General features: G+C 30.6%; 13 protein-coding genes, 2 non-coding genes and 1 pseudogene across 33 annotated transcripts; 7 read left to right on the top strand and 9 right to left on the bottom strand.

Moving 5' to 3' along the window:
• Positions 1–9,828: 9,828 nt before the first annotated feature.
• On the top strand, positions 9,829–19,287 carry LOC137834813 (protein LNK2). Of its 4 annotated transcripts, XR_011084970.1 has the most exons (9): positions 9,857–10,178; positions 12,721–13,066; positions 13,234–13,363; positions 13,918–14,224; positions 15,120–15,812; positions 15,914–16,071; positions 18,218–18,591; positions 18,780–18,920; positions 19,087–19,287. XR_011084970.1 is itself a non-coding variant. In XM_068643014.1 (8 exons), the coding sequence occupies exons 1-7, from the start codon at positions 10,155–10,157 to the stop codon at positions 18,558–18,560; spliced, it is 2,001 nt and encodes a 666-aa protein (XP_068499115.1). In that variant the 5' UTR covers positions 9,829–10,154; the 3' UTR covers positions 18,561–18,591; positions 19,087–19,287. The 4 variants fall into 4 exon arrangements, 2 of the variants coding, with proteins under 2 accessions (XP_068499115.1, XP_068499116.1); XM_068643014.1 differs by lacking the exon at positions 18,780–18,920 and having other exon boundaries at positions 9,829–10,178; XM_068643015.1 differs by lacking the exon at positions 18,780–18,920 and having other exon boundaries at positions 13,237–13,363.
• A 2,217-nt stretch (positions 19,288–21,504) lies between these two features.
• Positions 21,505–23,245, bottom strand: LOC137834812 (DNA-directed RNA polymerase V subunit 5C). The gene is made up of 4 exons (XM_068643013.1): positions 22,960–23,245; positions 22,706–22,882; positions 22,125–22,238; positions 21,505–21,755 (listed from the first exon to the last, which is right to left on the bottom strand). The coding sequence occupies exons 1-4, from the start codon at positions 23,182–23,184 to the stop codon at positions 21,630–21,632; spliced, it is 642 nt and encodes a 213-aa protein (XP_068499114.1). The 5' UTR covers positions 23,185–23,245; the 3' UTR covers positions 21,505–21,629.
• A 2,196-nt stretch (positions 23,246–25,441) lies between these two features.
• LOC137834811 (F-box protein SKIP5) lies at positions 25,442–28,938 on the top strand. The gene is made up of 5 exons (XM_068643012.1): positions 25,442–25,675; positions 26,570–26,714; positions 26,797–26,875; positions 28,013–28,071; positions 28,478–28,938. The coding sequence occupies exons 1-5, from the start codon at positions 25,525–25,527 to the stop codon at positions 28,854–28,856; spliced, it is 813 nt and encodes a 270-aa protein (XP_068499113.1). The 5' UTR covers positions 25,442–25,524; the 3' UTR covers positions 28,857–28,938.
• A 2,119-nt stretch (positions 28,939–31,057) lies between these two features.
• Positions 31,058–37,827, bottom strand: LOC137834810 (uncharacterized). 2 transcript variants are annotated; one of them, XM_068643010.1, is made up of 11 exons: positions 37,515–37,827; positions 37,381–37,436; positions 37,047–37,201; positions 36,345–36,632; positions 35,786–35,915; positions 34,544–34,651; positions 34,335–34,437; positions 34,137–34,262; positions 31,889–32,076; positions 31,646–31,774; positions 31,058–31,334 (listed from the first exon to the last, which is right to left on the bottom strand). In XM_068643010.1, the coding sequence occupies exons 2-10, from the start codon at positions 37,428–37,430 to the stop codon at positions 31,678–31,680; spliced, it is 1,245 nt and encodes a 414-aa protein (XP_068499111.1). In that variant the 5' UTR covers positions 37,431–37,436; positions 37,515–37,827; the 3' UTR covers positions 31,058–31,334; positions 31,646–31,677. The 2 variants fall into 2 exon arrangements, with proteins under 2 accessions (XP_068499111.1, XP_068499112.1); XM_068643011.1 differs by having other exon boundaries at positions 31,662–31,774; positions 37,515–37,744.
• A 7,072-nt stretch (positions 37,828–44,899) lies between these two features.
• LOC137834809 (E3 ubiquitin-protein ligase DIS1-like) lies at positions 44,900–49,137 on the top strand. Of its 2 annotated transcripts, XM_068643008.1 has the most exons (5): positions 45,047–45,208; positions 45,426–45,612; positions 46,528–46,760; positions 47,643–48,029; positions 48,641–49,137. In XM_068643008.1, the coding sequence occupies exons 2-5, from the start codon at positions 45,510–45,512 to the stop codon at positions 48,959–48,961; spliced, it is 1,044 nt and encodes a 347-aa protein (XP_068499109.1). In that variant the 5' UTR covers positions 45,047–45,208; positions 45,426–45,509; the 3' UTR covers positions 48,962–49,137. The 2 variants fall into 2 exon arrangements, with proteins under 2 accessions (XP_068499110.1, XP_068499109.1); XM_068643009.1 differs by lacking the exon at positions 45,426–45,612 and having other exon boundaries at positions 44,900–45,208.
• Positions 49,138–50,334: 1,197 nt separating this feature from the next.
• On the bottom strand, positions 50,335–54,893 carry LOC137834808 (uridine 5'-monophosphate synthase-like). Of its 10 annotated transcripts, none has more exons than XM_068643002.1 (8): positions 54,554–54,855; positions 53,388–53,468; positions 52,071–52,924; positions 51,807–51,890; positions 51,456–51,538; positions 51,273–51,360; positions 50,932–51,186; positions 50,335–50,617 (listed from the first exon to the last, which is right to left on the bottom strand). In XM_068643002.1, the coding sequence occupies exons 3-8, from the start codon at positions 52,866–52,868 to the stop codon at positions 50,489–50,491; spliced, it is 1,437 nt and encodes a 478-aa protein (XP_068499103.1). In that variant the 5' UTR covers positions 52,869–52,924; positions 53,388–53,468; positions 54,554–54,855; the 3' UTR covers positions 50,335–50,488. The 10 variants fall into 10 exon arrangements, with proteins under 10 accessions (XP_068499103.1, XP_068499105.1, XP_068499100.1 ...); XM_068643004.1 differs by lacking the exon at positions 54,554–54,855 and adding an exon at positions 53,727–53,829; XM_068642999.1 differs by lacking the exon at positions 54,554–54,855 and adding an exon at positions 53,743–53,829.
• Positions 54,894–60,349: 5,456 nt separating this feature from the next.
• Positions 60,350–60,432, top strand: TRNAL-UAA (transfer RNA leucine (anticodon UAA)). Its single transcript has one exon. It is a non-coding gene; the product is annotated as a tRNA-Leu (tRNA).
• A 4,590-nt stretch (positions 60,433–65,022) lies between these two features.
• Positions 65,023–65,105, top strand: TRNAL-UAA (transfer RNA leucine (anticodon UAA)). The gene has a single exon. It is a non-coding gene; the product is annotated as a tRNA-Leu (tRNA).
• A 9,262-nt stretch (positions 65,106–74,367) lies between these two features.
• Positions 74,368–75,601, bottom strand: LOC137834807 (F-box protein SKIP22-like). Its single transcript, XM_068642997.1, has one exon. The coding sequence runs from the start codon at positions 75,542–75,544 to the stop codon at positions 74,384–74,386; it is 1,161 nt and encodes a 386-aa protein (XP_068499098.1). The 5' UTR covers positions 75,545–75,601; the 3' UTR covers positions 74,368–74,383.
• Positions 75,602–80,063: 4,462 nt separating this feature from the next.
• LOC137834806 (E3 SUMO-protein ligase MMS21-like) lies at positions 80,064–84,616 on the bottom strand. Its single transcript, XM_068642996.1, has 7 exons — positions 84,418–84,616; positions 84,271–84,342; positions 84,075–84,185; positions 83,869–83,979; positions 82,037–82,176; positions 80,415–80,500; positions 80,064–80,331 (listed from the first exon to the last, which is right to left on the bottom strand). The coding sequence occupies exons 1-7, from the start codon at positions 84,508–84,510 to the stop codon at positions 80,204–80,206; spliced, it is 741 nt and encodes a 246-aa protein (XP_068499097.1). The 5' UTR covers positions 84,511–84,616; the 3' UTR covers positions 80,064–80,203.
• Positions 84,617–92,261: 7,645 nt separating this feature from the next.
• LOC137834805 (F-box protein SKIP22-like) lies at positions 92,262–93,645 on the bottom strand. The gene has a single exon (XM_068642995.1). The coding sequence runs from the start codon at positions 93,587–93,589 to the stop codon at positions 92,426–92,428; it is 1,164 nt and encodes a 387-aa protein (XP_068499096.1). The 5' UTR covers positions 93,590–93,645; the 3' UTR covers positions 92,262–92,425.
• Positions 93,646–110,762: 17,117 nt separating this feature from the next.
• LOC137836210 (probable ADP-ribosylation factor GTPase-activating protein AGD11) lies at positions 110,763–121,030 on the top strand. Of its 3 annotated transcripts, none has more exons than XM_068645056.1 (11): positions 110,763–110,882; positions 112,445–112,503; positions 112,608–112,728; positions 116,838–116,924; positions 117,871–117,958; positions 118,278–118,353; positions 118,611–118,777; positions 118,882–119,125; positions 119,656–119,772; positions 119,892–119,987; positions 120,491–120,959. In XM_068645056.1, exons 3-11 carry the CDS (start codon positions 112,680–112,682, stop codon positions 120,770–120,772), a joined length of 1,206 nt encoding a protein of 401 aa, XP_068501157.1. In that variant the 5' UTR covers positions 110,763–110,882; positions 112,445–112,503; positions 112,608–112,679; the 3' UTR covers positions 120,773–120,959. The 3 variants fall into 3 exon arrangements, with proteins under 3 accessions (XP_068501157.1, XP_068501156.1, XP_068501158.1); XM_068645055.1 differs by lacking the exon at positions 110,763–110,882 and adding an exon at positions 112,021–112,108 and having other exon boundaries at positions 120,491–121,023; XM_068645057.1 differs by lacking the exon at positions 110,763–110,882 and adding an exon at positions 112,042–112,108 and having other exon boundaries at positions 117,874–117,958; positions 120,491–121,030.
• Positions 121,031–127,535: 6,505 nt separating this feature from the next.
• On the bottom strand, positions 127,536–129,145 carry LOC137834804 (uncharacterized protein At5g39865). 2 transcript variants are annotated; one of them, XM_068642993.1, is made up of 2 exons: positions 128,789–129,145; positions 127,536–128,495 (listed from the first exon to the last, which is right to left on the bottom strand). In XM_068642993.1, exon 2 carries the CDS (start codon positions 128,464–128,466, stop codon positions 127,723–127,725), a length of 744 nt encoding a protein of 247 aa, XP_068499094.1. In that variant the 5' UTR covers positions 128,467–128,495; positions 128,789–129,145; the 3' UTR covers positions 127,536–127,722. The 2 variants fall into 2 exon arrangements, with proteins under 2 accessions (XP_068499094.1, XP_068499095.1); XM_068642994.1 differs by having other exon boundaries at positions 127,536–128,492; positions 128,789–129,053.
• Positions 129,146–132,368: 3,223 nt separating this feature from the next.
• Positions 132,369–136,012, bottom strand: LOC137834803 (protein SENSITIVITY TO RED LIGHT REDUCED 1). Of its 2 annotated transcripts, none has more exons than XM_068642991.1 (2): positions 135,854–136,012; positions 132,369–133,411 (listed from the first exon to the last, which is right to left on the bottom strand). In XM_068642991.1, the coding sequence occupies exon 2, from the start codon at positions 133,345–133,347 to the stop codon at positions 132,514–132,516; it is 834 nt and encodes a 277-aa protein (XP_068499092.1). In that variant the 5' UTR covers positions 133,348–133,411; positions 135,854–136,012; the 3' UTR covers positions 132,369–132,513. The 2 variants fall into 2 exon arrangements, with proteins under 2 accessions (XP_068499092.1, XP_068499093.1); XM_068642992.1 differs by having other exon boundaries at positions 132,369–133,477; positions 135,854–135,985.
• Positions 134,492–135,259, top strand: LOC137836135 (uncharacterized; annotated as a pseudogene).
• Positions 136,013–137,903: 1,891 nt separating the features above from the next.
• On the bottom strand, positions 137,904–140,937 carry LOC137834802 (protein BCCIP homolog). Its single transcript, XM_068642990.1, has 8 exons — positions 140,554–140,937; positions 140,385–140,447; positions 139,975–140,199; positions 139,661–139,873; positions 139,485–139,550; positions 139,292–139,381; positions 139,158–139,214; positions 137,904–138,327 (listed from the first exon to the last, which is right to left on the bottom strand). Exons 1-8 carry the CDS (start codon positions 140,767–140,769, stop codon positions 138,229–138,231), a joined length of 1,029 nt encoding a protein of 342 aa, XP_068499091.1. The 5' UTR covers positions 140,770–140,937; the 3' UTR covers positions 137,904–138,228.
• Between the last annotated feature and the right edge of the window lie 3,242 nt (positions 140,938–144,179).

The raw sequence follows: 144,179 nt of genomic DNA, 5'->3' as shown, positions 1-144,179 counted from the left end.
TTATTTATATAGTATTGATAGCTGTCGTTTTGCTGTCAAATTAATATGATTCTAGTGTAAACTTGTCTAACACTAGAGAGATGATAGTATAATTGTGGCCAGATGACCCCAAGTCGTCTCCCAACGAATCCAATAGTAAAATCAGTTGATCAGGGTTTAAAATCTATCTGCAAGCAATAAAAGTTAGCAATAACAATAAAGATAAAAAGGGGGTTTGGGATAGTTGTGCAGAAAATATAAAAGAGATTGAAATAACAAATAAAAAGTGGTTGATCCCAAGTTCTTCCACCATTGAATTCTTCACAGGTTCTCTAAAGATTAATCTTTTCTCAATCCTCCAACAGAGCTAAACCAGATTGAACATGCGCCAATCTAATTCAACTGAAACTCACCAGTAAAACATGCGTCTACTGGTTTAATCAATACCCACTTTGTTCCATGCGTATACTCCATGGGAATGCTTACCTCCTCTCCCTTGAATCATGCGCCCAAGAAATTAATTAGAACAATGCGAACTAACTAAGAAACCAAAGTTTAAGATAAGGAAGACTCTCAATCATGCGTTCAAGTACAACCTCTCACAAAAACCAGTTTTCCAGGAGATTAGACAATAAAAACAACTGCTATAGAGAATTAAAAATCGAAACTTTTATTTAACAAAACCTCATAACTCAATGGGAAATTACAAAGGAATCAACCAAAAAGGTTTAGCCTTCCATGCGGAGGCAAAACAAAAGAATTACAAAGAAGAAAAGAAACTAAGAAAACTCTGTGAAAACTCTCTCTTTTCTCCTTGATGCTTGTGTCCTTTTATAGGCTTTTCTGCTCTAAGGATCTCATGAATGATGCCATGCTCAACTAAATATGACAATGGAGCCCATTCAGCATACGCATTCACTGCATTTAGAGTAGCTGTTACAGCGGCAGCATGCTGTTTGGCAATATCCATTTGATTTCTACCAGCTTCATTCATTGCAGCTGTAAAGTGTCTTTCTAGTAACTGCATCAAGTATTACAAGTCAATGCATCTCTCTTTTCCTCTGTCAGTTTCTTGATTTCTAGCTTCTGCATAAAATTGAGGCATATGCATTTTTAGAATTTACTATGGTTTGACACGGTTCCAACATCTGAGTTGGTTAAGTCAACTCAAGAGATGAACAATGGCTCTCTCAGCAAAATGGGATTTACCAAAATAGGTGGCAAATGGATAAACAAAGATGGTGACCATGGTGCCTCATCAAGTGTTGCTGTTGATCTTGATGAAGAGGAGCATGGTGCTGATATGGATTTTCAACATGAAGATCATCCTGAAACAAATCAAGATGTTGGACCCAGTGCTGAAAATCAAGAAGATGGAATGCCAACCATGTCTTCTTTTGAGAGATACATGATCTTTTTGGGTTTATAGTAAACACTACTAGAAAATCATTAAATAGAAACCAATTTTAGAGACTAAAAATAATTAGTTGCTATATTGACTAAATTAGATACTAGTTTTTATATTAGTTTCTATTATTCATAAAAGAAGGTGTCACGATAAGAAATTGAACTGAAAAAAGAAACACAGATAAAAAGGGTATCTATGGCGATTTGCAGGGTGAAATCTTTGCTTTCTCTTTCGAAATGTTTTTCAATACGCACTTTCTCTTCGGCACAGGCTTCCCCTCGACAGTTGCAGGTCGACTTAGATCATCAGTGAAGCAAACGGTGTGTCAAATTTTCCAGGTAATCCAAGGGTTGAGTTTTAACTCGGATAAGGAGGATAGTTGGGTTTGGAAGGGTGGGGAGTCAGTATCTTATATAGTTAATTCATCTTATAATTGTCTTAGGAGGAGTTGGGAAGGGGAGGATACCACCGTATATAAGTAGTTTTGGAGGTGTAGAGAATATTGTAGTTTATATTTTGTTAACCGTTTCCAAGTTTCTATCTTTCCAGAATTCTTGTATTTTGCAGAATATTTGCTTCCAATTCTGTTTATGAGATATTGTAGATTTTATTTTCACTTTCTTCTCCTCATAATTTGTTTCCTGTTTTGGTTCAAGAAGCAACTTGGACTTTTGCATATTTGGCCCATTCATAAAGGTAGATGCTTCCTCCGGATAATTTACTCTAAAAACACAAAATTGACAATAATAATAGTTAAGACCCAAATAAACCCAATTATAAGAATATTAATTAAAACAATGGATTTATTATTTATTATAGTCCAATAATCTATGAATAAGGCTATTGAGTGTGAATAAATATATGCTCATCAAGTATTTTTTTTATAAATATAAAAATAATATTAATTGGTATATTCAATTAAATTGTGAAATTTCTAAATGATATGAATTTGTGTGAATGGTGGAATGTGTATCAAAATTGAGATATGTGTACTTGATTTGAGAAATCTTAAATAATGCATGAGTGATCGATATGCATTACATGTGAAATATATGCATCATATAAGGCCAATGAAATTATATAAGATTGAGATCATACATTTGGGATAGTGTACGAGTTTTTGATTGGTTTGTTATTAAGTATTGATACCTATGTTTTTACATAGATTCTCTAATTTCACTGATTATCTAAGTCACGTAAACTAAGACATCAGAAGGTGATTCTCTAGTTTCACCGATTATCTAAGTCACGTAAACTAAGACATCAGTAGGTAAGAATCTAATGAGGGAGTTCATACACACCGTAACCGCTTGTAGTCACATGGCATGAGATGTTTGAACTTATCCTGATCTTTTCTCTTAGATTCCCTTGTAAATATAAGTCTTAGGTATTGAATCAGATGTTAGTCTCTGGCAGAGCCTACTTATATCAGTCTTCTGGAATACGTTTATTGGATAACATTGGTGTATGGATTCATGTGCAGATCATATGATTGTTGATGATGGTATTATTGTGAAGTTGGGTTGTGGTGATTGATATTGAGTGTTATAGGATCATGATTGATGAAAAATTATAAGGAATTATATATATAACTGCTTAATCTAATTGATTCTTTTTACTTATATATTCGTATGTTAGAGAACCTATCATTGTATTTGTTGTTTGTGTGTGAACTGCAATGATGGAGCAGATATAGATAGGTGCAGAGGGACATTGACATAATAGAGAATATTATTTTCATTTAGTTCCTTTTGTAAAATAATTTGTATATTGTAGCGTGTTAAAACATTAATAAGATAATATTCAATTATATTTAAATTTAATAGATTATATAGTCAGTAACATAAAGCTTTTTCAATTTGTTTTACAAAGAAATTTTTTCAAGTTTTTAGTAACTATAAAGCTCTTTCAAATTGTTTTACAAAGCAAAAAGTTTCAAGATTTCTCAAAAAGAACACATTTCAATATTTTCTAAAAGAACTTAATGATTTTCTAAATACTAAAATACTAGTTTGAAAATACTAAAAGAACTTATACATTACATCATCTTGTTTGAAAAAAAAACTCATCAAAAAGGGTTGCTGTAAATTTTTCTTTGTAAATCTGTCACATTTCAGTGATGTTTTTTCTTTCCTTTTATAATTTGTATTGATAATTTTGTACCCATATTTCTAATTTTGTACCCATGTTTCTGATGTGTGTATGTTGTAGGTAATTAAGTGTTTTAATTACCTTTGTAAATTTTAAGGATAGTTCAAAGAATGATTTGTAATTTTTATTATAATTATATAAGAGCACTTGTAATTAGGTAATTCAAGATATTGTTAGTGAAAAATCTAATTAATGGTAATGTTGTTTGTATTAACTGAACGTAGATTTAGAAGAATTAAACCAACCTAACATTCTGTTTTTTTATTTATCTTAAATTCTTTTAGTTCTTGTTACTAATATATTTTTCTATTTAATTATCCTAACAATTTTAAAAATAATTTTTTTAAAACTAGTTGTGTTTTTAGTCATTCATTCTCTCTCTAACTATAACACACATAATATATATATATATATAACTTATCACTTTATAAAAGGATATTTTGTGAGACTTCTTTCATTTTCTCAATCAAAACTTTAAAATCTTTTGACAAGAAACTAGGAACAACTTTGATTCTGAAGTTACTTATTTACTTTAAGCTGAAAAGGGAAACTCGTAAGAAATAGATTGATGATGTCGTGATAGTTAATTTCATATAACTCTTTCTTCCTTATCTCTTCCTACAAGTATTGTGACACTACACCCATTTAACCAAATTCTTAGTTTTAATATTTAAAAACTATATTTTCAATGAAAAACTTACTTTGTTATATTAAAATTAAAACTTGTATACAAAAAATTCATTATTTATTATTTTAAAAAAATAAGAATAGTTTTGATATTTAAATTAATTTTTTAATACATATAGGTTTTATTTATTAACCTAGAAAAAAAGGTGAAAACCCTCCCTTTCTAGTAATTAAAATATTGAAAAGATGAATATAAAAGTGCTTTTGCCATAGCTTGCTCCTTTCTTAAGCATGTGCTTTTGCTCAACACCACACAAACACATCCTTACAATATCTAGGTCACTTTCATTGCTCACACATCTTATTGTTGTCCACCAAATTATAAGCAACCAAACTCTTTCCCTTTCATGTTCTTTATATAAAGAGAAATTATGTGTTGCTATTGTTTCATTTAATAATAAAGTTATCACATATTTTAATGTAGTCTCTAGTTGACTAAAATGTCTACAAATTATAATTACTCAATTTAACAATTTAATTATTATTTTAAAAACTTATAAGACAAGGTTTGATTTTACATGATTGAAGGTTACAAAAAAAATCTACCTCCCATATCTATGAGTATTTTGAAAATTACTTATCAACTAAAATTATTTTTTGTTATTATTATTTTATATTTATATTTATAGTAATCATTTTAGTGAAATCATAATTCGAATTATTGTTTGTTGATATTCATCTTAGAGAGTTAAAAGTCTGTATAATTTTTTTTTATGAAATTGATTCTCTTTTATATATTTCTATTTAATTTCTTGATTTAAAATTTGAAAAGTTTTGGATATAAAGACTCATCTGCTCATCTAGATATACTTCATTTTCATAATAAGAAATATATATAACTTTGACAACTGTCCAAATTATAAGTATGATTACACTTTTAACAAAAAAAAATATTTTTTAAAATATTTCTTTTTTTAGTTATAATTTGGTGTAGTTGTCAACATACCAACACTTAAATATATATATATAATATTTGAATATATAAAGAAAATAATATATTGTTTTAAAGTTTATTTTAAAATAATAATTGTAAGTGAAATAATAATAATCGGTTGAAAAAAGATATAATTATAATTTTTAAATATCATCTATACCAATATAGAACCACAATCAATTTTATTTTGAAGATAGAGGGATGTTTATAGATTACATGTTATTTATGTTAAGTAGACACCTTTGATAAGTTACTTTTCTTTAATTAATTGGGACCCTTTGTTTTATAGGTAGGTATTGCTTATTTGACATGTTGTCGTTTTATTCATTATTGTGTGAAAGTTTCACTGTGTATGATAATTAATGCGATATTAAAAATAAATGTTTGTCATGGAGGAGAAAGATGTAGATCTGGGTATATAAAATATCAAAGCTTTTTAATTACTTTGAATGTCAAAGCTTATAAAACGTTGCATGAAACTAAGACTTTTGTGTAATCAAAAGTCGTGATATTGGAAAGCTACAAGCAAACTTGAATTCCACTACAACTAAATTCCAAGTTCAAAAGTTGTTATTTTACTATTTTAAGTTTTAGTATTTTAGATAATTTATCTTTTAGTATAGTAGACATGTTTAGAGAAAACTAAATTGATATCATTTTAACAGGTTAATTTAAATTTAAATAGGAGATCATTTAATATTTAATTTCTTGGTACTAAATACAATTATAATAACTTCAAGGTAAAATAAAACATTAATACAACTTTATATTATATTATATATATATATATATTTATATTTGTAATGACAAATAAGTCCTAATGAGGATGAAAGTTTAATTTTTATGAAGAATTATATTTTATAAAATTTTATGGCAAATTTTGTGATAATCACATATTGTTCCTAGATCTTTTGTCACATAAGTTATCACAAAATTATATTAGTGACAAAATTTTGTAACATTAAATTTGCGTGTCAAGTCACACACAATATGAAGAGAATTAATATCAATTTTTGTTACGAAACAACCAAGTTTCACCACCAGTAAATTACAAAAGTTGTCGCAAAAATAAAATAGTTGTTTAAGCATGTTAAATTCACTTTAAGCGACTAAGAAATTAGTGTTCACTCGTGGTGCTTAAGCGACTTTGCGTAAGCAATTATTGTGATGCTTAAGCATGTCAAATTTCGTTTTAAGTCACAATACTTGTTTATGAAAAGTTGTCTAAGTGAAAGAGAAGGAGTTTCAAGTGATAATACCTTATCAAAAGAATGGTCAAATTATCATTGCTCAAAAGAATGTAAAGTTACACTTTAATGGGGTAGCTTAAGTGAGAGAGAAGCATTTGCAAGAAAGTGCATTGTAACAAAATGGTTAAGTTATTGTCAATTAAACAAAAACATCTTTCGCTCAAGCAAAGCTGCTTAAGGGAGATATAAGACCTTTGAAGCAAGGGTACCTTGTAAAATGAATGGTTAAGTTGTCGTTGTATAAAGGAATGTAAACTTTCGCTTATACGATGATACATCAACCATTCAAGTGTGTTTTTGATGATGCTTAAGTGATTAATTATAATGAACTAATTAAGTTATCTCTAAATTTTGTGTAATAATTCATTTTAGGAAGTGATATTTGCTTATGATATATATTTACTCAAACATAAAAAAGGAAACACATAAGGTTTAAGTTATAAAAATTCTTTACTCTAAAATAAATTTACAATAAAATATACAAATTTAAAATAAAGAAAAAGTCGTAATAGTCTAATCTATGTCATCTGCAACCTCATCATCATCATCACCATTTGAGGTGTCAATTTCCTCAAAGCTTGAGGATTCAACTGTAAGTAATTCTGCAAACCTTGTTGGTTAATCAACATGAGAAACATATTTGTGTTACGTAAGACATGATCATCCCATGTGGGGGAGAGAATCATGTGATGTGTCAATGACCATGTTGACGTCCCTTTAATTTGCAACAATAACCATTTGGTTGACTTGAATTGCATCCATGACCTACTACGTATTCTTTGATGTTGGAGGGAATGTTGGTGGTATTGCTACTTGTGGTTGGAGTTGTTAGAAATGTTGAATAAAAGAGTGTGTAATTGATGGATATAAAGGAGCATAATGTTAACATGTGGTGGATCAACATCAATCCCAAAGGATCTACACAACCTAATGATGAGGGCTAGAAATCATAAAAGTTTGCATGGTGCTAACACAAGAGATGATGTCACCAATATTTATCGTCATCATGCCATGTACTACAAAGATGGACTTAATAAGCACACAGGTCATCCAAATTCGTGAAAGTGTATTCAGGTGTGGTATCTTAATACACAATGGGATTGTATTCTCCCACCCTCCATACTCAAAGTTGTGTCCCCTCACACATAGTGTGTGCTCCTCTATGATCGTACAAGAGCGACCCAACCATCAATTGTACAATGATGTGCAACATGGTGGATACTATCTTGTCTTTAGGCACACATTAATGGTCAATAGCATCATAGGGACAAAGACTCCATAAACAAAGTTCATCCATAGTAGCGACTCAAACTCTCCATCATTTTTGATGATCCTTTCATGATATATTTTAGCATAATACTTTTGAACTATACTCTCACTTAATTGTGTGTCGGGATAAGAAAGTATAGTCCACCTTCTTTCCTCAAGCTTGAAGGTGAAGACCTCAAACTCATTTAATTCTAACGTTTAGGAATAATTTTATTTTCTTTATGTTTTCAAACCAAGACTCATGGTGTGATGAGTAAAATGTTATTTGAAGATAGTCATTTTTACGATCATCATGACCTTTAAATGAAGTACTTGTTTTCAGGAAGGGACTATGGAGTGTGGATATTCATGCAATATAATCATTAGAACAAATTCTCTCTTGTAATTTTTTTCATTATAATTTTCTTAAATCAACTCTTTTTTTCACTTTGTTTGTCCTCATTTTTCCCTTGTTAAAGCATTCTTCTAAATATATACGGTGGTGCAAGTGATTTGTTCCATTGTTTCTCCTTAAAGCAAATTCTTGAAATAGTTACATTTAGTTCTTTTTTTCCATCAACTTTTATTTTGTTAAAGTGTTCCTTTCCCACATTGTGCTTGTGTTATTGAATTTATTTCATCAGATACTTCTAAAATTATTTTTTAATTATTTGAGTAAAATAAAGTTATAAAACTAATGACTAAAGAGTTCGATGATTTTTTTTTTATGTAAAAATTGAAAGTCACATATTTTCATGTGAACAAAATCAACCATATAAATTATTTGATTCAATAAAAATGAGATTTGTGTTTGTTGAATCACAAAAAACCATTTGGATGTAATCAAATAAAAAGAAATTATTTTAAAATATTAATATTTATTTAAGAAAAATTTAATACTTCAAAATTGAAAATATAAAATGTCTATAGTTAAAATATTTTTTGAAAATTAAATAATTAAAATACTGCAATATCTTTATTTACTAAATAAAAATTAAATAATCATATGAATTACAAATATTAAATATTTTGTATTTATCAAGGAAAAAATAAATAATTCAATTAATTAAAAATATAAATATTTTATTTAAAATTTAAATTAAAACTAAAATAACTTAAAAGAAATAAATAATCATTATTTAATTTTTATAAAAATAAAATAAAATAATATTATTTACAAGATAATATTTATTTACAACAATTAAATAATTAAGAATATTAAAATATCTACATTTATTATATAAAAATTAAATAAAATATTAAAATATTTATATTATTAAACAAGACAAATACTTAAATTAATATAAAATATTAAAATATCTTCATTCTAAAATTTTAATTTAACTTAATCATTTTAGAAAATTAAAAAAACTTAAAAATAATTCAAATTCAAGAAATAAATGAAAATAAAAAAAATAAGTGCACGATTTCTCTGTTAGAATTCTGAAATTTTTTGACAATGCAAAGTGAGAATTCCATTTACATGTAACAGATTTCACACCTATGAAGGGTATTTGATATATGTAAATAAATAAGTAATCTTATTTAAATAAATAAAATTAGGAATAAGTAATTTAAATAAATAATAAAATAGGATATTTAGAAAAAGTAGCATTAGGTAGACTTTCTTCCTCTAATCTTTGTTAAAATCAGTTAAAAATAAAATCCCCTAATATTAGGTGTTAGAAAGCAGCAAAAGCAGAAGTGCACAACAACCAAACTGTCCTTAAGAAGAAAGCTTAATGTTTTGAAAGCAGAAGTGCACAACAACCAAACGGTCCCTAAGAGGAAAACTTAATGTTTTGAATTTGATTTTGCTGAGTGTTTGATCGTAGTTGGAAATGTGAACGTAAAATCAATAAGTTGATTTTTCCTCACGGATAATACGGACACAACCACGTTTGGCCCATCGAAAGCGACCCGTGAAGCGCCCCAAGCCACCAAACAGATCCTTGGTGGGGCCCACACAGCTCACAGAGTCCCAACGACGGAAAAAACCCCAAAACGACACCGCCGAACCGAAATCGAGACCGAAAAGACGTAGCCAATGAAGTTGGAGTATTTGATAGAGCAATTCCTAGCCACTACTTCAGATACGTTCTCATTCACACGTGTCGCACGCGTGGGACCTGCCCTCTTATTCTCACCCATTCGCCTACCCACGTGACGTCACGTGCACTCCACCAACTATACCATGCCATACCATACCATACCATTCCACACCATTTGTCTGCCTCTTACTCTGTTTTCTCTCTCTCGGAACTCCCTAACGGTTTTGCTTTGCTCTTCTTCGTCTCATTCGATTTTTCTCCGCTTGCATGTTTGTTTCTCTGTTCATCAGTGAAGTGTGAAGCCGCGCCGTTTTGCTCTCGACTCGGTTAGATGGAGTGCGTTTCTCTGTGATCTCGAAGAGACTCCGGCATGATTGCGCTAATTCGGTGTCTGGTGCTTGATTCTGGCTTCGGTTTTGCGGCTTTGTTTACTCCAGTTATATGAAATGTTTGATTGGAACGACGAAGAGGTGTGTGAATTTTTTCAGCTTCTTATTTTTTCTTTTGGAGTTTTTTAGTTTGAGTGTTTTTGGTTAGTATGTGATCCAGTTTTTTAGTGTGGTTTTGTTTGTATTACAGTACACGTGCTTAGGTTCTTGCTGTTGAAATGAATTTGATGATATGTTGTGTGTCAGTGCGTGGTGGTTTAAATATGGAATATTACTAGATTGAGGCGAGCTGTAAACTTACTTTTCTTTTTGGTTAAATGCTTATATCGTAACAGTTTCTGTCATTGTTTGATATGTGTTGGAGTCCTTTCAACTGGAAATAGGTAGGGAGAGACAAAGATTGCTTAATACTTAGTTTGTTTAGGTGGTCATAGCGTTCTTTACACTAGTAATTTTGATGATGACAAAGTCGTGATATGGTCAAATGCTTATTGTATGAAATGGAATTGTAAAGTCAAGACAGGAATTGGTTTCAGTGGAATTCTGAATGAAGTTGTAAGGTAATCTTTTGGGCCTTAACCGGTGGAATGGTAAAGTAGATGGTCAATATCCTATGACTAAGGTCACTTCTACTATTACTACCAGATTCCTTCAATTAGGTTGTGCATTAGTGGCACGATGGAAGGTTAACATAATTGTCAAAAAATAATCTGGAGAAAGATACAGAAAACCCTGAGTATGTGATCATTTGTTGATCTTTGCAAATGGGATTTTGCTCGTAAATGTTCATCGATCGCATATTGTTAAAGTGTTTTGTACCTTAGACATGTCATTGTCAATGACAGTTGTAGTTAGTTGTCCAACCGTTTTCTTTTACACGTTAGTTAATCTGTTAGCCTATTGACAATCATCTATCAATGGTGGCCTCTTTTTCAGAACACAGTATTCACTGCATTGATGTTTTTCTTAGTTTTCTCTTAACTCTCTTTCCCTATATCATTTGTCAATATGGTGTAAGAGCCTTGACCTAAGAGACTGCCAATTAGGATGACATGTAGCTGTTTGGTAGCTATTATTAGTTCATAGCTGCATTTAAATAAGAACTATGTAGGTTGTTGTATTCTGGGCAAAGAAATCTAAACTGAATGTAGACAAATAGAAATGATAGTCAAGTGCAGTACACAGTTTCTTTGAACTCTTTGTTTCTCTCCTTTTGTCTCTCTCTTCTGCTCTTCCCTATTCTACCTCTTGCCCTGTTTTTCTGTTTCTTTCATCTTTCCCACTTAAATTCTATATCATAGGAGTTGATTGAAATGCAATTCAATACCAAACTAAAGGCTATTTAGACTAATGGTGGTATATAATTTCATTCACTAGGATCATTATCAGGAAAGAGAAGGGAATCTTTTGTCTCTCTGATTATTTTTTATCAATATTTTGTACTCAAGATTGACATTATGTACCATTGTCAAACCTAATTTGTTTAATTGACTTATAAAAGTGTTGTTTGACAAGACAGAAAAATCTAACTATGTCATTACATGATGCTGAAACTGTGTCTAAATGACATTACGTAGCTGGTTTATATAAAAACTATTGTATTAAATGCACATCACTTGAGAATATTCTGTTTTCTCTAACATATAAATCAAATCAATCTATTATTGATTCTCAACACTCCCCTCAAGTAGAACATTTAAATCATACACACCTGGCTTGTTACAAGAACTATAATCAATTTTAGGACCCTAAAAGACTTGGTGAAGATATCAGCTAACTCTATTCATTAGAGTTGACAAGGCTTGTTGTAATTCCTCTAGATCCCTTAGTAGATGACAATCTATCTCAATTTGTTTTGTCCTCATAGAAAACTGGATTGTTGCAATGTGCAAAGCTGTCTGGTTACCATAGATTTATCATATGCATAGAGTCTTTAAAATTAAGTTCTCTTAAAAGCAACTATAGCCAAATGAGTTTGCAAGTTTCACAACTTTATATTCTGTTTTAGTGTTAGATTTTGCTACAATGATTTGTTTCTTGCTCATCTAGGATATCAAATTTCCTCAAATTAGATAGTACCGTGGGGTGGATCATCAATTAATCAGTACGGGTGCTTAACACCAAACTGATCCAAAACCGATAACGGATTAAATTGAATTTTCTAGATTGATTTGGATAATTTTTTCCAGAATTGAGTGGTTTGGTTCGATTTGAAGTTTGACACTTTGGAACCAACTCAAATCGAACTGAACCAAAGTTAATTATTTAAATATTATTATGTTACCTATTATTTCATTCATATACGAGAGATGTATGTGTGAGAGGAAAGCTTAATGTGCCTAACTTGGTTCATGCCTATAAATCTGTAGCAAAGGAAAAATATAGTATGTTTAACCATGGGAGGACTAGTCCAAAGCCCATGTATCACCAAGAGAACAAAACAAGCAGTTAGGTGAATCTAAACAGAAAAGCTTTGGTCTTTTCCACTTGCTTTTCACATTACTATTCTTCCTGGTGTCTATTTATGTTACTACTGTCAACATCTAGAGTGTACTTCTCTTAATGTTGGTTTCAAACTCATCAATAATAATAATAATAATGTTTAATGATGGATTGTTTTCAGCTAGCTAACATCATATGGGGTGAAGAAGGTGAGAGTGATGATCACATTGTGCCTTATCCAGAGGTAAATGAAGATGTTAGCAGCAAGAAAGAATTCAATCAGGAAGCTTCTACGACTAAGCTCACTGAGTTGAAGAGACCGGAGGCTAAAACTGATTTTCATGAAAGAAAGCTTGGAAGCAGTTCCAAATTTGACAATAGTGTAGAACTACCTGTCTTAGGATATGGAACACATGCCTGGCCTGGTTTGTCTTTGTCCAGTTCAGCTAAAATTGATCAGGAATCCCTGGGTACTGAAGTATCTAAAAATTTAAGAGAACTTGGCAAATTCAGTTCATCAAGAATAGGTAAAATTGCTATTTACTGGAATTCTGACTAGATAACCTGTCAAGTCATTTTTGTGTTTGTGTAGGCATCTATCTGTTGATGTTTTTTCTTCTCGTCTCACAAGATAATAAACATGCAAGATATGTAGTTATGCGGGGCCATTTCTAATTGTACTAATGCTTGACAGAAGAATCTAAACAGCAAGAAAAGGGTGCTGAAATTTTCCAAAGTGCTCATGAAGGTAAGGAGCAAGGTGATTTTGTTGATTATGAATGGGCCAACATAGGAAGTTTTGATGACCTTGATCGAATTTTTAGGTAAAGTAAATTATCTCTGTTGCATTATATAATACATGTTTGTCTGATATCATTATGCCATCAATGTATTTAATATCATTTCATTCTTCTTACTGAATTACTGAAGTCTAAACTTTTCTCTCTCCTGTCATCCTATTAATTAGAACTGTGGTAGTATTCATCACTTTAATAACTGCTCTCACTTTGCTCAATCATAGTTTTAGTTCCTTCTATCAAACATGAATGGAAAATTATGAAGGTTCAGCGATTAAGTAACATCATTAAAAGTGAAAAAAGGGGGAAGGATTGCAATATGGATTTCTTAACAATTTTACACTTTTAACTAGGAAGACTTCATTTTGCCGATGTTTTAATTTAGAAATCTAGTCACTTGATGGTTTTACATCCCATGGTTTTCTTCATATGGTGCATGTGATGGATAACATCGGAAAGAAGTTTTGGAGTCCTGATTAGCAGTGAATTTTCTAGAGATACATAATTCTTATAGTTATTAGTCAATCATTTGACAGTGGCATCTATCTGACTGAGTATTCTCACAATTGATGATTTTGCAGCAATGATGATCCTATATTTGGTCATGTAAGTCTTGATAATTCTAATGACCTTTGGTCCTCCAAAGATGTGAGCAACAATCCAGCACCTTTAACGTTGGATCCACCAAGTTCATCTGGTGCTTTGAGGAACAGAACTGATCCTTTGGAAATCAAAGAAGAGTATGTTCAATGTAATGACAAATCATTGGACCTCAGCTATGAGAAGATTGGGATTCCTGCATCCCAAGTTTTACAAAATTCATGCGCAATCACAGCTAATGTGGCAAATTATGAAGTTAGAAGGAAGCCTACTGGAAAGGAACAGCAGGTATGCCAATTTTCACAATGATCCAATCTTTTTATTATTTATCTATTTGTAAATGGACCAAATAAATAATTGTTTCATTTTTCTCCTTTAGACTTGTTCGATAGCTGTTTATTGTTATCTGTTGGTGTTTGAGGAAAATGGCAAAAAGGGGCCCCTTGGGAAATTTATGAAAGAAATAGAATCTGGATTATGTTTATAGGCAAACCTTTGCTGGGATTGAATCCTTTATGTTGGATGCATCTGCCATGGACGATCTTGTTTTTCTTTTACACAAATGAATATGCAACTTAGGGAAAGCTTCTGCATCAATAGGTTCCTCCATTTGTTTATTTCAGCATATTTTTATTTTCCTTTTTTAAAAGGTTTTGGTTATTACAAATAGAGATGATGAGAATGCAATTGGTGTTATTGATATTGTTTAGCTTCAAGTGTTCGTTTATATTATTGATTTCATCCATAAGTGGACACTAACATTCCTTGGTTGATATCTCTAATCTTGTCACTTGTGAACTAATTTGGTTGTTTGGTTTCTATACCTTCTCATTTTGTAAAGTTAAAGCTCGAACCATTTTGGCAATATAAGGTTTTGTTATATCCAAAAACAATTTACATTGTTTAGAAGTTTTGAGTAGTGGATACTTGTCTTAGTTTCTAGGTTAGAGGAAATTTGAAATATGCAATTTAGCTTCTTTAGAAAGCACTGGTTCTTTCCCTAATCGATATCTTTATGGTTTAGATAGTGTTTAGAATTGCACTTATATTGTGTCCTTTGGTGTATTTGTATTCTGATTAGATCTGTATGTCTGTCATACATGGCTGAATTATATGCTACAACTCTATCAAAGTCAAGTACGTCAAGTAAGTATTTGATCTCTATCATTTCATATACATGCAGGTTTTCAGGCAAAAGAATCTTTTGAAAACTCGGACAAAATCACAAGTAAAACAAGAGGAGAATGACTTGCAGGATTTTTATGGTAATCGGTCTCCTCCAGCAACACTGGCAAGACAATTTGAGAATGAATTATCCCCATCTGTCATACAATCTTCTCCCTCTCCAGTTCTTGGCCAACAAAAGCAGATCCACGGAGCTGAAAACATATTTCAGAATATTGTAAATCCATATGTGCCTTCTTCTGTGTATGAGAACCTTACTAGCACATATCCTGGTATGCCAATGCTATTGCAGACTCAGTCAGGTAATCTTAGGCAACAACCTGTGCTTTCTACGTACGAAATGTCTCCTGGTATAGTGAATCCTGCGGACTCAGTCAAACCTCAAATCATGACTCCTCAGGAGAAAATTGAAAAATTGAGGAGGCGGCAGCAAATGCAGGCAATGATTGCTATTCAGAAACAACGACAACAATTGGGCCATCAAGTCCCTAGTATTAGCAAATCAAGCACCCAAAAGTGCCTTCCAGAAATCCAAAGCCATCTCAGTGATGGGACTGATGAAGATCTAAGAACACTTCCTGCTCCAGATCCACCTATTGAACAAGATGATTCTAATACAATGTTAGTGGCAGTTGGTAATGATTTCATGGAAGACACCATATTGTACCAGCTTCAGGATATTATATCAAAGGTATGTTGAATTGATACTAGCTAATATTATATAGTATTTAATTGTTTCCTTGTATTCTAATTTGGACATGACTACAACGATGAGGCAAACTTTTTCTACAGTTAGACATCAAAATAAGACTCTGCATCAAAGATAGTTTGTTCCGGTTGGCACAAAGTTCAACTCAAAGGCATCATGCTAGTGATACTAGCTGTACAAACAAAAGTAGCAAAGACGAAATTGAAGTTGTGGCGAGAGAAGAAATCAATAGAAAAAATAGGTAGGAAAGCTGCCATAATGCATTTACAACTTTAAAATCCATTACTTACTTTTTTGGTTCTACAACATGCACTTATTATGAATTCAGTTACATCAAAAGCATTATAGAAGGAAAATGCCATAGGTTATTTTCTAGTGCTACTTGGTTAAGGATACCATGATCACTTAAAAAGCTAAACTCAGTTGTATTCCTGACGAAGACAGATCCCAGTGGGAGGAGATTGACTTCCAACTGTGTGTTGTTTTATGGCAATCAGTTGAGCCTGATGTTTTAGAGATGCTCTGGTCCTTCAAAACATGTTTCTCTTTATGGAAGAATGCACAAGAAATTTTGCTAATGATATCCAACGTCCCTTTGATGCAACTCAAAGAGTAACTTCTCTTAAATAGACCAACCATGATATGGTTTCGCATATGGCCAAGGCTAGAGATGCAGTAGAGTGGCAAACTCATTAGAGCAACTCAACAAGAAACTTGATAGATATTTATGGTCTTGATTCTGAGAAGCCTAAATTCAGATTTTGGTCATCTTCGTGATCAAATTCTAGCTGGTAATCAAATCCTTCTATGGATGTTTTAATTACGAGACTCATCCGAGTGCCTAACCTTGTGAAAGATGATAATCAACTTGAAGTTATTGAAACTTCCGCAACGGAGTTCCTGGGGAAGAGGAGAAGGTCAGATACTAGGAGGACATGGCGATAATGTTCATATTGCAAGAGAATGGGTCATGCCCAAGAAAATTGTTATTCCTTGCATCGTTTTCCAAAGTTACTCATGTGTCTAAATCTGAAAAATCAGAATCTAAACTTTTTTATGAAGAGTACCAATAATTTTTTAGGTATAAGTATGAGATATCAATCAATCAATCAAGGTCAATCCTCTTCAATGTCAAGTGTGTCAACTGCATGCATTTCTCAATATGTGGAAGATCATAATCCATGGATTTTCTTGATTCAAGTGCCTCAAACCATATCTAACATTTCTTCATTTTCCTCCTTTTCTTACCCAAAATTCCTCATATTGTTAGCCATGGATCCAAAGTGGCATTTCAAGGAGTAGACCAAGTTTCTTTATCCCCTTCACTAAATTTAAATTTTGCCTTGCTCATTCTTCATTGTCCTTACATTTGAATTTACATAAACTCCAGTTCTTCATTCTCAAAACCAAACACATGGAATTAGACAATCATTGTCTAAGAAAAAGTTCTGAACAACTCACTCATTGTTTCCCATGTTCCAGCTCAAGAACAGGTGCTGACATTCTCACCAAGCCTTTGGTAAGGCTCAGTTCTACTACAGGACAAACTCGGGGTTTTTGGCTCAACTCCAACATTGTGCTCCTCAAAGTAATTCTTCTTGTCTCTTGCAATCCAGCGTAGAGGATCATGTTCTTTGAAATTAGACATTGCGACCCTCTTCATCCAAGATTAACACTTAGTACTTCTGCTATTTGAGCCTGCCTTCTTAATATTGTTTTTTCTTTTGGGTGGTGGGATCCCATCTTCAACAGATTTTTCTTCTCTATCACATTTGTCCTGGTTTAGACCCTCCACTGTCCATTGTACAAGAAGTTTCTTGATGTAACCTACCAAACTCTTCTCTTTTCTTGAAGTTTCTTGATGTAGCCTATCAAACTCTACTCTTTTTCTTGATTTTTGAGAGCTTACATATTTTCAAGCCTCCTTCTAGGATTCCATTGGGAACTATACCTGGGGTATTGCTTATTCATGTGCAGGACTTGTTTCACTTGTGTCTAAGAAGTGTGGCACCTTTTACTCATAAATAGTAGCTAAATAGTTAGACCAAGTAAACTGTTGTTTGTCCTGCCCAGAATAGATACGTGCCTTTTGGTCAACTGAACATCAATTCATGGCAAGAAGAATAGGACTTCATTTTTCATAGTTTACCTTATTTGAGATTACAGTATTATCTCCAAACTCCAGAATAGTAGGACTATAAGCATGTTTAGCTTGTAAAAGCCAACAATGAATTTTAGATCCGTCATTGTTTTTACTCTATGATGAACCATGATCTCAAGTATGTTGATTCCACTTTAAAGATGCTATGTATCATCACCTTGATTGAACTGTAAAAGGTGCTATGTTGCTAACTATTTTTACTGTATGAACCATGTTGGTATTACAGATATGCCAGGATGCCAGACGTTGAAACAGAGACGAACCCCATTGATAGAACTGTAGCCCATTTACTTTTTCATAGTCCTATGGTGTTAACCCAAAACTCTTCTGACAAGCTTGAGTCAACCGTTTCTACCAAGGTGCAATGTGAAAGCAAAGCAGCTAACCTGGTGAACTTTCCCATGAGTTGCTTACCAGATGAGGACTCGAAAAACAATCAACAACTTTCTCACCTTGGGCTTAAGAATTCCTGGTTTGATGCCCAGTCTATGGATCAAATTAGAAACAGTCCCTGCATAGACACTTCTGAGAATGCATCCAACACGCAGGAACTTGAAGCCTCTCAATGAAGAAGAAAGAGGGTTCTCCATATATTTGAAGGTAAAGCCTTCCTTATTTCTTTTAATTATATATGAATTTACTGGTAATTCAAATGTTTTATTTTATTGTTAGCCACTCAGATCATAAGTAAGCACAATTATTGCTGTAGAATCCTGGGAACCAGTTCCATGGTTATCAGTTTATTAACGTTTCTTCTATTTCAAAACATGACGGAGTATGTATATCAGTATCTGACCATACACTTAAGGTCGCGAGTGCTATGTTGTATTGCTCATAACTGCAACAAGAAAAGTCTCGCATTCAGATGTCAAATTTAAGTCTTTGACTGACTGACTTAGACCAGGCTTTAAAGTTTGTGTCGTATTTCTGTATGTTCGACTTGCCATACCTACCTAACCTTCATGATAAATTAATGTTATGTCTGTCACCATTTGAGGATTGAGTCATAAACTTGCGATTTTTAATTTGAATTTAAGTTTGTTCACTGTTTCTGTCAAAAAATTATATTTGTGTTCATTTTAATTGATTTTTCAGGTTGACTGGGATTCTTATTGGGACAGTTTACTCGGTTAGTCTCCCCATTTCACATTGATTGTATTTGATGTCGATGCTTATATTTTGCCATGCTTTTTGAAGGAAAAATAGATTGTTAGTGGCATTCTGATAGTGCACTCAATACGTGCTGTAAGATTAATTACCTAATTTGAGTAAACTATTTTCGTCCTTGCCCGCAGCTTGAGTGCATGATATACTCATATTGAGTGCTTGGCATGCCTATATACACATACCAACCATTAAAATAGAAAGTGTAACTAAAAACAATAAGTTAAGACATAAAAAGTGGTAGTTTTCTAAAAACAATTAAAACAAAATTATGAATGATAAGTTATTTATATTGTTAGTCTTTTTTCTGTAATCAACTTTTTATATTATCATATATCCACTCCTGTATTCATTGTCAATGTCATTTTAAAAGCTTTCAGTGAAAGTTTGAAATTGAGACTCTCTTGACAATAAAGTGCCCCACATTTTTTTAAAAATGACAAAAATGCTCTTAGATAATTAAAGTGTGAATCAAAATATATTCTGAATTTTTTTTTCTGGAACACATTTCTGAATTTAGATTTTTGAAACATTTTTCAGAATTTTTTTCTGGAATATATTTCTGAATTTTATTTTTTGGAACTTCTTTTGTTTAGAATGAGATTTTGATTTTTCAATTCAATTCTATATAAGTTTATTTTTAGAACAAAAATCTATTCAAATTTATTTTTTCGTAATGTATTTTTGAAATTTTAATTTTTTAATTTCAAAATAAAAGGTAATTTTAGAAATTTTTAAAAAAATCGGACACACGTCACAATTTATAAGGTGCGGGAAGAATTTGTCCAATATTGTGTATGTATCTCCTTTCTTCGAGGTTTGTTAAACAAAACTACTCACGAAAATGAAAACGGACTATGCTATTGGGTTGCAGTTAAGAGAAGTATAAATTTGATTGAACTTAACCTTGTTACTTAAATTTAATGAAAAAACGCATTAACTTAACTTGATATGTTTGAACAATTTACATTATTAAGTACTTTTATGAAAATAGAAACTTGTTTAACGATATAGGAGGTTGCTCCCAGCTTTGGGTAGAATGGACCTTAATGCTTTGTATGGATTCATGTATTTACTTTTTTATGAAGAAAAGGAGAAGAGTGTCTGTTATTATGTTTGCATATTAAGAAAAAAAGAAAAGCAGATAAACACTAGTTCTAAGGTTGGTTTTACCCATTTGTCTCTCTATTTGAAAGAATTTTATAAACATAAAAATGTTGCGGAAGTGGTTCCAAAATACTTTGAAGTAAAACTATATTTTTAAACCCTAATATTTTGATATTAACCTAATCTATAGAAAAATTACGTATAGTTAGACAGGGACAAACTTCGGCAGCAAATCTCATTTACATACCAAATAATAGGTGGTAAAATCTAATTTATTTCTTTTATAATGTTCTAAAAAGACATTTTTTTTCGCATAAAAATCACTCTTAATCTTAGTTATGCCTTTTTGAAAAAATTGTCATTTTATTGTTATAATAAAATAACATGATATTTTTATTGAAAAAAAAAAAGTAACCTACAGATATTTCTTTAGTTAGTTAATAAAGAGTAAATATGCGTGACTTGTTTTTCATTAAAAAAAAATCATATTAATGCATTATAAGAACAAAACAATTGTTTCTCATCAAAGGCAACAAAGACTTAAAAATAAATTGCATGGAAAACTTTTGTTTTCATAAAACATTTTAACATTTATCCCTTAAAAAGGAGAATGATAAAGATGTTAAATATTTTTATTGAAATTGTATATGTTAATGATGTTAATAAAATATTTAAAATATTAGTGGATAGACTAGTTTAATTTTTTAATAAATCAATGAAGTTATTGAAGCAAATTTAATAATATTTTGTTTTTAAGAGTGACAACAACCTCTTCATAAATTATATGGACAAGTTTCTAACTTAGAAAGAGAATTAAGTGAGACCAACAATATAATAGGAATGAATATTTAAAAAAAAAACAAATATTTCACTTAAAATATTAAACATTATTATATATTTTTATTTGGCACCTTAGAGTTTTCTTGATATCTATTTAAAATAATAAGAATTTAGAAATATTATATTATTTAAACAATTTAGTGTTGAATTATTACTATATATTACATGCGGCAACATTTGATTTCTTGGAGTACATTTGACATTCATTTACAATTTTATGAATTTAATATTAGGTTATTTAACTCAATTTAGTCAATTTAATTTAGTATGATAACTAAAAGTAACAAGTGTGTGGCGACCTTAAAAATTGACCTAAATATAAAAAAGCTTAGAAAAATATCTTTTAAAACACTTACTTCTTTATCAGCATAGATTATAAGAAAAATATTAAACTACCTTAAAACTAAATTATCTTGTAATGGCTCCACCACAATAAAGTTTTTGCTACATATATCATTTTTTTAAAGAGATATAACATGGAATTCATTTTTGTTACCTGCATTGAATCATTACATGAAACGGATGCACTACACAACACAACGATAAGTCACATGAGAATCAACCATTGGACCACTATGAGTGATTCTAACAACTTCTCCTTTCTCCAGGCCATAATAGCGAGCTATAGCATCAGTTTTCAACATACAAGGAAGCTGAAAAAAGAAATACTTATGGCACAACCAATTCAAAAGTACTAATTTATTTTCATAGAAATTCAAAATACACTTACTCAACTCTTAAAATCATGTAACAGAATAAAAGGTACTTGATCTAAAATAGTTAAATTATTAGTTAAAGTACATTAGCAGTTATAAGAACTCACCCGAATAGAAAATTCAAAAACAAATCAAATTCATAATCCTAAGACAAATGAGAATGATATGATGCTTTAGTTTATTTTTCAGCTAAGTACCATATTGTTACTATCAAGGTAGTTTCCAAATGCACCATGTAAGAGTTATAACCCTGAAATTTTCTCATAACTTTCTTAACAGTAGAACAGATTAGAAACATATATTTACCTGCTTCTCTTCCAAGTTATACTTGGCGAGCAGTGCTTCCTTCTCCTTCACAGTGAGTATCTCAAACTTTGGTTGTAACACATGCTTTGTAATATTGACCAGCAAATCCTCAATCTAGAGCAAAGGAAATATTATGGTATATCAAATACCTCATGCATAAAAAATTATATTCTAAACAACGACAAGATTACCATATGAATTTAATTATGATTTTAAGAAAAATCCATTCAACTATAAACACTTTTTTTTTAATAAAATGAGAGACGTGTCTTATTTTAAAATATTTTGTAGGTTTAGTTGTTTTCCCCTCTTTTTGATATAATGATTTTTCCAATTTTGTTAGTGTTTTCATTTTTTTTTTTAAAGCAAATTAATGTGAGAACTCATGTCAAATCAAGGTAACAACAGTGGTAATTTATGTCAAATTATGATAGCAGCAGTAATAATAAGTTTAGAATAAAAAAATATGTTAATATATTCAGTTTTGTAACAATTATATCAAGATTCTGAACTTAATTTCCATAAAGGGAGAAATATTAACTATGAAACTGATTTTTAAAAAAGTAAAAACTATTTGTTACCCGAATAATCTCAACTTTGTATGGCAAGTTGCTCAGTTGCTTTTGCGCGAAGGAAGTGATTTTGCTCTGCAAAATGATTATGAGCGATTTCAAGTTTCCACTGTCCACAATCCGGCTGCATATTGCCATCACGGTTCCCTTCTTTATGGCATCGGTTCCGGCGAACACGACCTGAACCTGAAGGCGAAAACGATGAAGAAACATAGAAACATAGAGAAAAGAGAGGATTCTCAAGGTTGAGGATGGATGCGTACAGTGTTGGAGAGATTGGAGAGATGCGAAACGCAGAAACCAAGGGCTTCAGGGTTTGGTTGTTGGCCGAAGCGGGAACGGAACTCAGAGAGCGAGGGAGCGAGGTTGACATGCTGAACGACGTCGTAGCCTCTGTCTCCGAGCATCTCCAACACCGTTCGACGGCTCAGGAAGTACCGACTGCTCTCCGCGCTCCCGTTGTCCATCAAACTTGCAATGCATTCCATTGTAGATACTGCAAAATGCAAAATGCAAAATGCAAATGCAAATGAAATTATGCGTCGTTTCTGTTTCTCACTTTTCTGTTAAAAGAGTGAGTGAGGGAATGAATATATATAACGCGCGTGGGAAGGAAGACGAAAGGGCAGAAACCAGGCCAATGCAAATAGTGTGACCCTCTCTCTCTTTCTCTTTAATTTTGTTCTTTTTTATTATTTTACATTAAATCTTTATATATATATATATATATATATATTAGTCATATATGTTAACACTTGTAGGGATGATAATAAGTATTTATAATTTTATTTTGAAGTAATAATCATCTCTATATTTGAGGATTGTAAAATTTGTATCTTATCCTCCTCGTTATTATTAGGTAAAGAGTATATAATATTGTTTTAAATATTAATTAAATAATTACTTTTAAATTTAAAAATTATATCAAATTAAACATAATATTATTAAGATTCAAGATTAACAGAATTTTTTTTAATATTAAATTTAAGAAAAATATTATAACTGCTTAAATATCAATTCATATCATAGTATTAAATAATAATAAGATGAGATGGAAGTTAAATCATTATAAAAAGATAAAAATAATTAAATTTGTTCATTTGACGAAATTAAGGGTTTTGTTTTCTGAAATGCAATGCATTTTTTAAATAAAATCACACCAAATAAATGTATAATAAAAGTTGTAGTGAGACGAAAAATGTATTGGACATCTTAATAAATTTGGTGGATATGGAATAAGTCAAATTTTGAGAGTTAATGAAAAAAAAAAAAGTAAAATAGTTATTCAATTTGAATGGAACTATATATAAAAGAGAATATAGAAGATTGAATTTTAGGTTACAAAGTAAAGTAAGAGTTTATGCCAATACAAATATTAAAAATAGTAGAAATAATTAAATACGTATTTTTTCTTAAATGGAATATTTTTAAGAATTATTATTAGTCTTACATCTTTTTTAATTTTTCTATATCCAAATTAAATTTATGTATTTAAAAAAATATTATACTTAAAAAAACTTTTTATGATAAGTTAATTATTTATTATAAGTTTAAAATATATGTTATATAGTAAAATTATTTATTAATTATGAATTTTGGTTATATAAAAATAAGCATTTACCATATACACTACACAAACTAAAATACTAGATTATATTTAATGTCAAAAACTATTTTTCTAAGAAATATAGCATATCCTTAGAAAGACATAATTTAAATGGAGGTTTTAGGTATTTTTGCTTAATAAAATGAATTTTTTAATTAAATATCCTATATTTATATTTGGTATAAGTATTCATTATAGAAATTAACCAAAGAAATATTTTATTTAATTATTTTCCTTTAGTAGGAACTAGACTCTCTACTTTACACGTGACCGGTTAGTGGATACGTAACCTAATAGAAATAGAAAAATAAAAGAGAAAATATGTTTTTTTTCTGTATTTCTATGGAATTTAATTTTAGGCAATGTATTTTTCAATCGATAATAATATTGAAATTAATTTTTTGTTGGAGATAATAAATTATCATTTTTATGCTGAAGATAAAAAATAAATACTCGTTTTCTATGATGTCATATATTATTGTAGAGTAGAACTAATTATTATGTGTTAAACACTAAACTATAAACTAGCTTTTTAAAAGAGTAAAAAGATGCTATTTTTATTTTTTTATACTGTCCATGAAAAAGAGAGAAAAAAAGACATTTAAAAAGAAAATGTAAAATACAGATAAAATTGATCCGTCACACTTGAGTAATATCTTTGTTGGTCTCTCTTGTATCAAAAGTACTAAAATAATACAATCTAAAAAATATATGGAATGTTTTAAAATAATGTAAAAAACACCTGATGATTATTTTTAAAAAATATTTAATTATTTAAAAGGTAAAAGTTATTCAGTTACTTATTTTATTAAATAAATAAATTATTTTTTATTTGTTAAAAAATAAAAATTGAAAGTTAACATTGAAATTACCAACGATGTATACTATTATATCTTATTCGTATTATTGATACGACTTTATTCTGAAAAAAAATAAAATTGATACGACTTTATTAATGACATTAAATATTAAAACATAAATAAACTTATGAAGGAAAAAACTTAATGAAATATTTTCTTTACGCCTGTGGTAACTACAATAAAATAAATAAGTTATTAATTTGAAAGTACACAACTTAAAAAATATATTTTAACATGTAATAAGATAAACATATTTTTTTCAGAAAAAAAAAACACTAAAATATCAGGTTCGGTGGGTGCAAAATAAAAGCCAAACAGAACCTAAGAAAGAGGAGGGACATGGAGTTGGTTCACAGAAGAACATGACGCCAATGATGGATGACCCACCACTGAAGCAACACTGGAAGAGGTCGCAAAGGACAAAGTCCTCTTCTTCTTCTTCTTCTTCCCACATCACCAATCTCGATGATGGCTGTCTTATGCACATTTTCAGCTTCCTTCCCCCTATTCCAGGTATAACCCCTTTTATCTCTTTTTTTTCCTCTGCCCTTCTAATTTTTTCTATGAAATTTCGTTCTTTTCGCTCAATTCAACGACACCCTTGTTTTTTTTTTTGTTCAATTTTGCTACTTTGATGTGCCTTGGTGGGATTTATGGTATTTGACCTGCTTTTAAGCTGCTAATTAGCAACATGAACTAGGTTTTGTTTTCATTTCCCCCCTGTTTGTAAATATTGTGATTAATTGGTTTTAACATTTTTTTACTGTCTGCATGTTGTGTTATGAGAATGAAAAGCTTAAAATTTGATACTTGAACCAACTGTGTGTTGGGTGATGGTGTCAAAATTGGAGCGTTAAGATGGATATTTGTGAAATGAATATACAACCATGCTCTTGTTTACTTTCATTTTATGCAAGTTTAGTAAAGCCTGTGAAATGAATTTAACAACTTACCATCGCCATCCTTGTTGACATGATTGTAAATTTGTAATCTATCCATAGTTTTCTGTCATCGAGCTGTTTTTTTAAGCTAGTAAATTGACCTGCATCTGTGATTTGATGCTGAATGCATTCATGTTGAGTGTTTCCTTGCTGATAAATCTATTTTGGCACAATATTGTGTTTTTATCCTCTTTCTCTCTCTGTTTGGTTTTCTTGTTCAGCCCATGTTTGTTTTAAGGATATGACATTATTTGTGAAGAGATTGTGCAGGTGAAAGCCCTGCTGCAATGTTAGCTTTTCTCTTGCCTTCTGTTTTGTCTCTATTATTTCTGCTTGTTTTAGATGATGCTATATCCTTACACTTGGATCTTCTCATCAATTAATTTTCCTTCAATGAAAAAAGAAGAAGAAACTAATAACATACTGCAGAGCATTCTCTATCACAATGTTGCTATTGAGTTTGCAGATCGCTTTAATACCGCCCTCGTTTGCCACAGATGGAATTATTTGGCATGTCATCCTCGCCTGTGGCTTCGGGTAGATAGATCAGTGAAAGACTCATCTGAACCTGGTGTTTTCCCCAACATTGAAACTGCTGTTTCTGCTTCAAGGCATGTAAAATTAATGCTATTTGTGTGTGATTTAGATTTTTCTTCAGGCTATGGATTCTAACTATCACCTTCTTTCTTACAGACCAGGTGATACCATTTTAATAGCAGCTGGTGGAAGCCATCATGTCGCAAACATTCAAATAAGGAAACCACTTTGCTTAGTGAGTCATCCAATTTGTGTGCGTGTGTGAGAAACTATTTAATAGATTATTCTACCTTTAGTCAGATTTTTGAATCTCATCCAGTTTCTGCTAACAACCATCCTTGAGATTAGGCAGTGGACTTTTACAGTCTATCCAAAGTTAACCAAATGTGCTTTTAATGGGGTTTCACTGGTAGAGATATGATAGGAACTTGCGTATTCTGGGATGCTTAAGTCTCACATCGAGTGGTATATGATGCTCGGTAGAGTATGTAAGTCTTGGTTATAGTTAGCTTTTAAGGTTGGGTTCTCCAGGTGCTTGGGTACTTAACAAGATATATGGATGGATATTGAGAAACTTTATTGTTTTTTGCATCAATTTTCACTTTTGTTTTTGTTGTTTACTGTTTTGTAATTTTTCTGAGGACTGAGGAGGATTCCAATCCTCCAATCTCAATTTTTTGTTTCACAAAAATAAAGACAATGATAGTGCATCCCTTTCCAATTTGTTTAGGTCAATTAGTGCTGCTGCAAATAAGTAGATTTCATAAAGTTACATGTTGTGGGTATTAACACTAGATCAGGAGTTGGTTTCACTAGAGTATGGGTAAGACCCACAAGTTGGAGTGATTGAGCGACCAAATTGGCAAAAAGAACATTAAAAATGGAATCATAATGCAGAACAGAAGCACAGCAAGAATGTTCAGACTCCATTGCCAACAAGAAGAATTTTCTGAGACTCGGATGCCACTACCGTCACAATGGAGATTAAGGAACACTATTTTCTTCTGCATCCATTCGCCACCCCTAAAGTGGTTCTTAGGTTGATGACATGTTTGGAAGTTCTCTTTTCGTGAAGATGATGCTCGTACTTTTAATCCCAGTGGAGAGAAAATAGGGTGCTAAAACGAGGTTTCTAAACAAGATTTTTTATTTGTTATTGTTTTCTAAAATGATTTTTCAGAACTGTATTAAAATAATATTGATAAAAGTGCTACTGATTTCATGTCACTGCCAATTTCATGCACTCGAATTCATTACTGGTAGTTAGTGGTTGGTTGTTCTACCTTCTCCTTATTCTAATTCTCAAGGAAACATTAATGATAGAAAATCTCTCCAAATTTTTGGCTTTCCCAAATCAATGTTGTTTGTTCAGATTGGTGCAGGTGAACTTCCAGATGACACAACACTTGTTTGTTCTCGAGGCTCAGACAGGTTTGCATTCCTTACATTTAAATTTTGTATAATGTTCATGTGAGGTAGTAGTAGCTAGGAACCACTTCTATGCTGCCGGATTTCAATGGATAATATTCTTGGCCAAACAGAAGGGTTTATAAGGATTAAAAGTGGTTTCAACGAATGACATTTTGCAAAGTTAAGGTGTATTTGAAGCATTGAATTGAACAGTGGTTTTACATATAAATTTATGGGTTAAACTTGAATCAAAAACTGTTTGGAACTGGTATCCAAACACCCTTAAAAATTAAAGTGAAAATTTGACAATATCAGGGACTATAACGTTTACAGTCTTGGTCAGCATTAATTTAATCCCTTGAAAAGTAGCAGAGATAATATAATCTTCAACAACACTTGGTATATGTTTTTTGTTTTGTCTGAGCAGTGCACTAGAGTTCATATCCACATGCAAGCTAGCAAACTTAACTGTGAGGGCTGAGCTTGGTTGCTGCTTGCTACATAGAAAGGGAAGGTTAACTATAGATGGATGCATACTTCAATGTGAATCAAATCCTCTGGATTATCTCTCATGTCCCATTGTGAGTACAGCCAGTAGCAGTGAGGTGCTTCCCTCACAAACCAAGAGTAGCAGTGATGGTGTATTTGTTTCTCAAACCAGAATTGAAGGAGGTGCCAAAGCTGTTCTAACAAGTGGGGATTTGGCTTTGCAACGTGTGAGAGTGATTTATGCTAGAACTTCACTTCTTTTCTGGTTTGATGTAGAGCAGATATGTGATCAAATTGAGCATGAGAAGCCTCTCTGATACTGATATCATTATTTGTTTTGGTTTGGTTACATAAACTTGTCTGTAACTTTAGTAGTGATTATGGTATTTTCATTCTTTGCTCCTGCTCTTTTTTGGTTCTTATTTATTCTTATCTTAGGATGTCATATAAAAGCAACAAACATTCAGTTTACCATGCTCTTCATAATGACTTTTTTACAGTTAATGCAATAATTTTATGAGCCAAGTTACTCTCACATTTCATGAGATTTTAGATGTTTAGATTCATCTGGAGTATGTATCTCTGCATATATATAACTCACAATAAAATAAATGCCATTGTAATTTTTTAAAACAATACCAAAGTTGATATATGAAGTAGAAATATCGAAAGTATAGTTTTAAAACATTGTTTAATATACAATAGAAATTGGAAAATTGTATATTGTGTAGAAATAGTAATATCAATTTCATTAGTTCCTTAAACAGCATAGTACATTGTCAATAGAAACTTATATTATAGAATTAGTAACCTTCTAATTATTTACATATAAATTATTAAAAAGCGAGTATTGAGGCTAATTCTCCCTACACCATATCTGCATCATTCACCTTCATAGAAAATGTCTATGCATCCAACACCTTCATAGAAAATGCCTATGGATCCTTAATTTTTTTGGATATCTATATCTGCAATATAAATGATGTGTCTTTTTTCGGTTGTTAAAATTTAGAAGGTTTTTTTATAGAAAATGTTTATTTTATCCTTAATTTTTTTGATATATATATCTGCAATATAAATAATGTGTCTTTCAGACAATCCACAATGTAGAAATGCGATTCGGTTGTTAAAATTTAGAAAAGATGAGAAAGACAATTTGAGGATAGAAAATGTTTATTTTATCCTTAATTTTTTGGATATTTATATCTGTAATAATATAAATAATGTGTCTTCCAGATATGACAATCCACAGTATAGAAATGCGTTTCGGTTGTTAAAATTTAGAAGCTTTTTTCATTCCGAATACAAAAATTTAGAAAAGATGACAAAGACAATTTGAGGATAGAAAATGTCTATTTTATCTTTAATTTTTTGGATATCAATATCTGAAATATAAATAAGGCAGTATTGATTAGCCGAGTATTGAGAGTGCCATCATCGGGGAAGGGTTTATGTAGGGTTTGTACTATATTAAAAGTTTTGCTTTGTTGTATTATTTTAAAGACACCATTTAATACATAGTAGAAATGAAGACTTTCTTGTCCATTTAAAAAAAAAAAAACTTGTCTAACCTTTCTGAAATTTATGTGGTGGTATCATCCTTTGATTGATTGCTTTAAATTAGAGGGATGTAAGTATCATTTGATTAGAAAGAAAGAAAAAATAAGCGTTATTTAGTGTAATATTAGAGAAGTGACAATAATTTCTCCCACTATTTAATTGCATAATTTTGTTTAAAATAGTTTTTTCTAAAAATCTATCTTTAGAATGTGATACAAGAAAAAATAGTAATAAAAAAACTCTAATTTAATTAAAAATAAACAATGTATTCTTCATTCTAAACAAAATTTTAGCTTTCTAAGGTATTAAACCTTCTGAATTTTCTTTATAAATGTTTTGACTGACTAATTATCTATTTCACCAACATATTACATTATTGAAAAGACAATAAAAGATAGGCCAATCAAAATCTTGTTGAGGTCAATTTTAATTCCTTACAATTGATTGTATCAATTATTTACTTTCTTGGAGATTGAAAAGCTGTAACTCTTATTTTCTTAATCAACTGAGAAAGATAAATACAATGGTAATATGACTAAGATATGATGGTTATTAGGGTTTTATCACCCTACTTGGTAATATCATCATGTGTATACTAGTATAAATGCATATATATATATATATATATATATATACACATACATACATGTATCTTTATAATCATATTTATTAGGCATAATATCAATTAAAAAGTTAAACATTAAAAGTTAAATAAATAATAAAAATGATTTTAAAATATAATAACTAATTTAAAGATATTATTAGTTTATTATAAAAATTAAAATTAAGATATGAATCACAGAAAAATGTTCTTAATAAATTGGTTATTAAATTGATTTTATAAAATTAAATTAAACTAAAATTTCACTTTTTAAGATAGTATAACCGAGTGTTGAGTTCTCCTTAATTCCACATTTGAAATGTTCAATCATTGACATGAAGAAATGGATTAAAGATCTTACATAAACTAAACTAGATATATAATTAAATTATAATATATAATTTCTTTATTGGTAAACAAATATTTGTAGTAACCCCAAAAAAGAAAAATACTAGGAAGCCTTAGTGATTGCACCATGACCAGACAAAAAAATCAAATAACTTCAGGGTTATACCCGTTAGAATTTTCTTATATATTTTCCCCATTCTCCACTCCAATCCCCTGTATTATACAAGATTCATTTTCTTGTACATATATCACTATCCAGCCATTCTCAGAGAACATCACAAACAACCTGAAAATTGAGCACTAAATGTCATTCAATAGCTGTTCCTTTAAAATAAAATCCATTGCAAATATTAGTACAAAATTCTTAAGATGGTTGGATAACAGCAAAGTTGATAATTTATTGTTACTGTAAACAATCATTGATAATGTGTTTGTAGTATAGAATTGCATGTTGAATTTCTATGCACAAAACACCAAGTTCTACACATATCTTTTCTGTTTCAAAATTAATGTAGCTGCTTCACCAGTACTCTATAGCAGTAGATTATAGACACAAATAGAAAAGCAAACATGTTAAAAATTTAATAGATTGCTTACTGTTATAGGAACAAACATTGGGGTAGCTGAACTCAATTCCCTGCAGTAGGTCTCTGTTTCACCACCAAATCATCAGCAGAGTAATAATCAGCTATGAGCCGGTACATATATGATGGGTTATGCCCTCCACTGAGAAGTTCCAAAACCAGAAAATGCAAGAAAAGCAAAAGATTAATACATTTACTTTCTCAAGTCAGCAATGAAGTAGAGTTAATTTTCTTGATTAATTCCAGTTTAACTTACGTGTCAGTGATGAAGAGACTAACAAGGTTAGGTGGCACATAATCAAATGCTGGATTAACAACATGAAGAGAACCAAGACTAGTTGCAGAATCCATTAAATCTGAGAATTCTCCAAAGTCTAGTAGCTCGGATGGGGATCTCAACTCATTCAGTAGGACATGAGGATTGTGAGGATACAAAGGGCACAACTGTCAATGAAACAAAGCAATTTTCAATGAAGTCAAATAGTCGGTAACATGCAGCATATCACAACTTAAATTCCATAGTAGGATTAGGTAACAAGGTTTACTTACTAGCAATTAAGGGTTACTTGAGGTAATGTGTATTAGCTACGATGCACGGATACCATAAAGCGATAAACTAATTTAACAATAAGATACGATATGTGATACCTATTTAAAAATGTATAAAATTCTTGAAACATATTAAATATATTGTAGCTATCGATATCCAAGATATACAGACATAGGCATATAATATAAAATTCAATCAAATGGGATGCAGTTCAATCAAATCATATGCAATCCAATCAAATCAAATGCAATAATATAACTTGAATATTTATATAGTAATGATTGATTGAATGAAAAATAATCAATAATTAATCATATTTCTTATTTATTTTAAATATATTTCAAATATCTTTGTCCAAGTCCAAAAAATCCTATAAATACATATCAATATCAATTCCTCACTAAATTCTCATATTCACTTATATAATAATTTTCTATGCTCTTACTAACTTGAACGTTGGAAAATATTCTACAGGTGGATTTCCCCTAATCGTCTTTGGCAAACTATTATATCTCATAGTCATAACTTGATTTGCAAGGAAAACCACCTTCTTCCATCTCAAGAGATTAACGCTCTTTTTTGGTGAAAACATTTGGCGTCCACCGGGACAAGAGTAAAGTTGTTCTTGGACCTCAAGTCTTATGGTACTAACTAGAAGCATAATTGTCGATTATCATCATCATCATCATCATAGACCTCTCAATCGTTGATTATTCTTTTAGTTTAGTTGTGAATTCTTATGTTGTTCCTCTAGTAACCAATAGTAGTATCAGAACTTAATTCCTGATTATATTTTGTTGCTATTGTTACTACAATAGTATTGTAGAAAAATCTGAGTATGCTATGTGATTGTAGATAGTCTTATCTGTCACATCAAAAAGAAATTATTTTTGCTACTGGATATAGAATGTAGTAGTGTAAAAGTGCATGTCTAGGAAAGTTCTAGCAAGGAAAGTGCACGTTTAGTACTTATAAGTCCATCGCCCCATTCAACTCTTTTACTATACTTGCTAGCCTCAAACTCGACCATAAGCTCGGAACTAGTTTACGAAGAGGGTAAAAAACAAAACCATGTGATACATATTGGTGAAGTAATCTAGAGTATCACAATTGGATATGGATATATGAACCAAATTGAAGTAGTGGTGCATCAAAGTGTATTAGTAGTACCATCACGGTGAAGTATACAAAGGTATCAATATCATATACGGACACGAGTTATAGCCACAGTTGACAGTTATAGATAACTGTCACAACTGAATAGCTTGGCTGATAGAGATAGATAACAAACTAATGTCTACTGCAGCTAATATCAACTATACTATAACAGATCTATTTCAAAGACTCTTTGATTTATAAATTCCAAATTCATTCAATCATTTATCACTTTACCCTCATCACCATTTTAATGCATAATAAGATGTCTAGATAGCCTAAACAAGGACAAAGGTTTAATAGCTATGGAACATTTTAGACTGATTATTCATTGCTAGTTAAATATTTCTATGATTATCCTCAATGTCTACACTTTTTAAAATAAAAAAAATCAGGTTCAAAGTTGTTCACAGTTTAAGACTTCATTTTAATTCAAATCAAATTACTATGTTGCCTAAAAGTTGGTTGAACTGTCAAATATTGTTTGGTAATTCATTTTGAAAACTCTGTATAACATCTAAAAACACTGCAGTCATTTATTAGATTCTTATATTTCAATTTACAAATTTAGCAGAATGTATATTATTATTAGACCAATAAATGCACAGACACATAACGACTAGTTCTAAAATCTTGAGTTTAAAAAAATATCAAACTCATTGCCTCCAACAGATTTGGCAGTTACCTGTCCACTCTATTTCCATACACAACAGAATAGGAAAGAACGTCCAAAGAATTCTTGTTTCCTATAACATGACATATTTGAGGGAGAGTTAGAGATAATATATTAACAATTTACCTTATGACTCCCAGCAAGTACAACAAAAGGAACAGCATGCCTATGAGCAGCAAGTGCAACCATATGCAACCCAATTGGGGCAATTACTCCACCATTAGCCATGACGGCATGCGCACCAACTATAACCTAAAGAATTATAAATCAATTTAAATTCAGAACAACAGTCTTGATTCCAAAATTTACACCAGAATCACATACCATATTCACTCTGGAAATCATAGCAAAACACGCAGAATCAGCAATTACTGTGCTCTGTAAGCCTCTGGCAGCCAATTCTTTCGCAAGGAGATGTCCCCGATACCTGATTGCATATGCAACATTCAGTGGTTTTCTGAAGAATACAAACAAAGACTTTCGAGTAAACCAGAATCATGCCTTGCAAATGTTAATTAACCATAACTACAAACCTTGGGGCACCTTCAGCAACAACCACCTTAAATGATCTCTTTTTCTCCTTTGCAGCACAAAGAAATTCGAACACTGTTTTAGAACTGCCTAGCGTTAATATTACCTCACTGAAAAGTAGCCATGTAACAAATAAGAAAAAGAATACAAAGATTTTATTTTTTCTAAGAAATAAATAATAAAATTTTAAAATCAAGACACAGTCACATAAATCAATAGAATAATGTTTGCCTTCGTTACTTACACACGATGGATGTAAGAAAATAAACAATAGAGAGACAGAAGAATAAGGTATGGATTCTAGTGTTAGTCATGTAGATCAAGCAACCCTTGGCAACATGGAAAACCTCCAATTTGAGAAACATGAAATGATGAAACAACTCATTTCTCCAAAAACAAAAGCAACAAACCATGTTAAAGTTGCTTTAAAAAACGTAAAATAGTGAAGACTTTAATTTTTATGTGGTAAATTACAGGACATTTATCAAATATATGCAAGATATTCAAAGTTAATACTATGTATTTCGAAATTGACCTTTGACCAATTATATCAAGCAATAGTAATAATCCCACCCAATACCAACGCCATGTTCATAAAATAATTAAATCATCATTTTATTTATTCGATTACATCCAAGACCAATAATGCAGTCCCCAAGGAAAGGTAAAATAAGGCACAAACAGACTACAAGGGAAGCTTTGACAAATTTTACCATATAATAGTTAAACCAACAAATAATTGGAATTTTCCATTATATTAGTCCTCGCCATTGTTAGTTCAATATTTCCCTCACAATCAAAGTAATGTAAAAAGAACGCACTAGACATTGAATATATGCATTGTCTCTTTACATCACAACAGTTTAGTTTGTGATTCAAGAGTTTAACCAATCTTGTAATAGTTGTAATATTAACATTCCCTATAAGACATGGTTAATAATTCTCCGCTCACAAGACAAAAGCAATCAATCAACCAAAGAGAATTCTCGGGTGCTGGAACCCTTTACCGGTGCCTATTTATGACCAGTGGTAAGAAGTCCAACTGTCTTATCATTGATGATAAAAGAAAATATTACTTTCTAGTCTAGGTGTGAAAATAGATTGACATGTAAATATGTTTTTCCCTCAAATTTTGAATCTCAGATCAATCTGCTTTTTGGGATCTTATAATGGCATGTTCTGAAACAGGCACTTTCAAGTAGTAAGAGATAAACACGTCTTAAGTAGTTTAGGAGAAAACGAACTTTTGATGAATATGCTCTACTGCTTGTTCTGCTATTTGTTCATGGCAAGAGGTTATGTCTTGAATAAGTTCATTGACTGCTTCAATGACATCATGCTTCAACTTCCGACCTCTTGTACCCTTTTCAACGGCTGTAACAACAGAAAACTCAAAGATAAATGTAGTTGAATACCAGAACAACAATTTCTTCATCAAATGCCACACAGCAACTACGAATCAATATTTTACAATAATCACTAGGATCAATCAACCAAAAATATATCAAGTAATGTCAATGAAGTGCTCTAATATTTTTATAAAAATCAGGAAAAAAAATAATATTGCGTTTTAGCATTAATTTTATTGGGGAGAATTATCTAAAAGAATACCTCTTGTTAGCATAATATTTTTGCATGTAAAAAGATGAAATGAAAAAGTAACTTTTCCATTGCATTTATGCTTGAATTTCTGCATATCAAATATCAATATTTTTTATCAAAAGGCAGAAAGAATATGTCAGGAAAAAGATTAAGAAGTTATAAGTTATAACAAAACAAAACTCAAGCTTCACGCATCCTCACATCTACTTTTCCCATCAGAGTCACCCGTCGAGGAAGGCGTTGGTGGAATGGCTGCTGAATCCGTCACATCCTCTAGAAGAGTTTGTAATGACGGTGGACGCAAGGTGCTTCTTGCAGCAGCTGCAACAACAACAGCAGATAACGCAGGATGATCATCTCGCTCCACATCATCTTCATCATCACTTGTAGCGGACATCCCAAAACCAGCCATAGCATCTGTAACAAGGGAAAGATCCTCCTCCCTGATAATGTGAAGAACACGCCTCACAATATTTCCAACAGATAACTCTGCAATCCCATGCATAACATGTTATAAATTATAATATGCAAACAATTAATCAATCTCAATTCCAAAAGACTGAAACATCTTTTTAAGCAGAACTACATAACTAGGCAATCAGGCAGCAAATAAATCAGAATAGACATACTTTGACTGATATAAAAGCATTAAACACAGCACACACAAAATCTATATTTTTTGGGTGCCCATGGTACCAGCCAAGAACCAGAAACTAATGCCTAAAGGTACAAATCCATTTAAGGTTATCTCTCCCAACAAATGTTTTCCATATACATCAACTTCACGACCAAACCCCCAACCCACATATGCTAAACAAATACCAATACACTCTAACAGATACCATAAAATGTATATTTCTGTTATAAAATAAAATAAAAAGTATGAAAACTTGATATATATACCAATAGGATTAGCATCAATAATCTGCTCCCCCACAGCCCTTACTGCATTAATCAGATATGTGGCCTGGTTTGTGTGTGGCACCCGCTGATGCGAAATCACTGACCGGAGCAACTCTGCTGTCAGCTTCGCCGTGGCCTGAGACCCTTCAATTTTACTATCATCACAAAAACAAAACCAATAACTACAAATACAAAAATAACAATTTAACACCAAATCAAACACACATACACAGAAGAGAAAAAAAAAATCAATTCCTAAACCTCAAAAGTAACACCTTTATCCCAATTACACCATTCATCGAACTAAAACATCATCAGAGAAGGAAGAACTCACCGCTTCTTAAGCAGATTCACGAATTCATTAAGGGCTTGAACATCCGGCATTTTCCTCTAAAAAAAGCAGAATAAAAATTACACTATATATTATGATAAGAATAAGAATAAAGAAAAAAGGGAAAAGGGATTTACCAATCGAAAGTATAAGTAAAAGGGTAACCTAATCAAAGAAGCGTTAGAATAAGAATATATGAAGTTAGTAAAAGGGAATTCAAAATTAGAGATGAAAGAAGAGAGTGTTTTGGGTTTGGGTTTTATTCTGAGTTGCGTGCGCTTTATATAGTTGCGGAATCAAATACTCCAGTTTTGAATCCGAGATACCCGCCACCGTTATTACGTGAAAATGCTTACAAATTGTATCTGTTAGTTTTGTTTTACCAAGGTTTCATGTTCTAGCTTCTGAATATGCACAAAAATTGTCTTGGGATATCATAGATAATAACATGTGGGTTACTTTATAATATTTACTATTTATAAACTATAATAGGTAAAAGTGTTTTAGTCAAAATAATGTGAATAAATAATTAATAATCATTATAAATTAATATATTTGTTTTAAGAAACTATTCCCATTTTTATCTAACTTCTTCTATTAATATAATGTAATATTAGTATTTAAAGGTAGCGATGGGAGAAAAAGAGAGAAATATTAGTAATAATTATATAACTAAAACATATATATATAATTATTTTAGTATATTCTTTATATATATATATATAGTAATAATTATAGATTTTAATATTGTGGAAAGTAGTTGTGTCAGGTATTGATTCTTGAAGCCTGAATCCATGTCCCAATAAATATTTGATTGTTGATTTTTAGCCTGAATCTTCTTGAGGATGGATGAAGGTGACAATCTCTGTAAAATAGACTCAAGCTTCTAGAATATTTTTTGATCTTGTGTTAGCTTGGAGTCTGCATTGATTTTATCACCTAATTGATTTTTTTGATGTTCTTTTCTTCTAAAATTCATCAATGCTTATCAGATGAAGTGAAAAGTCTTCTCAGTATTCATTCGTCTATTCTTCAATCTTCAACTAACAGACGCTATGGTTGATCAACAATTTCTTATCATATGGCAGACGATGCAGTAATATGACTTGATCTTCGTCTTATCAGACGTAGCTACATGCTTTGTTGACTTAAGCACTTAATCAAAATTCTAGAATGTTGAACTTTTGCCTAAATAACTTCCCCCCTTTTTATCGTGCCTAAAACAATAAGAATTAGTATGAAGAATATATAGCGAAGAAGTGATTGATTTGCTTATCAACATCTTCTTTGACTTCAGCTTTGAGTTGCTCTTTTTTGAGTTGCAAACTCTAAGAAATACATGCAACTCATTAGCCATAGATGCTTGGAAAGGTGTTCCCCCTTAGTTTGTGCATCTTCCTTTTTTAAAGCTCCCCTTGAGCTTGTAAGCTCATTTTCTATTCCTTTTCTTTGAGACTCTTAATTGTATGCTTAGGAAGACATGAGTTTTGAGCATTTCAACCTACTTCCTCTTTTTAGGCCCTCTTGGTCATTCTCCCTTCCTTATTCTTTTTAGGGCCCTCTTGGACACTCTTCCTTCCTTTTTACTCTCGTATTTTTTAAGTAGCACTAATAAATGTGTGAATAATAAACAACAGATGGGTGAGTATACCACAATTGTTGCTATATATTCCATTGAATTTGAATTTTTTAAACAAAAACAAGTAATGGGACGTCCAAAGCTCTAAGTCTTCTCCATAAGAAGTTTTATCATGGTATTTGTCGATCTAAAAGAAAACTTGTGATGTTAATGATTGGTTCATTTTCTTCATCTTGAACAATCTTCTTATCCTTGTATAGGTGTAAGGATACTTGCATATGATAATGATTCATATAGACCATATGGGAGGTATAAAGAAAGATAAGGCATTGTTTAAAGCCACCAGATGGGACCATAGAATATGACAATGTTGACTTCTTTTGCATAGTTTATCTTCTCAATTCCTTTTCGTATGGATCATGCATCATTGTCTGTGTTGCACACACATCTTTTTTGGGTGATCTAGGAATCAAATGGTAATTTGTCTGCTTGACTCAGGAAGTGATTGTGTCATTTTCACCCAAAGCGTTATTTGCATTCATATGTAGTGAGCTTGGTTGTAGAGGAGAAATTTTACTTTAGAACTACCAAAGGTCCTTTGAGAAGGTAGAAAGCATAAGGAAATAAAGATGTTGTATGTTTATTTCTTATTATAAATGAGGAGATGAATGACTCTTTTTTTAGAAAGATACATCTTGAAACATACAAATTTCAAAAAGGATATTTTTTTGTCCTTTATTTTTGAAGACTTCGTCACTGATCATTTATCATTCTACCTTTTTGTTGAGCGACACCAAGATAACCAGGCATGCATACTTTTGTCTTTTATCCCAAACATGTTATCTAATGTCATTTGACATACACAAATTAGTTTTATAGGATACGATTTCTTTTGAGGAGACTTTGTGCATTTTGTTAGGCTTTAGGTTAAGATATCATCATTTGAGTATTTTCATTTTTGATTGAGGATCTGGTTGGTGCGCTATCATTTCTTTCTCTTTTTGAAGATCTAATTTTTAGAATGAGTCAATATATATGTGAACTTTTTTGTATTGTTTGACTTATGTGAGAGGGTTCAGAAGATCCTTCGTATGAGGAATCATTTTTTTCTTATTGTTTATATTTGACTATTTTTCTCTTTTACTTTAGATTCTCCGATTATTTCATTTTCTATGCATATTTTAGATATCTTGTTTGCTATGCATTCATCATTTTGGTAGCACTTCCTTGTAAGATATTGAAGAAGTTGTCTTCTTTGAATAAGCATTTTTCTTGATAAAGAAGCTCGAATCTACTTTCATGACTTGAGTTCTTCAACCTTTACTTTTGACAAATCTTTCCTTACATTGTTGGGTTTAGACCAAGACAACCATCAACATTAAATTTTTTGGAAAATTTGATCAGGTCTACATTATCTTTTCTCTTTTATAACTTATTCTTTAAACTGAGAAGAACTCAATTTTTTTCTCCCTTTGAGTAGATTGATTAGAATAGACGAGGTCATAACATTCTTCATCTAAAGTATTGACTCATTTTGTCTCTTTGGTTTCCGTTTGATCCTATGTAGTATGGATAAACGATCCTTCTGATATTCTCTGTCCTTCCGATCTTGCAAATATGTCCATTTGTAGTATCAAGACTAAGGTATGATAATTTCCTTTCAATCTTTGTTAATTTTGGATTCAAATATGCTTATTCGATCCTTAGGTTAGGACTAAGAATAAATGCAATAAAAAACATAGAGAAAAGAAACACAATTTTATTTTTCATCAAAACAAAAGTTGTGTTTGTTTCTATCGATGAAAATAAATAGATTTATTATTATTGTGGACTTATAAAGAAAGCACATAAAATAAGATGGAATAAACACTCAAGTCAATAAATCTCCATTAAATTTATTAAATTTTCTCTTCAATATTGATGAAATTTACAAGAAAAGTGTTGTAAAATTATATACTTAATATTTTATTATTATTATTATTATTATTATTATTTTAAAATAAATAAATAAATCAAAATATTTAAATAATAATAAAATAAGTTTATTTAAATTTTGACAATTTTTTAAATATTTTTTTACTTATTTAAATTTTAGAATAATTTGTATTTTAATTTAAATTTGATTTTAACTTTAGTTTATATTTTTTATATTTAGTTATTTTTAAATTTTTATTTTATAAACATATTAATATACAAAATCATTTATTTTATCACATCTATTACGAAGTGGACTTTAAGCCTAACTCAACCCCATAAAACCGGCTCATAAGGATGAGGATTGCACCCACATATATACAATGAAATGTCCTTATCTCTAGTCAATGTGAGATCTCCAACAACATCAACACATTTACTACAAATTTTCTTCTCAATTTCCACTCACTTTCTCTCCATCCAAACTTTTACTCTTTTTTTTTCCTTTTTGTCTTATTTTCTTTAGGTTTTTCTTTAAATGTAAACTTTTCTCTTTCTTGAAAAGTTCCATCATTTTGTTTTGACAACCTAATTCTATTGAGGTATATTAAAAGGAGAGAGATTAATGATGTATGGCATAAAAAATTTGAAATTTGTACTTCAATCTACTTTATTATTAAAATTCTTTATTAATAGATATAAATTAGTTAAGTATCACTTTTATCATATATTTTACATGTTAATTTTAGTTTAATCCTATATTTGTTTGTATTTTTTATAATATTATTTTGTATAATAATAGATAATTGTTATTATGTTAGTTTAACTAAAATACTAAAATATCGAATTTAATTCTAAGTGAGATATTAAGTTTTATAGTAATACGTAATACTTGGTTTGTTTCTGGTTACAGTAATAATGGTAAGTATGTGATGGAGGCACTAACTTACGCACGTGGCGACCATAACAACCCTTTTATGATTGAACATTGAAACCAAACCGAAAAGAGCAGAAGCATAAAAGTTGATTGATTTCGTAGTTGTCTAAAAGATTCAGTGCTTCCATTTTGGTATAACAGCACAATACAATGTCTCATACCAAAACAAAAATCTGAAACACATAAGTGAAACAAACTTTTATAGTATGTTTGGTTCAAAATGAAGGGAAACAAAATCACTCTTTGGATCCTTTATTTACAAGCAAATCATCTTATGTTCTTATACATTATTTTCTTGAAAAAAAATAAAATAAAAAACGTTTTAACTATTTTAATCATTTAGCAAGTATAACCTATTCCGATTTATATATTATTATCTAAGAAAAATATATTATATGGTAATTTTCTTTGATTTCATTTTTTAATTGAATAATTTTTAATATTATTTTTATAAAACTGTGTGTGTATATATATATATATTAAATTATATTATATTATATTTTTTAATTAATTACTCATAAAAATAATAAATTATATATATTTTTTAATATAATAAAAATGTAAATACACTGGTGTTTTTGTTAATCTTAATAACTTATTTAGTTAATATTTAAATATTAATTTAAAAACCAATTTATAAATTTTATTAATAATTTATTTAATAGAGTAATTAATTATTATTTTTCTTTAAAGTTGGTTTTATCTAATAATTTTTTTAATGTACATATGTGTATATATATAATGTATATAGAAAAAAAATTCTAAAATAAAAGTAAGATTTTTTTTTAAGAAGGCAGAGTTATGTGTTTCAATGTTTACTATTCTATTCAAGGAGAAGCAAGTTAGAAGTAGTAATAAAATATTCTAAATTTATTTGATGTTTTGAAATATTTGTCAAGCATATTTATAATAAAAAAGTTATTTCCAAGGATTTCTATAACACAAAAACATATTTTCAAGCACCTATTTTAACATACCAATGGTCATGAGATAGTGAATGGAGGGTAGAAAATTCATGATTTTTTGAAATAATAATAAAAAATTAGAGAATATTTTTTAATAAAGGATATTAAATATATTTTTAGAGATTTAAATGTATACATGATAATCACCCATTTCTAATGTAACTAAAGCTTTCATAAAACAAAAATTTGTATGGATTAAGTATAAAATGTCTATAACCATCTTAACATCTTATGAAAATTTTCTAATTTATTTTAACATATTGGATGGAGATTAAAATGTTTTCATCATATGCAATTACATTAGTTAGATTAAGAATGAAATTAAACACTCATCAAGTAATATATCAAACACCTAATCATACACGTTAAAATCTTTAAATTTTTGTCTTTGAAGGAGACATTGCTTCTCTTATTCACACTTGTAAGATAGTTGAAGAAAAAATAAATAAATAATTATATCATACCAAACATTACAATGAACAAATTATGAACAACATTTAATATATAATTTTTTTCTAATAGAGGATTTTGGAGCTTTTATTGTAATTTTAAAACTTCTCTTTGATTAGATTGAAGATTCATCATTAATATATTGAAAATTTTATAGTTAATATAGTTACTAAAAAAAATCATTAAATAGAAACTAATTTTAGAGACAAAAAGTAATTAGTCGTTATAGTAATTAAATGATATACCATTCTAGAGACTAAAAAATTTATTAGTTTCTAAATTAATTTATATTATTAATAAATAGTTTCTAAATTGATATCTAATTAGCTACCAAGATTTTTGTTACCAAATTTAGAATCTAAATAATTACTATTTATCAATAATAGAAACTAATTTATAAATCAATAATTTTTTTAATCTCTAAAATAGTCTCTAATTTAGTCATTATAGCAACTAATTATTTTTTTGTCTCTAAAATTGATTTTTAGTTAATGATTTTTAAAATGTAGTGTTGAAATGATAATTTTGATGTTTTAAGTATTGGTTTATCATCTATTGCTCTTGATTATGTTTTATATAGAAGTGACATATAAAAGTGTTTTGAGTTTTCATTGGAATGTTTATATATGCTTTAATTGATTAAAATGTGTTTTAATTAATAAAAATGTTTTTCAACTTGTGGGATTTGTAAGATAGAACATTTTAGTTGGTAAATTTTTGTTTTGGTAAACTAAACCACTTAAACATTTCAAGGAATGAAGTTGAGGTTGTTTTACTCTGTTAAACACATTTTTAATTGACTAAAATCACTAAAAGAACATGATTTTAGTTTACTTAAATCTTGTTTTAGTTGGTAAAAATTTCACAAGACTTTACATAATTCTCTTTTACTTAAGAGTTTGGTTTCATTATCTTATATCTTAAGCTTTGACTTTTGTATGTTCTAATATAATTGTGCTTTCATTTGTGTTTTGAAGTTTAGATTATAGATTAAATGAACTTTCAACGAGTTAAAGTCACTCATGATGAAGGTTTTAGTGATTTTAACTAACTAAATATTTTTATACAATTTTTATTTGTTTTTTTTCTTCTATAAATGAAGTCTACTTTAATCTCATCACAATATTTATTTTGGATTATCAAATAATAAACTTTAAACAGAAATTTAATATTTCCAAAACACATAAATAAAAGTAATAATAAGTGTAATGAATGAACTGAAAAAAAGTATGTTACATTTAATTTAACCAATAATCCAAACATAGTCTAAGTCAGATTCAAAAGTTCAAACATCCATTTACTCTTCTCATAATAAAATACTTCACTCCTCCTTCTTTATAACACACTTATAATTGATTCATATTTATTAAGCAAATTTGTTTAATTGTTTAACTCAATTAAAAGTATTGCATTTGTCTACAATTGTAATGTGTTTTCTTAAATTATGCTTAAATAATTAATAATTGGATAGAAAATAATAATAAATTTTCTTTTAAAACTATTTTTTGTTAATCTTCATGAAAAAGAGTGAGTCATGGACCATTCATAATATTGATTGATTATGGTGTAAAATAATTAAGAATATTTTGTTGAAAATAACTAAAAGATTAAGATTTTGTTGTTGTTGAAGACAACATATTATGTTTATAAAAGGAAAATGATAAGGAAGAACTCAAAGAAGAAAAAGGTCTCAAATTTTCAAAGCAAAGATTACACAAGAAACCGGTCTTTACCTGTTTTATTTTTAACTCGTTGATTTGTTTTTTCCCGATAAAATTCTCTCTCCTCTGTCTCTTTTTTTCTCTCTCTCTCTCTCTTTCTCTCGCTGGTTTGAATTCTTCTTCCACTCACAGACGCGCACTCGTGCCTTCTTTCTTATTTATTGCACTTGTCATATCGTATACACGCTCTCACCCACCAAATTTTTCATCATTAACCCTTCCTCTCTGTTTCTGTAATGGCCCTTTGATCAAAGCATCATTTCAGGTATTTGTCTCTTTCTATTCAACTCTATACCTCTCTCTCTCTGGGTTTTTATTGTTTTTAAAGAAGTTTATAAGTTTTCGTTTCTGGGTTTTGATTTTTCGAAACATTCCATAGACGGGGTGTTTAAAGTTTCAATTTTTAACTAAAGTTTCGTGTGACCCACCTTATTATTATTATTTTTAAATTTTGGTGAGAGTGTTGTTTGTGTATGTCGTAGGTAGATCTGTGGTGGATTTGTCTGAAACCCGATGCATTTGTTTGATGTTTCCAAGGTTGGGATTTTGGTTATTGAGCGTGTGGAATGGATGGAACAGTTTTTTGCTACCCCTTGTGGTCGATCCGCGTGATCAGTTTCTGCTTGGTCAATTGGGGTCTCTTGGATTGTTTGGGGACTTGCAAAAAATGTAAATGTTCAAATGGGTGCCTTGGATTATCATGCATGTGTGTTGCTTGTTTTGGCTTTGGGGGGTTAGGTTTTGATGGCATTGTGTTCGTTGACCTTTTCCATTTGTTTGTAGTGTATTGTCCTTGTTTCCATAATCATGTCTATTGGAATGATTTTTGTGGGTTTATGTGACAGCACTACATCAATTAACAGTTGGGTTACTGGTTTCATTTGTATTGTATTAGTTTTTAGTTATTTGCCGTTGCTTACTTTCATCAGTTAATTTATTGTTGTTGGGTGTAATATGTTTCCTTTTTTAATAGTCTTAGCTCATGGGTGTTAGTTTCTTTAGGCCACAATTTGATGCTAATGTCGGTAGTTGAATAGTGTTGGTGCTTTTAGTCTCATTTTTGTGTAATTCCATTTCAGTTTTCCGTTCATGTTTTTCTTGAATGTCTAAACCTAAGCTATTTTGATGGGTACTTGATAAACATGCCCAATAGATCATTGCTTTTGGAAACAATTCCTTAGCTAGAAAGTAGTCTGAACTTTGAATATTTTTGAATGATGAATGCAGCTTTTAGAAGTTATATTTCTTTTGTTTGCTTTTATAAATATATTCATCAGCTTTATGCTTTATTCAGCCATACAAAGTTGCTAAATTATATTTCAAAATCTATATTACTGTCATCAGTAATTGTTCTACCTTAATCCTTCCCATACAGGAAAGCTACTCTAGTTTAAGAGAAATGATAGTAGAGAATGGATATAAATGTAGGTTTCATAAATTAAAATAAGTTGGTAATATGCATGTAATACTCACTTATGTGAACTGTGATAATATACTGTGTGGAAAGAAGTATGAATTCTATTTATCAAATTTTATGAGGTCGATTGTGATTAATGAAATGCTTTTCTTTTTCATTCTCAAAAGGGCTGCTGGGGGTTGGTTGTACAAGCATGACATCTAGTCATCCATTCTTTGATGATATACGAAGCAGATCAAGTGTTGATCCTCCTCAAATGGAAGAGCCAACTGAAATTGGTGAACTCGTGAATGAGCCTCTGCAGACTTCTCTTAAGCCTCATGGGACTGTTACAAGCAGTGTTCGTGAGCTGTTAGAGTGCCCTGTTTGTTTAAATGCTATGTACCCTCCAATCCACCAGGTTATTTTTTTAATTGATGTTCATTGCTGATTTGTTGGGTTCCTAACATAGCATGTGGTTGTAATGTAGTAGTACTGGGGTTAATTGTGCTTTGATGCCCTGATTCATAAGAATGATTGTGATGTCCAATTGACTTTTGAAAACTAGGTACTTTGCCCTTGATTTTGTTTCATGTTTTGCAATGTTTCGCCTTTTTCTATGATTAGGATGTGAATTTAATTCTCATGATTTGGACAAGCTTATGTGCAAGTGACTTTTGAATGGAAAAATAGCTTGAAAGGGTTTCTTATTATGCCAAGTGTGGACCTTGGATCGCCTATTATAACTTTTCTCTATGTAAGTGTGAAAAACACTGTATATGGTGTGTTTGTTTGTCTAAATTTTTAGAGTGAACCACTGATTGTGGGAAACTATTAAAATAATAGGAGTTCTGAAGTAGTTTTCCCAAAACATTTGTCATTGAACTAATTGTGATTCAAAGGTAATTCCCTCCTCGTGTCTAAGGCTGATATATGCTGAGATGATCTTCAGCATTTTTTGGTAAGATATGAGGAAATTTGGATTACACATGCTATGGAAATGGATGATAAATTGTGGGTAATATCTTATTTAAGATGTCAAATAACCAAATCTGATTCATAAGTGTCATTTCATTTGAAACAAATCCTTTGAATTCCATTTAAAGGGTGTAATACTCTCATGCATGGAACAAGGGTGCAAACACATTTTTTTCCTTAAGGACTTAATGATGTTTATCATATGTAACTTTTGGAGTTTATTTATGTTTCTTTCAATTCAAAATAGTCATCTTTAACAATTTCACAGTAAAGAGCCTTTTTTAAATTTGCATAACAGCATCTGCTTTGTTGATCTTTGTTGCAGTGTTCAAATGGTCACACTTTATGCTCTGGTTGCAAACCCAGAGTCCATGATCGGTGCCCTACATGTAGGCATGAGCTTGGCAATATCAGATGTCTGGCACTGGAAAAGGTGGCTGCATCATTAGAACTTCCATGTAAATATCAAGGTTTTGGGTGCATGGGCATATACCCATATTACAGCAAGCTAAAGCATGAATCTCAATGTGCATTTAGACCTTACAATTGTCCATATGCTGGTTCAGAATGTTCTGTTATGGGTGATATACCTTACCTGGTGAACCATCTGAAAGATGATCACAAAGTGGACATGCACAATGGTTGTACTTTTAATCACCGTTATGTCAAAACAAACCCACAAGAAGTCGAAAATGCCACGTGGATGTTAACGGTAATGTTTTGCTGAACTTCCTTCTCTTTTCCTTTTCAAAGCTATTATTGGCTGATATTTCTTAAGAAGTAACTCACAAAATGATGCAGTTCTTTCTGTATGATGAATCTTTCTCATAGTCTCATGATTTCAATAATGATAGTGTTGTTACTTGGTAGCCATCTTAAAGAATCCAGTGATGGATTGTGTTATTTTCAGTTGTGTGAGGATGTAAATAGCCACATAAGTTTCTCTTCATCAGCAGAAGCCTTGATGGGAACATAGAATTGAAGTAAATTGAACTAAATCACCATTTTGCCTAGATGGAAACTAGAATTGAAGTAAACTAAACTAAATCACCATTTTGCCATTATGGGAACATAGAATTGAAGTAAACTAAACTAAATCACCATTTTGCCATGATGGGAACATAGAATTGAAGTAAACTAAACTAAATCACCATTTGTAAGTTTCTTATACTTGCTTAAACAATTTAAGTCCTGGAACATATCAAACTTTTGATATTTTGAATAGCACACAACACACAGAATTTGGCTTTATAGTGTGAATTTGTGCAAAGCATGTTGTGACTTAGGCACTTAACTGATTTTGGAGCTGAATTTTGTTTGTAGGTTTTCAGTTGCTTTGGTCAGTATTTCTGTCTACACTTTGAAGCTTTTCAGCTGGGAATGGCTCCTGTCTACATAGCTTTTTTGCGGTTCATGGGGGATGACAACGAGGCCAAGAACTACACATACAGTTTGGAGGTGGGTGGAAATGGGAGGAAGATGATTTGGCAGGGTGTGCCTAGAAGCATTAGGGATAGCCACCGTAAGGTTCGTGACAGTTTTGATGGTCTGATAATTCAGAGGAGCATGGCTCTATTCTTTTCTGGGGGTGACAAGAAGGAACTCAAACTAAGAGTAACTGGGAGAATTTGGAAAGAACAGTGATGAGTTTTGTAGTGTCCTATTTCTTAATTCTTGTTGTAGCTGTATGAATCTTCTGTTCATGTATTGCATTTTGTAACTTAGATGGCAACATCTCTTTGCTTAGCTCTAGATCAAATACATGAACATGAAGAACCCTCATTATGATATATAGATCTACAATCTTAGCTTTCTTCTCATATTCTACCCTCTTCCATGCATTTTCATAGTTACTTTCTTATTCATAGATTTATTTATTTATGCTTATTAACTTTTTATATACAATAAGAACTTTAATTTGATTACTTATTCTCAATTTGAAATCTAAACCAAACTCTAGACTTTTTAAAAAAAAATCTGATTTTAATCAATTTTTTATGTATAGGTCAAATGTTTTTTTTACCAAAAGGGGAAACTTTTGTTTCAGAACTATCTGTCATGAAAACCAGATCAGTCATTCCTCAACCCATAGGTTCAAGATTTAATTATTAGATTATGATTAAACAATATAATGTATAAAATAACCTTGAATAATATTGTAACTCAATATTATATGCTAGAAATAGTGCAATTTATAGGGTTTTAACATTCATAACATTTACATCTAAGTTTAAAGTCACAAATAATAATTTTATCTTAAAAAATACACTTTGTTGAAATCTGAAAATATTACGGTATTAGTTTTTGTTAGAAATATATTTATAAAAATATTTTTGATTTGCTTGTTGTAAATTGGAAATTTTGATTTTTGACAAAATTATTTGTTTTTAGAACCATTTTTTCATATTATAATTTAGAACCATTTTCATCATTTACCTATCAATTCCATATTTGTGTTAAAAATTATTATTCCCTAGAAAATGTAAAGCCACGTCAATATGCTGATAGAAAAATAAATTAGGTGTTATTAGAGGTGAGTTATTTTTAAAAATGTAATTAAAATATTTAATTATTTAAAATATTTTATTTATGCACTATTTTTATGTTAATAAAAGAAGTGGACATATATTCCGTGAATGGAAAATTGATGTTTTCTATTTAGTTATACAATTTAACATTCAACACATTTCTGTTTTCATAACTTTTCTTTATTTTTAAATATTTTTTTTTATAAAAATAACAGTTACATGATTTTTAATACTATTTTTACAAAATCACACATATATATATAAATATATATTTTAAAGTAAATTATTTTCTATTTTTTAATCAGTTACTCAAAAATAATAAAATAATAAAATAATAATTATTATGAGAATTATGACATGACAACGCAAACCACTGTTATGAATTTAAGTTCATCCGACCTAACCTTCCTAAAATTCATAATTTAAGCTATTATTTATTACAAATTTGCATTATTTAAACAACACAAACACAAATTATAAGTATTTAAATTATAAAACAACAAAAACTTTAATATTGCAGCTGAAAAAAGTCATTAATGTTATATTGTACTCAAAGCCAATTCTCTCTGGGTGAGATTATATGTCCCATTAAAACATAATTTTGACTCATCCTTTTATTGTTCTCAAGGGATGGATGCAAGCATCAAGAACACTTAGCCAAATATGCTTTCCACCCTTCAACTCGGTATTCACGAGCTGCCTCTGCAGGATTTGCTGCTTTGATGATGCCTCGTCCCACAATGATTATGTCACTGCCCCTATCATGAACCACCTGCAGAAAAACAAAAAAAGATGCTATAATCAATTTTTTTCATAAGCTAAAGTTGGTGTAAAAGTTATTTCATATTAAGTTTTCTATAATCTGATTTTAGTTTTTTATTTATTTCTCTTTTAGAAATTCAAACAAGTGAACTTCTCTTTTTAATGCTGCTTCTGTTTCATGCACTATGCAGTAAGCAAGTGACTGAATGGTAAACTAGTGCACCCTCATCCTTTTTCCTCCAATTTTGTTTTCAACCTCAGAAAGTACAACAAATAATGGGGGCAAAATACTTCTGCAAATGTTTATCTCAAGCAGAAACTTACTGAATATGGAGTGTTATATTGCTGGCCTAAAGCATCACCACCAGTTACCATTTGAACTCCAGGGGTTGCTTGAATGAAAGAGGGATTTATAGGTGCTCCTGGCCATGATGCAGGATTGACTGAGATGAAGCCAATGACGAAGTCAGAATGATCCTCAGCAATTTTTACTGCAGCAGCGGTATAATCTCCCTTGGCAAGGTTACCTGCTGAACTCATTTCAGCAAGCAGTAATAGACCCCTGCCACTAGGTAAACCCTGAGAGCATGGTCATGAAACTAGTTAGGCCATGAGTTGAGGTGTTGCTGTGGTGTAAAATAATAAAATTTACAACTGGTACAGACCTTCAACTTTAATCCATCAACAATTCCAGGACCTGAGATTATGTGAGCATTTACTATATGAGCCCAATCCAATATGTGAAAGATCCCTCTGAAACAGTGGAATAGAAGAAACAAGTCATATTGAATGCAGAAATGGATTTGAGGAATCCCAAAAAGGATTCCATGACATTTGAGCAGTCTTACCCTGCATATTGCATGGTCACTGTGTTACCAATATCAGCAAATTTACGATCCTCAAAGATCAAGAAGTTATGTTTTTCAGCAATCTTCAATAGAATAAACCATATATTAGACTCAAGTAGATCGGAAATGTAAGAGATTGGCAGAAATATATCACATCCACAATGCTCAAAATTCATGACATAACACCATTATTATCCTAGGTTAAAAGGCAGGAATCACCACGCTGTTTGAATAAATCCAAGCAAATCGTCTAGGTTTGCCTATGTCAATAATATCAGGAACCAAAATGTTTCTTGTGATCCAGAAAAGAAAAGCGTATGAGCAAAAAAAGAGGTTCTTTTAGCACTATACCGAGAGAAGCTTTGAGCCAAAATCAGGAGTAAAATCTGGAAAAATATCCACATGAGTCTTCAGCAGGCAAATCTCAGGTCCAACCTGAAAGAGAAAACCAAGGAAATAGTCAAAAGAAAATAAATGATTGTGGTCAATCTTCTAATTAGAATCCATTTGATGTTCATAACTCAAAGAACACAGATCTCTTCGAAGTACAAAAGCAAGAAAGAATTCTGCAAGCCATCAAAATAGTAATGTCCAAGAAAATGACATGAGGAATACCTTCTCAGCAATTTCAAGCAATTCAGCTGCAGTTCCAACATCAGCAGCCAGACACAAATTACTTGCCTTCGCAGCCATTATCTCAAACAATCTCTTTCCCATTGGATTCTTTGAGAGCTTAGCCCTCTCCTCAAATGGCAAAGCCTTGACCTTTGTTGCAGGCTTCTCCACCTTTGCCAGAGCTGCTACCTTCCGATTCTCCTCTAAGAATTTCATAACAACCCCAACCATCTCCTCTCCAAGTTTCCCATGATTACTCAAAATTTTCACCATATCAGTCAATTTAATAATTGCATGCAGCTTGATGCCATTCTCCTCCAAATTTTCCCTCCCTCCTTGCTCTCTATCAATCAAGACAACAGCATCACTGATCTTCAACCCTGAAGCACGCAGTGGTGCTGCTGTTTCCAAAACCGATGTGCCACTTGTAACCAAATCCTCAATGATCAAGCAATTCTGGCCAGGCTTGAAATCACCTTCTATAGCTTTAGCAGTGCCATAATCTTTTATTTCCTTGCGGCGCATAACCATAGGAATGCTTTGGGCAAGGGAGACACATGTAGCAATTGGTAAGGCAGTGTAAGGGACACCACATACAAGATCATAGGAAGTGGAAGAGACTGAGGAAATAAGGGTTTGAGAGATTTGCTGGAGGAGAGAAGGGTAAGATATAATGAGGCGCAGGTCTATGTAGATTGGTGAGTAGATGCCAGATTTGAGTTTGAAGTTGCCAAATTTGACAGCTGAGATCTCATGGAGTTGAAGAACTAGAGACTCTACCAATGAAGATGACGACATTTCCTCCCTTTTTCTCAGTGTGTCTCAGAAAGAGGATTTATGATCTTAGAGATAACCTGTGTCACCCAGTATGCATGATAAAACTGTTAAATTAAAGAGTTCGAACAACTGGTGTGGAGAGGTAAAAATTGCACAAGATATTTTTGTTCTGCAATTTTAAGCATCAGAATGGAATTCAAAACATAGACTTCTAATTACAGCATTCTCACCTTACCTCAAAGATGAAATCATAGATTGGTCAATTCGTACAACATAATCATAATCATAATACACAATAATGGACAATGGACAATGGCTAGAAGAAAATGAAAACTGGGTTCACTAGTAGGTCACACAGACACATATCAATCCGACAACCTCAACACAAATTCCTTAAAAAGGAAGCCAAACCACAATTCAACCAAAACAATTATAAGACTTCTAAGCATCACTATAGGCATAATTATGGAATGCCCTTTCAAAAACATGTTTTTGGGCCAAAACTTATTTAGATCTTAGAAACCAAAGAAGGGAATCTACCTTTCAAACACGTTAACAGTTATGAAACCTGGGAGGAATAGATGACTGAACAGACCGAAACTAGGAGAGTGACCTTTTTTACTAAAAAAAACAACCAAACATCATCAGTGCTTAATCAAAAGGGCAAAAAAATCACACAACGCACAGTTTTAAACTAAAACTCAGCCAAAAAATGCAACCACCCAGATAAAGCTACAACAATTTCATTAACACGTTAAACACACAAAATAATTAAAAGAAAAAAAAAAAACTGTCCAGAAATAATACATGGCATGCAAAGTTTCGTTTCACAATCTTCACATTACTCACTCATTGAACTAAAAGAGCACACACACATACACTGAGAGAAAGAGACCTGTTATGGATTGAGATGATAGACGGCGCTGCTTAAGTGGCTGCGTGCAATTTAAGTGCTCTTTATTCGTTAAGAAAAGCCATGTTTGGAACTGCTTTTTTATATATTCTTTATATATCATCTAACCCTATTACTTTCATTTATTGCCATTTGGTCCTTTACTAATAATAATTAGCAACTATGTCAGTTAAAATTTGTTAAGATGGACACAACTTCTAGTTTCATGCAAGAGAGATAAAATGGAAAAGAAAAAAAAATATTAAGGTAGATGTATTTGATTATTTGACTATAGATAAACACAAGAAAGGAAAGAAATTTAAAATTATGAGACCCATCTCTATGCAAAGTTGTGGCCGAACTTCACACATCTTTATTTTTTTAGGATGTTCAAAACAGAATCATTTTCAACAATGCACCAGACAAAAAAAACAGTTAAATTAGTTCGAGAAGAACCATTTTTTCAGTTCGTGTGGTTAAGTTTGTTTCATTTCTGTGATGCATGCATGACTGTATTGAACCACGGTAACATAAACAAAACAAAACCAAGAGTTAAAAAATCAAAACATCAAAAGAAACAGTTAAGCTGGAAATATCCATGCTCTGATTTTTCAAACTCGCGAGTTAACTCGTTGACTCGTCCGAGTTTACGTTTCTACATATCTTGAGTTAACTCGGTAGTAAACCCGGTTTTTGAGTAACTCAGCAGACTCGGAGTGAACTCGGTACTCGCGAGTTTGTTCCGAGTTGGGTTTTCGTTTTAACTCAAAACGGTGTCGTTCTGAATGGGAAAAATTAAATAAAATACACTCACTTTACGGTTTGGCGTTACGTTTTGGTTTCAGTCACATTCGTTGCGTCGTCTCTGGTGCGGAGGTGGTGCGTCTTCTCTAACGAGTACGGCGGTGGTGGCGATTGGGAAGAGGACGTCGCGCGGTGGTGGCGATTTGTGCGGTGGTTGCAGGATATGGTTCGTGCGTTTGTGTGGTGGTCGCAGGTTGCGGTTCGTGCGGTGGTTGTGGGTTGCAGGTCGACGGTGGTCCGGTGGTACCGTTGGTGGTGGGGAATTAGGGTTTGTATTGTGATTTTTTTTGGAATGCTATCTGATTTATAATCGTTTTTTTTACACATTTTTTTTCGATTTTAATTTAATTAGTGAAAATACAGACACGGGTCACGTTTATGTATCTGAATTTTCTAAATATAATTATAAATTTATAATAAATAATAATAATAAATAATTGAATAATTTCTCTTTATTTCAAAATAATTAAATAATTTCTCTTTTCAAATAGTTAATAGTTTTACGTTTTAAATAAAATTACGGTATCTTTAAATATATCTTTATCTTAAATTCACCTTAATTATAAATAAAGGTTGGTGGGTCCTGAAAATAAAAGTTTCAAAACAATGTTTTATCTTTTTCTAGAAAAGAAAACATAAATATATAAAATAATTTATAATTTCTAAACATTATATAGATGACACATAATATATATATATATGTATATATATAAACTAAGTTAACATTTTTAAATATTGTTTAATAAGATTTTCCATTTCATACATTTTCTTCCAAAAGAAATGAATTAATTTAATTTGAAAAAAATATCTAAATCAAATATTAAAACTTATTATTCAATATAGTTTTATTTTAATTAAGTATAAAATTTAATCAAATTAAATAATATTTTACAATTCAATTTGAATTTGATCTTCTATTTTTATAACCATAAAATTATTAATTTTTTAAAATTCTATAATAAAAATTTAGTATGTTTTCTTAATAATTACTTCATATTTTTAATTTTAATTTGATGGATAAATTACTAATCTTACCATCAGAAATTATATATATATATATACATTTTTGTTACCATATTTTCAAAACTATAAAAAATTAAATTAAATATAAAAACAAGTTTAATGTTTAGTATGTTTTAGTTGTTAACCAACCCTAAATATATAATATTATAGTTTAATGTAATAAATAGTTTAATTTGATTTTCTTAAAAAGGTTTAATACAAAATTTGAACAAAACTAATTAATCAAGAAAAGAAAATACAAAATTCATCAAAAATTCAATTTTAATCTTATTTAAAATGATTTTAAAATATTTATCTTTTTGAATTGATTTAATTTTAATTTTTTTTAAAACCTAGTATAGTTTTTAAATATAGTTTTCTTATAACATTAAAATTTAAAATTTCAGATTTTTTAATTATAACACATGTATCGACCAAATTATTTATCTTATAATTTCAATAATGTCTAATACTAAGTTTCAAATAATTTTTTCAATGTTACTATAAGTTTCAAAATCTAAAATTTTCCTTTAGTGGTTTACGGGTATTAATTCGATTTTAAGAGTGTTAATTTTATGCTATTATTATATATTTTAAACCGTATTCACAATTAATTTGAAAAAAAATTGTAATCTTATCACTTTTAAAAAAAAAATTCTAATGTAAAATATTAATTTATTGGTTTATCTGTATATCTTTATTATCGGTGGTGTCTTATATATCACAGTTATATTGCATAAATACGAAAAAAAACTAATATGACATAAACATAAAAAATACATATCATTTATGCCCAATTTTTCAGTTGTTGCTATTATTCTCTAACACTTTTTGAATGAAAGATTAGAAGTAAAAAAAGATACATTGTTTGTTTTTTTGAGAATTATTACAAACTTTTTAAACAAAATAAGAAGTGGTTAACTTTTTTTTTTCTTTTACAAACATCTTATTTTGTTTACAAAGTGAAGTAAAAATAAAATGGAAAAACATTTGTTTACAAAGGTAGAAGAGAAATCATCTTAGTTTTTAAAGAAGATGTCAATAGGTAAGGTGTTATTTTAAGCTTGTGCTTTACTCCAATTTTAGTTAGAAGTTATAATTTAAGACCAAACTTTTTAAATAACACAAGAGCTGATTTGCCCGAGTGATTAAGGGGAAGACTTAAGATCTTCTGTTATTTAGGATGTGATTATGTATTTTTAAAAAAATATTTTTAAACAATTATAAAATATTATATTATACTTATTTATAGTTAAATATCATGAATTTATTTATAATATATATTTTTTATTTAAAAATATATATTAAATGTGTTTGAAATATTATTTCCAAAATGAAAGGCTGGATTGAGAAAGGAAAACATTCATATAAAACAACTAAGAACAAGAAAAAAAAAAGGGAAGAAACATAAAAAAGAGAAGAAAAAAAATAGAAAGTTTAAGGTTATCCAATGGAGCATAATTATAATATTATATAGATATTAAACGAAATAATTCATATGACACTGTCATGAAAATAATATTTCCAACAACCTTTTTTTTTTTTTCACAACAAGAAAATTATTTTTCAAATTTCTTTATTCTTTAATAGTAAAATAATGTTTCCTCACAGTCGAAAAGAATTAAACATGTACCATTTAAATATTATTAATTATTTTATAATCCATTTTATAAAATTTATTTTAACATATTATTTCCCTTCTAATTAGTTAACCATTAAAAAAGTTGTTATTTATAATAATATTTTTTTTAATTTTTAATAAAATTTAAAATCATAAAATCTGAATTTTTTATTTTATAATACATAAAAAAATTATAGTAATTAATATAAAATCCATAATGTAAACAAATTTTAAAAAAACTACACGGATTTTTCAATAATGATAACAATATATTCTATTATATATATTGTACATGTATAGGTTGGGGACCTAGGTAGTATTTGTTGATGCTCGGTTGGTCGAGGTTACTTGCAAAAGGTACTCTGACGCTCAAATAAGTACTCTAGTTAAGGGTTTGTTCTGGTAAGTGGAAAAAAAGTACCTCATTCCTCCACAGAAGGTTCTATTTATAGCATTAGTTTATGGGTCCTAGTCGTGATGGATCGGACATCAGTTATTAACTGACATGCATCGTGGTCCATTATTAATAGGGATGTGCATCCTTTAGTTAATAGGTTTCAGCTGGTTTGTCGGAGATATTTCTTGTAAATTTTGCGAAATTATGAAATTAAGACTCATTCAATACCATTATAACTATCATTACTGTCATTTATTGTATACCTTAAGATGTTCTCTGACTCGGTCGATCGGTCCCCAAGGTCGAGACTGGCTTGTCCGATGCTGACCGGTACACTTGTCCCCGAGACTTGAAGAATTTAATTTTCTGAAGAGTCGGAAATGACCGTTGGAGTTCACGAGGTCAGATGTGATGATTTGGATGCATTAAAAGCTTGGCAGAGATTTGATGTTCACTTTTTTTAATAAAGCTTATGAGCACTCTTCAATCAAAGAGATCTAACGATTCAGATGTAATGTTGTTTCATATGCCGAGTGACATGGGCCATTGGATGAATGTGGATCTAACAGTTCAGAGTTGTTCACATGGTAACCTCTCTCTTCTACGGTTTCCTATAAACCCTTCCTCACTGCTATAGAGTTTACGTAGTGTGCTCCGAGTGCTGAGTCTGTCAAGCTTTCTTTCACTTTTCGTAAATTCAGGTTAGTAATGTCTTCTTCCTCCGACTCCTTTGATAGTGTTGTTAATATTGACTCATCTAATGTTACTTGCACCGCATCTGGAAGTGCGGGAGACTTGAGTAACTTAGACCATTCGGTCGATCGTAAGTCAGACGGTCCGAGTTATGAGTGGGTTGATCCACGTGTCTTGGACATCCCTACTTGCTTCAGGAGTCCAAATGATTTGGATAAAATTTTATCCAAAGTATCCTTCTTAAATCTGATTCTCCCTCAGACGCTTTGATGGCCGATATTTGTGGTTACATCGATCGAGTGTGCCACTGATGAGAGAACGCACCCCACGACTTTTTTTTACAGCACATTTTTTTTTCTGACTTACATGTCATCCTTCCTTTTGACGAATTCAGCATGGGGGTTCTTCGAATCCTTAATGTGACGTCGACCTAGTTGCATCCCAATTCTTGGACGACGACCTAGTTGCATCCCAATTCTTGGACAACCCTTCATATATACAAAATATTTTCAAGATATTACATACACTTCAATCATTTCTATTCTATTATAATTCCCGTCCAAGTACTCCATGAGTTGACTGTCTTTGTCAAGTCAACCAACTAGTATTCACTTTGCATCCTACATCACATCATATAATTTTTTTTACTATATAAAATAACTAAATCTCCGTGTATGTCATCAATAGTTAAAACACACTTAATCTTGTATAAAATAAAAATAAAGTAGGGGGATAAATGCAATGTGACCATTTGCGAGCATAAATATATACATTTCTATTCACACTAATAAACTAGGTTAAAGATGTAACATAAATCAAATGACATTTATTTAGAAACATAAAATAACATGTAACATATTTTATTAAAATTGAGTACACACATAAGTTATATTTTTTTTACTAAAAAAAGGTCACTATTTCGCAGTGGAATCTTCACACTTATATAGTTGCTACTATTCTTCTCAAGAAAACTTTCAAAATGAAAGATTACGACTACCAAAATTTTCTTTTCCTTCATATTTGTTATATCTTACTAACTTCGAAATATGAATTTTGTTTTTTTAATTACTTTATCTGTTACACATTATTCTATACTATCAAAGTATTTATCGTTGGACTCGAACTCTGTGATCTAAATAAATTAAAATAATATTTAAATAATTTAATCACAAACAATATGCATTAAATTTATTGTTCCTTGTTAAAGTGATTTATGATTAGATGATAGCCTAAAATTTTTTACATTATTATAATATATATATATATATATATATATATATATATATATATAGTGTCCATACAATCTTCTATGTGTTTGAAGAGGGAGTTTATCCGAGTTTATGTTTTTGACCGTCTTAGTATCAGGTCCTTCAAATCTAAAGCATAAGATTGATGTATTCTTGCAATTACTTATAGATGAACATTAAAGATGACAATTTAGAAGAAGATTAGTTGTATGTTAAATTATATAATAGGTTTGACTCTTTTAACTTGTTTTCAATAGTTTTTAGTATTTTTACTTTTAATTTGTGTACAACTCTTTCTTAAACTATGTATTGAAGTTCATTCCTATTTAGCTTGATTGAATTTTGAGTATCTAAAATCAGGTTTGACATTTTTTTATACATGTGCGGACCGCATATAATGTAAGGCATGTGATATATTCAAAAGACCTCTTGTAGGTGAATAGTATTAACCTTGGAGTAACCAAAGCATAAGAAAAAAAATGAAGTTGAAGTGAGGTTTTTCTCAATAAACTAGTATAAGAGAAGTTAAGTAGAATCATCTCCACGAAAAATTTGTTAGACTTAGTAGGTCATTCATTATCAATTTTTTATCGGATCATTTTGGATACACATAAGAAAAGAAAGGTAAACAAAGAAAATCCAAAAAGATTATTTCTTCTAAGAAGGTTGTACCAGTGACTTAAAATAAAAAAGTTAAAAAAAGAGTAATGTAACACGAAGAAAAGTGAAAAAAAATAAATCTTTATATTTTAAAATTCAGTACAATAACACATTTTTAATTACTTTTAAACACAAATATCTAATTTAAGTTGAGACTTAGTACAAACTTCTTAAATAAAATAAAAAGCTAGTTTGCCCGAGTGGTTAAGGGGGAAGACTTAAGATCTTCTGCACATAAGTGCGCGTGGGTTCGAACCCCACAGTCAGCAATATTTTAAACATTTTTTAATAAAATTTGAAATTTTTTATTTTATAATACATAATTTTTGTTCTAGTTTTTAATATAAAATCCATAATGTAAACAAATTAAAAAAAAACCTACACGGGTTTTCAATAAACAACATATTCTATATATATATATATATATTTTATTTTATTTTTTTATTTTTTTTTTCTGTAGGCTGGGGCTTAGGTAGTATTTGTGACTAGGTGTACAATTGTTGATGTGTCGGTAATATCCTGGTTGTTTCAAGTTTCCTTCCTTAAATGCTAATGCTCGGTCGATCGGAGTTACTTGAAAAAGGTACTCCGTCGCTCAAATAAGTACTCTAGTTAAGGGTGTGTTCTGGTAGGTGGAAAAAAACATACCTCATTCCTCCACAGAAGATTCTATTTATAACATTAGTTTATAGGCCCTAGTCGTGAAGGGCCGAACATCAGTTATTAACTGACATGCATCGTGATCCCTTATTAATAGAGATGTGTATCTTTTAGTTAATCGGTCTCAGGTGGACCTAAAGCTAGGGGACTACATAACACAGTTAAAACGTTAGGTGAGCACAAGGAAACTTGGCAGTTTTGGGACTGTTGGAAAGGGAAATCCAGCTGTTCCGGTCAACATAGTGCCTCTAAAAACTATCGCTCCTCCTGTGAATCGAAAATGGGATCGGCCTGCAAAGGCAATCCAACAAAATGTAGAGGCAGATCCTCCTCACTACAGATTTCCCTTATCGGCCCCCATCTCCAACTAGCACAAGGTGTCCATGTTGCAATGTCACCCAAAGAGGAGAGTATAATTGCAGTTGTCCCCACGAACAACTTGATTACGAAGTTCATCGAGCTCCAAAGTCGAGCACTAGTGGTTGGTCGCACTCTCGAAGAAGAATTAGAAAGAACCACTGTCGTGGTGGTAACCAAGCTAAAGACCGAGCTGGCAGAACCATCAAGCTCTTTAAAAGAAACGCTGGTGACGATGAGGGCGTTGGAGGAAAAAATACGCCAGGTCGAAGCCGAGGAGGGAAAAAAGGAACTAAAAGCCGAACTGGAAAAGGAAGAGAGAGAGAGAGAGAGAGAGAGAGAGAGAGAGAGAGAGAGAGAGAGAGAGCGAGAGAGAGAGAGAGAGAGAGAGAGAGAGCACTATTTGCCGAGGTAGATTGCCGAGGTAGAGAAGTGTCAATCCTTCATGCTACGCATAAGTGAGGACTGCTTCCATCAAGGCCTTTGTCAAGCATCCTTTTTCCATGGTATACCCGCCGATGATGCCCAATATACGTGGAAAAAGATGTCGTTGAAGGGAAGCTAGTGTTGATCGGCGGAGGCACAAAGGAGGCGATGAAGGATGTCGAGGGCCAAGGAAAAAATGTTTGCCACCCCACAAAACGAGTCAAAGCCGTCCTTTTAGGATTTATTTGATCCTCTGTAAATGATTATCTTGGGTCTGGGATGTGGGCATAAAACAATTTGTTGAACTTATAGTTTCTAAATTTTGATGGTTTACATGTCCGAACATACTTGCCTATTGATCAACCGATCAATATAATATGTACATTATTTGTTAACCGTAATTACTCTTGCTTTCGTAATTATAACATTCCGATTGATTGAGTAATTTTATAAGTTTTCGTAAGAACGTGTTAAAACTTTAGTAATGGTTGACCGAGCCAATAGGTCTTTGAACCCAAATTCCAGAGTGCTTGGCGCCTGGAAGATCTATCTCCAAAAGATTGGATCTGTCAATTCCTGACGAGCTTGAAGGTCGTCTTCGACACCTCCTACTTAATAACCAAAGAGTACATTCTCGGTCCTCTGAAGGCTTATACTGGTACTCCTCATTTTCCACTCTTGGTGAAGATAACTCTATTAGCACTTGTTAACCATTTACTTATTTTCTTTGCAGAAAGAATGTTGACCCATATCAGCAAGGCAGAGCTAGCCGAGATGACTAAAAAGATGAGGGCAGCTGCTAAGATGCCCAAGGATTCTTTAACTCGAAAAAAAGAAGGCTCCAGTCACAATTACCAAAGCCCCGACCGAGTAGGACGAGGAAACCACCTTGGGGCTTGTTTTTAAAAGGAAAAGGAAGGGAACTGCTCCTCCTACTGAGCACTCTCACTCAGATGGTTGAGCCCCACATCATGACGTCGCTCACTCAACTGACCATGCTCCGCCTCAAAATGTAATTTTCATTCAAGAATGCGAAGCAGAGAGCTCTAAGAGGAAGAGTGTGTGGGATCCAGACTTTGACATCCCCATATATGATGAAAAGGCCTTCCTGCCCAGTGAGGACAAAGAGAGGCTCATGGCTCATGATGAAGATCATCTACTTCGTGACGCCATGAAGCAATTTGGGCAAGCCTTCACCATGGGTTGCTTAGTCGTTACCAAGATGAGAGATCAGAGAGTGGCAGAGGACTAGATAATCCAAGAGAATGCTAAGCTCCGCAAAGAAGTAAAACGCCTTCAATTTGAGCTCAAGTATTCAAATGATTTACATCAAGAAGCTGAACGACTTCGAGCTTAAAAGACTAAAGAGGTAGCAGAGCGAGCTCAAGAGGTTGCAAGCCTGACCGAAGAAAAGAACAAGCTCTTACCTGAAGTTGAGAAGCTGAAAGGGAAATTGACCCGTAAAGATGCGGATCTTGCCAAGACCACATAATCATTTAAGCAAGATGTTGCCCAATCTTATGTTGAGGGATTTGAGGCAGCTATCGAACAAGCATCAACACTCCATCCCACCCTGTACTTCTCTAACTCAACCCAGGTAAAAGCCTTTTGACAACTAATAACTTCCCAATGCATGGTTGGATTTCCTCTCTAGAAGTTGGGGTATCTTCTTCACTAGAGGATGAAGAAGAGTGTTCTTTAAGGGAAATGTCTTGTTCTTTGCAAGGGACATTTTCAAGACACTTAAAACATTGAATGTTTTTACCCCTAACTTCTTTAGAAGAATCTTTATCTTTATATTTATCTTTGTCTTTTTGTTTGCCTTTATCCCTATATTTCTCACATGGTCTACCTTCTTCACTCAGAGTATTTGTTGTCCCTTGAATACTCTTTCGTTGTATAAGATGATGTAGAGTAGTTCTTTAAAGATGATTTTCTTTTGGATGTGCTCTTCTACTCTTACTCAAAGTTGAACTAAATCATTTAAATAATTAAATCTTAAAAGTTAGTCTCTATCTCTTATTTCCATATTGAGATCACTTTGGAATCGAGCGAGGGTTATCCTAGGTTCTTCTCTAATCTAAGCCCTTAACATGAGTAACTCCATTTTTTTTTTGTCTATATTCTTCTACACTCATGCCTCTTTATTTGAGGTGTTGGAGTTTCTGCATTAACTCCCTATCACAATATGATGATACATATCTCCTCCTAAAGAAAAATCTTAGCTCATTCCATTATTTGATGGAAGGATTTTAGTTAACTCTAAGGTTTCCTCCTAACTATAATTAGCCAACAATAACACAAATTTGTAAATTTTTCAAAATGTTTTGTACAAGCCAACAAATAAGCATTGGTCTAATTTTCATAACAAAATATGCACTAGAAAATTTTAAACAATTGAATTACCGATAACAGAGAACTCCCAGTGCACTGCTGAAAATATTCACATTGAACATCATTCTTTTATGAATTATAAATTTTTTAGACAATATTTTGATATGCCTTTTTAAATAAATTAAAATAATATTTAAATAATTTAATCACAGACAATATGCATTAAATTTATTGTTCCTTGTTAAAGTGATTTATGATTAGATGATAGGCTAAAAGTTGTTACATTATTATACTAATAGTGTCATTCATATATATATATATATATATATATATATATATTGCCCATACAATCTTCTATGTGCATGAAGAGGGAGTTTATCTGAGTGTATGTTTTTGACCGTCTTAGTACCAAGTCCTTCAAATCTAAAACATAAGATTGATGTATTCTTGCAATCACTTACAAATGAACATTAGAGATGACAATTCAGAAGAAGATTAGTTGTATGTTGAATTATATAATAGATTTGACTCTTTTAACTTGTTTTCAATAGTTTTTAATATGATTTACTTTTAATTTGTGTACAACTCTTTCTTAAAACTATGAAGTTCATTCCTATTTAGCTTGATTGAATTTTGAGTATCTAAAATCAGGTTTGAAATTTTTTTATACATGTGCGGACTGCATATAATGTAAGGCATGTGATATATTCAAAAGGTCTCTTGTAGGTGAATAATATTAACATTGGAGTAAACAAAGTATAAGAAAAAAAAATGAAGTTGAAGTGAGTTTTTTCTCAATAAACAAGTATAAGAGAAGTTAAGTAGACTTAATAGGTCATCCATTATGAAATTTTTATCGAACTATTTTGGGTACACATGAAGAAAGAAAAGTTCCCTAAACAAATAAAATCCAAAATGCTTATTTCTTCTAAAAAGGTTGTATCAGTGACTTAAAATAAAAAAGTTAAAAAAAGAGTAATCTAAAAAAAAAAATAATAAATAAATTTTCATATTTTAACACAAATATCTAATTTAAGTTGTTTTAATGAGATTTAGTACAAACTTATTAAATAAAATAAAAAGCTGGTTTGCCCGAGTGGTTAAGGGGGAAGACTTAAGATCTTCTGCACATAAGTGCGCGTGGGTTCGAACCCCACAGCCAGCAAAATTTTCACAACCCCCCTTTTTTTTGTGTTCATAACAAGAAAAATAATTTTCAAATTTCTTTATTCTTTAACAGTAAAATAATGTTTCCTTACTATAATAGTTAGAAAAAATTAAACATATTTAATTATTTTATAATCTATTTCATAAAATTTATTTTAAAATATTATTTCACTTCTAATTAGTTAACCATTAAAAAAGTTATTATTTATAATAATAGTTTTTTTTAATAAAATTTAAAATCATAAAATTTGTATTTTTTTTATTTTATAATACATAAAAAACTTTTTCTCGTAATTAATATAAAATCCATAATGTAAACGAATTTTAAAAAAATGGGTTTTTAATAATGATAACAACATATTCTATTATATATAGGCTGGGGCTTAGGTAGTACCTGTGACTGGGTGTACAATTTGTTGATGTGTCGGTAATCTCCTTCTTGCTTCAAGGCTTCTTCCTTAAATGTTGATGCTCGGTCGATCGGAGTTACTTGCAAAAGGTACTCCGATGCTCAAATAAGTACTCTAGTTAAGGGTGTGTTCTGGTAAGTGAAAAAAAACGTACCTCATTCCTCCACAGAAGGTCATATTTATAGCATTAATTTACAGGCCCTAGTCGTATCGTGATCCCTTATTGATAGGGATGTGTATCTTTTAGTTAATCGGTCTCAGGTGGACCTAAAGCTAGGGACTGCATAACACAATTAAAACGTTAGGTGAGCACAAGGAAACTTGACAGTTTTGGGACTGTTGGAAAGGGAAATCCAGTTGTTCCGATCGACATAGTGCCCCTAAAAACCATCGCTCCTCCCATGAATCGAAAATGGGATCAGCCTGCAAAGGCAACCCAACAAAATGTAGAGGTAGATCTTCCTCACGACAGATTTCCCTGATCGGCCCCCATCTCCAAATAGCACAGGGTGTCCATGTTGCAATGTCACCCGAAGAGGAGAGTATAATTGCAGTTGTCCCCACGAACAACTTGATTACGAAGTTCATCGAGCTCCAAAGTCGAGCGCTAGTGGTTGGTCGCACTCTCAGAGAATAATTAGAAAGAATCATATCGTGGTGGTAACCAAGCTAAAGACCGAGCTTGCGGAACCGTCAGGCTCTTTCAAAGCAACGCTAGTGGCGATGAGGGCGCTAGAGGAAAAAATGCGCCAAGTCTGTATCGAAGCCGAGGAGGCAAAAAAGGCATTAAAAACCAAAATGGAAAAGGAAAAGGCCGAGGGCGCCAAAGAGAATGGCAAGGTTGGAGAGAGAGAGAGAGAGAAAAAGTACTATTCGTCGAGGTGGAGAAGTGTCAATCCTCCATGCTACGCATAAGCGAGGACTGCTATCATCAAGTATCCTTTTTCCATGGTATATCTGCCGAGGACGCCCAATATGATGTGGAAAAAAGATGTCGTTGAAGGGAAGCTAGTGTCGATCAGCGGAGGTACAAATGAGGCGATGAAGGATGTTGAGGGCCAAGGAGAAAATGATGCCACCCCACAAAACGAGTCGGAGCCGTCTTTTGAGGAGTTATTTGATCCTCTGTAAATGATTATCTTGGGTTCGGGATGTGGGCATAAAACAATTTGTTGAACTTATAGTTTCTAAATTTTTATGGTTTACATGTCCAAACATACTTGCCTACTGATCAACCGATCGATATAATATGTTCATTATTTGTTAACCATAATTACTCTTGCTTTCGTAATGATAACATTATGATTGATTGAGTAATTTTATAAGTTGTCGTAAGAACGTGTTAAAACTTTAGTATGGCTGACCGAGCCAATAAGTCTCTAAACCCAAATTCCAGAGTGCTTGACGCCTGGAAGATATATCACAAAAAAATCGGATCTACCAATTCCTGACGAGCTTGAAGGTCGTCTTTGACATGCACCCAAGTAAGAATGCACGTCCATAAACGAATCACAAAAAGAAGATACGGGGAAGAAAATGCAGGACGTTTTGTTTTCAGAAAACCAATTTTGTTCACTCTCGATCTGGGACTTAGTACGCCTTACTCCTTGAGTGTTTTGGTCTGAAATTTTTACCAGACGTTCGTCATTGTATCTATTGAGTTTTGGCTGAGATTTGAGCCCCAGATTCGGCCCACACAAGATTGACAATAAATTTTTAATTGATCACTGCCAGGGCTGAAATGAAGGTTCGTTCGTGTGTGAAACTCTTTCGATTTTTTTCGTGGGTCAAAACTCATCCGTTTGACCTGAAATTTGTCGCATTTTGTCTCGAATTCAATGGAGATTCTTCCTTGGAATTTCAGGAAAAATCAATTTCGGAAGAATTTTTCAGAAATTTCCGCTCAAACCAAGGCTATACTCTACCAAACCTTGTGAAATTTCGCCCTACTTTCTGCAACTTTTATTCTGCGACCGCATTGCGCTGAAAAAATTCACACAAGTACTTTCATATGTTGTTTGCACCCAGGTAAGGAGGCACGTCCATAAACGAATCACAAAAAGAAGATACGGGGAAGAAAACCCAGGAGGTTTTGTTTTCGGAAAACCAATTTTGTTCACTCTCGGTCTAAGAATTACTACGCCTTACTCCTTGGGTGTTTTGGTCTGAAATTTTTACCAGACCTTCGTCACTGTGTCTATTGAGTTTTGACGAAGATTTGAGCCCCAGATTCGTCCCACAAGATTGGCAATAAATTTTTTATTGATCATTGTCAGGGCTGAAAGGAAGGTTCGTTCATGTGTGAAATTGTTTGATTTTTTTCGTAGGTCAAAACTCATCCATTTGACCTAAAATTTGTCGCGTTTTGTCTCGAATTTAGTGGAGATTCCTACGTGAAGTTTCAAGAAAAATCTATTTCGGGAGAATTTTTCAAAAATTTCCGCTCAAAATAAGGCTATCCTCTACCAAAACATGTGAAATTTCGCCCTACTTTCTGCAATTTTTATTCTGCGTTCGTATTGCGCTGAAAAAATTCATACAAGTACTTTCATATGTTGTTTGCACCCAGGTAAGGAGGCACGTCCATAAACGAATCACAAAAAAGATACGGGAAAGAAAAGCCAGGACGTTTTGTTTTCAGAAAACCAATTTTGTTCACTCTCGGTCTTGGACTTACTACGCCTTATTCCTTGGGTGTTTTGGTCTGAAATTTTTACCAGAACTTCATCACTGTGTCTATTGAGTGTTTTGGTCTGATATTTTTACCAGACGTTCGTCACTGTGTGTATTGAGTTTTTGCTAAAATTTGAGCCCCAGATTCGGCCCACAAAATTGGCAATAAATTTTTTATTGATAACTGCCACGACTGAAAGGAAGGTTCGTTCGTGTGTAAAATTTATTTGATTTTTTTTGTGGGTCAATACTCATCCGTTTGACCTGAAATTTGTCGCGTTTTGTCCTGAATTCAGTGGAGATTCTTACGTGGAATTTTAAGAAAAAATATTTCGGGAGAAATTTTCAGAAATTTTCGCTCAAACCAAGGCTATATCTACCAAAACTAGTGAAATTTTGCCCTACTTTCTGCAATTTTTATTTTGTGTCCGTATTGCACTAAAACAATTCACACAAGTATTTTCATATGTTGTTTGCACCCAGGTAAGGAGGCACGTCCATAAACGAATCACAAAAAGAAGATACGGGGAAGAAAAACCACGACGTTTTGTTTTCGGAAAACCAATTTTGTTCACTCTCGGTCTGAGAATTACTTCGCCTTACTCCTTGGGTGCTTTGGTCTGAAATTTTTATCAGACGTTCCTCACTGTGTCTATTGAGTTTTGGCTGAAATTTGAACCTCAGATTTGTCCCACAAGATTGGCAATAAAAGGGCTGAAAGAAAGGTTCGTTCGTGTGTGAAACTGTTTGATTTTTTTCGTGGGTCAATACTGATCCGTTTGACCTAAAATTTGTCGAGTTTTGTCCCGAATTCAGCGGAGATTTTTACGTGGAATTTCAGGAAAAAACTATTTCGGGATAATTTTCGCTCAAACCATGGTTATCCTCTACCAAAACTTCGTATTGCGCTGAAAAAATTCACACAAGTACTTTCATATGTTCGTTGCATCAAGGTAAGGAGGCACGTCCATAAATGAATCACAAAAAGAAGATACGGGACAGAAAAGGCAGGACGTTTTGTTTTCAGAAAACCAGTTTAGTTCACTCTGGGTCTGGGACTTACTGCGCCTTACTCCTTGGGTGTTTCGGTCTGAAAATTTTACCAGACGTTTGTTACTGTGTCTATTGGATTTTGGCTGATATTTGAGCCCCAGATTCGTCCCAAAAGATTGGCAATAAATTTTTCATTGATCACTGTCAGGGCTGAAAGGAAGTTTCGTTCGTGTGTGAAACTGCTTGATTTTTTTCGTGGGTCAATACTCATTCGTTTGACCTGAAATTTGTCGCGTTTTGTCCCGAATTCAGTGGAAATTCTTACGTGGAATTTCAGGAAAAAACTATTTTGGGAGAATTTTTCAAAAATTTTCGTTCAAACCAAGGCTATCCTCTACCAAAACTTGTGAAATTTCGCCCTACTTTCTGCAATTTTTATTCTGCGTCCGTATTGCGTTGAAAAAATTTACACAAGTACTTTCATATGTTGTTTGCACCCACGTAAGGAGGCACGTCCTTAAACGAATCACAAAAAGAAGATACGGGGAAGAAAAGCCAGGACGTTTTGTTTTCTGAAAACCAGCTTTGTTCACTCTCGGTCTGGGACTTACTACACCTTACTCCTTGAATGTTTTGGTCTGTAACTTTTACCAGACGTTCTTCACTGTGTCTACTGAGTTTTGACTGAGATTTCAGCCCCAGATTCATCCCACAAGATTGGCAATAAATTATTTATTGATCACTGCCAAAGCTGAAAGGAAGGTTCGTTCGTGTGTGAAACTGTTTAATTTTTTTCGTGGGTTAATACTCATTCGTTTGACCTGAAATTTGTCGTGTTTTGCCCCGAATTCAGTGGAGATTCATACATGGAATTTCAGGAAAAAACTATTTTGGGAGAATTTTTCAAAAATTTTCGTTCAAACCAAGGCTATCCTCTACCAAAACTTGTGAAATTTCGCCATACTTTCTGCAATTTTTATTCTGCGTCCGTATTGCGCTGAAAAAATTCACACAAGTACTTTCATATGTTGTTTGCACCCAGGTAAGAAGGCACGTCCATATACGAATAACAAAAAGAAGATACGGGGAAGAAAAGTCAGGACGTTTTGTTTTCGGAAAACCAGTTTTGTTCACTCTCTGTCTGGGACTTACTACGCCTTACTCCTTGGGAATTTTGATTTGAAATTTTTACCAGACGTTCGTCACTGTGTCTATTGAGTTTTGGCTTAGATTTGAGCCCTAGATTTGTCCCACAAAATTGGCAAGAAATTTTTCATTGATCACTATGAGGGCCGAAAGGAAGGTTCGTTCGTGTGTGAAACTGTTTGATTTTTTTCGTGGGTCAATACTCATTCGTTTGACCTGAAATTTGTCGCATTTTCTCCCGAATTCAGTGAAGATTCTTACGTGGAATTCCAGGAAAAAACTATTTTGGGAGAATTTTTCAGAATTTTTCGCTCAAAACAAGGCTATCATCTACGAAAACTTGTGAAATTTCGCCATACTTTCTGCAATTTTATTCTGCGTCCGTATTGCGCTGAAAAAATTCACACAAGTACTTTCATATGTTGTTTGCACCCAGGTAAGAAGGCATGTCCATAAACGAATCACAAAAAGAAGATACGGGGAAGAAAAGCCAGGACGTTTTGTTTTCAAAAAACCAGTTTTGTTCACTCTCGGCCTGGGACTTACTACGCCTTACTCCTTGGGTGTTTTGATCTGAAAATTTTACCAGACGTTCGTCACTGTGTCTATTGGGTTTTGGATGATATTTGAGCCCCAGATTCGTCCCACAAGATTGACAATAAATTTTTTATTGATCACTATCAGGGCTTAAAGGAAGGTTCGTTCGTGTGCGAAACTGTTTGATTTTTTTCATGGGTCAATACTCATCCCTTTGACCTGAATTTTGTTGCGTTTTTGACCGAATTCAGTGGAGATTCTTACGTGGAATTTCAGGGAAAAACTATTTCGGGAGAATTTTTCAAAAATTTCCGCTTAAACCAAGGCTATCTCTACCAAAACTTGTGGAATTTCGCCCTACTTTATGCAATTTTTATTCTGCGTCTGTATTGCGTTGAAAAAATTTACAGAAGTACTTTCATATGTTGTTTGCACCCAGGTAAGGAGGCACGTCCATAAACGAATCACACAAAGAAGATACGAGGAAGAAAAGCGATAACTCTGCTAGCACATGTTAACTATTTACTTATTTTCTTTGCAGAAAGAATGTTGACCCATATCAGTAAGGTAGAGCTAGTCGAGATGGCTAAAAAGATGAGGGCAGCTGCTAAGATGCCCAAGGATTCTTTAACTCGGAAAAAGAAGGCTCGAGTCACAATTACCCAAGCCCCGACCGAGCAAGAGGAGGAAACCACCTGGGAGCTTGTTTTTAAGAGGAAAAGGAAGGCAATTGCTCCTCCTACTGAGCACTCTATTCAAGAATGCGAAGCGGAGAGCTCTAAGAGGAAAAGCGTGTGGGATCTGAGCTTCACAAAGAAGTAGAACGCTTTCAATTTGAGCTCAAGCATTCAAATTGTTCTGACCTCAAGTCGTTGGACAGCATCGCTAGGGTCAATCACCGCATCCGAGGTATTGTCCGCTTTGGAGGTTGTTGCTTTGTCACGGTTTTTTCCTAAAAAGGCGCCTCAAAGGGTGAAGGGATGAAGGAGTATATAAACTGCCCTTGGCCTCGATTCCTGAGCGATGTGGAGAACAAGCTCTTGGTTGAAGTGGACAAGCTGAAAGGGGAATTGACCCGTAAAGATGAGGATCTTGCCAAGACCACAAAATCATTTAAGCAAGATGTTGCCTAATCCTATCTTGTGGGATTTGAGGCAGTTGTCGAATAAGCATCAACACTTAATCCCACCCTGGACTTCTTAGAGTTCAACCCAGGTAAAAGCCTTTTGACAACTAATAACTTCCTAATGCATGGTTGGATTTCCTCTTCAAAAGTTTGGGTATCTTCTTCACTAGAGGATGAAGAAGAGTGTTCGTTAAGGGAAATGTCTTGTTCTTTGCAAGAGACATTTTCAAGACACTTAAAACATTGAATATTTTTACTCTTAACTTCTTTAGAAGAATCTTTATCTTTATATTTATCTTTCTCTTTTTGTTTGTTTTTATCCCTATCTTTCTCGTATGGTCTACCTTCTTTACTCAAAGTATTTATTGTCCAATGAATACTCTTTCGTTGTATAAGATGATGTAGAGTAGTTCTTTAAAGATGATTTTCTTTTTGGATTTGCTCTTCTACTCTCACACAAAGTTGAACTAAATCATTTAAATCATTAAAGCTTAAGAGTTCATCTTTATCTCTTATTTCCATATTGAGATTACTTTGGAATCGAGCGAGAGTTGTCCTAGGTTCTTCTCTAATCTCAGCCTTTAACACGAGTAACTCCATTTTTTGTCTATATTCTTCTACTCTCATGTTTCTCTATTGGAGGTGTTGGAGTTTTTGCATTAACACCCTATCACAATATGATGGTACATATCTCTTCCTAAGGAAAAATCTTAGCTCATTCTATTATTTGATGGAAGGGTTTTAGTTAACTTTAAGGTCTCCTCCTAACTATAATTAGCCAATAATAACACAAACTTGTAAATTTTTTAAAATACTCTGTATTATGAATTTGATTCTCAAATTTTTATCACAAGTGTGCAAGACAACAAATAAGCACTGGTCTAATTTGCATAACAAAATATGCACTAAAAATTTTTAAACAATTGAATTACCCATAACAGAGAACTCACAGTGCACTGAAAACATTCACACTGAACATCATACTTTTATGAATTATAACTTTTTAAGACAATATTTTGATATGCCTTTTTAATACATTGATGCTAACACCACGAGCTATATGTGTTTATATGTGTTTAAAATTGATTGAAACATTTTTTACAAACAATTGAACTTGCACTCTAGGTTTCAAGAAAAGGATCTAAAGAATTCAAGCAATTAGAAAAATAACTTGCAAGATAATTAGAGGATTTAGTGAATTGAAGACTTGCTATGATCTAAAACAAGTGAATAACAAAAAAAACATAAAAAGTACAAAACTTATACAATTAAAAATCACAAACACGACTGTCATGTTAAGTGGAAACACAGACACTGTCATGTATCTGTATTTTCTAATTTTATTATAAACTAAAGTTTATCTGTAATTTTTAAATATTATTATAAATTTATAATAATATATAAAGTAAATTAGCATTTTTAAATATGCCGATTCAAGAAATACTTTCTTTTAAGAGAAATGAATTAATTTAATTTGAAAAAAAATCTAAATCAAATATAAAAACTGATTATTCAATTTAGTTTTATTTTAATTAAATATAAAATTTATTCAGAATTAAATAATATTTTACAATTCAATCTGAATTTGATCTTCTAATTTTATAACCATAAAATTATTAATTTTTTAAAATTCTATAATAAAAATTTAGTATGTTTTCTTAATAATTACTTCATATTTGCAATTTTAATTTTATGGATAAATTGCTAATCTTACCATCATAAATTATATATATATATATATATATATATATTTACATTTTTGTTACCATATTTTCAAAACTATAAAAATATAATTAAATATAATAACAAATATTAATAAATATATTTTTTAGTTGTTAACCAAACTCTAAGTATATTTTTTAAAATATTTCTCTTTTTGAATTGATTTAATTTTAAATATTTTTTTATTTTTATTTTTCAATTATAATTAAATATTCAACTTAAAACCTAATATAGTTTTTAAATATAGTTTTCTTATAACATTAAAATTAAAAATTAAAAATTTCATATTTTTTAATTAGAGCACACTAAGGTATATAGACCAAATTATTATCTTATAATTTCAATAATGTCTAATAATGTCTAATATTTCGATGCTATTATACGTTTCAAAATCTAAAATTTTCCTTCAGTACGGGTATTATCATTATATATTTTAAACCGTATTCACAATTAATTTGAATACAAAAAATTGTAATCTTGTAAATAATATCACTTTTAAAATCTTTTTCTCCATGTAAAATAATAATAGTGGAAAACAATATAACAAATATAATAAAAATTAAAAAGTAACCAGATATGAAAAAACATGTTTAAGCTCAAAACAATGTTGTTATTCGTAGAGAACTTATATAATAATATTTTAAATTAAAAAATAAATAAAATATTAATTTATTTCTTTAACAATTGCGATAAAGACTTCACTTGTGTATTCAACATGTTACCTACCAAAACAATCCTTTGCATGCACTTGTTTTTTTTTTTCTGTGTTTGCCATGACAGAGCAAACAAATCCTTGAAAACAGAGTCTCCGAACTTCTTCTTCCTAAACTCCTTCAAATACTTCTTCTTCCACAACTCATTGTCACTGCAAAGGAATCGCAACTCTGAACATGTGCAAGCTACTTTCGCCAAATCAACACCAGGAACACGCTCCAAGATCAACCCCTTAAGCTCCCTCGGTAACTTCATCAAACAAGGTGGAAGATCCAATCCACCCTTTTCACAAAGGTCAATCAACAGGGGCAATGCAACTCTGTCTTTCACCATCTTCAACATTTCAAAAACTTCTTTCCCTTCACTGCCTTTAGATTCACCGTTCACCAGCCTCAACTCCAATGGCCGGACATATTTACGTTTATCCAAACAAACATGGTGCAAGTTCGAACCAGAATCATCGGACAACCCCCCACAGACATTCACAAAATGTTGTCCCAGTCTCTGAAACTTCAAATTCACACTATGAGAACCACCACCTACCAGAATCTGAGGCAGGGTATACCTCAACGATATCATTGAAGAAAACGGCGAAGGAGAATCATCAAGAGAGGGAAAACAACTAATTGCTGTACCCGAATCCTTGTCGATTCTAAGAAACCCGTGTTCAACAACCACTCGGTGGACCGTCAACGTTAACAACTTGAAATCATTAAGGTCGTTTTTCGGAACCCTTCTGAGAAAGGAAGGTTCTGAATCGGTACTCAGCACCACCGCCTCATCGGACTCCACCTCTGCAGAATCCAAAGTTGGATGCTTTTCAACGGCGGGGGTGAAAGGGGCATCTCCGGCGAGGGTTTGGGAGGAGAAGGCGGCGGGGTTGAAGGAGTAGAAGATGAGGTGGTGGTCGGCCACGCCAAGGGAGTGGAGAGAAACGTGCGGCGAAGAGGCGCGAATTTCGTCCTTTCTGTTTAGGGAAAGGTGCAGAGAAGAGGAAGAAGATGAAAAAGGGAGGGAGTGAGAAAGGGTGTCGACGAGTTGTTGCAGAGAACATGAATTTGGGACTTTGATTATGAGGGTTCGGTTCAATTCCAAGGATTTGAGTCTCAGTTTCATCGTCTTTGTGTTTGATTCCGCGTCTCTTCAGTTCTTAAGAGATGAGATGAAATAAATCAATATATAAAGACAAATTTTCTTTAAAATATTTCTTAACTACTTTTTGAATATACACAGTGGATTTCTCAAGCTTTCACTTAATCAGTATTTAATTATTTGGTAACTGAAAATTTCTTCAATATATAAACATAATTTCTTTTTAATCTGTTTCGTAACAATTTTTTTTGGTCTATGTAATATTTTTTCGATTTTAATCTTATTAACAGAAATACAAACACTATCTGTATTTTTTAGTTGTATCATAAATTTATGTGTACGTCTATTTTTTTTTAAATATTAAATTTATACGGTAATATTTTAATTTATTAAAAACTCATGTGTATTTGTATTTTTAAATGTAATATTATAAACTTATGCTATAATATTCTAATTGATTATAAATTGTGCGTATTTATATTTTTTAAATATTATCATAAACATTTAAACTTTGTGTTTATTAAAAAAAAATTATTGATCAAAACACAATAAATATAGTAGTTATATGTGATAAATTTACATCTATCATTTCAAATTATAACATATATTTTATATACATATGTTCTACTCTCACACAAAGTTGAACTAAATCATTTAAATCATTAAAGCTTAAGAGTTCATCTCTATCTCTTATTTTCATATTGAGATCACTTTGGAATCGAGTCAGTATTGTCCTAGATTCTTCTCTAATCTCAGCCCTTAACATGAGTAACTCCATTTTCAAGAAAAGGATCCCAAAGAATTCAAACAATTAGAAAACATAACTTACAAGACAATTAAAAAATCTAATGAATTGAAGACTTCCTATGATCTAAAACAAGTCCAGAAAAAAAAAACCATAAAAAGTACCAAAACTTATACAATTCAAAAAACACAAATACAAATCAAGAAACGATGACCAACATTATTTGCAGCATTTTAGCAAACACCTAATGAATGCATTCATAAATATGAAATTATGACAAATTTGAAATCACATTACATGAACTTTTCCCGATTAAAATTCAAGAAGACTAAAAAAAAAACATTTAATCGTAACAGCTCATGCAAAAACCAAGCCTAGTCTTCATGGTTTTTGGAGGTTCAAGGTGACTTAGTGAATTTGAACCGTTTAAATTTGCAACTATTTCGTGAATTTGCAAGGATTCATTAAATTTTGCACTGTTGAAATGGAAAAGGAATGGAAGCACTTTATAATCTGTAAACAAAATTTTTCTTTAATCTGTTTCATAATATTTTTTTATGTACATAATTTTTTCTGATTTTAATCTAATTAATAAGTGGAAACACAGATAGTACCATGTTTATGTATCTGTATTTTCTAATTTTATTATAAACTAAAGTTTATCTGTATTTTTTAAATATTATAATAAATTTATAATAATATATAAAGTAAATTAGCATTTTTAAATATGCCGAGAAATTTTGTTTAATAAGATTTTCCATTTCATACACTTTCTTTCAAGAGAAATGAATTAATTTAATTTGAAAAAAAAATCCAAATCAAATATAAAAACTGATTATTCAATTTAGTTTTATTTTAATTAAATATAAAATTTAATCAAATTAAATAATATTTTACAATTCAATTTTAATTTGATCTTCTAATTTTATAACTATAAAATTATTAATTTTTTAAAATTCTATAATAAAAATTTAGTATGTTTTCTTAATAATTACTTCATATTTTCAATTTTAATTTGATGGATAAATTACTAATCTTACCATCAGAAATTATATATATATATATATATATATATATATATATATATATATACATTTTTGTTACCATATTTTCAAAATTATAAAATAAAATAAAATATTAAAAAAAATTAATGTTTAGTATGTTTTAGATGTTAACCAACTCTAAATATATAATATTATAATTTAATGTAATAAATAGTTTAATTTGATTTTCTTAAAAATGTTTAATACAAAATTTGAACTAAACTAATTAATCAAGAAACGAAAATACAAAATTCATCAAAAATTCAATTTTAATCTTATTTAAAATGATTTTAAAATATTTCTCTTTCTGAATTGATTTAATTTTAAATATTTTAATTTTTTTAGTTTTTTATTATAATTAAATATTCAACTTAAAACCTAATATAGTTTTTAAATGACAAAGTAGTTTTTAAATATAGTTTTCTTATAACATTAAAATTAAAAATTAAACATTTCAGATTTTTTAATTAGAGCACCTAAAGTATATCGACCAAATTATTATCTTATAATTTCAATAATGTCGATTTTCGATGTTATTATACGTTTCAAAATCTGAAATTTCCCTTCAGTGGCTTCCGGGTATTAATTGGATTTTAAGAGTGTTAATTTTATGTTATCATTATATATTTTACACCGTATTCACAATTAATTTGAATTTTTTTTTTAATCTTGTAAATAATATCACTTTAAAATCTTTTTCTCCATGTAAAATAATAATAGTGGAAAAAAATATCACAAATATAATAAAAATTAAAAAGTAACTAAATATGAAAAAACAAGTATACAAGTGATTCACGAGGAGAACTTATATAATAATATTTTAAATTAAAAAAATTAAAATATTAATTTATTTGTTTGTTAAATGCAAAATACATTTTTATTTATTGTTGATAAACACGGACACTATGTATAATCTCTAAAGTGTAATAGATAAAATCTTTTTTATCCTTTAATAAACTTATGTAAGTTCATAAACTATTAAAATTATTGAAATAATAATATTTTTGAGGGTTGTATGCAAGCGCATGTTGTCAAATTATTCAGATTCTTATAAATTATATAAATTGAGAATAAAAATTTATATGTACAAATATGCTTCAGTCTTCTTTAGAAAAGAAAAAATATTTTTCAATGAGGGATTGAAAAATATTTGTTCTTTATTTTTATAATTATACTTACAATTTATATAATAAATTTAAATTTTTAACAATTTAATGTATTTCTTATTTCTAAAATTATGATAAAATAGAGCTAAAATAGTAAAAATTACAATTTGAATTGGAGAACTCACAAGTATATGGTGTATATCTTACCACGGTTAGAAACGAAGAGCTGCACCGCACTAACGAAGAGTTACGTCGTGGCTATCTGGAGCTGAGCACGACTTTCACATACGGCACCGCGTCTCGTACCGAAAGCATAAGGTACTTGGTTGTGAACGCCGACTCGACGTACAACATCTTGCTGGGAAGGCCAACCTTGAATCAGCTAAGAGGGGTGTCGTCCACCCGACTCGGCCCGGCATGAACCACACTCAACTCAACATGAAATGAGTCAAACCTAACTCCACCCAAGGTGGGTCGACTCGACCCAATCCAATGTGGGCTTAAGTGACTTGATGTAATGTGAACCTAACTCTACATGACCTAACTTCAATACAACTCTACTTAGACTGGATGTGGACTCGACCCAACTAGACCCAACCTAGGTCCGACTCGACTCAATCTAACATGGACCCAACTTGACTCAACTCAACTCAATTGAGTTAGAGGTGGGCCCGAATTCACTTGGGTCTGAAATGACTTGACTCAAGTTGGTGTCCAACATTACTCGACCTGACAAGAGCTCAACATGGGTATAACTCGACTCGATCCAACATGGGCCTAACTCTACTTGGCATGACGTGGACCCAACTTGACTTAGTCTAATGTGGGTTTGATTGGACTTAACCCGACATGGACTCAACTTGACTTGGCCCGACATGGACCCTACTCAACTTGGTCTAAGATGCGCCCAACTTGACTAGGCTTGATGTTAACCTGGCTTGACATGACTTGATCGAGTCTAACATTGACTCAGTTCAACTCAACTTAACGTGGACCTTATCAATCTTGACTTAACCTGGACCAACATGACCTAAGCCCAACGTAATGGACCTACTTGACTTGGGTTTGACCCAACCTGTCCATCTTAACCTAGGATCGATCAAACAAATTAGTTATTCGTGACTCAACCTGACATAGGCACAACCTAACTTGACCAACATGAGTTCAACCCACATTGGCCTAACAAAAGCCATCTTAACATGACCTAACCTATCCAAAACTGGACTAAACTTGACTTAGACTTAGTCATACCAAACTGTTCTTACTCAACCTAGACCTAATTCGTCTAAATTTGACCTAAACACAACCTGGCATGACCCATGTTAACCATGTTGAAATGCACCTAACCTAACTTGATCTAAGTCCAACCTAACTTTGTTCATACTAAGTTTGGATTTACATTAAGTAAATGTTTTTAATGTGTATAAAGGATTTTTTTCACTTTCTTTTTAAATGTTTATTACTTTAAAAAAATTGTTCATGGGTTTGGCCCTAACCCATGGGGATTTTATTGTCATTTTGGCCCTATGGGTTTTTTCTTATGTGGGCTTTTCAACCCTTACCCATGTGGGTTAGGGTCAAGCCCTGTGCCTGGCCAAAGTGACAAGTCTATTTACAAGTTGAAACCTCTTCAATTAACCAACCTAGTCTGGCATGTCAACTAAGATATTGTAATTATCCTAGAATAGAACGTACACAACCTAAAAATATTGACAAAGTAATGGATTAGGAGTAAGTGGATGTCCAAAGGTACTTTCCTATACAGAGAAAATCTAGGTTTGATCAATCACTAATCCTCATTCAGCATGGTATAATCTTCTACTTCAGTTTCTTTATTCATTTTGCGCATTTCATCGATCTCAATTAATAACAACGGATCTTGCACCAGCTTATCTCCCTGCAATATCTTTGGGCAACCTGACATAGAGATTTGGTTAAAGAGAAACACAATGGTGGCATAAGATTCATGTAAAGGTTCAAACGAGACAACAATCATCTACCTGATATTGGGCATTGACCACGTTGTTGCTTTGACTTCAAATACTGCATAATTACTTTCTTTTCATAAATGTGCCTACATTCCATGCTGCATCAATGAAAGGGAAACATGAGTTACATATATTATATCATCATCATCTTAATAAGGCATAACAATAATTTTTCTTTTAATGAGTTGTTACAATTCAGAACAAAATAAGCCATTTTAAGACTTCATAGTCAATTCTTAATAATAGTATGTTGTAGTATCGATAATCGTCTTGTTTCTCATGAAGTGCCTTGGTGCTAACATAAAGGGCATCTAAGACGTAGCTGGTGAGCCATGTCATGAAGCATTATTTGACACCACTAAAACAATGAAAACTCTTGCCAGCTAAATTTTGAATTTTCATTTCCATATTTACATGATTCCAGGAATTGTAATGAACTTTCCTACATACAGAGATTTCCTACATACAGAGATGTGGGATATACCTTTATGGACAAGTGATGCTAAAGATTAAATAAATACGAACTCTCACGGCGAGTAAACAAGTCAAGCATAGTCAAAGACTTTTAAGTTGTATCTCAAGCATTAATTGTGATAAAATTGCTACTCATACTCTGATAATATATTAAAGTGGTAAAATTTAAAGCTTGAAATTGATTTGTTCAAAAAAATGAGCTCAGCTTAATTATTTCATTTATAACTTGATTGTTTTCTTTTCCTAGATCAAATTTTCCTTTAAGTGTTTTTTTGTTTATTAATTTAGTATTTTGTTGAGTACATATACTAGAAAATGAAGAGTAAAGCAACTCTACAAAAAGTTGAGTTAGGTAAATAGTGTATAGTATTAAATCAATAAGATTAAAATTTACTAAGTAAAACAAATTATTAGTATACATAAATTTTCTTATTTATCGTTGCTTATTTTGTGGTAGAATACACAAACAAAATCACAGGCTGTACATGAGCTTTTAACAAACCTATAAAGCCTGAGCCTACCTGAGGTAAATATGCATTATAGGTTTAAAAATATGCCTTCGATTACAAGTACATAGATAAAAAAGTAACAATAATAAATTATTGTTTTTCTTTTTATAACATCAGTTATTTTATCATTTATTTTATTTAGGTTCAGGCCACAGCTGAGAAAAAACACAGCAAATTGAAAATTAGAAAGATACAAACATGTCTTTCTTAATGATTTGCATGTGGATTTTTCAGCCTTAAACCTGAAGTCAACCCCTTTTATCTCCTGGATGAATCAGCAGCACAGACCTTAATGGCACCATATTCCACCAGATAGCAGGCTTAACATGCTCAATATGTTATCCTTTCAACAGGAATTTTCTGATAATTTAGACTAAATCTAGAATTACCAAACGTAGCACTTTTAATTTTGCAATCAATTTTTTCACCACATACCTAGGATTTTTTTCCTGTTTACCCATTCTGCCTAGCAAACGACATGCATACATTTCAAATAAACACATTTGTCAAGAAATAAAGTTGTGATGGAAAAACAATTCAGTCAAATAAATTATGTAAACTTTAATTAAAATATAAACAAAAAAGCTGTAACTCAAACTACTAACACAGAAGAAAACATTATTAACAGAAACAGGATGGTTCATATGTTACCTGCGAACTGGCTCTACAAGCTCAGTGATAGGCTTTCCAGTCAATGGACAAGTAACATTTAAAATATTAGACTGCGTACTGGTCATTACAATATCCTCTTGCTCTTCACCTGGCATTGGCTGTCCCGTGTGATGAACATTCTAAGGATCCAGATAAATAGCAAGCAAATTAGATTTGTTACAGGAATCCAGCTAACAATACTTCGCAGAAGGAACTTAGTAAAGTCCCAGTAGGCAGGTTACAAAAGTTACAAATTAAACAGGATCATGGAAGCATAATATTATAAAATGAAATGCATATTAAAATGTGCAAAGTACAAACCAGTATTTACTTCTTCTCTCTCCTTCCTCTCTCAGTACATAAATACTGGTGCGTGTGTGTGAGCATGAGAAAAAAAAAATGCAACTATTCACTCATGCAGTGGCAGACAATCTAAGGAAGTGGAAGCCCTGGCTCACTCAAAAAACTTATACCTATTGTTTTGTACCTAAAACATTTTAGTGGCTCAATAAAACTATATTTTCACCATAAGTGATTGGACTCCCACTAACTTAAACATAAAAAATGGAAATTGCTGATAGTTTTTAACATCATTCTATTATCACAAAGAGAAGAAAAAAAAGTGAAAATGCATAGAAGAGAGGAGGTCGGTCAGCTGAATCTTTGGCTCTTTGAGATGTTTATAAAACACTAGACCTTGTTTAGTTTATGAAGCATTTATTGTGGATGGTATATGAGCAGTTGTAAATGAATTCTATCCTATGGATTTCTAAGAACAAGAGAGGATTGATTTGAGATTTCAATTTCAACAACTTTATTCTTGATTTTGTTGGTTATTCAGATTTGAATAACTTGTCATCCAAGTGTGAATTGTGTGACGTTTTAGCAGAAACAACAAAGGCAAACACATCTAACTTGAGTGAACAAGTAAGTTTGCTTTATCTCAACTCTTCCAGTTTCTACATCTATTACAAAAAGATCATTTCAGCAATGAAAATAATCAAAATAAGACTGCATAATAAGATAGAAGACGAATTTCTCACAAATAATATGGTGATTAATGTTGAAAGAAATTGCTGAAATGTTTAGTTCGGATTCTCTCACAGATGACTTCCCGGTTTTTTAAAAGGTTCTTTCAATTAAAGTATTTAAAGGAGCAAAGAGCAGCAATTTAAATGCAAGTACATTTTTTCTTTTATATAATTTGCTGTTAGTTTACACTGGTAGGTTATTTGAAACTTTTGATTAAATTATATAAGAATAGTGTAAGCTTGATTAGATAATTTTAACTAGTATCTAGTGGCTCCCCAAAACAATTATAGTCAAAATCCACCACTGTCAAGAAAAAGTTGACAAAAATATTCGTTGAAAGAGAAATGTTAGCAAAAATCAAAGTAATATGCTGTTTCGAACATACTATTTATTATTGACCGAAATTTATAGAAAATTATGAAATTTTATAAGTTCCACTCATGATTTTGTACTTTCCAACTAATTTTAACCAATGATAAAGTGTTAATGGATTAAAATGTGTGTTACTAGCTCTCTGTGACTGCAAATTACATTAATGGGAATTCTTACCAGAGACAGTAGTTATATCTCTAACATTGCCAGAATCTGAAATCATTGCCAGCAATAAAGACAACACTCTAGTCACTAGATGAGTGGTAGATTTCCCAATCTTTAAATTCAATCACCATTACATGAACAAGATATTTAAAAAGAAATGATACTACACTATAAAATTAGGGAAGTCTACTGATTACCAACCAAAAATAAGAAAATAAACGCGATAGTTAATTTCATCCACATGGTAAAACAAAGCAACATACCCACACAGCTTCCTTAAACTGGCGTATTAAAGGATGTTTAGGAAGATCTGAAGATTGTTTGGCCTTAAACTCGGAAAGCTCATCCTCAAACAACTTACTAAAATTAGTGAACTGCAATTGTTACAAGAATAAGATAGTTAGATTTCAAATTATAAGTAATAGCATGCACATAGTAATAGAAGAACTAAACAAAAGGTGTCAAGAACCTCTTCTCCAGGCTGGTATCTGTTGGTAAAAACTTGAACCGCGGATGAAAATTGTACACTTAGTTCAGATAACCCTACTAACTCAATAACCGCATCTTCAAGCTCCTTCACCTAAAATGATTTTCACATTTCACTCTAGCTCAGGAAATAATGTTATCAAACACAAAGATGTTGAATGGTTGAAAAAGAGAAAAACCTTGTCAGGGAGGTTGTCTTCCTCCAATTGAACTGCTATGTCCTTCATCAGAAGCACGGTTTTTCGGATATCCTGAAAAAACCCTAGAAAATAAGTGACGAGCAATGAGAAACGGTGAAGAAAAGGGGAAGGGTTGGAGTTAGTTACGGCGATGATCGGCTGAGAGTCGGAGCAGAAGGTGGAAGCGGCGTTCTTCATTCGTGCAGCGACGCCACCGCTGCCATGTGAAGTTGACGCCATTCTCCGAGGGGACGGAGGGAATTTTGGAGGGAGAAAGCTAAATAATTCAAGTTCGCGAGAACACAGCGTTTCTTCAAGGCTATGACCATTTATTTATTTATTTATTTATTTATTTTCTGAGTGTGAGAAAGCAATTTATCGAGTGTGTAGCATTTTATTCCAATATCATTAAAAGAATCTAATTAAATGCATCAAATTGAGAAATATTTTTTATTTTTTTATTTAATCATACATTAATATATATATATATAGATTTTATAATAATAATAATAAAACATAAAATTAAGAAAATTATTAATCTATTCATTCAGCAATTCGTTAACAGTGAAAGGCTGGGTTGAGAAAGGAAAACATTCATATAAAGAACAAGAAAAAAAGAAAAAAACATAAAAAAAAATAAAAAAAATGAGAAAGTTTAAGGTTATCCAATAGAGAATAAGGGAGCATAATTATAATATTATATAGATATTAAACGAAATAATTCATATGACACTGTCATGAAAATAATATTTCCAATAACCCTCTTTTCTTTTTCTTGTGTTCATAATAAGATTTTTTTTTCAAATTTCTTTATTCTTTAATAGTAAAATAATGTTTGCTCCCTATGATAGTTCAGAAAAACTAAACATGTACCATTTAATTATTATTAATTATTTTATAATCTATTTCATAAAATTTATTTTAAAATATTATTTCCCTTCTAATTAGTTAACCATTAAAAAAGTTGTTATTTATAATAATAGTTTTTTTTATTAAAATTTAAAATCATAAAATTTGAAAATTTTTATTTTATAATACATAAAAAACTTTTTATAGTAATTAATATAAAATACATAATGTAAACAAATTTTAAAAAAACGGGTTTTCAATAATGATTACAACATATTCTATTATATATATATATATTTATATATATATATATATATATATATATATATTTATTGTATATATTGTAGGCTGGGGGCTTAGGTAGTACCTACAATTGTTGATGTGTCGGTAATCTCCTGGTTGCTTCAAGTCTCCTTCCTTAAATGCTGATGCTTCGATCAGAGTTACTTACAAAAGTTACTCCAACGTTCAAATAAGTACTCTAGTTAAGGGTGTGTTCTGGTAAGTGGAAAAAAACGCACCTCATTCATCCACAGAAGGTTCTATTTATAGCATTAGTTTATAGGCCCTAGTTGTGATGAGTCGGACATCAGTTATTAACTGACATGCATCGTGGTCCCTTATTAATAAGGATGTCTACATTTTAGTTAATCGGTTTCAGTTGGTTTGTGAGAGATATTTTTCGTATATTTTAAGAAATTATGACTCATTCAATACCACCATTATAACTGTCATTATTGTCATTTATTATGTACCTTGAGATGTTATATAACTCAGTCGGTTGGTCCTAAGGTCGAGACTGGCTCATTTGGTGTTGACTGGTACACTTGTCCCCGAGGCTCGAAGAAATTAATTTTCTGAAGAGTTCGAGATGACCGTTGGAGTTTGCGAGGTCAGATGTGATCATTTGGACATATTAAATGCTTGGTAGAGATTTGACATTCACTTTTTTTAATAAAGCTGTCGTTTTATGAGCACTGTTCAATTGAAGAGATCTAACAATTCATATGTAATGTCGTTTCATATGACGAGTGACATGGGCCATTGGATGAATGTGGATCTAACGGTCCAGAGTTATTCACATGGTAACCTCTCTCCTCTTCGGTTTCCTATAAATAGGGCATCATTTGAACTCACTGCTATAGAGTTTACATAGTGTGCTTTGAGTGTTGATTCTGTCAAACTTTCTTTCGCTTTTCGTAAATTCAGGTTAGTAATGTCTTCTTCCTCCGACTCCTCTGATAGTGTAGTTAATATTGACTCATCCAATGTTACTTGCACCGCATCTGGTAGTGTGGGAGACGTGAGTAACTCAGACCACTTGGTCGGGTAAGACGGTTCGAGTTACGAGTGGGTTGATCCACATGTCTTGGACATCCCTACTTGCTTCAAGAGTCCAAATGATTTGGATAAATTTTTATCCAAAGTATCCTTCTTAAAATTGGATTCTCCCTCAGACGCTTTGATGGTCGATATTTGTGGTTACACCGATCGAGTGTGCCACGGATGAGAGAACGCACCCCACGACTTTCTTTTTTGTTTACAACACATGTTTTTATGACTTACATGTCACCCTTCCCTTCGACGAATTCACCACAGGGTTCTTTGGATCCTTAATGTGGCGTTGACCTAGTTGCATCCCAATTATTGGGCGGTCCCTTCAGGCATTTAGAATATTTTCAAGATATTGCCTACGCCTCAATCATTTCTATTATATTATAATTCATGTCCGAGTACTCCCATGAGTTAGCTGTCTTTATCAAGTCGACCAACGAGTATTCAATTTGCACCCTACACCACGTCATATAAAAAATTCAAAGAGAAATATTTCAAATTTTTTGTGGAGTTGGACGACAGACCTTATTTTTATGATGCGGAAGGGAGAACGAAGTTTCCTTTCCATTGGACCCAAAATTCAACAAGAATTGTCTCCTGGGCAAGGTCTTCGATGACTCCATGAGATAAATAAATTTTTGTTGTTTTCGACCATCTCCCAAATAAATTGCCTACTCGATTGTTGGTAGCGTTGTATGGGTCGTCCAAGAGGTGAACAAATTTTATTGGTATGTAGACTTCTTATGTACTTGATTGTATTCACTATGTTGAGAATGTGTTTAATTTGTTTGTTTTTTGCAGCCTTCATGTCTCGGATGGACCTAAAGTTAGGGGACTACATAACACAATTAAGACGTTAGATGAGCACAAAGAAACTTGGCAGTTTTGGGATGGTTGGAAAGGGAAATCCAGTTATTCCGGTCGACATAGTGCCTTCAAAAAACACAACTCCTCCCGTGAAACGAAAATGGGATCGACCTGCAAAGGCAACCCAACAAAATGTAAAGGCAAGATCCTCCTCACGTTAGATTTCCCTGATCGGCCCCCATCTCCAACTAGCACAAGTATCCATGTTGCAATGTCACCCAAAGAAGAGAGTGTAATTGCAGTTGTCCCCACGAATAACTTGATTATGAAGTTCATCGAGCTCCAAAGTCGAGCGCTAGTGGTTGGTCACACTCTCGGAGAAGAAGTAGAAAGAACCACTGTCGTGGTGGTAACCAAGCTAAAGAGCGAGCTGGCGGAACCATCAAGCTCTTTAAAAGCAACGTTGGAGGCGATGAGGGCGCTGGAGGAAAAAATGCGCCAAGTCTATATCGAAGTCGAGGAGGCAAAAAAGGCACTAAAATCCAAACTGGAAAAGGAAAAGGCTGAGGGCGCCAAAGAGAATGCCAAGGTTGGAGAGAGAGAGAGAGAAAAAAAAAACACTATTCGCTGAGGTGGAGAAGTGTCAATCCTTCATGCTACGCATAAGCGAGGACTGCTTCCATCAAGGCCTTTGTCAAGCATCCTTTTTCCATGGTATACCTGCCGAGGACGCCCAATATGACGTGGAAAAATATGTCGTTGAAGGGAAGCTAGTGTCGATCGGCGGAGGTACAAATGAGGCGATGAAGGATGTCGAGGGCCAAGGAGAAAATGTTGCCACCCCACAAAATGAGTCAGAGCCGTCTTTTGAGGAGTTATTTGATCCTCTGTAAATGATTATTTTGGGTCCGAGATGTGGGCATAAAATTTTTTTTTGAACTTATAGTTTCTAAATTTTTATGGTTTACATGTCCAAACATATTTGCCTACTGATCAACCGATCGATATAATATGTACATTATTTGTTAATCGTAATTACTCTTGCTTTCGTAATGATAACATTCTGATTGATTGAGTAGTTCTATAAGTTGTCGTAAGAATGTGTTAAAACTTTAGTAATGGTTGACCGAGCCAATAGGTCTTTGAACCCAAATTCCAGAGTGCTTGGTGCCTAAAAGATCTATCACCAAAAGATCGAATTTGCCAATTCCTGACGAGCTTGAAGGTCGTCTTCGACACCTCCTAGTTAATAACCAAAGAGTACATTCCACTTGTTAACCAAAGAGTACTTTTGGTGAAGATAACTCTGCTACCACGTGTTAACCATTTACTTATTTTCTTTGCAGAAAAAATGTTGACCCATATCAACAAGGCAGAGCTAGCCGAGATGGCTAAAAAGATGAGGACAGCTGCTAAGATGCCCAAGGATTCTTTAACTCGGAAAAAGAAGGCTCCAGTCACAATTACCCAAGCCTCGACCGAGCAAGACGAGAAAACCACCTCATGGCTTGTTTTTAAGAGGAAAAGGAAGGCAATTGCTCCTCCTACTGAGCACTCTCACTCAGATGGTTGAGTCCCGTATCAAGACGTCGCTCACTCAACTGACCATGCTTTGCCTCAAAATGTAATTGTCATTCAAGAATGCGAAGCGAAGAGCTCTAAGAGGAAGAGCGTGTGGGATCCAAACTTTGACATCCCCATATATGGTGAAAAGGCCTTCCTGCCCAGTTAGGACAAAGACAGGCTCATCGCTCACGACAAAGATCATCTGCTTCGTGACGCCATGAAGCAATTTGGGCAAGCCTTCGCCATGGGTTGCTTAGTTGTTACCAAGATGAGAGATCGGAGAGTGGCAGATGACCAGATAATTCAAGAGAATGCTGAGCTTTGCAAAGAAGTAGAACATCTTCAATTTGAGCTCAAGCATTCAAATGATTTACATCAAGAAGCTAAACGTCTTCGAGCTAAAAAGACTAAAGAGGCAACAGAGCGAGCTCAAGAGGTTGCAAGCCTAACCGAAGAAAAGAACAAGCTCTTGCTTGAAGTTGGCAAGTTGAAAAGGGAATTGACCCGTAAAGATGAGGATCTTGCCAAGACCACAAAATCATTTAAGCAAGATGTTGTCCAATCCTATCTTGTGGGATTCAAGGCAGCTGTCGAACAAGCATCAACACTCCATCCCACCCTGGACTTCTTAGAGTTCAACCCAGGTAAAAGCCTTTTGACAACTAATAACTTCCCAATGCATGGTTGGATTTCCTCTTCAGAAGTTGGGGTATCTTTTTCACTAGAGGATGAAAAAGAATGTTCTTTAGGGGAAATTGCAAGGGACATTTTCAAGACACTTAAAACATTGAATATTTTTACCCCTAACTTCTTTAGAAGAATCTTTATCTTTATATTTATCTTTGTCTTTTTGTTTGCCTTTATCCCTGTCTTTCTCACATGGTCTACCTTCTTTACAAAGAGTATTTGTTGTCCCTTGAATACTCTTTCGTTGTATAAGATGATGTAGAGTAGTTCTTTAAAGATGATTTTCTTTTTGGATTTGCTCTTCTACTCTCACACAAAGTTGAACTAAATCATTAAAGCTTAAGAGTTCATCTCTATCTCTTATTTCCATATTGAGATCACTTTGGAATCGAGTGAGGGTTGTCCTAGGTTCTTCTCTAATCTCAGCCCTTAACATGAGTAACTCCATTTTTTGTCTATATTCTTCTACTCTCATATCTCTCTATTGGAGGTGTTGGAGTTTCTACATTAACTCCCTATCACAATATGATGGTACATATCTCCTCCTAAGGAAAAATATTAGCTCATTCCATTATTTGATGGAAGGGTTTTAGTTAACTCTAAGATCTCCTCCTAACTATAATTAACCAACAATAACACAAACTTGTAAATTTTTCAAAATATTGTGTATTATGAATTTGATTCTCAAATTTTAAGACAACAAACAAATAAGCACTGGACTAATTTTCATAACAAAATATGCACTAGAAAATCATTTAACATCATTCTTTTCTGAATTATAAATTTTTAGACAATATTTTGATATGCCTTTTTAATACATTGATCCTAACATCATGAGTTATATGTGTTTAAAATTGATTGAAACAATTTTTACAAACCATTGAAGTTGCACTCTAGGTTTCAGGAAAAAGGATCCCAAAGAATTCAAGCAATTAGAAAACATAACTTGCAAGACAATTAAAAAATCTAATGGATTGAAAACTTCCTATGATCTAAAACAAGTCAAGAACAAAAAAAAACATAAAAAGTACCAAAACTTATACAATTCAAAAAACACAAATACAAATGAAGAAGCAATGACCAAAATTATTTGCAGCATTTTAGCAAACACCTAATGAATGCATTCATAAATATGAAATTATGACAAATTTGAAATCACATTACATGAACTTTTCCCGATTAAAATTCAAGAAGACTAAAAAAAAAACATTTAATCGTAACAGCTCATGCAAAAACCAAGCCTAGTCTTCATGGTTTTTGGAGGTTCAAGGTGACTTAGTGAATTTGAACCGTTTAAATTTGCAACTATTTCGTGAATTTGCAAGGATTCATTAAATTTTGCACTGTTGAAATGGAAAAGGAATGGAAGCACTTTATAATCTGTAAACAAAAATTTTCTTTAATCTGTTTCATAATATTTTTTTATGTACATAATTTTTTTCTGATTTTAATCTAATTAATAAGTGGAAACACAGACAGTATCATGTTGATGTATCTGTATTTTCAAATTTTATTATAAACTAAAGTTTATCTGTACTTTTTTAAATATTATCATAAATTTATAATAATATATAAAGTAAATTAGCATTTTTAAATATGCCGATTCAAGAAACTAAAAGATGAACAACTATTTCGTGAATTTGCAAGGATTCATTAAATTTTGTTTAATAAGATTTTCCATTTCATACACTTTCTTTCAAGAGAAATGAATTAATTTAATTTGAAAAAAAAATCCAAATCAAATATAAAAACTGATTATTCAATTTAGTTTTATTTTAATTAAATATAAAATTTAATCAAATTAAATAATATTTTACAATTCAATTTTAATTTGATCTTCTAATTTTATAACCATAAAATTATTAATTTTTTAAAATTCTATAATAAAAATTTAGTATGTTTTCTTAATAATTACTTCATATTTTCAATTTTAATTTGATAGATAAATTACTAATCTTACCATCAGAAATTATATATATATATATATATATATATATATATATATATTTTTGTTACCATATTTTCAAAATTATAAAATAAAACTAAATATGAAAAAAGGTTTAATGTTTAGTATGTTTTAGTTGTTAACCAACTCTAAATATATAATATTATAATTTAATGTAATAAATAGTTTAATTTTATTTGCTTAAATTTTTTTAATACAAAGTTTGAACTAAACTAATTAATCAAGAAACGAAAATACAAAATTCATCAAAAATTCAATTTTAATCTTGTTTAAAATGATTTAAAAATATTTCTCTTTCTGAATTGATTTAATTTTTGTATTTTTCGATTATAATTAAATATTCAACTTAAAACCTAATATAGTTTTTAAATGACAAAGTAGTTTTTAAATATAGTTTTCTTATAACATTAAAATTAAAAATTAAATATTTCAGATTTTTTAATTAGAGCACCTAAAGTATATCGACCAAATTATTATCTTATAATTTCAATAATGTCGATTTTCGATGTTATTATACGTTTCAAAATCTGAAATTTCCCTTCAGTGGCTTCCGGGTATTAATTGGATTTTAAAAGTGTTAATTTTATGTTATCATTATATATTTTATACCGTATTCACAATTAATTTGAATTTTTTTTTAATCTTGTAAATAATATCACTTTAAAATCTTTTTCTCCATGTAAAATAATAATAGTGGAAAAAAATATCACAAATATAATAAAAATTAAAAAGTAACTAAATATGAAAAAAAAGTATACAAGTGATTCACGAGGAGAACTTATATAATAATATAATAATATTTTAAATTAAAAAAATTAAAATATTAATTTATTTGTTTGTTAAATGCAGAATACATTTTTATTATTGATAAAAAGACACAAAAACAATTTGAATTATGATAAAATAGAGCTAAAATAGTAAAAATTACAATTTGAATTGTAGAATTCACAAGTATATGGTGCATATCTTACCAGGGTTAGAGTCCATTGCACGTTGGAAAGCCTGATATAAAATTTCTTCCTTAGAAACCTTCCTTTGCCATGACACAGCAAACAAATCCTTGAAAACAGATCCTTCACTCTCTCCTCCAAACTCCTCCAAATACTTCTTCTTCCACAACTCATTCTCACTGCACAAGAATCGCAACTCTGAACATGTGCAAGCTACTCTCGCCAAATCAACACCAGCAACACGCTCCAAGATCAACTCCTTAAGCTCCGTCGGTAACTTCATCAAACAAGGTGGAATATCCAATCCAACCTTTTCACAAAGGTCAATCAACAGGGGCAATGCAACTCTGTCTTTCACCATCTTCAACATTTCAAAAACTTCCTCCCCATCACTGCCTTTAGATTCACCGTTTTCCTGCATCGACTCCAATGCCCTGGCATATCTACGTGTATCCAAACAAACATGGTGCAACCTCGTACCAGAATCATCGGACAACCCCCCACAGACATTCACAAAATGTTGTCCCAGTCTCTGAAACTTCAAATTCACACTGTGAGAACCGCCACCTACCAGAATCTGAGGCAGGGTATACCTCAACGACATCATTGAAGAAAACGGCGAAGGAGAATCATCAGGAGAGGGAAAACAACTAACCGCCGTACCCGAATCCTTGTCGATTCTAACAAACCCATATTCAACAACCACTCGGTGGACCGTCAACGTTAACAGCTTGAAAACATTAAGGTAGTTTCTTGTAAGGGCTTCTTTCAGAAGCCTTCTCAGAAAGGAAGGTTCTGAATTGGTACTCAGCAGCAGCGCCTCATCGGATTCCGCCTCTGCAGAACCCAAAGTGGGATGCTTTTCAACGGCGGGGGTCAAAGGGGCATCTCCGGCGAGGGTTTGGGAAGAGAAGGCGGCGGGGTTGAAGGAGTAGAAGATGAGGTCGTCGTCGGCCACGCCAAGGGAGTGGAGAGAAACGTGCGGCGAAGATGCGCGAATTTCGTCCTTACTGTTGAGGGAAAGGTGCAGAGAAGAGAAAGAAGAAGAAGAAGGGAGGATGCGAGAAAGGGTGTCGATGAGGTGTTGCAGAGAACATGAATTTGGCAATTTGATTACGAGGGTTCGGTCGAATTCCAAGGGTTTCACTCTCAGATTCATCGTCTTTGATTTCACTGTGAACCTGCAAAACTAAACAAATATTAAATAAATCAGTGAGGATTTCTCTTTAATTTATTAATAACTCCTTTTATTTCTGGATTTTAATTTTATTAGCAGAAATATAGCATATAACATATATTATTTACAAATATTTTTTTTTTAATTAAAGTTTTCTTGTTAGGCATCACTATGTAACTTGACATCTCAGCTAAACTAAGATCTCAAGTAATAACAATCATCTGCCATCACATGAAAAAAAATATTATTAAAAATAAAATACAAAAATATGGGGCTAGACCAAAACCCATATGTTAACAAAAGTGATACCATTATACCTATTCATAAAGAATTCTAAAAAGAGACTAGTTGGGAGTCTATTATACCAATGAAAATTTACAAATATTATTTCAAATTATAACATATTCTTTTTATATATGTATGTTTTGAAGAGAAAAAACACTAATTTTGTAATGTCGATTTTGTATTTGTATCTATATGAATAAAGAGGGACTTAGATAATACCTGAAACTGGTTGTACAATTATTGATGTGCCGATAGCTTCTCTAAAGTCTCCTACTCACTCCGTGTAAAAAAAATATATTGTAAAGCTTATAAAAAAAACATGCATTACAATTATGTAAAAGGCTTATATATATAGTGTTTTAGTCATGGACTCTTGTTATGATTTATAGCATAATTAGGGTTATTGGATAGGAAAGTATATTGATATATCCGAAAAATATTTGTACAATCTTTTTAATCAGTATTTAATTATTTGGTAACTGAAAATTTCTACTTTATAATATATAAACATAATTTAATTTTAATCTGTTTCGTCGTAACAACTTTTTTTTGGTCTACATAATATTTTTTCGATTTTAATCTTATTAACAGAAATACAAACATCATCTGTATTTTTTAATTATATATTAAATTTATGTGTACGTCTATTTTTTAAAATATTAAATTTTTATTACATTGTTACAACTTTATTCAATTTCTAAAACAGGTAATGTATAATATTATAGTTTGATTGATAAAAAAAAATTGCTAATTAGTTATATTATTTTGCTACCATTTGACTAAATTTCGGTGTATGTTATCAACATAACAGTTAAAATATTTAATTTTATCTAAAATGAAAATAAAGTAGAGGGATAGATATAGTATTGTAAATATAAATGTATATATTTATGATTTTTCTTTGTATGTGAGTCTTGAAAACTAAACAAACATGAAATAAATCAGTATTAAACAATAATATATCAAGAAAATCGAAGTAACTGATAAAATTTAGATTATCTCGTAACTACTTTACAATATATTAAAATATTTTTTCTTTAATCTGTTTTCTAACAATTTTTTGGTCTACAAAATTTTTATCAATTTTAATCTTATTAACGGAAATATAAATACTATCTGTACTTTTTTATTTTATGATAAATTTATGTGTACGTGTAATTTTTAAAAATATTATTATAAATTTATACGGTAATATTTTAATTTATTATAAATTTATGTGTATTTGTATATTTTAAATATAATATTATAAACTTATACTACAATATTCTAATTGATTATAAATTTTGTGTATCCGTATTTTTTAAATATTATTATAAACTTTATATTTAATAAAAAAATTATATTAATCAAAACATAATAAATATAATAATTATATATAATAAATTTATAGTTGTCATTTCAAATTATAATGTATATTTTTATAGATGTCATAAGTTTTGTAATAATATTTTTTTCTTTAAGTAGGAAATTAAATAAATATTTTTATTCTGGATATTTTTTATCTTTCTTGTCATTTGTAATATTTTTGTTAATAAATATATTTATTAAATTATAATAATAATTGAGTAAATTTATATTAATTAAGTAGAAAACATAATTTATATTTGAAAGAGTTTTAGTAATTCATATTTTCCTCAGTTTTAACAAAATACATAACAAGAAATTAATATAATATATTTATGAAACATTAATAATATATAATTTACAATAAAAGAATGAATAAATGATGAGAATCTCATAAATACAACAACTATGAGATTATGCGGAATTCTCTTCTATCATATTAATGAAAAAACAATGAATTAAAATAAATACATTCTTATATATAAATTTGAATAATTAAAACAATTTAGAAAGTGAATATATACTAAAATATATATAATATTACCTAGAGTATATTTACATTCGAAACAATTTTTCTTTTCAAATAGTTAATAGTTTTACATTTTAAATAAAGTTACATTATCTTTAAATAAATTTTTATCTTAAATTCACCTTAATTATAAATAAAAGATGAGTGAGTCCTGAAAAAAAATATTAAAAAAATGTATATGTTTATCTTTTTAGGTAAAAAAACATAAATATATATAAAGTATTTTATAATTTCACATTCTTTAGAGCACAAATATATCTGAATCAAATATAAAAACGGATTATTATTTTAATTAAATATAAAATTAAATAATAGTTTACAATTCAATTTGGATTCAATCTTCCAATTTTATAATCTGAGAATTTTACGATCTGACAAAACATGTTTAAATTGAATCCAAGAGATGAGAAACGTTTATATTTATCACCTTGCCTTCACTATGTGACCCTGCAAAACTAAACAAATCAGTTTTATCCAACAATATATAAAGACAATTTTTCTTTAAACTATTTCTTAACTACTTTATGAATATACACAGAGGATTTCTCTTTAATTTATTAGTAACTACTATCTTTTTAGTGTACATCACCTTTTTCAATTTTAATTTTATTAGCAGAAATATAGCATATAACATATATTATTTACAAATATTATTTCAAATTATAAAATATATATTTTTATATACTTATGTTTTTAAAGAAAGAAATACTAATTTATAATGTCTCGATTTTATATTTGTATCTGTATGGACAAAGAGAGACTTAGATAATACTTGAAACTAGTTGTACAATTGTTGATGTGTCGATAACTTTTTTACTCCTTTCTTAAAGTCTTCAATTAAGTATTCTGTGTAAAGAGTATATATTGTAAAGTTGATAAAAAAACATACATTACACATATGTAAAGGGTTTATGAATTAAATGTTTTGACCTTCTGATTGAAGTATAAAAAAGTTGTTTTCCGCTTGTGGTCATTAACTAAGAAAGAGAGATCAATCAAAATCACTTTTCAAGATTTCAAAAAGCTTTGGATCATTCTCAAGTGTGGAATAGAATTGAGTTTTGTACTTTCGAACTTTAAGTTTTGATTACCCAGTAGAATTGAGTTTTGTACTTTCGATCTTTAAGTTTTGATTACCCAGGTGTATTTTGTTCCTTTCTTTCCTTAATCATTTGTATTTACGTGTGATTTGGTGCTCAGGTGTATTTGTATTTTTAAAATGTTATTATAAATTTATAATAAATAATAAATAATTTTTATTTTTATTTATTTAATAAAATAAATAATTGAATACTTTCTCTTTATTTTAAAATAACTAAATATTTTTTCTTTTCAAATAGTTAATAGTTTTACCTTTTAAATAAAATTACATTATCTTTAAATAATTTTTTTTATCTTAAACTCACCTTAATTAAAAATAAAAGATGGGCGAGTCCTGAAAATATTTTTTTATTAAAATGTATATGTTTATATATAAGTTAATATTTCTGAACATACCGATTTAGAAGAGTAAAAGATGAAAAACTATTTCGTAGATTTCCAAATATTCATTAAATTTTGTTTAATAAGATTTTCCATTTCATACACTCTCTTTCAACGAACATGAATCAATTTAACTTGAGAAAAAAAAAATCTGAATCAAATATAAAAACTGATTATTCAATTAGTTTTATTTTAATTAAATATAAAATTTAATAAAATTAAATAATAGTTTACAATTTAATTTGGCTTCAATCTTCTAATTTTATAATCATAAAATTATTAATTCTTTCAAACTCTATAAATTTTTTATCAACAAAAGAAAAATAAAAATAATAGAGAATATTTTAGAATACTCCAATTAACACATATTAAACATTTATCATCTAAAATCTACTTATCCAATGTACGTTGAAAACAACGTAGTTGAACTCGAAAACGACGTAGTTTAACTAGAAAACGACGTAATACAAATTGAAAACGAAAATAACGTTTGGAATCATTGAGAACAGACCCTTTACTCTCTCCTCCAGACTCCTCCAAACACTTCTTCTTCCACAACTCGTTGTCACTGCATAAGAATCGCAATTCTGAACATGTGCAAGCTACTTTCGCCAAATCAACACCAGGAACACGCTCCAAGATCAACCCCTTAAGCTCCATCGGTAACTCCATCAAACAAGGTTGAAGATCCAATCCACCCTTTTCACAAACATCAATCAACACTGCCAATGCAACCCTCTCTTCCACCATCTTCACCTCTCTTTCAGGAAAGAGATGATAAACGTTTATATCTATCACCTTGCTTTCACTGTGTGACCCTGCAAAACTGAAAAATAAATCAGTTTTGTTGTCTGTGCTCGCTGGGTAAGAGAGTGAATCTAAAAAAGTTACTCTGAAGTTCAAATAAATACTCTCTGTAAAAAGGGTATATTGCAAAGCTGATATAAGCATACATCACACATCTGGAAAGGGTTTATTTATAGTGTTTTAGTCATGAACCCTTGTTGTGATCGACTGAATATGATTACTGTTATAAGAGATATATTGATATATCTGAAAAATATTTGTATTATCTTTTAGGTAGTTAGTATTTAACTATATGGTGATATATATGAAGAATATTTGTATTATCTTTTAGTTAATCAGTATTTAACTCAGAATATTTATGTTCAAGCTATCTTGTAACTGCTTTACAATATATAAACATAATTTATCTTTAATTTGTTCTTTAACAACTTTTTGGTATACATATTTTTTTCGATTTTAATCTTATTAACGAAAATACAAACACTATTTGTATTTTTAAATTTTATCATAAATTTTTATTTACGTATTTTTTTAAATTTTATTATAAATTTTATACGGTAATATTTTAATATATTATAAATTTATGTGTATTTGTATCTTTTAAATATAATATTATAAACTTATACTATAATATTCTAATTGATTATAAATTTTGTATATTCATATCTTTTAAATTATCATAAACTTTTAAACTTTATGTTTATTGAAAAAAAAATGGATTGATCAAAACACAACAAATATAGTAGTTATATGTGATAAATTTACACCTATCATTTCAAATTATAACATATATTTTATATACATATGTTTAAAAAAATATCACTAATTTACAATGCCATAATTCTTGAAATAATAATTTCTTCTTTAAATAGGAACGGAATAAATATTTTTATTCAGGATATTCTTTTAGCTTTCTTGTTATTCTAAATAAGTAATATTTTTATTAATAAATGTATTTATTAAATTATAATAATATTTGAATAAATTTATATTAATTAAGTAGAAAATATACTTTATATTTGTAGAAGTCTTTGTAATTCTTATAGGACAGATCATCCATACTTTCCTGAATTTTAACAAAATACGAAACAAGAAATCAATGTAATATATTTATAAAACATTAATAATATATAATTTATAGTAAAAGAATGAATAAATAATGAAAATTTCATAAATACAGCAACTATGAGATTATGCGGAATTCTCTTCTATCATATTAATAGAAAAACAATGAATTAAAATAAATATATTATATATAAATTTGAATAATTAAAAAAATTTAGAAAGTGAATATATACTAAAATATATATAATATTACCTAGAGTATATTCTATTTAATATCTCTCTCCTCTTCTTCAGTTTCTTTTCTTCTAAAACTGTAATAACAAAATAAAAATAATATCTAGTGACCATTTTCTGTACATGTGTTTTAATTTTCTTTTCCTTTCCATTTTGAACATCTTAATTTTTCTTATGTTACAACTTTATTCAATTTTTTAGAAAGGTAATGTATAATATTATAGTTTGATTGGTAAAAAGAGAATCACTAATTACTAATCTTATATAAAATGAAAATAAAGTAGAGGGATAGATGCAATGTGGTACCATACATTTCTATTCAGTAACTGAGTTGAAATGTAACATAAATCAAATGACATTTATTTAGAAACATAAAATAATATGTAACATATTTTATTAAAATTGAGTACACATAAGTTATATTTCTTTGACTTAAAAAAAAGAAGTCACTATTTGGCAGTCGAATCTTCACACTTCTGTTATACATTATTCTTTACAATCAAAGTATTTATCTTCAGACTTTGTGTTTTAAATAAATTAAAACAATATTTAAACAATCTAATCACACTATGCATTAAATTTATTGTCTCTTGTTAAAGTAATTTATGATTAGATGATAGTGTAAAAGCTTTTATATTATTATACACTAATAAATAGTGTCATATCTAATAATATAGTGTCCATATAATCTTTCGTCTTTTATGTGCATAAAGAAAGAGTTTATGTTTTTGACCGTCTTAATACCAGGTCCTTCAATTCCAAAACATAAGATTGATGTGTGTCTTGCAACCACTTATAGATGAGTTATGCACCTTGTGGAGCTATTGATGAAAAGTCCTGAAGAGAAAAATGATCGCATGGACAAACAAGAGGGCTGATACACAAACAAAATGAGTAGATGCAACTTATCATATAACACATTTAAATAAATAATCCCATATCAGGTTCTTCACGCTCTTCACATCATAAAGGAACACATCAGAGATGACAATTCAGAAGATGATTACTTGTATGTTTAATTATATAATAGATTTTAATTTTTTAATTGTTTTCAATAGTTTTTGTTGTGTAATATGGTTTATTTTTAATTTGTGCACAACTCTTTCTTAAACTATGTATATTGAAGTTCATTCATATTTAGCTTGACTGAATAATTTTGAGTATCCATGTGTAGGTTTGATTTTTTTTATAAACAGGTCAAAATACCATTTTAAATAGCTATTAATAATACATATAATAATTAACCACCGAAACGATTTGGTGGCTTTATCTACAAAGGTGTTGTATAGCGACCAAAATCAATTTTGTGACTATAGGAGTCTCCATTTAACACCAAATTAGTCACCACAAGTTTTTTTATTTAATTTATTATTTTAATTCATTAGCGACCGAAAATGGTGATCTCTATCTCCTTTTATTTCAACCACTGATTTAACCACCGATTTTTTTATCAAAATTTGGTTGCTAATTTGGTCCCTGAATTCTGGTGATCAAGCTTTCTCCGACAGAATAGTGACCAAAATTTCGGTTGCAAATTTATAATCAATTTATAATTCGAAAGTTAAATGCTATGCGATTAGAGTTTTCGCTTCCATTTTTATTTGGTGAGTGTTTCAGTCGCATATATATTTAGCGACTGATTGTAGTGCTTTTAGCGACCAAATTTGGTGGTCGCTAAAAATGACTTTTTTTATAGTGATATTTTGTTACTTTTATTTTAAATTTTAATTCTAAATGATACACACAAAAAGTCAAAAGAATGGATCTTTAGTACCAACGAAATATTTTTATGCCAATGACATCAAAATATATTAATTTGTCAAAATAATATTAATTATTATTATTTTAACGCATTAAATACATTAAATTAAAATATCATTTTTATCAAAAATAAATGTTTTAACAACTTATATTTTAAATTATTATTAATTATTTATTTGAACTTAATAAAAGTACTACCTTAATAATCAACTCTTTTTTCTATAAAATTCCAAAATTTTTAAAGAGGGATATATATTACCAATCAAAATAAACCTCACTTTAAGAAAAAACCTCACTTCAGTGAGAATGATAGGTAAGGTGTTATTGATTTACTCCAATTTTAGTTAGAAGTTATAATTTAAGTTTGCGATTTATTGACATTTAGACCAAACTTTTTAAATAACATCAGAGCTGGTTTGCCCGAGTGGTTAAGGGGAAGACTTAAGATCTTCTGCACATAAGTGCACGTGGGTTCGAACCCATAGCCAGCAAAATTTTTAGAATTTTTTTATTTTATTATTTTATATATACTTATGTTTAATATTAAAAAATTTTCTCGATAGCCATTCTAGGTGATATGCTCCCCCAGCTGCAACATCTCGAATCCGAAAAGGGTATTCCAAATTGGACAAGAACTTGTCGTCCGTCTTCGTAGCCTCACTTCACATCCTCCAAACGAGGTCTCCTTTCTGGAAGTTTCTCGGTCGGATCTTCGTATTGTACCGCCTGACCGCTCAGAGCTTGCATGCGGCTTCGCGGATCTTACTCTTGTCTCGGAGTTCGTTTAGTAGGTCAAGTCCGACCGACAGACTCTCCCGATTCAGGGACAGATCAAAGAGTTGCTTTCTAAGGGAAGACTCGTCTACCTATAGGGTGTCTCCTGTGTTGAAGTTTGGGGCGAGCAACGATATGCCCAAAACACTTCTATCAACTATTTAGTCTACCATCCTTTCGTCATGCCGAGTCGCTTCTTTAACTCATTAAGGATAACCTTATTCACTGCTTCAGCCTACCCATTGATTTAGGGGTGTCGACTGAGCTTGTTATTGATTTTATGCCAAGATCTTCGTAAAAGGACTGAAGTCCTCAGTTAATTGCCGACCATTATCAGTTATGATGGTGTGGGGGACTCCAAATCGACATACAACGCTTCTCCACATGAAATTTTGGACGTTCTTGGCCACAATGGAGGTGAGGGGCTCGACTTTGATCTACTAGGTGAAGTAGTCGACTCCGACAAAGAGAAATTTTGTTTGCCCTTTGCTCGGGCTGAAGGGATCAACGATGTCCATTCTCCAGAAGGCGAATGACAATGGAGATACCATATTGTGGAGTGTTTCAGTCTTGAGATGGGACAAGGGGTCATACTCCTAACACTTAGTGCATTTCTTCAAATAATCTGCATAGCCGCTCTTGACGGTCGACCAATAGTAGTCGGCTTTGAGTACCTTCGTAGCCATTGTTCTCCCGCCCGAGTGGTTTCCACACACCCCTTCATGGATTTATAGGAGGATATACTTTGCCTGCTCCTTGGTGATGCATTTCAATAACGACCTAGAGTATCCTCTTCTGTAGAGGTCCTAACCGATCATGGTATACCTAGTGCAATGCTGCCTCATCGTCTTTTCTTCCTCTGACTTGCATATGTCGAGCTCTGGGTATTTAACAATTGGGGTCATCCATATATCGTCCTTGATTATGGCTAAGCATTTCGAATTCTCCCATACTGGGATGTTTTAGGCAAATCTGCACCACAAATCTATGGTAGTTTTTTTTTCTTAGTTGTAGCGAGCTGAGACAACGCGTCGACCCTCGTGTTGTCCTCTCTACGGATGTGCTCCATCGTTCTTTTAAATCGGGCGATGAAGTTGGAGACAATATGGTGGTACCTTTGCAACAACAATTCCTTCACCTTGAACGCCCCCTTTATCTAACCGACGACCAACTAGGAGTCGCTTTTACATGTTACTTCGCGAAATCCCATGTCGTACGCCAAGTTTAGACTAGCTAGGATGGCCTCATACTCAGCCTGGTTGTTGGTGGCCTTCAACTCGAATTTAAGTGTCTGCTCGAGGATGATGTTGCCCGGACCCTCGAGGACGACACCAACTCCACACGTTGTTTTGTTGGATGATCCATCAGCGTACACTATCCATCTGGTCGAAAGGTCTTGCTAGGGAGTTAGCTTGGTCGAGAATTTAGCTAAGCATTGAGACTTTATTGCACCCCTCGACTCATATCGGCTGTCAAATTTCAAGAGCTCTATTGACCACCTTATCATGCGCACTACAAAATCTGGCTTAGATTAAATTTTAAAGATTGGGTAGTCAGTGTTTACTGTGATGGTGTGATTTTGAAAGTAGGGTCTCATCCGTCTAGTTGTTAGAACTAAGGCAAATGCCATATTTTCTATCATCTAGTACCTCGTCTCGGTCGCGTGGAGCGTCTGACTGACAAATTACATAGGATGTTCTTCCTTCTCCACCTCTTGCATGAGAACTTCACTCGCTGTCTCCTCTGAGACCTACAAATAGACAATCATTGGTTGGTTAGGTCTCGGCTTCTGAATCACCGTCGGTGAGGATAAGAACTCCTTCAGCTGTTGGAAGATTTCTTCACACTTCTCATCCCAACTGAACTTTGCTGCTTTCCGAAGCAGTTGCACCATCGACCACGTTCGCTCGACTAATTGAGGGACGAACCTCGAGAGGGCGATAAGACGCCCAATAAGTTGTTGCACCTCTTTCACATTCTGAGGGCTTCTCATCTCAACTATAGTATGGCACTTGTCCATATTAGCCTCAATCCCTTGGTGGGTTAATAGAAAACTCAAGAATTTGCCTTCCTCAACACCAAACACACACTTCTCGAGCTTGAGTCTCATGTCGTCCTCCTCAGAGCCTCAAAGACTTCCTTCAAGTCCTTAACATGTTGGTCACATGAGCCCAACTTCACCACTATGTTGTCCACTTAAACCTCCACATTCTAACCGATCATCCCTTTGAAAACCTTATCCATGAGCCTCTAGTAGGTCGCTCTAGCATTATTCAGGCCGAACGACATCACCTCGTAATAATAGTTCGCTTTATCCATCTTGAAGGCTATAAATAGTGGTCCCTTCTGTCCAAGTTACTGCTTTCCTGCTCCGACATCCAAAACCTACTCGTTCTGGCACGCCGCGTCCTTTACCCGAGAGAGGTTAGTTATGTCTTCTTCGTCCTCTTCTCCTTTTTTGTCTTTGTCCTCCTTCTCTTCTGGCTCCTCCACAACCAAGTCTTTGTCAAAAGGGGCAATTCAGATGTTGCCCCCCGTGGAGGATTATGTAAAGGCTGATGACTCGGAAGGTGTTGCCGACCGGTTAGATCCCCTTAAACAGTCGTCCCATCTCTTGGAGTTTGACTGGGTAGACCCTAAGGTGACTGGGTTTACATCTGTCTACCTGAATGGGCGGGCCTTCCACCTCCTCTTTCATAGGAAAGCATAATATTTTGAAGCCAAATATAAGTGATGGTATCTTGACTACTGATTATTGTAGATCGACCTATACCATATGTATGGGTTGGTCTCCCTCAGATGGTCCCTTCTTCTTTGTTTATTCTTATATTTTTTCTGACTTGCATATTATTTTCCCTTTCTCTCGATTTTTCACCTTATCTATGAAATGTTTCATCTTTATATATATATATATATGAATATCATACTCTGAAAATAATAAATATTAAAATAACTTCAAATTCTCTCATTATCATTTATACTTAATGATGAAACTATGTTGTAATTTTATCATTGTTAATTTTGGAATAATTATTACTAGACACGTGTCATAATTATAAGCAGATAATATTTATTTGTCATAATTATCTTATAAGAATAAATTTAGGTTCTTTTTTGACAATTTCATAATCAATTTTGGAATATAAATTTAACAATGTCAATCAATTTTGGAATATAAATTTAGCTATAATCTTCAATATAAAAAATCTTAAATATTAACTTCTAATTGTACAACTTTGAATGTAAAAGGTTATAAACATTAAATTTTAAGTTTTATAATTAAAAAAATTCTAAGATAAATAGTCTTCCTAATGAATGCAAATAATTTTTGGCAATTCATGTATGTGATTTGAATTTGCTTTGCGACTTTGAACATCAGAAAAATGAAAATAAAAATAATAGCAGTTCAATGTGAGTTGCATTGGTACATTTTGCTCTATAGTGAAAGAATGTTTTCTTACTATCATAGTAAAAAAAAGTAATCATGTACCATTTAATTATTATTAATTATTTTATAATATATTTCATAAAATTTATTTTAAAATATTATTTCCCTTCTAATCATAGTTAACCATTAAAAAAGTTGTTATTTATAATAATTTTTATTTTTTAATTATATTTAAAATCTTAAAATTTGAAACTTTTTCTTTTACAATACATACAAAACTTTTTCTAGTAATTAATATAAAATCCATAATGTAAACAAATTTTTAAAAAAGCCTACACGGGTTTTCAATAATGATAACGACATATTCTATTTTATAATATATATATATATATATATATAATTAAAATCAGCGTGATGTTTGGGTAAAAATAGAATTCAAATGGAGCAAAAGTATTATAAATATATATATATATATATATATATATATATATATTCACCTAGACTTAACTTGATTTGAGTGATGAAACTATACGTTGTAATTTTATCATTCCTATGTAATTTATGATTTTGGAAGTCACTACTAAACACATAATATTTATTTGTCATAATTATCATAGACGTATAAATTTACATTTTTTTTCTTTTGATATTTTCATCATTAATGTATTATCTTTAGAATATAAATTTTACATAAATCGTACAATCTTGAATGTAAAAAAATAATAAATATTATTATTTTAATATATGTGATTTTAAGATGTAGACTTTAATCCTAACTTAATTTTATAAAAATGTGAGATATGCATCCATTTATATATTAGTAAATGTCATTATGTCTAATCGATGTGAGATCTTCAACACACTCCAAACACGGAGACTGCTGACTTGATGGTGGGACTATATATTTATAGATGATCCGACCCGGGTAAACTACTATATATTTATGAATAATACAACTCGATAACGGGTGACCTGCTAAGCCCAACCAACTTTCGTTAAAATAAACTGCAAATGACTTTGATACCATATTATATATCTAATTTAGAGTAAGGAAGAGAATAAGAAAAAAAAATGATATATTTTATTAATAAAAAATTGATAGATAAAATATAAAAATAAATTAGAACTACTAGAACAGCAGTTATAACTGATAAAATAGTATTTACAACCGAAATCTAAAATATTATATAAGATCATATTTATCATCTCATAGCTTTTATAAACATCATGACATTATATATTTTTCTACTAAATTTAAAAAAAAAATATTATACAAAACAATTTGGAGATTTAAATATCTTTGGACTGAATTTTTAAAATCTATGAAGTTTACTAACTCAAATAAGTATACCAACCATTACAAATTATTTATAGAAATATTTTAAGTTTAATAATTTAATTATTACTATTTTTAAGACATTTTCCTTCAACACCCTAATTGTAGTCCAACAACTATCTCTACCTCATTTGATATCGGAAAAACATGATAATGGATATTTAAATATGAAAATCTAAATCTTTTACTATCTCTTACACGTATAAACAAATTAACCTAACATTTGAAATTCCAATATAAACATTCCTTTAACTTAACAAAGTATTATACTACAAACATAAATACACAATTTCTAAATATATAATTATAAAATATTCATTATTTCAACTAATAATTTGAAATAATTCCTTTTAAATGAAATTTAGTTGGAATCCATGCAAAAACTCAATAATAGTTGAAAAGTCCAAAAATTTAGTGATATACAAATCTATCACAGGAAAAAACCCGAAACATATAAATTATAAAAAAAAATGAAAAATGCACGCATGCAACTACATAAAAACTTAAAAAAATAAAAAGGAAAGAAGAAGAAAGAATGAATCTTAATACTAAGGTTCTCACATTTTTAATTAAATTTTATTGTAATATTGTTTTAAGAAATTGAAGTTACAATATTAAAATTTCTTTGTTTTATAATAATAAAACAATTTTTTTTACTATTATAATTGGAAAAAGTTATTCAAGCTCACGTACCATATACCATTTAGTTATTATTAATTATTTTATGCATATATTTCATAAATTTTATTTTACAATATTATTTTCATTTTAATTAGTTAACCATTACAAAAAGTTGTTATTTAATAATAATATATAATATGATATTTTTGTCTTGTATAAAAAAAATATTTTTTATTTTATTTTTAATTATATTTAAATCATAAGCCTTTCTCTTGACCTTACTTTTTTTTCTAGTAATTAGTGGTAAGACTCTTACTAACTCATAACAACATGTAAAAAAATTAAAAAAAAAAATGATAACAACACATATATTATAATATATAAAATAAAAAATAAATATACAATTTTTAATCAAATCTTGAGTAGCTTCAAATTCTTCCAAGTGTTGATGAAGATTCTAATACATATATCTTCTTATCTTCCAATCTTCTCATATTCAAGAGCTATACATAACTTCGTATGATTTGAATGACGAAACATCCAACTTGTGATTGTATCGTTGCTCTGCAGTTGATGATTTTGAAAGAAAAATTTCCAATCACCATTCAATACATAATATTTATTTGCCCACTTCTTAAATGTGAGAAAATAAACATTTTCATAATCATCGTAGCCACAAACATCTACTCCTTTGTCGATATTTTCATGATCCTCCAATAACGGTAAAAAATATTCTTCTGCTTGATTCTTATTCAGAAGAAATCTATTTAAATTAACATTGATATCACTATTTGTGAGTCTCTTCGTAAGAGGTTCACCATGCTCTACGATATATTTTCTGAAGTTTTCAGAAGGTAGCGAATAAGAAGGATTATGTTGATTCTTATGAATCAAATATTCTTCAGAGCAAAAACATACCTCTTTGGATTTGGATTGTTGATCCATATTATTAGCTGAAACAATTGAAAATAAAATTGTTTATATGCATAATAACACATTCTTATATATACATATATATTACGTAATTGAAAATATAAGTATGTGCTCTTACCAGATATGAATTGCTGAATCAAGTTGTAGAAGAACCTACGTGTAAAAGACTCTTCACTTTCCCAAAAAAGCTTCTGACTAAAAGTGATGTAGAATAGATGAGAATGGATAAATAATTTATGTAAAACTAATGTATTTATATAAGTTTTTGATAAGCAAACTAAAGATAAAAGATAAAAGATTAATGATTATATTATAAAAGATTGTGATATATTATCAATATTAAGTTATCACAAACACTTTAACTGATAATTGGTCAATTAAGATTTGAGTAATATAATTATGTATTTAAAAAAAAATCAGTATGGATTAAATATTAAAACAAACACATATTTAATAAGATAAAATAATATGTTATATAATAAGAACACAAATATATAATAAAAAATTATTTAGAATGTGCCGGTCTTTATTTTCTTAAAATTATTAATGTGTGAATCATATATTAAAAGCACATATTAAATAATATAGTAAAAACTGTTTTATATTAACTTAATCGCTTATATTATTTTACTTTTCTCTCAAATTAATTATGAAAACACTGTAAACACAATAAAAAGTGTGTAAAACATTACAACTAATCTTAATCTTATTAATTTATTCAGAAAGTCCATAAAATAAGTCAGTTCAAACAAATAAATGATAATTTAAATTGAATCAGGTTAGTTTAGATTCACTGGTGTAATTTGTTCTAACTAATCTGATTGTAACTTTATGGATTCTACTTCATAACATAATTATATTTTTTAAGAAAATAAAAGTCATTACTATTTAAAACGCATACATCTATTGTAATTTATATTTATTCATATATTAAGTTTTTATATCTAAAATTAAAATTAAAATTAAATCCGTGAATATGATTTAAATTTAAAAAAGATTTTTTTGTAACCTTTTAAAAAAGATTAAACTGACTTTTTGGTTTGATACAGGGTTGTATAAGGCCAAAATATTGGAACTCATTTACAAGGAAGTTTCTTCCTGCACCCCATAGATTCTTCCTGCATCTCCATATCTTTGTGAATAGACTAAAATACCCTTAAAAATAACCCTATGTCCCTGCAACCCATGAACTGTTCATTTTCTCTCTAAGCCCGTAGAGTAGGCTGTTTCTTCCTGCACCTCCATACATTTTTATGGCACCATACTAAATGTGAAAATATTTTTGTCATTTAGTTTTCTTCTTCCATTTTATCTCACTCGGCACCCCAAGTACATTCACGCTTTTCTTACATTGATTTGTAATTGATTTGAGTATCTTTCGTGTTGTTTTTTAAAATATAGTATTTCGAATTAAAATTTTTTAAATTTATTTTCTGGATTCGAGAGTAGCTTATGAATTATGTAATCTGGATATAATCTGAATTACATAATTCGAAAGCTAATATCATATTTAAAAAAGATTTCGAGATTATATAATCTGAAAGTTAATCATAGATCTGGAAAAAGACTATTGTATTATGTAATCTAGAATATAAATTACACTTTAACTCTTTTATTGAAAGATAATTTTGAAATACAAAAATTTATGAGGTGACACAAAAACATATGAAAGTGCAGGAAGAAGCGACCGGTATAACGAATTTTGAATAGAGAAATTTGAAAGTCGTAATGGTTTCCAAATTATAAAATTCGGAAGCCAAATTTGTATTCCAAATTTTAGAATTTGAAAGTGATATGACTTATGAATGGTTCCAAATTGTAGAATTTAAAAATTAAATTTGAATTATAAATTCTATAATTTAAAATAAAGTTGACTTCTGAATTTTATACAAAAGTAATTTTCTAAATTCAAAAATTACTTTCAAATTGTTGAATTGGAAAGTAATTAAACATTTCAAGAACAAGAAGAAGAAAAGCGTACCGAAAAGTTGATAGTTATTAAAAACTTGATAAATAATTAAATATTAATTTATAAATTAATTTATAATTTTTTATTAATAATAAGAATTAATTTAAATATAATAATTTTTTAGTTTATAAGATAATATCTAATTTAATTAATATAATAATAATATATTTATTTTAAATTAATTTTTATTTAATTATTTAATAAATTTTTTTAGTAGTGCGAAATCCCAATTTTCAAAACTCTTTACAAATGTCTAATTTATTATTACATTACATAATTTTTAATTTCACATCTACTCTCTCAAATTTTAGAATCATTATATTTACAATATAATAAAGAAGATGATTGAAAAAGTTTAGAAAAAAAAGAGTTGTAATAGTTTAGTCTTAACATATTTACTTATTAATAAATTCCTAATTATTTTAATGAGATGTTCTTATGGCACGAGAAAAATAATGAATAGACACAAATGTGAAGGAGAATATCTTGTGACAGCTTGCAAGAGGATGATATCCGTTGACCCAAACATGAAAAAACATGCATACCACAATCTCATCATATATTAGGATAATGCAGATATATATATATATGTATGTATGTATAAACATGTGTATATATATCTCTCTTCGAGACAAAAACATGGTCTCTGAAGAAAGCATTGAAGCATCTGAAGGCATTGAAGCAGCAAAGGTTTGAGGAAGAAGAAGATGAAATAACAGCAACAAGGGAAGTGGAATATTGGTTAAGGTAAGTTCTCAAACTTCAAATCTTCATTTCCTATTTTTATGCCTATATGTTATTTAGATATGTTTTGAGAGATGATTTTTTTTTTTACTTTTTTGAGTAAAATTTGTAATAAATACTATATAGGTAATTTTAACTAATATTGAATGAACACTTGTAATGGATATTCTATAATAATGAGTGTAAATATTTTAATTATTGTTGTTGATGAGATAAGTACTATTTTTAGTGAAAAATATTAAAAAACGATTTATAATTTGATTTCATAAATTTGTGCTTTTATTTTAACTAATGAAATTAATTTTTTTTTAAAAGAGATTAGTTTTAATTAAATTTATATCTTACATTTCAACTTATTTAATTTCTTTTAGAAATATTTTCTTTTATGTAATTTTATTCAAATATTATTTTAAGAATAAGTTTTTTTATTTGAATTTACATTTTAAAGAATAATTTTGAATTTTTTATTTATTTATTAGAAAAAAGGTACGCCATTTGTACGTATAAAATAATTCATGTTTATTTTTAAGTGAGTACTCAAGACATAATAGTAAGTAACAAAACATATTATTTGTGTATGTGTCTCTCTATATATACATATTAAAAGGAATTATAGTACTTATAATTGTATATTTAAGGTAACTTATGATGTGTTTGTTTGAACAAAATAATTTTTTCTCTCAATATTTTACAGTAAATTTTTTATAATATCATGTTTTCTATATTATTTTTTTGAAAAAAATATTTAATTAACATTTGATATAATATGAATACAAGTATAAATATATCCAGAATATCCACTACTAAAGAATAATGAAAATGAGACACAAATTTCATACCTAGAAATTGATAAAAAAATAAATGAGTTTTACTTTTATTGTTGCAAACATATATAATCAAATTGACACATGTATTGTTATCCCTACTAGATACGATTGAATGGTAGAAGTTTTATAACTTTAGTTGTATGGTTATCATTTAATTATAAAAATAAAAGAGTTTGGAGTTAGATTTTTTTTTTTTACATTTTACATTGCTTTAATATAAACATCACAAAATAAACAAAAATAGATTGGAAATGTCTATTAATGGTAGTAGTGGAGGAATTGATGTAGCAATGTGTGTTGGATAAATATATGTTGATTTGTCACGAACAAGATTCAACTCGCCCCTGTGAAGCGCGTTCAAGTATTTCTCTAGGAACATCAATTTTCTATGTATGTTCTATGGTGGGTAAAACATTCATCCCAACAAAAGACTTCAATCCCAATAATTATTGTAGTTTTCTCATTCACTTTTGATAGCAAGAAGAATAACTTGTTAGAACATAAATTCAAGAATAAGTTCTCGTTTTTAGAAATCCATATTTACTTCTCATTTCAATTTCTTTTTGGCTTTTTAGATCAATTTTATCAAATTTCGCCGTTTAATCTTCAAAGTTTATCAATTCAAATTTCATCGTTTGAAAATGTTCTAATTCTTTGTATTGCTACAATGGTTAACAAAATTCAATTGATTAAATATGTTTTTTTTTTAATTTGTGATAACATTCTTAATTGTTGTAGAGGATAAGGTGTCGTTGACGAATGCTCAATTTAATATGAGAAAGGAGATTATTTGATTGGTAAGCTTTTCTATTTGAAAACACAATTTTCTTTTCTTATCTTTTGTACCATTCTTATTTCATTGTTATTGGTCATATTTTATGTTTCTTCATGCAATTTGCAGAGGAGTAGCGGATAGACATATCTATTCCAATGTTATAGCCTCAATTTCTTTTGACCTTTCAAATATTTCAAAATGGAGATGTCTGTTCAACCAGAAAATCCTAATACCAATGGTATATCAGGTAAAACCTTCTTATTCCTTTTTTTTCTCTTTCCCTCTCCCAAACAAAGGAATATAACATTGATGTCTTATACAAGAAAAATTAGTAATTTGAATATGATAATATTATTTCATTCACTTTTTTCTTCTTCTTACTTTTGAGTTATGAGAGACAATAATGATGACAATAGATAATACTATTTCCTTCCTTCAAGGAACTAAGATTATGTCTTTATTATAAGAGAATATATTAAAATAATAATTTAACAACATAAAATAAATAGGGGAATAAAACTTTTTGAACTTCCCAAAATTTATGAGAAATATAAAATAATAGAGCATGGCAAGAAAATAAGAAGAACAAGGGTATATGAGATACAAATGATAAAAATCATGAATCATCTAGGCAAAAAGTATATTCACTATAATTAATAAATGATACATCAAAGTCTTCAACAAGTGCATGGACAATATATACAATAAAAAAAAAACAAATCAAACAACAAAGCTTACAAATAATAAAGAAGATAAAAAAAAACCCTATAATAGAATCACTACTATTTTTCTCCCTCTTCAGAATTCCAAACAATGATCTAGCCGTTGAACACAAAGTACCATCTTTTTGAGAATTTGTTGTCCAAAAATAAGTTAAATTGTGACATTGAACAAATTTCTAGTTACAATTTGAAAATTTGTATGTTGGTGGGTATGCAAAAATCACAATAATTTTTTTCCTTTCATAATCTCTTTTTGTTTGATGTGGTATTTTGAATAAAGAGTCTCTATCACATACAACCTTATTTTAATCCCTCCTCACTTAAATAAGTTAGTGAAATGAACTTACACATTTAAACATATATTCATTTATCAATAGAGTTTACAAGTTTGACACATTGATTTAGAAAGATAAGTTCGAAATCAAGAGTGATGAGTTATAAGTATTATTATAATGGGTAACCTTACCAATTAAGCACCATTGTATTGTTTTTAAATGATTATATAAAAAAATTCATAATAACAAACTTTTGTTCTTTATAAATAATGTAGAATTAAAATAAATATTATCTTTCTCATTGTCATTTGCATAAAAGAATAAAAAATAATAAAGCACAATTTTCTTTTCATATAGAAAGTGCTTTCTCTTCTTTTTTGACGTTTATGAAGTTAATGATTTTATTTTTATAATTAGATTTGTTAGTTGTTAGTTTCTTGTAGCTAGTAAAACTAAAAGTGTTGTCAAAGACAATTAGAATATTTAAAAATTAATAAGACATGAATCTATTATTTTATATTATAATACCTTAGTATACTAAATTCTTTCATGGATAGACTATATAGTGGTGAAAAGTAAAATATACAATTTTATAAAGCAATAAATTATTTAGCACTACATTTAATCAAAAACCTTAAAATAATTAATGAGTTTATAGGTCTTCTTTCTTATATTTTCCTCAACTTTCTTACTTATACTCAATGTGATACTTTTCCACATTGGTATATCTCCCTCAAGCGAAAGCATTTCTAACCACGAGTACCTCACTAGTACTTTTGTTAGAAAAATTTTCGATACAGGGATTATATTGTACTCGTTTGAGCCGATCACCAAGACAAAAAATCGACTCTGATACCACTGTAAGGTCTTTCGAGGGGGATTCACCAAGGATATTCCACGAGACCCAAGCCAAACCAACATAAGGGATTGACACCACCTTCAAACCAAAATCTTAAAGACAATGGGTTTGTGAGTCTTCTTCCTTATATGTTGCACAACATTCTCATTTCTACTCAGTGTGAGACTTAGACTCACACTTGGGTTCCCTAACAATCTCGTCAAGTGTGAGTCCCTTCATATTGGTACATCTCCATCGAGCATAAATAATTCTAACCACGATTACTCCACTAGTACTTGTACTGTCTTTAACATAACGAGACACATTTACCCGAAACCTCCATCAGGAATACTTTTGATACATGATCGTACTATACTCCTTTGAGTTGATCACTAAGACGAACCATCAACTTTGATACCACTGTTAGATCCTTTTAGGGGAGATTCACCGAAGAGATCTCAAAACAATGAGACCTGAGCTAAACCCACATAAGGGATTGACATCATATTTTTCAGATGAGTCACCAATTTATTGGAACCAAGCTAACTTAATTAAGAAAAAGAAAGAGAAGTATTTTATTTATTGACTATCAACCCATTATGCAGCTAAAATAATGCATCCTTTTGCATTATGATTTTTATGAGGAGATAAAAAGACAGAAAAGATGAGTGCCTCTGATGTGAAAAGAAAAGAAGCCACAAAGGGATAGAGAAAGAAGAAAATAGTAATCAGTGTGTCCTATACAAATCTATACGGAGAAGGAACTTCGAGAAAAGTTTATCTATTGTCTAGCTACATACCCATTAAGGTTTCTTGTGTTATTATCCACCTTTTTGGTGAAGAGAATATTTTATGTTGACCCTTGGAGTCTCCAAAAGAACTTGTGGTGTACCCATTAATTATTATTAATGAAAGTTTTACTAGACTAGGTCTCGTGGGTTTTTTCTTCATATTGAGGTTTTTTCACGTTAAAAAGTTTTGGTGTCTCCTAGTTTCTTTCCTTTCTATTTAATGCATCTCATTGTTTTGTTTATTATATCTATAAGGAAGAATTGAAATGGGTTTTGCTTCTGCTTGCTTTTTTTTATCTTCCCAACAACTATTTTGCAAAGGCGTATGATCCTATTGAGGAACAAGGTCTTAAACTAACAAATATATGTAAGGGAGATTGGAAGAAGATAAATAGGAAGAGTATTGGCATGATCTGGAAATGGACAAATCAATCTATTTATCATCATGTATCAAGTGAGACTCTAGCTTATAAATTATGGAAGAGATTAAACGATTTGTTTGAGTCTAAAAATTCCTTGAACAATGCATTCCTTATTAGGAAACTAATAAACTTGAAATACAAATATGGTTCCTCAGTGGTTGAACACTTCAATAGTTTTCATAATATGGTGAACCGATAGATCACTATGGATATTGTGTTAGATAATGAGTTATTTGCTTTGTTTTTGCTTAGATCATTACCAGAAAGTTGGAAAACATTAGTGCCTGAACGAGTCTGCTTCTAATGGAAAACTAACTTTTGACCTGGTTAAGGATAGTCTCTTAAACAAAGAAACTAGGAGGAACGGTAGTAATAAGTTTATCTCCCAACTCAAAACTTTCCATTCATGGAGTGATATGTGACACCTAAAAACTCTCCTTTCATGGGTTGTCACGTGGCAATCCATGTATCACAAAGCTCTCCATTCATGATGTGACAAGTGGCATAAGAGGAGAGGAAGGCAAGCATGAGGCGCTTAAATCATCATGAAGGAGAAGGAAGAGTCAGTTTGGAAAAAGGAAGGAAAGGGCTCATGTGGTGCCAATGTGGATGCCAAGTAGACTTCCCTTCAAGCTCTTTAACTTTAATCTAAAAATTGGCTCAAAAAATTCTAATACAGAATTTTAAAGACAGAAATAGAAATTCATAATTACTCTATACAAATTTACAAGGCTTTAGAAAAAAAAATTTCTAGAAAATAATCTTTTTAGGTAGTTGGAATGGTCCTCCATCATAAAGGGTAAGCAAGATTGTTGACATTGTAGAAGTCTGGTTAAAGACTAATAGATCATTAGATCGTTAGAGTCTAGTTAAGGATTTTTTTATGTTGTTAACCACCTTAATGATTTTTTTAATCCTTGGATATTTCAAGAAAACGTATGGTGTATATATTAATTATTAGTAATAGAAGTTTTTAGACAAGGTTTCATGAGATTAATTTTTAGACAAGTATTGAGATTTCTTCACGTTAAAAATTAATTAGTTAGTTTGATTTATGCATATATGCTAACTAATTTGTATTAGTTTATTGTCATCTTTATAAAAGGGAATTGTATGGATATCTAAAATGCTAGTGACCCAATTATTACAAATATTTATTGTTATTTTTTTGTTTGTTGTATGTTGTTAACTTTCATTTGATGACATTTAGTTTGAAGGAACAACTCTTAATTGTTTTTTAGTGTGCATTGCAATTTATGATGAGACCATAATATTGTGCTAACTATTAAATGAAATGCTTAATTGTAGGATCAGGATCATGTCTTTATGATCTCTTTTGTTCAGAAAATCCTAGTTTCAATGCTCACGTTGCAAAAGAACAATGGATGTCTTCTGGTAATATACCTTTTATTTTATTTTATTTTTATAGGATGAGAAGTTTGACTTTTCAAAACATATTAACCATAAGGGGCGTTGTTAAATAGAGATTATTTATCATTTTAATGAATTTTCAGTTTTACCTTTTTTTTCAAGTTTTTGTTTAAATAGAAAATAACTATTCATTTTATTATGATAGTCTTATTATTGCTAATAATTTCGAAATAAAATCATAACTAATTCATATTTTTATTATTGGTACTTCATAAACTACATTGGAAAATCATTTGCAGCATAAAGGACAAGTACAAATTTGGAAAGAATGTTTTTAGTAATCAATCTAGAATCGTGAAAAGTTAGCACACACAAGGATTTAGTATATATGTTTGTCCTTCCAAGTGAAAAGAAATATAGATAATTAGACATCCTATATCACTATTAGAAAAAATATTAAATAATATAATTAATTTTTAAAAAAAATAATACTTAATTATTATATTAACTAAATTAAATACTATTTATAAATTAAAAAATTATTAATATTTAAAGTTATTTCTTATTTTTATGAACTAAGTTTCAAATTGATATTTAATATTAATAATCAAAATTTTAACTACTAACTATTTTAAATTTTTAATTTAAAATCTAAAATCATTAGTAGTTAAATGATATTAAATATCAATTTAAAAATTAATTTATAATTTTATATTAATAATAAAAAATTATTTTAGATATTAATAATTTTTTAATTTATAAAATATATAACATAATTATTATAATAATTATTTATTTATTTATTAAAAAATAAATTGTTATTTAATAATTTTCTTATGTGTTTTTGATTTTTTTTTTAAGTGAGTATGGTTTAGAAATCACAAATATTAATGTGTTGGGAGATAAATTTGATAAGAGAATTTGAGTTAATTTATAAGTTTAATATTATTTTTATTTTATTTTCTTGTAGTAGGTCCACAGAAAAGATTAGACAGTTTGATGCGTCAAGCTGGGAATAGATATTGTGCTGATTGTGGAGCATTAGAGCCAAAATGGGTGTAAGTGTTTTTCATTTTTAAAGGACTTTAGTTTAATTACATCAATTACTCATTCCTCATGTTTTTTGGATCTGAATTATTGACAAGTTTTTATCAATATTTTTATCTCTAAGAAAGCTTTTTTTATCCAATTATCTCAGTTCTAGCATGATTTTTTTCCATTTATGTTTCTAGATTACTAGAAGAATGGAAGAAGAACATTTAAACATAAACTATGATAAAAAAAAAAAAAGTATTGAAAAGTTAGTTGTGTAAAATAAAAAAGTCATATAGTATCTGCATTTATTTATATTCACACACCATTGGTTGGATTACACAGGTCTTTAAACATTGGAGTATTTATTTGCATCAAATGTTCTGGAATACATAGAAGCCTAGGTGTCCATATATCCAAGGTAATTTTTAGTATAAGACATAAAATTGTAGGCGTATTATATGGTTGATATTTATATGATTATAGATTTTATTCTATTGTAAAAAGTTGTAATCTTTGTTTAGTTAAACTTAGGTTTTAGTTTGATGTAACTAATATTCGAAATTAACAGGTTTTGTTTTTATATAGGTTGTAGTATTCCTTAAATGTTCTACTTTAATGTTATCATTCTTTGTCGAGCAAAATAAAAATTCTAACAATGATTTAACATCGTCACAGGTTCTGTCCCTAAACCTAGATGAATGGACAGATGAACAAGTTGATGCATTGGTGAAATTGGGTGGAAATACACTAGTCAACAAGAAGTATGAAGTTCACCTCCCAATTAATAACATAAGAAAACCAAGACCAGATTCTTCTATCGAAGAACGTTCAGATTTCATTAGGTAAATGGACAAGCACGTACTAAAAAAAAAGTGCATGCATGCAAAATTCATAATTATGTTGAACTGCATTAATATGATTAATAAAATGGAATTTGATTTTGCAGGAGAAAATACGAGTATCTGCAGTTTTCTGATACTGAGGATAACATGTCTTGTCCCTTCATACCACCACCCCATTCAGGAAGTTCATCAGATTCTCAAATTAGTTACTCAAGAAATCCTTTCACACGAGAAAAAAAACATTGTGATAATAAACCACCAAATAGACATTTTATTGGCAGAACATTTCGAAATAGTCGAGGAAGAAAAGATTGCCATGACTTTAGAGCCAAGAAGACCAACTCATTGGTAATATTTCATTTGATTATATATACTATTAATTACCTATATCAAACATATGCTAAATAAATTATGCGGATAGAAAAGTAGATCTCATACTAACTAGAAATAAAGATATTTCATAATTTATAAATGAATGTAAATCTTATCTTATAAGTCCATTTTATAAAATTGAATTATCCTTATAGTTCTTAAAAATTTTGGAGATCTCACATATACTAAAAATAAGAATATATTTTATTGTATATAAGTGTGTGCAAAACTCACTCCATGAGCCGATTTTATGGGTTTGAGTTAGATTTAAAGTCCATTTCATAATATGGTATCAGAACCATTTAAAGTTTATCTTAACGAGTATTTGTTAGGCTTATCGTGCTATTTCTTTCGAGTCGTTATTGGACCACCTATAATATGTTATCTCACACACGAACTGTCACTCTCGGCGTGATGATGTGTTGGAGATCTCACATCTATTAAAAAAATAAAAATATTTCATTCATATATTATTCTAATAGTGAGTTTGTTTGTCCTTGTTATAGGCAGGAATGACCGAATTTGTTGGATTGATAAAGGTGAATGTGGTTAAGGGCACTAATCTTGCTGTTCGTGATGTGATGAGTAGTGATCCTTATGTGACCATATCTCTTGGTCACCAAGTGAGATTCTTCATCTATAAACTATACTTCACACCATTCATATAAATATATATATATATATATATTATTTTATTTTATTTTTTTCAAACTAAACTTCAATATCTACTCTTACATTGCAGTCAGTGAAGACACGTGTCATAAAGAACAATTTAAACCCAATTTGGAATGAAAGCCTAATGTTGTCAATTCCAGATTGCATTCCTCCTCTTAAAATTGTAAGTTCAGTACATTTCCATAGTGATAAATCCCATGAAAAATAATCAAATGTATCTTTTGATAACTAGATTTATACACTAATTAATAGTTATTTTAGCAATAGATGTTACATACAAATCACACTTAATACCCATTTCTTTCTTTCATAAAACCTGAAATCTATTAGGTTTAAACATTTATCTTGTTAAAATAAAAATAAATAACTAAAAGAGATGGTGGGTATTTTTTTTTTTCTAAAAAAGACACTGAATTTTAAGATAATTTAAGGGGTTACAAACATGTTGATTCCACCTCCAAACATGTTGATTCAAATAAAGGATCTTCCCACTCTTCTTTTCACGCTCTCACTCCATTAACAGATTCAAACACGTCATTATGACTCCGTACTTTTAGCTTATAAAACAAGTTTAATCACATAATTTACGATAAAATTTAGAGCTCACACCTAGTATTGAAAACAAGCTAACCGTCAAAATTTGCTTATGGTGATGCATTTATGCAGATTGTGTTGGACAAAGATACTTTTTCAACTGATGATTTTATGGGTGAGGCTGAAATAGACATTCAACCTCTAGTTTCAGCTGCAATGGCATATGAAAAATCTTCAGTGAATGAGAGTACAGAAGTTGGAAAATGGATAGCAAGTGGTGACAACAGTCTTCTTAAAGATGGTATAATTTCCCTTGAAGATGGACAAATCAAACAAGAGATCTCATTGAGGCTACAACATGTTGAGAGAGGTGTGTTGGAGATTGAACTAGAATGTGTTCCTTTAACTCAGTAGTTCATATAAATATCAATAAACTTAGTCAAACACACATTTTGACCATTCATTACTCCACATTGTTCCATTCCAATTCTCCTATAAACATTATTTTGTGCCTATGGATCATCCTTATGTGATGTTCAGAATACAAAATATCAATAGCAGTTTGGAAAGCAAGCTTATCAATTCATTTCAACCTTTTTTGACCTTCATGTGTTATATATTCGCTAATCAGTACCTTAAAACTAATTATTCACTAATTAAAAATTATTTAAGAAAATGTGTATGTAACATTATCAATGCATTCATGTTTTTCCATTGCCAATTTTCTAATTATTCACTCATGAAGATTAATTAACATGAGTGTGACAACTTTTCTTACTTATACTACTTGATAACTTTTGCAGAATATATATGTAATATTACTGATCCGATTATCATATTCAATTTTTTTTATAAAGTAAATCAAGTTTATAATGTTTTATTCAAATTAAAAATCAATTTCAATTTCATCATACTACTTTATTTTGGTGTGCAATATCAGTTAACATTGTTCGATTGTGTATATATACATGTGAAATATATCTAGCAAGAAAAATTCTTTTAGATGAGAATGGGGTAATAAATATCGGGCATACAATAATAATTGAAAGATTAACATCAAAAGTTATTTAATGTTACACGATAAATTCGTGAATATGACTTCTACAAATTTATTAATTTAATTTATTAATAAATCAATAATTTCTCTTAATGAATGAAATGAACAAATGAAAAATTCACAAGTCAAAATAACCAAATTATGTTTTTGAGATTTTCTTATGAGTTATTTTTTTTTATCAGTAATAAAAAATAAAATAAATGACTCAGAAAAATCTTGTCCTCCCAATAAAAGATATGTACCCCTAAAAAAGTCAACAAACAACAGAAGGAATTTCTACCAAACCTCATACCTTCCCACAAAAAATCAACAAAACTACAAAATCAGACCATCCTCATGCAAGCCAAAAGGTTAAAACACCAGTCAAAATAAGAGAAGATAGCATATTTCAACTTGGAAGTTAGCCAAGACCATACCTTTAACTAAGCCATAGCAGGCATTTCCACAATATCAACCACACCTCCTTTGAAAATAACTTTGTTCCTATGCATTCAAATATCGTTAACTACTGTAATCCATACCATTCCCCAAACTTCATTCACCGTTGTTGAAGTGTTACACATCCTAAACTGATGAAAGTTTAGAATTGGATCGTTATGAGACACAAACAACACTCCAAACAAAGCAAAACACTGACTTCAAAAATTTCAAACTATTTTGCACTAAAAAAATAAGTGACGACAAGTTTTCGAATAATAATAATAAGAGATACACATTATCATCATTTTTACTGTTTTACTATTTTCTTGCACATCAATACGACCACCAAATGTTTTTGGACATAACTCCTTCAATATTATCATTTTTCTAACAAATTAAAGTGAGAACATCATTAAAATCAAATGAAAAAAATGTTTAGCTTATATACGTTTTTAACGAAAACTTACTTGAGACTTATATATCATGTAAGATAATTTACTTAATATTTATAAAAAAAAATTAAACTAATTTGTTTAGGCTTTGAATTTACATTAATTATGATTAAAATATTAAAATAATATAAAAAATGAACCTTTTTAAAATATCCATACATCTAAATAATATTTAATTTAGAATTAAAATTTGATACTCTCCTTCTTATATAAAAATGACATATTTATTATATACATTATAGACAATCATTAGATCAATAAAAATTATTAAAAGGGATTACAACTTTTATGCAAAGTAAAATGATAAATCATCTTTGACCAGATAATGACATACTAACATACCACTTCAAACTTGAATTTTCAAGTTTTCCCAATAAACAAAAATGTATTACTAAACAGAAATGTTATAGGATAAATACCCCATTTTCTATTAAACACTCACCCAACCCCATTGAAATGATATAACAATTTATTTTAGAATATAAAATAATTTAAAATAAATGAACTAAAAAATTAAAAAAATTATTATTTTATTATGTAAAGGGTGTAACAAGATTATTGACAGAACACTTTTGGTGGCTTTGTCATAATATCAAGACACCTTTAGCTACAAATCCAATGCCACCAATGGCAACTGAAGTGGACTTCATTGTCATCAATTAAAGCAGAAAAAGACTTCAGAGCTCTCAAGTCTACACAGTCCTCCACATAACAGTGAATCATAATTTATAAAAAAAAATCAAAATATCCAGATAAACTTTATACCTATTTTATAATTAATTCTATTTAACAACACTATGAGAACTAGCTTAAAAGATAAAAGTCATCCCACTTATATAGCATATTTTATTAAGATCAATTATTTGAAATTCCTAACCAAATTGATAATAACTAAATTGATTAAAAATCATTATTTTTAAAAAATTATTAAATAAAAATTAATTTTATATAAAAAATATTTTTTTATTATTTTTAATTAAATTATATCATATTTTAGATATTAAAAATATTGTTGATATCTAAAGTAGATTGTATTATTGATAAATAGTTTCTAAATTAATATCTAATTAATTATCAATTATTTAGATTTTATAAATTCTAAAGTTGGTAATTAAAATATTATAGTACTAATTAGATATCAATTTAAAAATTATTTATCAATAATAAAAATTAATTTAGATATTAATAATTTTTTGTCTTTAAAATAATATTTAATTTAATAAATATAATAATTAATTTTTTTATTCTCTAAAATTAATTTTTATGCGTTTCATGTTAATTTACCTAAACAATAAAGGAATGCTTACAAAAAGAAAAATACTTGGTTCTCTCACCATTCAAAATCTCTTTCATGCACCATGCATTTCCTATCCATAAACACGTTCACAGTTGAAATATCTATTTTCACACAAACCACCCAAAAACATTTGAATGTTGTGTTTGGAATGGGACAAAGAAGAGGATAAAAGAATAAAAATATATATTTTTTCTTTACCAAACGAAAAAAAGTGTGTTGTATTTGTTTTACTCTTTCTAACAAGCATTAAGGTTGCATTTTAGTAGAAGGCAAAATTTACAAATTTTTTTCAAAGATCTGAGGTTGGATTTACAAATAACGTTTTCAAAAAATAATGGTCTCCAAAAACAATCTTCCATTAAATTTTCCTCAAAAAAGCATTTTCAAAGAGAGGGTGGGAAACTAATTTTTTAAAATAAAAAAAAATACTTAAAGTTATATATCATTAAAAAAATCACTAAATAGGAATTAATTTTAAAGAAAAAATAATTAGTTGTTATATTAACTAAATTAAATATTATTATAGAGACTAAAAAATTATTGGTATCAAAAGTAATTTTTATTATTAATAAAATTTATAAACTAGTTTCTAAATTATTATTTAATTAGCTATCAATGTTTTAACTACTAATTAATTTAGATTCTAAATAATTTAGGTTCTAAAAGTTGATGGTTAAAATATTTGTAGCTAATTAAATATTAATTTAAAAACTAATTTATAAATTTTATTAATAATAGAAACTACTTTATATACCAATAATAATTTTATAAGAATATAATATACATTATTTAATTAATTTTTTAAAATTAACTTTTATTTAATAATTTTTTTTAGTGTATATTATATTACTCTTATTAATAATAAATTAAAGATTTTAGTAAAGGTAATCATCATTCATTATACTAACATGAAAACATTTTATACCTAATAAAAAACAAATAAGATAAAATGTTTACAGAAGATTAAATAATGCATTTGTGGAATATTGTAGCTGATATGAGAAGGCAGAATATTAGAGAGAAGTATTTGAAGTTAATTTGGGTATGGAAAAGAATAAGAATAATCATCAAATGTTCTTTTCCTCTTCTTCTTTCTTTCCCTTTCAATTTTTGAAATCACTATCTCAAATCTCTTGTCATAAACATTAGGTGCACCAACACTATCCAATGTGAAGAAACAAATGAAATGTCAACAATTTTCAATTCACATTTATCAAAAACACTCTTTGCTCATAAAAAACCATTTATTAAAACACATATAATCATTCTTCAAAACATGAAGACAATCTATATACTCTTGAACAAGACCTATATAAACACTATTGTCAATCTCTGTTGGCATTTAAAACTCTATTTTTGTTGCATTTATGTGTAGTTAATGTGAACTTTTCATCAATGTAATTTATATTGGAGGTTAAGATATAACAGTGGAATTGAGATCTTAGATAATATGATTAATCATGTTTTCGGTAATTGATCATCCACAGATTTTATGTTTAGATTGAAGTTTCAAAATGTGAAAATTTTAATATACAATTGTGAATTTTGATGTCAAAAAAGAAAGGGAAAAAAATATTGTAGAAGTAAAAGTACTTTGAAGATTTCTCAGTTTTAATCCGAAGATACACAATTTCAATGCATATTTTAATCCAAAGATACACAATTTCAAGCATATTTTATACCAGTAATATAAATAAAAGAGAGTGAAGTTGTTTGCATGATAAATAATTAAGTGTTAAAAAAATTCTTTTATAACATTCAAAATGACTTGTTTATTTAGAAGGGAAAAGATTTTTAAAAAAGTGATAAGGTTTTTTTTAGACATTCAAACATAACTCACTTTATCTAGATATAATGACTTGATAGAGAAACATTCAAATGTCTCTTCAACATTAGTTATTTAGCAAATCTCTTCAATGTTAGATAAAACATTACAAAAAAAAAAATATTAAATAAAATTTAATTTTATTAAAAAAAATAATTAGTTGTTATATTAACTAAATTAGATATTATTTTAGAGATTAAAAAAAGTATTGATATCTAAAATAATTTCCATTATTGATAAATAGTTTCTAAATTGGTATCTAATACCTTAGAAATTATTTATCAATAATAAAAAGTAATTTAGATATAATAATTTTTTTAAGTGTGTAAAATAGTATATAATTTAGTTAATATAATAAATAATTATTTTTTATCACTAAAATTGATTTTTATTTAATAATTTTCTAATGGTAGAGAAATGTTTGAACATGGCTCTGTCTAGATATAATGACTCAATAAATAAGTGTTCAAATGTTACTCACTCTATTTATATTTAGATTGAGAGGTGTTCAGTCATCACTCATTTTATCAATTTTTTAACATCTAGAAAAAAGCGACATTCAAATTTAATTCATTTTGTCTAAGTATGATAAAAATAAATTCTTATAAAATATTATAATTGACTATTTTTTTCAAAATATTTTATTTTAGCGTATGCATCATTAAAAAAATACAAGATAAATACATCATGAATTATGAGTAAAATAAACCAAGTTAAGTAACAACTAAACTAAGTTAAGTAACAACATTACTTGTAAAATAAAAATCATTAGTTATTGTTGTAAAATGAAGATTAGAAATCAACACTAAATATATACATATAACATCACTTATCAAAATTTTAAAATATAAATATTTTATTGATATTTATTTTTAAATAAACAAGAATAAAATATTATTTTTAATTTTACCATTACAATATTATTTCTAATGTTACTAGTATAATTTTTTTAACATACATAAATAAATACCGTAAGTTTCCTTTATTGTAATAGAATAATTAAAGTTTTTACTAATTAACTTCTAATTTTATTTTATAATAAATGCATACATTCAAACAAATTATAAGATTAAGGGAAGGTGAATAACATAAATGATAAGAGAGTAACACTTGGAACTTTGAAAATGATACTTAAATAGAAACAAAATTATTTTCATTACAAAATTTAATTTTCTATTAGAATATTAATTAATAGTATAATAGAAATAAAGTGAATGGAATTAAAATTAATTTATATAATCAAAAGTGGTAGAATTTTAAATGAACATATTTAATAGATAAGACATGAATGACATGTGTAAAACCAATCAATTAGCATTCATTACAAAATTTAAAATATAAAAATAATAATTAATTTTTTCTTAAATACATGAAAAAGTAATCAGAAAGATAGATTATGTTATAAACAAGATTAATAATAACAAGGAAATAGTTTGGTTTTTTAAAGAATATTAATTTGGTACTTAATTTAAAGATAGATAATGTATTAATGACAACTTACCACTCTTTAATGAGACATGTACTTTACAGAGTATATGTCTACACTTTAGGTTAACTTATTTTAAGAAAAAAACAAAGCTACTTTCTTTGCTGAGGAATCTCTGCATTTTCCAAACATGTATTATCCAAATCCAACAACTATTAAAGATCATTAACTCTAACTTCAAAAGAAAACTTAACATTGAATGAAACAGATTAAAAAGAACTGATCAATTTCATAACTTCAGACAATCTTAATCCCTTGGAAAAACAATATCAGAGTCAATCAAAATGCCATGAACAAACTATACAACCACCATACACTACACTGTAAAAGCCCAGTGAAGATGACAACCTAAATAATGTCACTACCACATTATTTCTTGCATCAGTACTACAATTTCCTTAACTGGAAATCTCATCAAATTTCTATGAAATACTCTTCAAACCAACATCCATCTTCATACCCTGAGTTCAATTACTCCCCCTCTTACCAAATGAGACAAAAATATGTAACAGTTATTCATATAAAAAAACATGACTTGTTCTGAAGATTGTGATGGGTGAATCAAGGTGTAAGACAGTGTCCAATAAGTGTATATACACATGTAAAAGGGTAAAAGGGCACAGAGAAGATTGATCCAAGATTAGCCTAAAAAAGAAGGGATAATATTAAAGCATCTCATGATTTGCATTACAACCACCAATAATTAGCAAATCTTTATACACCAGTAAATATTTACAATGTCCATTTCCAATATACACAGTCCCCATTCCCATTTGAATGAAGAAAAGGAAATTTGAACAAAACAAAAGGAATTGAAAAAGCCATGATCAAGAACAGCAATAAGGGCACCTAAGGAGACCATTCTCATTGCACTCCAAACACCTCTTCAAGCACCCTTCGTCCTCATCAAACACCTTCCGACTCCCTCTGCAATTTTCGCAGGGCACAAACCTGGCATCCCCACAATGCTCACACACGAAGCCGGGTCTCAGATGGGGGAGCCCTTCCAGAATGATCTTCGCCAGTTCTCCACTCTCGAACAAGTGCTTGATCACCTCAGCGCCACCCACGTACTTCCCTCGCACGAACACCTGAGGCAGCGCCACATGGCGCTCGCCCAGCGCGCGCTGCAGCTCCTCCCTGTAAGCTATGTCCATCGACACGTCCCTCTCGTCCACCCAAACCCTAAACCCCTTCAGAATCATGCGCACCGCGTTGCAGTCCTCGAACGTTCGCCGAACCCCGCGCAGGCTCGTTAAATACACCACGATCCGCTCCTCCGTCCCGGACAACCGAAACGGCGTCGTCGTCGTTGCACACGAGTCCCAACACGCTTTCGATTCCGATTGGGACTCCAATTCTGCAGTCTTCTTCGAGGAGGACTCGAACAAGGTGCAGAGCTTCTTCACCATTTTCCCGCGGATTGAGGTTTTCGCCGACTGCACGGATCCGTAGAACCGGCTCAGCGAACTGGACCGGTCCAGAGTCTGCTGGCTCTGAGGATGGTAGGATTTCTGCGTGGGCTCCGAGTGAATCGTGTTCGACCGGTTGAAGAACAGAAACCGCGACATCTTCGCCAAATTCGACAATCTCCGAGCTACTGAACATAAATTAGCGTGAGTTTTCGGAAATTGACTTTTAAATGCTATAATTTACATCATCTGATTCAAAATCAATTCCATTTCCTGGAATGAAATTAGCTCAAAATTACGTTTGCCGGTAGCTGATATTTCAACGCAGCTTCATTTTAACACGAATTAGAACAATTTAGCTTCTGAGGATTTTTTGCATTCAATCAAAAATCACAACCGAGCTCGAATTCAAGGGAGAGAGCTTAAACAAAAACGAAAAAAAGAAAGAAAGCGATGAAAATTAGGGTTTGCAGAATTTCACCTCAGGCGGCGGCGAGAATGCTCCGACGCGGCGGCAATGAATGACGGAAAGAGGAAAGTCCACGCGGTGAGTTTCGTTACTTTTGCTAAGGCAATGATGTTTTTGTGTGTGTATGTGTTTGTTGTTGAATTTTTGTGTTTGTTTTGAGTTTTAGGGTTTTGTTTGCAGAGGAATTTGTGTAGGTGTTTTCAGTTTGGAGTTGAAACAAGAATTGGGTTCTGTTTGTTAGTTTTGGAGGTGGCTTTGAGAGATGAAGAGAAAGGTTGAATGAGTTTATCCACAACACCAACAATTTATAGAAAGAGAAAGCTTCAAACACTAATAAATTAAATTAAAAAACTATAATCCAAACAAGGTGCACCTTCTGTTTCATCTTTTCTTCATTTAAAAGAAGAAATAAAGTTATAAAGTTTTACTTTATAATTAATTTTTTATACATTTCTATTAAATCACTCACTTGTGTTTATGATATATCTTTATTTTGTACAATGACACCAAATTTTCTTCATGCAGTTAATTTCCATAAAATTTTACAATATCATGTTTATTACATTAATTTTTTTTTTATAGTTTCCTTTTTTACAAAATGTAAATAATATTTTAATTCTTTTTTTTGTGTCATGGCAACGTAGTACCAACTATGTTCTGTCGTATGTGTGTGTTGATTGTGAAATTCAGGCCCACATTTAGGCCCACTCCACACTCAAACAAAACAAGATTCATTGGCAGAAGAAATGCACAATTAATTCATAATTACTCATTCATGAGTAATTAAAATTCTGTCAAAGTTACTCTTCAAATTAAATATTTATTTTCAATTAATAAATTTTATTAAATAAATAAATAACTGTGCTTTCTTTTACACAAATATTTCCTATCAGTGGTCAAAGATTGTTATTTTTCATCCTTCGTATACATAGTAAAAAAATTAAAGTTTTGTTCATAATTTAAAATATGTGGGTTATCTACTTCTGTTCTAGATCATATATTGATCATAGATATGTTTACAGATTATTTTAAATGCTAACATTTTCAAAAAAAATGTTTAAATATTGCTTTAATTATTGTTAAATATTATAAAATCATAATGAAGTAGTTTTTTTCTTCTCAAGACTTATTTATCTATATTTTTTTTGGATAGATCCGTTTTGTTTAAATTTTAATTAGAAACTAAAAATCAAACCAAATCCCGCATAATCTTTAAATATGATACTATAGTTTTAAAATTAATTAATAACTAATAAATGTATATGACTCATGAGTTAAATTGTATTGTGCTTGATATTTATCAAATTAATTTACTTATGAATATATAAAATATATAAGATTGTAAATATGAAAATAATTTAAAAAAATCATAATACATCTCTTTATTTAACAATTTTACCATTTTTGTATAATAATATTTAAATTATTTTATAATAACATAAAAAAAACACAAATGAATCTAATATTAAATTGCAAAAAAATAGTTTGGTCTATATTTTATATTAAATTAAAATTAAATTGAATTATGTCTAATTTCTATCTTTCAACCAGGTGATAATTTTAATGACAAACAAGATTAAATAGTGAAGACAGATCAAATCTAGGATACTAGAGAAAGAAGTGGGTTGTTTTTGTGGAAGGTAAATAGTATTTTATTAGGAGTGGCAATGCCAATTAAAATTTCATAATTATAAAAAAGAATTTGTTGAAAAATCAAAATATTATCCTTGTTTTAATATTCAATTAAGATAAAAAAAATATATATAGGCATTTAAGTATGAGAATGGTTAGAAGGTTTGATTAAAAATAATTAAAGTTTTGTTTTGCATATATTTTCTTTCTATATGTATATAAATGTATGAGAATATCTTATCAAAGTTTTGCAACAAAATATTTTAATGAAATCTTTTCTTTATACTATTTTTTATTTACTAATTTTAAATATAAAACTTTACTTAAAATTAAATTCACTCTTATTTTTAATATTAACTTATTTAGATGATTAAAACAAAACATACTTCTTTTTTATAAATTAAATTTATTTTTCTAAAATAAAATAAAATAAATATCACACTGCAATAATAATGTGTGAGTGAGGTATGAATTTTTTTTGTAAACAAATAAAATAATTATTTTTTTATTTATGCAGGTCAGTGGGCCAATCCACCCTACTATTAGCCACTGTATGCTGCTAGTTATGCGAGACGAGTCTAAGTAGGTCAGCGGGCTAAATTAATGAGTATGTGCGAGTCACGGGTCTGCCTGCATGACCGACCTCACATTGTCATCCATACATTTCATGAAGGTTTTTCCTTCCTTGTCTCCCAATAATTTTGACCATCCATCCTATCACTAACACAAAGGCTTTGTTTCGTTTGGGATAGGAGTGGAAAGGGAGGGAAAGGAGGGAAAAGTTTGGTTGTTTGGGTATAGAGAAAGTGAATTGAAGTGGGTGAAAATGGAATCAAAGTTTGATTTGATTGATGTGATTGAAATGTAAAAAATAAAATAACTAATCAATAATACAATGAATAATTTATTAATTGAAAACTCATAATCAATCAAAGCACAATGAATAATTGATTAATTGAAAGCTCATAATCAATTACATTCAAAAGCCTAATCGATTATAACGTGCTACGTAATTGATTAAGTGATTAACCTTAATTGCTTAAGTAATAAAGCTTAATTATAATATTGTTTAATTTATTGTTTAATCTATTTACAAATTTAGTCTATTGTCCCTACAATGACTTACTTTCTCATTCCCAAATCCATGTAAACAATAAATAACCCCAAACAATCATAACAAAAATGACAAAACTATTCTCTTTAGTTTTTAAATAGAGTAGGGTGCATGTTAGAATGTATTCTAGATTTGAGATTCCAAAATACTTTTCTAGAGTAGTCTTTACAAAATAATTTTTTCAGAATATGTTTTTGAATTTTTGTTTTCTATAATCCTTTCTTCGGGATGTTTCTCAATTTTGTTTTCTATAATGTATTATTTGTATTTGTCGGTCATTTTAGAACGAACTTTTGATTTTCCAAATCTATTTTGAAATGTCATCTTTAAAACGTAAAAAATATATTTAAAATTTCATTTTCCAAAATACATTTTTCAATTCCATATTTCTAATTTCGAGGGCAATTGTAGAATTTCAAAAATTGATGGATTACAGGAAGCACAAAGCCTTTCATGAAATAAGATATTTCTGAAAATTAAAATTTCTTTATTGCTTAAATCCAAATCAATATACCTTGTATACTGGTTTCATATAAAAAATACTTTGCAGGGTCAAGCATCAAATTTTTGAATCCATAACTGTGGTAGCTGTTAATAACTAGTTTTTAGAGTCTTTTCTCAGTGTCTACTTTCCTTACAAATACCTCGATCTCATAATTGAATCTACCAAGACTTCCTAAAAATAGGGATTGTGATAATGGGTAGATTTTATTTTTAAAAAAAAAAAACTTATTTAGTAACAACATATTTTGCTTTAAATTTAAATTTACAAATATAAAAGTATTTATCAACAGCTTTACATGAATTTATGCTTCTAAGATACCCTAAGAAACAAAGAGCAGAATATGCAAAAGAGAAACAATTACTTTGCATATTTCGATACAAGAAATAGCCATAAGAGGATAACAGTTCTTACACTGGATCAATAGTATGCTTAAAGGATACCTATAAAATACCTTTAAATGAATTCATGCTTATAAGATACCCTCCATCAAGAATTGATAAATTGCAACTCTGTCTCAAGGGCAGGGCTGAAAAGATGCCAACTAGAATCATGAAATGCATTATAATAATCATCAGAAACTGTTTGGATTCTAAATTCATTTGTGAATCCTCGAGCAGCCAAAATATGCCCCATTGAATTAAGAATAGGTGAGTTCTTACACAATGACACATGCTGCTCATATGTTTCAAAGCTGTTCCCAAATAATACCATGTTTTTCAAGAGATTCAGTTTCCAATTTGCTTGCAACAGGTTGTTATATAACTCTGCCTCACAGTGAGGCATGAAGAACATTGTTGGCTTTAGTGCCTCCCGCCTCCCAAACTCGTTTATGGACATGACAGAACAACCAAGAGTTTCCAAAACCCGAGACTCAGTTGCAGAAAGAATAGGATCAAATACCTCTATGTTCCCAATCCAACTGAAATCTCTTTTCAACAATATTGCTAGGCTGAGCTGCAATCGAGGGGGCTCATACAATTCAATGCTGCCAATACCATAAATGACCATTTGCATCTTTATCTCTGAGCCCAAAACCCTATTGAAGTAATCAGCAACTGATGTTTGAATTTGATCCCTGAAAGTATGATAGAATTCAGATTTATCAATCTTATTTATACATCTTTCCATTTTTTGCACCAACGTTGATTCTTTGCTTGGATCAATCAGAGAATCTGTTGGAGTCCATGGCTCTTGTTTTTCCTCCAAAACTCCAGATTTGGTAGCTTTTCTTCTTTGTCTGCTGCGACGGGGTAAAACAACTGTCCAGCCTTCACTAGTTGCACGGTTGTTAATTGTTAGAGTTTTCTCTGAAGCTGCCATTGAGACACTAGAATTCTCTTAGTCTCTGATGCACTGCTTCAGCCTCAGAATGCAATGTCAATATCTGGGTAAAATTACATGGTGTTTAGTACTGGCTTTCCATGATTACTCGTGCAAAATAAACAGTAGCCTGATCCATGTAATCAGTAAATAGTCCCATTCAAGACAAAGATAAAATTTGTGACTGCATACTACTAAAGTAGGCAAAATCATAATGTAAATGTGCATGTATGCTAAAACATTTTTTAAAATGAACCCTTGATTGCATGATCATCATGGAAAAATACCCAAGAAATGGTAGTCATGAGAACCCAAAAATCAATATACCTAGTACGGATCAGTATGCAGTCAACCTAGATATATTAAATTCCTATTAGTGACGTATTTCAAGCTTAAGCTTAGTGAGAAATCTTAACATCTTGTGGGACTAGAAACATTGAAAATTCCCAATATAAAGTAATTTCTTGTGTAGAGTAGAACTATGGTAGCCTTTAAGGACAACATGCCCTGATAAAATTTCTCAATTGCATGATCGTAGTCCTATGTCACTAACTAGATAATAGATTCCATAAATATGAAATCTTTACCTCAATGAACAGTGAAAGCTGGTTAGATTTCAAAAAGTATTCTACTAAATACCTAGCCAATTAACAGAAGCAGAAATAAAATAACCATTTGATATAGATGAGAGTACATACATTTATAGCAAAACAAACTCATCCTTGACATACGAAGTAAACTAACTGTGCTATGATTAAGAAATTATCAAAGAACTTTGCCATAGGCCAAAAAAAGGTTGTGTTAAAACATAGACAATAATCGAGGGAAGGAGGAACCGGGCATGGAAATGATGGTTACAAAGTGGTCCTCATTCTCTCTCCCTCCCTCCCTCCTTCTCCCTCCTCCTCAACCTTCGTTCATCCCACCAATCACCTCAGCTCTTTCATTTCCCTCTCTACACTTTCTTTCTCTCCATCTGACACCTCTTTCACTCCCATATGCCACAACCTCCAGATTGCTCTCAATTTCATAAGAGTTAATGTGCCTTGGATTCATATGGTGAACAAGGGTTCCTGATTTTCATTGCTCCCCAAGGTGATTCTTCTTAATGTGCACAAAACAGCAGGCTTAAAAGATTTCCAAAATGGATTGGTTCTGGTTTAATAAGCTCAAGCCAAAAGACAAACAAAACACAGTCTCCAAAAAAACAAGGAGCCTACAGGCATTGCAAAAGAAGGGTCAAAGCCCCCAACCAATGAAGAACCATCTTTGAATCTGACCAAATAGTATGTTGAAGCTGCAAAGCAGCACACAGAAAACCATTATAAGAAGCAAATTAAGCACTTGCAAAGGAATGGTGTCATATGCAAGGAAAAATGTTTGCAGATGCTGAAGTCTCTAAGGAAGAGCAGAACAATTTCCCTAGGTATTTTGAGAAACATGAGACAGAATACATGCGCTTAAGAGGCACAAAATTGGGGCCGGTAATTTTGAGTCCTTGACTATGATAGGGAAAGGGTGCATTTGGAGAGGTCAAAGAGGATGATTGGTCACGTATATGCTATGAAGAAACTTAAGAAATCAGATATGCTTCGCAGAGGCTAGGTTCAACATGTAAAATAGAATCTACTGGCAGATATTGACAACAATCGCAATGAAAAACTTTGTTGTTCCTTTCAAGAAGAAGAGAATTTATATCTTATAATGGAGTATCTACCTGGAGGTGATATGATGACTTTGCTAATGCGGAAGGATATACTGACAGAAGATGAGGCCAGGTTCTATGCTGGGGAGACTGTCCTAGCTATAGAGTCAATTCATAAACATAACTATATTCATACACATCAAGTTATCAGACTATGGATTTAGTAAACCACTAGACTGCAGTAATCTTCAGGAATTTAAACCATAAGGAGAGTATTGGTATATAAACCTTTAAAGGAGTGTAAACTAGGCAATGTTGGAATATGGTGCCTTTTGTAATACTCAAAATTACAACAAATATTTTGATAAGTTTGAAAGTTAACAACCAAACTCAACCTCCCTCAAAACAGGCCCATGGAGAAAGATTATGATGTCTAAAGAAGTTCAACTTTTTGGGTTACAAATATAATAACTTTGAAACCATGAATGTGATCAACTACCTAAAATAGCTGAATTGAAGAAGAGCACAAAGACTAAGCGGTCATCTATGAAGACCCTATTTGATGATGAATCAGCTATAGTTTCCAATTAACCTGTCCAAGGGAGCTTCTTAAAACTCTTAACTACTCAACCGAAACTTGCCGAGAAGTCTGAATCTCGATCATGTTCATCAAAATTGCGAATCAACCAGTTGGACATTGAAAAAAAGGCAAAAACGACACCGGATTTGTTTGTTTCTAGGTTAGGATTTATGCAAAACACACCCAGAAAAAAAAATCCTAATCGACAAGAAAACCTATACAATAAACATGTGACTTTCAAATTGATGTTCAATTGTATTCTAATCCAGTGAAGGACAAACCTCCGGAGCTGATGTGGCACCAAGGTTTTCGGTGCCGGAGTCCCAGGCGGAGAAACTGGAAGGAGCAGCTGCCGCCGCCGCCGCCGAAAAATGAAAGGAAGCTGCTTTGGAATTATGTTGGTAAAAAAACGAAGATGTATGTTTGGAATAAAATTGATCATTAAAAAATTAATTGATTATGTTGGTAAAAACAATTTTCATATATTTCACAGATAATTGATTATTTTAAGTAATAATTAATTATAATTTAAAAATTACATCTTAAATAATTAATTATGATGAATAATAATTGATTATATTATTTTTTTAAATATTTATTGAATTACATGATGAGGATAATAATCAAGTAAATTTTATAATAATAAGTTATTTTGATCAGTTATCTTAAAACTTGTTTAGAAAAAGGAAGTTATCTCATTTATTGATACCATTCTACTCTTTGAAAAAGAGAGTTCTATTATTTCTTTATGAGATATTTTAAGATTATTATTCATTTTATTTTGTTTGAAAAAAAGTGTTTGATCAAAAGGGATAATCATGTTATAGATTTTTTTTATTGTAAGTTTATCATATTTTAAGTGATATTTTTTTATTTTATAAATTTATTTGATAACTTTCTAGTGTTTAGTATGTGTTTTAGGTAAGTAATTAAGTGTTTTTATTACCTTTAAAACTTTTCTTAAATGTTCAATGAGTGATTTGGAATTTTTTTTTTCTAATTATATAGGAGTTCTTGTGATTGAATAATTTAAAAGTTTTAGTAAAAAAACCCCTAAGATTTCTTGGATAAACTAAATATATATTTGAATATAATTGATCAAATATAAAATTGTGTCTTTACTTTTTATCATATTCATATTATCTTGAATTGTTTTAATATTCACTAATCATTTCTTGTTACATTAAATTACCCTAATTAACAACAATTTTAAGAAAAAATAAAAATCTTTAGAGGTCAATTTTTAAACTAGTTCACCTCCCACTTGTGTCTTTGATCATTCATTATTTTAAATTTGTATATTTTTAGTAAAAGAGAAGCAAACTAATTGTCCAAAATAAGAAATGTGTTCACTTATATTATTATGCTTGTGAAAAATATACTTAATTAGTAATTAATTTTTAAGTTTCTCATTTTGGATGTTTTCAATTGAATTCTTATTAAACAACTTTTTTTTATTAAGTATCTAAATTTTTTATATTTTTTAATTAAATATTTTTTATTTGAATTTGCATTTTCAAATAAAACACCATAAACTAGTATATAAATAAAATAAAGTTATAAAATCTTAATTATCTTTATAAAAAAGACAATAGGTATTGTGGCATAAAATATATGGATAAGATATCCTAAATTTTACTAATAATATTTAAATCACATGAGAATGTATCAAAAAGTATAAAAAGTAAGGATAGTTAAAAAAATCATATTTGTGGATAAAAATATGTAACAAATATTAAATGATATTTTTAAGGAATACATGTGAATTTACCAATTTGTTAATAGATTGAATAAAAATATCAAAATATCGAACTCGTGGATATTTGTTACTTATCATCAGTGAATTTTATTTGAACATATTAAAAAAAAATAATAAGTGAAAAAATATCTTTATTTATTTAGACTTACTAAATTAAAGTTATTTTTGAAAATATTTATTATGTAAATCTTATATTCTAGGATACAAATTATTTAAATTTATTTTTAGACAATGCAAATTTATTTGCATTAATATTTTATTATGTAATTTTATTTATATTATACTTTAAAATCAATTTTTTTTATTTGGGCTAATATTTTAAAGATTTTTTTTTCAAATAATTTAATTTAAAATGAAAAAAATATTCATGGGTGATACCCGCAAGTATTAAAAAAAACCTTGCAGTTATTTTTCCACGGATATTTGACAAGTAACTAACAAATTTTTTAGAAAAGATAGTTAACAAATAAATACCCATATTTGCATGAATCTTATGTTATCCCTATTTTAATTACAATTTTTGTAACTTATTCTGGGTGAGGATACACTAGGAAACTAATGAGTGTATGAGCTACATTGCAAATCCATATAAATTTTATAACATATTTCCAAAACAGAACACGCTATGAATCCATATTAATTTTGAATGAAGAATGGTATTCATAGTCATTGCAAAGCAGAACACACTATTTTGCAGGTTCGCTAAGCATAACAACTGCTGGGGGGGAGTTGTCTTTAGTATCTAGACCACAATCATTCCAGAACAAAAGGTTAATTCATAATGAAAAGCAGATTTCAAAATTTGGCACCTCAAACCCTTGCAATATATATATGCATGTTCAGGAAAGTATTCAGTTTCTACTATATAATGAATTGTTCAGGAACCTTCTGATGCCTTCAGGTTTCAGTTATTAGAGAAGCTAATTCTTGACGAAAATTTGGAATTTTGTCTGCTTCTACAGCCATGATTAATCCCGTTGGCCTGTAATTCTTAAGCTGTAGCAAGCAGAAACAATATATTGTTCAGAATAGTTGACAAGAGAAACTGCTAACCACTTCGACAATATAAAAAATTAGCAAGACACTAACAAAATTATTGAATTACACCTTAAAATGAATTAAAAACAACGGAATAATCCTTAAATATGTAGAGTCTTGTTCATTCAAAATTAAAAGTGAACAAATTAAAATTTACCGTGGTACTAATGTAGCAGCGAAGAGAAATGAGTCCATTAAGAATAAAATTAATATCTCTGGTGTAAAATACACACATAGGGGTGTTTATTTATAGAGGAAAATAATAACAGAATCAATAACAGAATAATAAAAACTATGGGCTAAGCCGATAGTCCAAGGTTGAGCTAAATTTAGATTTCCCTTTGGTATCAAAGTCATTCAAAGTCTAAGTTGTGTTTGTTGTCCTTTAGTTCCACGCTTAATATGTTCATTCCTCAGTGTGATAGGATGATCAAATTACAATATATAGAGCGGTTGCAAACTTCACCTTTAACCAGTTATGCGAGACTGAGTTAGACTCAAATTTCACTTTCTTCAGTATATGTATATGTATCTATATATGTATATATTGCTTAGGCTAACTTACACTAAATAACAAAAAACTAACTTAATTTAACTAATCAGTATCGGGCATGTTACTCCATTTATATAAACATCACAACCACACAGAAAGACCACCTTGCCAAATAACGTATAGATGTATTCTGAGTCACATTAAAAAGTTGACAAAAAATAAGTAACTTTCAGCATGTTAATAAGAATTATGAACATAAAAACGATAATAAAGATTGAAGAAACATAAAACTTGCCTCATGAGGTGCAAGCTGCTGACTTTGCAATGGAAAGCAGAAGGACCATGAGCTTAACTGGAAATTATTAGGAAAAAAATCAGTGATCAATTAGAAACAAAATAACTTGAAATGATGCCAGAAAATATCAATACCTTATGAAATATTTCATCCTCAAGTTTTAAATATATTATTCCCTCCTCACTATCATTGTTCCGTTTTGTTTTCTGTTCTGCATTCTTGAGCTATATTTTGACACCCAAAGATAAGTAAAATGTAAGGGAACAATGAAATTGGAGCATAAGAAAACATCTTAACATAAGCTACATACTACAGCATCATACATACCACGTAAATTTTGCTGAGTATTATATAATGCTTAAACTTGAAGGATTTTCGGAGCTCCTCCGTGGGCTGTTAAACACAAAACATGACAATTTAAGTTCTAAATATGAAAACCATCTCTAGCAGTAAAAAAAAACACGCAGTAACACCTCACCAATGTGATACTATTGACATCTAACCTCATCTTCTGTGGCCCACAACACTTCATCAAAAAGGGCACCATAAAGTGGTGGCAAAAGCTGGGGAGGAAGGTTCACCATGCGCTGAGATACCAGGAGAGCTACATCGCGTGCTTGCTCCCCCAAAAGCAATTTCAACTTGTCAGCAACACCCTTCTCTTGGTGAGCTTTATGGAGAAGAAAATCCTTGAGTGCCACAATGCATCTATGCTCCTAGCAAAAGTATTTACAACAGGTTAGAAAGTTGATGCTGTTTGCTAAACCAGTCCCAAAGCACTGAAAGCAAGTTTGCTACATAAGAGAAGGCAAGTTACCCTGTATCTATAGAAATTAAGAGCAGTAACAAGAGCAAAGATTCCTTCATCCTCGTCATCCTCAATCTTAACAACAGTCCCCACGGTGGTCTGCCCCAAAATCAACTCTACAAAGGCACTCAAATCCCATTCTTCATCGTCAAGGTAGGTTTGCAACAAGGTCTTCACTCCATGAAAATCATCAGGTTTGGGATCGAAAAATGAAAAATCTGCTTGGACAACTCCCTATAACAACACAACTACTTCAATTAAACTCAGTTAAGGTTTTGGACCGTGACCATGTTTTCAGCCACAACCCCCAAAGTTTATGGAGTTTCTGCTACTGCAAACCTTGACCTCAGTAATCCAATGTTGAATTAGAAACAGTTTATAATGTAAAAAATATATTAGGATTAGGTAAGAGGTCTTACATCAAAATCCTCGTCGGAAGACTCGGAATGTTCCGGTTTGGAAAAATCTTCTCCGTCAACTCCCTTAAACAACAACACGCATTATTCCGATTAATCTTAGCAGTTCAATGTTGAATTAGAAACATTACATTTATAAGAAACACACAAGGATTGCGATAAGAGGTCTTACATCCAAATGACGGTGGGAAGAGTGGGACGGTTGGGGTTCCTTGGCAGGGAGGGTGGAATTAGGGTTTTGAGAGTGTCGCTTAAGCGTGCGAGCGAGAGCGAGAGCGCGAGAGCGAGCGAAAGGGGAGAATGTAATAGGCCATGATTTGAGTCGCTGACGGCGCCGTTTTGGCCTTGTAAGGGTTTTGGTGTTCGGTTTCAGAAGTTGAGAACGCATCACGAGCTATGGCGTCTTCTTCAATGGAGAAGACTTACGTAACTGTGAATTCAGTTTCCGATCAAATTTTTGTTACCTCTCTTTTCCGCTACGAATCTTCGGTTCAGACATTTGTTTGAAAAACCCTAGAAATTGAAGGTTTCTTCTCTTTGTATTAGAAAAAAATATATATTGATTTTAACACAGATATAATTTATTGTTTCAAATAATTTTTAATTAATATGGTCTTGTATTATAAAATATTGATAATCATTGAACTAATAAATGTTATTTTAGCTTTCAATATAATAAATTATTTAGAATAAATTTAAAATGAATAGGAATAATTGTTTGAAAACTTATTTTATAAAATATTTAAATAATATTGCGTATCTCATTCTACATAATCAATTATATATTATTCTCAATCAAATCTAAACATAATCAATTATATATTGTTTTGAACAAATCAATATTTAATATCTGTTGCGTGATATTTTTATTAAACCTGAAAATCTTAATTCTATAAATCACTTCACATGGAAATATGGTCTAATTTCTCAGTAGACATGGTTATCCAATAAGAAAAAAGCAATACTTTGTTTACCTCAAATTAAAAATATTATTAAAAAACTAATTATTACACTGTCTTTTAAAAGAGGAAAATGATGGCCTTTTTTTCCCTTTTTATTTTCTCTTAAATACAACTTAAATTTTAAAAGTATTGCAATCTTAATCTTGAAAAGATAATGTAATATTGATAAGATGAGTGAGATTTTCAAGAAAAAAATATTTTGAAATAGATTTAATCAAAATGATAGAAATCTTAAAAATATATATATGTTATTAAGGAAATAATAATTATAAAATTATATGCAATTATTGTATGCAATATTTGACGATATTGTACCCAATTATATGCAATTAATTTAATAATTATAGAATCTCATGATTAGTATCCTACCTAATTAGATTGTAATTTGGGAGAGAGAAACTCCCTATATATTTCCTATACATGACTGATGTAATATACACATAAGAGAATAAGAAACATCTTTTCTTCTTATCATTTTTTATCATTTTCTTATATGGTATCAGAGCACCGATTTTGGTGCCCTGACAGCCTCTCCATTTTTATCCCCTAAATAAAAAATCATGTCTGGCAAAGAAGGCATCAGTAACGAGTCCGATAGAAACCTCGTACAACACTTCAGTGCCGAACAAATTCAACAATTGGCAAGGGCTATTTACTCGCTCAACCGGTAAAAGTGACACGTTGGTCTGCTTGCCCATAACTCCTCTTCTAATTCTGCTTTTACGAAACCATGGATTTTGGATAGCGGAGCAACCCATCACATTGCATCTGATTCACAATTTTTCACATACACTTCATCATCATTTATTTTAAATGTTAATCTGCCCACAGGCTCAACTGCGCCCATCTCATCTACAGGCACAATTAAATTCAATGACAAAATCACTCTCAAAGATGTTCTTTGTGTTCCTTCTTTTAATTTAAATCTCATGTCCATTAGTAAGATAACCAGTTCACTAAATTGTTGTGTTGTTTTTACTCCACATGGTTGCGTTTTACAGGACTTGGCTACGGGGAGGATGATTGGCTCGGGTAAACAACACGCAGGCTTATACTACATGTCCCCTCTTCCAAACCAAGCCCACGCATCTCAATATCGACCGATCCTGATTTATGGCATAAGCGCCTTGGACATCCTTCTCCAGCGTGTCTACAACTTGTATCTTCCCTATTACCTATCCCTATCAGTAAAAATCTCATTCTCATTCATATCATTGTAGTATTTGTCCCAAAGCTAAACAGACAAGGCTACCCTTTCCTTTAAGCACAATAAAATCTCATTCTCCATTTAATCTATTGCATTGTGACATTTGGGGTCCTCATAAAACCCCAACTCATTTTGGAAAACGTTTTTTTCTCACTATAGTCGATGACTATACTAGATGTACTTGGCTATTTCTTATGAATCACAAATCTGAAACCCAACATCTCTTAGAGTCATTCATTACATTTGCACAAAATCAATTTCAGGCATCTATTAAAACCATCCGCGTTGACAACGGACTGGAATTTATTTCATGTATGATTTTTTTCTCAAAAAAGGTATTGAATGTCAACGCACTTAGAACGCAAACATAGACATGTTTTAAACACGAGCCCTCCTATTTCAGTCCAATTTACCATTAGAATTTTGGGGAGAATGCGTTTTAACCGCCACATGTATCATTAATCGCTTGCCATCACCTTTACTAAAAAATAAATCACCTTTTGAGCTACTATATAATCAACCACCTTCACTTTCTCACCTAAAAACTTTTGGTTGCCTTTGTTACGCAACTGTTGTTTCACCTAAGCAAAAATTTGATCCGCGTGCCCGACAATGCATCTTCATTGGTTATCCTCACAATCAAAAAGCATACAAATTATTTGATATAGATGCAGGCACTTTTTTTACAAGTCGGGATGTCATCTTCCATGAAAGTGTTTTCCCATTCTGCCAACAGTCACATACACAATCCTCACCTCCATTACAAGGTATTTTGCCCACTATTGACATTGACTTACCACTCCTGTCCAACATTCACTCGATCAACCTTCTTCTCTTACTCATCACAATGCACCTGAACCTCCATCAAACCAACCTTTTTCTCCTACTCGTCACAATACACCTGAACCTCCATCAAACCAACCCTCTTCTCCTACTCGTCACAATGCACCTGAACCTCCATCAAACCAACCTTCTTCTCCTACTCGTCATAATACACCTGAACCTCCAGTAGACCAACCTTCTTCTCCCATGCCAAGAAGTTTAGCACCCATTACCAAACCTTTTCCAACCGACCTTCCTGTTCGACGATCCAGTCGCACATCAACCCAACCTTCCTGGCTTCAAGACTACGTAACGGGATCCCAAGCCAATCATTCGACCACTGCCCAAGACCGACAGAATGGAACCAGGTATCCTATGCATAATTTTCTTTCTAATTCACGATTTTCTTCTACACATAGTGCATATCTTGCTAACATCACAGCCACCAAAGAACCTCACACTTACGCTCAAGCTATCCTTGATCCAAATTGGCAAAAAGCAATGGACGAAGAGCTTTCCGCCTTGCAGCTAAATCAAACGTGGACCTTGACATCGTTACCCGCTGGACAGAAACCCATCGGATGCAAATGGGTTTATAAAATAAAGTACAACTCAGATGGTAGCGTCGACAGATATAAGGCGCGCCTTGTCGCAAAGGGGTACACTCAGATTGAAGGTGTCGACTATTCTGAAACTTTTTCACCAACAGCAAAATTAACAACTTTGAGGTGTCTCCTCACCATTGCAGCAGCCAGAAATTGGTTTACTCACCAGCTAGATGTGCAAAATGCCTTCTTACATGGCACA

Source organism: Phaseolus vulgaris, chromosome 5, assembly GCF_000499845.2.
Source record: "Phaseolus vulgaris cultivar G19833 chromosome 5, P. vulgaris v2.0, whole genome shotgun sequence".
Taxonomy (NCBI): Eukaryota; Viridiplantae; Streptophyta; class Magnoliopsida; order Fabales; family Fabaceae; genus Phaseolus; species Phaseolus vulgaris.
Note: the sequence above shows the minus strand (reverse complement) of the source record. Positions and strands in the feature narration are given on the sequence as shown.

Bases quoted from the DNA above. Each gene is read 5' to 3' on its own strand.
- LOC137834813 (XM_068643014.1), top strand. From the start codon at position 10,155: ATGTTTGATTGGAACGACGAAGAG. The intron at 13,067-13,233 runs GTAAAATTGCTA...AATGCTTGACAG, and splicing joins ATTCAGTTCATCAAGAATAG to AAGAATCTAAACAGCAAGAA. The intron at 14,225-15,119 runs GTATGCCAATTT...ATATACATGCAG, and splicing joins CTACTGGAAAGGAACAGCAG to GTTTTCAGGCAAAAGAATCT.
- LOC137834812 (XM_068643013.1), bottom strand. From the start codon at position 23,184: ATGGAATGCATTGCAAGTTTGATGGACAACGGGAGCGCGGAGAGCAGT. The intron at 22,883-22,959 runs GTACGCATCCAT...TTTCGCCTTCAG, and splicing joins TCTCCAATCTCTCCAACACT to GTTCAGGTCGTGTTCGCCGG. The intron at 21,756-22,124 runs GTAAATATATGT...TTCTTTTTTCAG, and splicing joins ATAACTTGGAAGAGAAGCAG to CTTCCTTGTATGTTGAAAAC.
- LOC137834811 (XM_068643012.1), top strand. From the start codon at position 25,525: ATGACGCCAATGATGGATGACCCACCACTGAAGCAACACTGGAAGAGG. The intron at 25,676-26,569 runs GTATAACCCCTT...TTGAGTTTGCAG, and splicing joins CTTCCTTCCCCCTATTCCAG to ATCGCTTTAATACCGCCCTC. The intron at 28,072-28,477 runs GTTTGCATTCCT...TTGTCTGAGCAG, and splicing joins TGTTCTCGAGGCTCAGACAG to TGCACTAGAGTTCATATCCA.
- LOC137834810 (XM_068643010.1), bottom strand. From the start codon at position 37,430: ATGCCGGATGTTCAAGCCCTTAATGAATTCGTGAATCTGCTTAAGAAG. The intron at 36,633-37,046 runs GTATATATATCA...ATGGGATTGCAG, and splicing joins TATTGATGCTAATCCTATTG to AGTTATCTGTTGGAAATATT. The intron at 35,916-36,344 runs GTGAGGATGCGT...CTGTTGTTACAG, and splicing joins CTCTGATGGGAAAAGTAGAT to CCGTTGAAAAGGGTACAAGA.
- LOC137834809 (XM_068643008.1), top strand. From the start codon at position 45,510: ATGGATGGAACAGTTTTTTGCTACCCCTTGTGGTCGATCCGCGTGATC. The intron at 45,613-46,527 runs GTAAATGTTCAA...CATTCTCAAAAG, and splicing joins TTTGGGGACTTGCAAAAAAT to GGCTGCTGGGGGTTGGTTGT. The intron at 46,761-47,642 runs GTTATTTTTTTA...TCTTTGTTGCAG, and splicing joins TGTACCCTCCAATCCACCAG to TGTTCAAATGGTCACACTTT.
- LOC137834808 (XM_068643001.1), bottom strand. From the start codon at position 52,868: ATGTCGTCATCTTCATTGGTAGAGTCTCTAGTTCTTCAACTCCATGAG. The intron at 51,891-52,070 runs GTATTCCTCATG...TTTCTCTTTCAG, and splicing joins TGCTTGAAATTGCTGAGAAG to GTTGGACCTGAGATTTGCCT. The intron at 51,187-51,272 runs GTCTGTACCAGT...CCATGCTCTCAG, and splicing joins TTGATGGATTAAAGTTGAAG to GGTTTACCTAGTGGCAGGGG.
- LOC137834807 (XM_068642997.1), bottom strand. From the start codon at position 75,544: ATGAAACTGAGACTCAAATCCTTGGAATTGAACCGAACCCTCATAATC.
- LOC137834806 (XM_068642996.1), bottom strand. From the start codon at position 84,510: ATGGCGTCAACTTCACATGGCAGCGGTGGCGTCGCTGCACGAATGAAG. The intron at 84,186-84,270 runs GTTTTTCTCTTT...AAATCATTTTAG, and splicing joins AAGACAACCTCCCTGACAAG to GTGAAGGAGCTTGAAGATGC. The intron at 82,177-83,868 runs GTATGTTGCTTT...CTGGATCCTTAG, and splicing joins AGTTTAAGGAAGCTGTGTGG to AATGTTCATCACACGGGACA.
- LOC137834805 (XM_068642995.1), bottom strand. From the start codon at position 93,589: ATGAATCTGAGAGTGAAACCCTTGGAATTCGACCGAACCCTCGTAATC.
- LOC137836210 (XM_068645055.1), top strand. From the start codon at position 112,680: ATGGAGATGTCTGTTCAACCAGAAAATCCTAATACCAATGGTATATCA. The intron at 119,773-119,891 runs GTGAGATTCTTC...CTTACATTGCAG, and splicing joins CCATATCTCTTGGTCACCAA to TCAGTGAAGACACGTGTCAT. The intron at 119,988-120,490 runs GTAAGTTCAGTA...GCATTTATGCAG, and splicing joins GCATTCCTCCTCTTAAAATT to ATTGTGTTGGACAAAGATAC.
- LOC137834804 (XM_068642993.1), bottom strand. From the start codon at position 128,466: ATGTCGCGGTTTCTGTTCTTCAACCGGTCGAACACGATTCACTCGGAG.
- LOC137834803 (XM_068642991.1), bottom strand. From the start codon at position 133,347: ATGGCAGCTTCAGAGAAAACTCTAACAATTAACAACCGTGCAACTAGT.
- LOC137834802 (XM_068642990.1), bottom strand. From the start codon at position 140,769: ATGCGTTCTCAACTTCTGAAACCGAACACCAAAACCCTTACAAGGCCA. The intron at 140,200-140,384 runs GTAAGACCTCTT...GTGTTGTTATAG, and splicing joins CTTCCGACGAGGATTTTGAT to GGAGTTGTCCAAGCAGATTT. The intron at 139,382-139,484 runs GTATGTATGATG...GTCAAAATATAG, and splicing joins TACTCAGCAAAATTTACGTG to CTCAAGAATGCAGAACAGAA.